General features: G+C 49.9%; 2 protein-coding genes across 2 annotated transcripts; one reads left to right on the plus strand and one right to left on the minus strand.

Annotated features, from left to right (window-relative positions):
• The first annotated feature begins 5,539 nt into the window (after positions 1-5,539).
• On the plus strand, positions 5,540-92,946 carry LOXL2 (lysyl oxidase like 2). The gene is made up of 14 exons (XM_082729238.1): positions 5,540-5,770; positions 32,369-32,789; positions 39,506-39,681; positions 53,518-53,729; positions 59,570-59,792; positions 63,923-64,106; positions 70,427-70,578; positions 75,969-76,136; positions 77,957-78,119; positions 82,108-82,351; positions 87,874-87,989; positions 89,115-89,251; positions 91,176-91,287; positions 92,026-92,946. The coding sequence occupies exons 2-14, from the start codon at positions 32,438-32,440 to the stop codon at positions 92,103-92,105; spliced, it is 2,319 nt and encodes a 772-aa protein (XP_082585364.1). The 5' UTR covers positions 5,540-5,770; positions 32,369-32,437; the 3' UTR covers positions 92,106-92,946.
• A 922-nt stretch (positions 92,947-93,868) lies between these two features.
• On the minus strand, positions 93,869-114,152 carry R3HCC1 (R3H domain and coiled-coil containing 1). The gene is made up of 10 exons (XM_082729239.1): positions 114,128-114,152; positions 103,047-103,311; positions 102,517-102,801; positions 101,995-102,122; positions 101,472-101,609; positions 99,825-100,422; positions 98,478-98,650; positions 96,732-96,802; positions 95,307-95,402; positions 93,869-94,190 (listed from the first exon to the last, which is right to left on the minus strand). Exons 3-10 carry the CDS (start codon positions 102,688-102,690, stop codon positions 94,054-94,056), a joined length of 1,515 nt encoding a protein of 504 aa, XP_082585365.1. The 5' UTR covers positions 102,691-102,801; positions 103,047-103,311; positions 114,128-114,152; the 3' UTR covers positions 93,869-94,053.
• Between the last annotated feature and the right edge of the window lie 17,920 nt (positions 114,153-132,072).

Below are 132,072 nucleotides of genomic sequence, written 5' to 3' on the forward strand. Positions count from 1 at the left end.
CATTTTAAAAGAGAACATCAGAATGGGGAGGAGCCCCAGAAGAGAGGACAAGGTTTCAAACAACACTCGTTCTGGAATAATTTCTCTAAAATAAAATTCAACCATTTTAACAGTTTAGTTTCACGACTTAGGGAAGAAGACGTATACCCATGTAAACACCACCACAATCGAGAAGTAGATAATTTCTATCACCCCAAAAAGTTTGTCCTCTCTTGCTCCTTTCCAGGCAAATGCCAAGCCCACCTCCATTCCTCAGGCCACCACCGATCTGCTTTCTGTCACAGCAGTTAAGTGCTGACTGTCCCAGAGTTTTCTATGAATGGGATCATATGGTATCCTACTCTTTGGTGGCTGGCTTGTTTAGGAAGGGGCTCGACAGGAAAAAAAAATTTTTTTTTTAAGATTTTATTTATTCGACAGAGACACATTGTTGAGAGGGAACACAAGCAGGGGGAAGTGGGAAAGGGAGAAGCAGGCTTCCTGCCAAGCAGGGAGTCTGATGCAGGGCTTGATCCCAGGATCTTGGGATCACGACCTGAGCCGAAGGCAGATGCCCAATGACTGAGCCTCTCAGGTACCCCTCAACGGGAAAATTTTGAGACTCAACCATACTGTTGCATGTATCGGGACTTTATTCATAAGAGACTAATTTCTAAGGACAGAATTTCAGACACAGCAACCCCCAGAAGAGGAATGCATGCTGTTATGTAAACTAGAGCTACCCTGGTCAGTCTGCAAGGGAGGGGAGGACTGGGCCACATCAGGCCAAACAGGACCCCAAATGGGCTACAAGCACCAGACGTTATCCAAGGAACCAAGCAGCTGCCGACTCAAATTCTGGACAGAAATGGCCAGGTAGTCGTGGAAAAATGGAACTTCCCTTTTCTAGACTTAATTTTCCTCTTTGAAGAATGTAAAGAATTGCCTTGCTCTGCTTTCGTCATTGGAGAAGGCTCCGAAAAACTTTGGGGTCCCAAATAAATTGTTTTGCACCTTCAAACATGTTGTTATAATGATTAATAATAAAGAAAAGGAAAAGGGGAGAGAGGGAGGAGGCTTGGTCCTAGGTGTGTGACAAAGAATGATTACACATTCTAGAAAATAGGTTATACAGGTGAAATTATACTTTTACCATATGAAAACACGCGTTCTCTGGAGAAAAGGCGGAGGCAGCCTAAGGGCTCTTAACTTTCAACACGTGCAGTTTACAGTTGTGCCGAGGAGATTTGTGGTTCTCCTCGGGCGTAGAAGACCTCTATCTGGATCAGCTCGCGGCTCTGCGGCTAAGCTACTCCCGCACTGCGGTGGGATGCAGGTTTCAGACAGCGCAGCTATAACAGAGATAGACGTCAGGTCCTCTCCAAATCTCCCCCGGTTCCCAACACGGCCTGAAGAGTGCCGGCGCTCAACGCCGTGCGAGACACGGACACGAGGGGGCGCTGCCGGCCAGGAGGAAGAGAATTTCCCCAAGTCTCGTCCTACGAAGCACCCACACCCGTTCAAGGTGATTGTGTTAACACTACAGATCGCTGAATCTGAGAAAGCCAGCTAGTGGGGTCTGATATCTGGCCAACATGGTCAGATAGATGAACTATCTGACCAGCCTGACTTCTTTAAACTGCAATCCCTGTGCGAGCACAAGAGCAGACCACCACCCTGGCCGTGAGCGTGCATTTCCAAATCACTTTCCCAAAGGAACCAATGTTTGTTTGGTTGCTAGGTTCCCCTTTTAACTTAACAAGCAGGCGAGCTGGAACCTCTTCTTGGATGGCATAGATTGAAACTACTAGTTTTTTTTTTTTTTTTTCATTCTTCTTACTGCAATCATGAACAATGTGGACTACAATGATGTGTCAGACATACAGGCTTTCATATGTTTCAGTTCAGTCTATTCACTTCAACAAACACGGATGCTGGTGACATGTGAAGGGTCCACTGCTAGCTCCCCAGATGGCTACAGAGGCAAAGTCGCTCTAGACCCATGGTTTCTGCACAAGGGAGCCTGTGATAGTCCTATAAGAAAGAGAAATTGGATACATAACCACCATGAGGGGGGCGCGGTGGAACCCAAAGGAAGGTGAGTCTTTCCAGCCCAAAATGCCACCTTGCCAGACAAGGTCTTCCCGGCCACGCTGGTGAAATAACACCCTATACCTCCCTCCGCTTTGGTCTTCTCCGTAGTACTTGTCACCGGCTTCTCCCCCATTGCGTTGTTCTTCCATGTCCGTTTGGGTCTTGTCTGTCTCCCCACACAGGTGTGTCCGCCCCCTGAGGTCAAAGATTGGTAAGGAGATCAGCTGGGCCTCCACTGAGAGCCCAGTTGTCCTTCCTGGGACATACCCAGACTTAGAAGGTTTTTGACCACCGAGCTCAAGAGCCAAGGAAAAAGAGAGAGAATAGTCCATACCCTTGGACTCAGCCATCACATCGCAGGGGTGTGTCCTGGGGATGCCATCGCCGTGGCTCCTGCAAGGTGGCAGGCAGCTACCGGCTTCCTTCCCTCTCACTGCTGGGGGTCTGCAGGTCCAGCTCCCACAGAGTCCACGGCAGCACCCTGCCCTCCTCCCTGCAGCCCTCCTCCCCGCAGCCCTGCAGGATCAGAGGCCAAACAGCAACTTGGGCACCAACCCACGTGGTAAGGACTGTTCTACGCCCCCACGGGTATAGCCCCTTTCACTCCTCTAGAAGTGGTTTGAGTGAGATGCTTTTTTACAGAAGAGGTCAGCCAGGCAAAGAGTTCAGGCAGGAAGTGATGGAGTTGGCATGCAATCCCAGGTACTCTGACTGCAGATGTGAATCCATTGAGTGGCTCTGCCTCTGCCTGGGAGATGGGGAGGGGGTCGTCACAAGTGGACTGTATGAATGACATATGGACATAAAGCATTTTGTTTCATCTAGAACACAGGTCTACTGCCTTCCTGAAAGTACATTCATGCTCTCTGCATCCACTCCATGCAAGCTTCAAATACTCGTTTTCTCCTGGAAGTCAGGGCATGGCGAGGCATAGATGGGCTTGTAGAGACCTTGCGTGTGAGGCTGCTGAGTATTTGTAGAAGGAGCTAAGTATGCTTCAATGGTCACAGGTTGGCCACTTATCAATACTTCAAGTCTGCAGAAATTACACAGTCTCTCCAAGCCTCCACTTTCTCATCTGTAGCAATTAGCAAGAACCACATAGTAGCTGCCCAATAAATATTCCTTTCCCAAGGATGACTGTCCTGGTATAATTTAACCTAGTAAAAAGTTATAAATAACTTGGTATCTAACAATGGAGAAATAATGCCACCAAACATGGTAGTTTTAGATGCTGGCAGAGCCTGAAACCATTAAAAAGTATATTGAGAAGTGCACACACACACACACACACACACACACAGTAAAAAAAAAAAAAAAAAAAAATGTTGAGTACAGAAACTTTATCTAGGTTTGATTTTTAAAGTATCCTGAAGGAAATACTCCCCAGTGTTAGGTGTTTATCTATGGGTAATAGCACATGAGGGTGACAAGTTTCTTTTTTATACTTTTTCATATTTTTTTTCTACTTTTTCATATTTTCTAATGGTCCACAAGGAGTTTGCCTTTTTTCACAACCAGACAACACATTGTTTACAAAGCTAGCTTCCTTTCATTTTATACCATATGGGCTAATGCTTTAGCACGAAGAGTAGGATCAGAAGTGGAGGGATCAGAGAAGGAGCTGAGGGGAGAGGAGAGACCTCCGTTTCACTGGCATTTACTGAACATCCACTATGTGCAGGCACTGTGTAGGGTGTCAACTCTGCAGACTAAGTGAGATCTCAAAGAACTAGTCATTGCTGGGCAGACAAGGCCAAGGAACGGCATGTGCAAAGGCCCCGGGCATGAAACAGCAGGCACGCTGAACAGCAAATAGGGCCCCTGGGGGAGAGGAAAGAATGTGGCTGAGAGATGGGCAGGCCGGATATGCCTTTGAGGGGGGCTCCTCAGCAGCTGTAAAGGGGATCAGAGTGGATCCCTGTGGGTGAATGTTTTTTTTTTGTTTTTGTCAATTAAAAATTTTATTGAGATAATTGTAGATTCACATGCAGTTGTAAGAAATAATACAGAGAGATGCCTGGTACACTTTGCCAGTTTTCCCCAACAGTGACTTTTTGTAAAACCATAGGGCAATATCCCAACCAGGATATTGACCTTGATAAAATCCACTGATCTTATTCAGATTCTCCCGGTTTTGCTTGTACCTGCTTATTACATTCTACGCAATTTTTATTCCCAGTGTAAGTTCTTGTATCCACCACCACAGTCCAGATACTGAACAATTCTGGCCCAGCAGGACTTTAGCTGCTGTTTGATAGCCACACCCATCTCCCTCCTGCCCCTCTCCCTCCATGCCTACAAGACCAGAGGACTGATTCAAGGGGAGGGTAAGGAGGAGGAGCGGGAGGAGCCCCTTTTTCTGCCTGGCAGAGCTCACAGGGGTTGGGATGGGCTGTGAGTTAGGGACCAAGTTTGGTGTAGCATGCTAAACCAGCTATGGCCAAAGGAAACATCGGGGCCAAGGGAAGATGGATGTGCCGGAGGCCAGTGGGTTTACGAATCCACAATGAAGAGAGAGGTCTGAGCTGAAGGTGAGTCTGGGAGTCACCACCTGTCGCTGCTGGTGCTGTGGGTTTGCTAGGGAAGGAGTGGTTAGGTGGAGGGGACTAAGGAAGGAGCGGGAGGAGGGTCGCCCCCTTTCCTGTAGCAGACATCTGTTGACAGTCTGCTTCTGGATACTGCCCACCCAGAGGCTCTCAGACTGGGGCCTTGTTTTCCAGCTGGCTGCCTCCTGCCTTGCTCTTGCATAAGGAACCCTGGGAAACGGCACAGAGGGCTCCTCCAACTCCAAAGGCGCCCTTTACTTTGCCCCCTGTGTGAGCTTCTGAGCCGGTAATGAAGTGTCCCTCTTCCCAAACGCACCCGTTAGCTGCATCTTGTTCTGTTCCCTGAGCACAAGGCGTGTGAATCCTGGCCCTGCCAAGCAGGGAAGGACCATAGAGGTCACTGAATCCAAAGCCTTGAATTACAAAGAAGAAAACGAATCCTTGGAGAGGGAGGCTTGTCAAAGGCTGTAGACCTGACCTGCTGGAAGAAAAGGGGGCTATTTGTTTTCAAGTTCAGAATCTGCTTTCCTCATAGAGGAGAAAGCCAGGCGAGATGGATGAAAGTTTCTGATCTCCTTCACTGATCAGTTTTTACTGAGCATCTATTATGCGCAGGGCAGCATCGAGTTCTCTGGAGACCAAGACCCCTCAGGCGTGGACCCTGAGGTGCTGGTGCATAAGAGCATCGAAGAGTTAAATTCCGGGAGCTATTGAGAGTAGGGGTGGGTAGAGGAATCTCCCCAGAGGAAAGGTCCCCTCCCTAGCATCTCGGGCTCCGGAAACCTGGGCGAGAGGAGCCTGGGAAGGGCTGCCCCTCCCGCGCGCAGCCTCCCCCGCGCCGCCCTCTCTGGCCCGGGGAAGGGCCGCTCTCGAATTACAACAAAAGGGGCTGGAGGCCGGGCCTGCAGTGGCGGCCGCCCCCCCCCCCGGGAAGGGGGTGGGCCCGGGGAGGGGTTTGCCTTCCGACTCGCGTTAAAAGTACCGGGAAAAGCGTAAAGAAGCGACTCCAGTCCGCGGCGTCCGCAGCTTGCAGCCCGCTTTCTCCAGCGGCCTGAGAAGTCGGCTCGCCCCCTCTGCTCGGGAAAGGGGATCGGCGGCGAACGGCACGGAGAGGGGCTACCGTGAGAAGTGTCGGCCCCGGCTGCCAAGTAAGAGCGCTCGTCGCCCCTGCCCTCCCCAACGCGGTAGGCAAGGAAGCGGGAGCGTCGGGGTGGAATCTCCGGGCTCCATTCGCTGCGGAGCTGCCCCTTGGCGGTGGTCCGGATCCCCCGGAACCTGCGCGGCGGGCTCTCCGAGCGAAGGCTCTTGCTCGAAAAGATGCTAGGACCCGCAGGCTAACGCGGTGCCCTTTCGGACTCGGGCGGACCCGCCCAGCCCCACCTCTCCCGAGCCGGACAGGGCGATGCAGCGGGCGCGCCCGGGAGAGCAGGGCGCTCGGTTCCTTGCTTGCTGCGGGATGCCCGCAACCTGGCAGGATGGAGCTAGTCGAGGCTCTTGCGCTCTAGGTGCCCAGGAGTGTGCGGCGTGTGGACAGGGATACTCGGAGTTAATGACTTTTGAGGAGGTGGAGCGCGCGCGCGGGGAGCAGGGGGCGCCCTGGGGTGTCCCCGGTGCAGCGGCTTTGGAGATACGGAGCGCACTAGGGCAGAGTGGGTGGGGGCCATTGGGACTGCGCCTGGGTGCTCTGGTGCCCACTGCCTAGGAATTGGGCTTTCTCCCCAGCCTGCTGGAGAGGCTGGGCTGAGCGCCCGAGCGTCCTGAGTCCTGTGCGAGAACAGGCGCGATCGCACGCAAGGGATGCCCTCCCACGTCGCCTTGGCTTGGCCGGGGACCGGAGAACCTTTCCCGCCGTTATCACGGAAAGGTCCTGGAGTAGGAAAGAACCGGCACAGGCTACCCGGCGAATCGTGCAGGGTCGTCCCAGCGGGTAGAGCAAATCTTAGTCTAGTACGTAGACTAGGCTAGTACGCAGACCTCCGTATCCGGCGGTCTTCAGTGCCTGCAGATTTTACGCAGGCGCTTTGGCCACTACGCTCTGCACACCCTCCCCCCAAGCCCAAATTTGGGAGCCTTCTAACGTAGCAGCCTGCTGGAGGTGTCGCCATAAATCAGCGCCGGAATAGAAATGATTGGAGGAAGAAGCAAAGACCACCCAAAAATAGCACGGGTGGGGTGAGAGGACCCGGCGGAACTGGCCGGGTGGGGGGGAGGGGGCACTGAACTATTCAGTTTGCTTGGAAACCTCAGCTCCAGGTGAGAAGAACGATGTGCATAAAGTCAGAAACATGCTCCCAATCAATTTCGCCCCCTAAAATCTTTGAACTACGGGGTTCTTAAAATCAGTCTAATTGCTCATTTTCGGAGAGGAGGAAAAGCACGAAGCCCCATCTCAGGGCCCGTGAGTTGGTCAGTGTGGGGTCCCCAGCCCCCTTCCCTTAACCCAGATCCTCCCTTAGGCCACAGCGAGCTTCTCTGTCCAGGAATCCCCAAAGCCCATTTGTTACCCTTCCTGGAATTATTTAGTTATTTATGGTGTATTCTGTACTTAAAATGGTCAGGGATGGGGCTTAAGAGGAGGGCGAAGCCTTCATTTCCCTGGTCACTGCCCAGATGAATGAGGGACTCACTGGACCCTGCCTCACCTAAATCATTCATTTCCCTCTCCCTTTTGTCCTGTTCTCCTTCCTGTCCCTAGTATCTGCCTGGGGAAGGACCATCAAATCCATGGCCAAGTGCATGCCCTCATGGACCCCTGGGGCTTTGGGGGCCCCCAAAGCTCCAGTCTCAATGGTGTGCATATGTACAAATCTGTTTGTCTCCCTGTGACTTTGTGTTAAAAAGTGACTTGGTCTAAAGAGAGTATGAAACTTTGGTCTGAAGACAAAGTATGCACTTGACATTACAGGTTGGCTGACATTTTGATGCATGGCAGACAGGAAAATTCTGCTAAGAGGCTTCTGTCTGTCTCCTCTCCAGCTGGGTTCCTGGCCTTGCTTCTCCCGGCCTTTTGCCATGTCCTTGTTCTCTCTGACCTCTGGATGACCAGTGTGGAAGGGCCTTTCTTGGGAGGGAAACAGATTTTCTGTGCTCTGGGGGTTACCATCGGTGAAGCTTTGTGATGCCCCCCCCCAGGTTCTGCAATGTGTATTTTAAAATTATATTCTGAAAAATTTCAAATATGCACACAAATAGAGAGAAGGCCCCCATAGCTTCTCACCCAGCTTCATGTTCTCAATATTTTTGCCACAGTTGCTTCTAACTATTCCTTTGCTTTTTCTTTTCTCATTGAAGTATTTTAAAGCAAGTGCCAGATTTCAGATTTGATAATCATTCCACTCCTATGTATTTATTTCAGCATGATCTTGAAAAATATTAAATAACCATGATGCCGTTATTACACCTAAGAAAATTAGCCATGATTCCTTACTCTCATCTCATACCCAACCCATATGCAGAAATTTCCCGGTTTCCCCCCAAATGTCTTTGTAAAGTTGATCTGAGTTCTGTTGGTTTTTATAGTCTATGTTCATGTCATATTTTATTCCTTCTAAACTGCACTTCTATCCGCTATGTCATTTGATTATTATGATGCCCCACTAAAGAGTGAGATGTGTCCTGAATTCATTTTAAGGCTGAGTAAACTGGCAAAGAGATAAGCTGTCCAGATGGCACAGCCCGTGACTGGCGGAACCAGGACCTGACCCAGCCTCCTCCTTCCTGGGCCACGGTGGCTCTGTTTCTCAGTGCTGCTCCTGGACTATCAGCTGTTCTCCTAAGCGTTCATCTTGGCTCTGGCTTCATCCCGAGCTTATCACTTTTATACACCTGCTATCAGAAATCTCTGTGTAAATATTTAGTAATTGGCCATTTGGCGCTTGAGGTAAATCAGCTACAAAGTCAGGAAGCCTGGGTTTATTTCCCAGCTTATTATGAAATTGTAGGAAAGCAGTGTCTCTCTTGAGGGCTCGGGGTGGCCCTCTCTGAACTAGGAAGCAGCATTTCCCCCCATTCTAAGGCTCCTGGGTCTGGGAGTGGGATGAGTAAAACCAGTGGGACAAAACCAAGGCCCCAGAAAGAAATCTCACTGAGAACAGTTGCCCCATCGGCTGAGCATTCTGGCAGCTGGTATCTTTCGTGGGAGATTCCTAAATCCGATGACAGAGAAGAGGCTTCCCTCTGAAGTCCTTCATTCACGAACAACTTTGTTTATTCTGCTGCTGTCCGATGAGGTTGCAGAACACCAGAATTTTGTACTTGTAGCCCTTTCATTACTTGTGTTTATTTGCTTTGAAGTGGGGTGATACATCATTTTTACATCTTATTAGTGAGACTCATGAATTGGAAATCTCCTTCCTTGGCTGGCTGTGTGGGAAAATGGAATCTCTTATGTCTTTGTTCCTAAATTTTCTGCTGCTGTGTTCATTGCCCTGAAATAGACATTGGGTGAGCAGACCTTCTGTAGGACAGCCAATCAGGGACAGAGCTTCATAGCCAGTATTCAACTGTAGGGACTCCTCAGGGCACAGGGCACTCCACAGAACATCAGTTCTCTTCCCCCATAGCTGATAGACGGGCTCCGTGGGTATAGAATTTCTCTGTGATCTTATGTCAGCGGTGGCAAGTGGCTAACTTCCTTTCACAGTTGCGGGAGCATTGGGAGGTGTAGTTGTCTGCTCCCAGTGCTGCCTGGATGCCGAACAGCTTGTGATGACTATTGTTCATTTCCCTCTGGGGAGGGGTCTTCTCGGTTAGTCTGCGTGGCCTCGTCACACAGACATCCACCTGCGTTGCTCCTCCTGGCTGGGCCAGGAGGTCTCAGATGAAGTGGCCACAGCCTGCCCTGCTCCAGGCCCACAAAAGCAGTGGAACTAGCCACTGTGGGCCAAGCAGATTCCACAGATGCACAACTGCAGCAATGCGCTGGTTTCTGTCCTACAGCTGAGTCCAGATCTGAAGTGAGCCTTCAGACCTTCTTCTGTTAGTCATTCCAGCTGTGCTCCTGCCGTCAGGCATGGCACGTGCTTGGTGGGGAGCACAAACTGGCCAGGTGTGCTAGCTGGTCTTCCCCTTGCCGCCTGTGTCTGAGAAGCCTTCAGACACCAGGACCATCCTTTCGAGGGGCATAAAGCATGAGGGTGACCGTTTTGATAAGATTTCCGTCCAGAGTTCAGAAACTTTCGCACTTCTCTTGGCAAAAACAGCATACCCGGGCAAGTTTCGCGTGGCAAGTGTGGGTGTAGAGCGAGAACGAACTTAGCAGAGAATGAAGATGTAATTAGGGTCACAGTTAATTTCTTCTTGCCCAGGGCTTTTGGTCCCTTTATTTGGAATATCTTGAACTTTGTCCTGTAGTATCATAGGCGAATGGTGACACATTTTTTTAGTTTTTTAATTGTCAGACTCTATTACACAAGCAGACACAGCTGGCCCCATGGAGGTTTTGTGCAAACTACCATATGTCCTCCTCAATGTGTCCCCAACACAGGCTTAACTATCCTATGGGAAAATAATGCTGCTTGCCTATAAAGAACACGATTTATGAGAACAGAACTTAACGTCGATGACTTCTGAACAACGTACTTTGCTCAGTTTTTTTACACTGTCCTTGAACTTGGATCCATGAACTCCTCCACCCCCAGCCTTTGTCCTGGGGTACTACCCTGCCACGGCGGGGATAGATATCTTCCCAGAGTGCCGGCATGTAGTAAAAGAGGTAGTAAAATCTTTGCCTAAATATCTTTCTAAATCAAATACAAATATAAAATGGAGTACATTTTCAAAGTCAACTCTCCCTTCCCCGAGAATAGCATATATATAGGTAGAATGGCACCCATCCTAAGCATACACATGTGTAAACTTTTGTTTTTGTCTTTATTGTGGTAAAACAGACATAACTAAAAACTCACCATTTTAACCATTTTTAAGTGGACAATTCAGTGGCAGTAAGTACATTCGACTTTTTCATCTTCCCAAACTGACACTCTGTCCCTATTAAACACTCACTCCCTATTCCCACACCTCCCAGCCTCTGAAAACCATCATTCTACTTTCTGTCTTTCTAAATTTGGCATATAGGTACCTCATATAAGTGGAATCATATGGTACTTTGTCTTCTGGTGACTAGCTTATTTCACTTAACAAGTGTATCCTCAAGATTCATCCACGGTGTAACACGGGTCAGAATTTCCTTCCTTTGTAAGAGAATAGTATTCCATTGTGTGGACAGACCACATTTTCTTTCTCCGTTCATCCATCAATGGACACTTGAGTTGCTTCTACCTTTGGATTATTGGGAGTAAGGCTGCTCTGAACCTGGGTGTGCAAATACCTGTTCTGGATGAATTTTTACAAAATGAACGCGCCCTTGTAACTACCTCCTAGATCAAGAGTAGAAGGTTACCCAGAGCGCAGGGATTCCCAGGGAGGCAGGAGATGTCAGTGACATGTCAATAACAAGTCAGTTCTGTGTCCCTGGTGCTGGCTTCATCCACACCCCGGGGGCTGGGGACCGGATGCTCATTTACTCTACCATGAAGCAGTTTGGAAGAGATGTTTGAAAAATGCAGTTTATAATGTGAAAGGCCCCAAGATGAGTTGTGAGATTTAAGCAACTTCTTTCCTTAGGGGAAGACAGTACTGCATACTTGGGGTTTGCAGCTACAGCTGTGTGAACACATGACCACGAAGGATAGCCCGCCCAGGCTCTCCCTGGAAGAAGGGGCTCACCCACTTGGAGAATGGCCCTTTTATTGGCTGTGGCTGGAGCCTGCGTTTTAAGCCTCGAGGGAAAATTGTGCGGCTAGCCTAGCCGTGTTCTGCCTTCCTTTCTTCCTTACCTTCCTCCTTCCCTCCCCGCCCGGTGCTCTGTCTCTTCTTAACTAAAGTGATTTATTAGTGGCCTTCTACGTACCAGACACTCTGCCAGTCACCGTAGGAGACACCAAGATGAATAAGGCATGATAGTGGACATGTGTATATAAAATGAAATCGCCGATCAGGAAGAATATTCTGATGGCTGGCAGCCAACCGCTTGGTGCCCACCAAGTGCCAATGGCAGCCTTAGAGCACAGCCAAAGTATTTGTGGAGTTTGGGCTTGGTGCAATACATGAAAAGAGGAAGACTATCCATCCAGTTACCTAGAATTGCTCTGGCATATTTATAACCAAACGGTAAGAATAGTTTTTAAAAGACTTTTAAGCTGGGGGTACCCGGCTGGCTCAGTTAATAGAGCATTGACTCTTGATAGCGGGGTCATGAGTTTGAGCCCCACATTGGGTGTAGAGATTACTTTTTTAAAAATTAAATAAAATACTTTTAAGCTGTGTTGAAGTCAGGTGCTCTGTTCGAGAGCATTCTGCTAAAAATGATGTTTAGAGACCATCTTAATGATGAAGAAAAAAAAACCCCTAAAATTTGCACATTGGTCTCTAATCCTTTTCAGAAAATCAGGCACTCTTGGTTTTCTTGAATTGATAATCTCCAGGTGTTTTTCCTTCCCCACAAAGCCATGGCCATCTCTCTACCCCGCACCCAACCCCCTATGCCATCTGTTACACTGTCATAACGTTACCCAGACCAGGGGCTGGTCTCCTCAATGGCCTCCTTTCCCTTGGTCTTAACCCATGCAAAACTACCTTGCATGCAATAGCCCCAGGAACCTTTCCAGAGCAGGGGGTGGTCAACTTTTTCTCTAGGGATGGATAGCAAATATTTTAGACTTTACAGTCCTTATGTGCTATGTTGCTGTTGGTCAACCCTACTGTTTTAGTGGGAAAGCAGCCACAGATAACAAGTAAAGAAATCATTATGGCTGTGTGCCAATAACATTTTATTTCCAAAAGCTGTATTTATAGATTTGGCCCATGGGCTACAATTTGCTCACTCCTGCTCTAGGTCACAAATCTGCCCCCATCACCCTCCCGCTTACCGCTCATTGGCTCCTCATCCCCAAAAGGAAAACTCAGCATTCCTTAGCGTGACATTCAAGTTCCCTCTCCTCTGGCCCACAGCCTCCTTCTCCTCCCTTACCTCTTCCACTTCTCACCACACCCAGCGCTTCTACTTTTCATCTGGCAATTGGAACCACACGCGGCGCCCAAAATTACCTTGCATTATTTCAGACCTGCCCTGCCTGCTGCCTAGAATGATCTCTCCGGCCCCAGTCCTGTCAAACAAACTTTCCTCCAAAACCTGCTCAGTGTCAGCTGTCTGCGGCTTTCCCTGCTCCTCATCCCAGTGTGTGATCACCGCCCCCCTGTTTCATTTCTGCACTATTATTGCTTCTCGAAGTATAGTGTGAACCCCTTGAGAGCAAAACCCACGGCAGATAACATCTTTGAATTCCCAGCACCTAACAGTGTTTGTCATGTAACAGATGCTTCATAAATATATACTACTAACATGAAGTGCCATTTAAGTTGATTTTTTTAACGACGTAATTGAGATGTAATTCACATACCATACCCTGTACCCATTTGTCAGCAGATGTTAGTGTTTTTCACAGATATGCGTACCCATCACCATGGTCAATTTGAGAGCATCTCATTGCCAGAAAGAAGACCTGTGCCTTTCACCTATCACCTGCTTCTCCTCCCACTCCCCTTCTCTACTCCCCTCCCCCACTCCTGCTAGTCTACTTCCTGCCTGTATGTGCCAATCCTGAATATTTCATGTAAATGGAATCATATATATGGCTTCTTTTACTTCACCCAATGTTTTCAAGCCTTGTTTATGTTGTGGCACGTGTGCATACTTCATACCTTTTTACTGACCCTTGTATGGATAGACCCCATCCTGTTTCTCTGTTCACTGATGTTGGACATTTGGGTTGTTTCCACCTTTTGGCTCTTCTGAATAGCGCTGCTATGAACATTTGCATGCAGGTTTTTGTTTGCACATCTGTTTCCAGTTCTCTTGGCTGTATAAATAGGAGCGGAATTGCTGGGTCATGTGGCAATTCTATGTTTATCTTTTTGAGGAATTGCCAAACTGTTTTCCGTAACAGCTGCACCATTTTATGTTCCCACCACCAACATATGGAGGTTCCCGTTTTTCCACATTTTCACCAACACCTACCTTTTCCCCCATTTAAAAAAAAAAATCCTAGCCATCCTAATGTGTGCCAAGTGGTATTTGGTTAAAGTTTTGATTTATGTTTTTCCTGGTGACTAATGATGCTGAACATCTTTTCAGGTGCCATTGGACATTTGCGTATCTTCTTTAGGGAAATGTCTGTTCAAGTCCTGTGCCCATTTTTAAATTGGCTGCTTATCTTATTCTTACTGAATTACAGGAATTTTTACATGTTCTGAATACTAGAGCCCTTTCAGATACATGATTTACAAATGTTTTCTCCCAACTGTGTGTTGTCTTTTCACCTTCTTGATAGTGTCTCTGTGTTTCTCAGTTCACATCACATTTACTCAGCATCTATTCTAGAATGGACCCAGGAGATCGAGATTATGTGCCCTCTAGGGGGTTCACAATCTTGAAAGGAAGACAGACAAGCAAACAGTACAACACATGCTTAATCAATATGCCTTTCTCTACCCCTACCACTACTGCCCTGGTTCATGAAACATCTTAATAGTGCCTTCTGGTGCACAAAAGTTTTACATTTTGATGAAGTACAATATATATATATATATATTTTTAATTTGTTGCCTGTGCTTTTGAGGTCATATTTAAGAAACCATTGCCAAGTCCAAAGTCATGAAAATTTGGTCCTATGTTTTCTTCTACTAGGTTTATAGTTCAGCTTATGCATATAGGTGTTTGACCCATTTTAAATTAATTTGTGAATAGTGTGAAGAAGGACTCCAACTTCTTTCTCTCTTTCTTTTTTTTTAAGATTTTATTTTTTATTTAGTTCACAGAAAGAGGGAGAGAGAGAGAGTGTGTGTGTGTGTGCACGAGCAGGGGGAGGTGCAGAGGGAGAAGCAGGCCCCCTGAAGAGCAGGGAGCCTGATGCTGGACCCAATCCCAGGATCTTGGGATCATGACCTGAGCCTGAGGCAGATGCTTAACGACTGAGCCACCCAGGCACTCCCCAACTTCTTTCTCTTACATATGGCTATCCAGTTATTCCAGCATCATTTTTTTTTTATAAAGACTATTCTTTTCCAAATGAAGTAATCATAAATATATGAGTTTTTGTACCCTTTTCCAAATGAAGTAATCATAAATATATGAGTTTATTACTAGACTCTCAGTTCTATTCCATCGATCTATAGGTCTGTCCTTGTGCTAGTACCACACTGTCTTGATAACTTTTACTTTGTGTTACCTTTTGAAATTGGGAAGTGTGAGACTTCTCACTTTGTTCTCCTTTCTCAGAATCGTCTTGCTTATTCCGGATCCCTTAAAAACCCACATAAATTTTATTTTTTTAAAAGATTTTATTTATTTATTTGACAGAGAGAGGCAAGAGCAAGAGAGGGATTACAAACAGGGGAAGTGGGAGAGGGAGAAGCAGGTGTCCCGCCTAGTGGGGAACCTGATGAGGGGCTCCATCCCAGGACTCTGGGATCATGACCTGAGCCCAAGGCAGATGCTTAATGACTAAGCCGACCAGGCGCCCCTGAAATTCCACTTAGTTTTAGAATCACCTTTTCAATTTCCATGAAAAAGTCATTTGGGATACTAATAGGGATTTTGATGAATCTGTAGATCAATTTGTATTCTCATCTTAATGACTGACATTAAGTTTTCCAGTCTGTGAACATGGGATATTTTTCCATTTATTTAGATCTTTAATTTCTTTCAACAATGTTTGGTAGTCTTCCAAGGATATTGCATGTCTTTTGTTAAGTTTATTTCTAAATATTTTATTCTTTTTGACGCTAGTGTAAATGGGATTAGTTTTATAATTACATGTTTGGATTGTTCTTTGAATGAGAATAGAAACAGTTAACTTTTGTAAATTGATCTTGTATCCTGTAACCTTGTTGAACTCTAAGCAGTTCCAATAGTCTTTTAGTAGGTTCCTTAATATATATATATATATACATAAACATATGTATATACATACACATGTGGATAGATTCCTAAACAAAGAGGAATAGGTGTTCAGGAGGTAGATATGTGGGATTCTAGAACAAGGAATAGCAAGTGGCAGGGAAATGTGGAACCAAGTGTCTTCTGGGAACCCTGTGCCCTCAGTCGGTGTGGCTAGAGCTCAGGGTTGTGGGTGCACGTCCTGCTAAAGAGAGTGGAGGCATCCTGTCACTGCCAGTGGGAGCCATGCCAAGCTTGGAAATGCAGTGAGAATATTAGAATCATTTTCAGACGGAGGCCCAGAAAAGACTTATGATCAGCACCACTGACACTGTTCTAGTCCAAAGGTAGCAGAGAAAGTCTGCCTTCGTCAGTAAGGGCAAGAACCTGTAGGCCTGTGTGTTTATGCCATGACTCTGCGAATGCCATTCTCTCCAGGAATGATCATCAGTGACACAGGACCAGCTGGCAGGGTGCAGCTGGGCCCGGCCAGCTTTGGTGATGTGGCGGCCGGTGCCTGCTGCTCTTACTCCCTGGGCTTCTGGAAGGGAGCCAGTGCTTCTGTGGACGCAGAATCCCAGATCACAGGCCCTTAACAGACTTGAGAACAGCGCTCCTATCCCCTCCTCGGTGTATCCAGACATTTCCAGACAAGCCAAAGATGTGGCCGTGGTCTCTGTGCCAGCTGCTCCTTCCTTTGCCGGCCCCTCGGGGTCTAAGTCTCATCTGAGGGGCACAGGCCTGAACAGCTGACTGTTGGCTGAGGGTGTATCACATGGATGAGAGCTTGGTCTGGCAGCCAGGGGAGACCACAGAAAGTGGACAGAGCCAAGAATGAATTCTGCTGCGACTCGCCCTACCTGAGGCATGAGGGAAGCTAAGTAGGGGTGCCTCCTTGGCCACTTTCGAGGGGCCATCTCTTTGAAAAACTGGTTTGTATATGGCCGCTAGCCCACAACTCCCTCCACCTCCAGCCTGGTAGACTCCCTGCCGATCTGGGCCTGGACCAACCCTCTAGGAATTTGCCTGTAGTGGGTCGCATCCCCAATGACACTTTCTGCCCTAAACACACAATGATTAAATTTTCAAGTTTGCTGGAAAAAAAAAAAGAAGAAGAAGAATTATAACTATCTTGGTTTGCAAACATGATCTTATATGTAGAAAATTCTGAAGTGTCTACAAAAATATGTTAGAACTAATAAACAAATTTAGTAAAACAAAACAACGCAAAAGCACAATGTGTTTGTAGTGATGGGATTGCTGACCAAGTCTGCACACCATTCCGGCCCTGGCGTCTGTTCTCCCCTTCTAGAGGGTGCAGACACTCAGACCAGTTTGGCTACTGATCATTAGCTCTGGGAAACAGTGTGTGTGTAGAGTGGGGGAGGGGGGAGGATGGTTAAAAGCTGTTATCCAAGTGGTGTGTTAAGAGTGGTTGATGGGTGAAGTGACCTCCCTCCTGGGATTTTTTTCCAGGTTCTTGGTGATTTTATGTGATTATAATAGTTACTACGCATGGAGCATTGCCATGAGCCTGTCACTGTACTGGGCCCTCATTACCTCCTAGGCCCTTTCCTATTCGCAGAAGCCAGATCTGAATCTGAGACCACACTCAGAGGCCAACACCCTGTTCTTTCAATTATTGTATGTTCTCCCATATCGAACTAGGTCTTCCCTTTTTTAGGGGCTAGGGATGGGTTCCTTTGGACCTGAGGGGCCTCTTGGCCTCACACGGTTCCCGCCACCATTGTAACAATACTGCCTTCAAGTTTGGATGGTTTTGGCCTCTCCCTATGGGCTATGTGCTGTAAAGATAGAATGATGTCTCTTACAGACGCTATGTATACTTGACTTTCCGATTCTGGTCCGGTCCGAGAGCCTCCATTAGGAACTAGAAATTGTAGCTTCAGCCTCCCCAGGAAAGAGCCTGGTTAAAATGAGAGTCCACCCAGAGCCAGAGGTGGGCTGTGGGGAACCCCAGTTGATCACAACACATCCTGCCTGACAAAGGCCTCTTTCTGGGGGATGAAAAGAAAAATTCATCTTTATATGCTTCCCTTCTCACCATTTCCCTGTGCCCTGAACATTCCGGCTCCGTGGCCAGAAATAGACAGGACGGAGGTGGAATCATTGGCCCAGAGCCAAACGGAGACCAGCCCTGGTCTAGCCTGGTGGCAAAGTCTGCATTCTTGTCTGAGGTGGTTCAGAAAGACCCCACCTTCCCCCACCGCTTCCCTTATTCTCAGAGCACACCCCATTCACCAAAGGCAGCCTCCTTCCACAAAGGAATGTGTTCCGTGTGGGGCCAGAAGCACCGCCGGACCACAGCTGGGGTCGCCTCCCTGCGGTGCGCCCTGGGCCGTGAATGGGGACCATTCATCACTCCTGCTGATCCAGCAGGAATCCCAAGCGGTGAGGGTCTGATGAAGGAGACAGCCCCCACCCAACCCCTTGACCCCCTATCTGAATGCGGACATCTGGCAGCAATGTTCAGCGGAGCATTCTGTCTGGGCGAAAGAATTCTGCTGAGTTCTGTGCTCCCTTGTGCCCTCTGCATCGTGGGCCACTGCTCCTGGCTGGGGACCGGTACCCTTGTTTATGGGACGCTTTCTGTATGGAGGGTAAGGCCTCTTCCTGAGAGCTGCGGAGGACAAGATGAGAAGCCAGGGCTCGGAGTAATGATTCATTTCCTTTGCCTACTCAGGAAGGGCCTAGAAACCCCAGGCCCATCATGCGAGCCCCAGAAAGTCCTGTTGGTGGGCAGGCGGAGGGGGCACCGTTGAGAGGATCAGCTTGTGTAAGAGTGGTGCTTTCTGCTAAATGTACTCCATACACATGGTGAATGGTGTTTACAGTGTGCGCCCCTCCCCCCAGTCTGTGCGTGCCTTTGTTCCTGACTGGGACTCAGTTGGTCCCATGGGGCATTTCTTCACCAGGTGCCACAAAGCGAGGCACCCTTGGTAAGCAGCTGTGGTTTGTCACATTGTTTAAGGCTGCCCTGGGGAAGTCAATAGCCACTTGACTTTCTAGAAAATATTTTTTAGGCAGGCAAGTTCTGTAGCACAGAATACCCTTGTCAGGTAGGTGACGGAGTGATTCCGATGGGATTGCTTCTAAGGGAAGGAAAACTTTGGAGAGGCCCCAAGGCTCATTGAGACTCAGAGAGTTCTTTGGAGTAGGCCTTTCATCTAGTCTTTGCCAGGCAGAATGATTGAGCTGTCAAAATAGTAGCCTAAGAAATGCACCCTGGTAATTCCAGTTGTATGTTTTCTCCTTTGTCTTTTGGAGCCTTGCTTGGTTAAAATTAAGTAAAATATTTTCAAATATTTATCCATTACAAGAATAATGCCACTCTTGTAATCCTAGAAATCACTGTCTCTAGAATGTACTGGAAAGTTCCTCAGGTGACATATGCTTTGAAGCTAAAGATATCCTCAAAGAATGATGTTTATTAGACCACTGAAGAAGTTCTGTTCATGATCAGATGAGAAACCCAGGTTTAAGAAACCCTTTCTCTCCCCCTGACCAATAAGGCCCTGACACTAGGCCCTGACCCTAGGCCCTGACCCTAGGCCCCAACAAGACCAAGAAGCATTGGATGACTTAGACCCCACTTAAAAGTCTTCTGTGCAGACACGGCAGACTCCCTGGAGCCCATCTTCTCATTGAACTTCACACAAGGTAGCACCTCCCTAGCTTATACAGCACGTGTGAAGACCCCTACAGATTTTTGGTAATTAAGCTTTTCTCCGGTATCATAGATTTTTTTGGAGCAAATCTACATTTCTGGTTTTCAGCTGAGTTGTTCCAAGAGCTGGATCCAGGAGGAACTACCTAAGCTCATCCTTGGGAGTTACCAGGTCCCCCAAATTTGAAGATCAAAATTAAATACAACCATTTCCAAAATGCAGCTTAGCTGTGGTTGGTCCTTAACACTGCCTGGCCCAAATCTAGCAGGTGGCACCTGTTTGCACCAAAATACTCTACCTGGTATTTTTGTCTACTTACTGTGGATCAGGAACTTAAGAAATATGATCTTTGCATTTATAACAATCCTGAAAAGTAGGCGTTTCCTGTTTTCCCTTTAAAAAGTTGCTTTTAGGTACACGTCACTTCCGTTTTATGGATGAAATGCAGAGACTTGAAAATCTCAGTGTGCCTGAGGTCACAGAGCTAGGAGGGGGAAGTGAGATTTGAAGCCTGTTCTGCATGCCTCTAACCTCTTACTTCATGCTGTGTCCTGACCACAGAGAGGTGGGAATTCATCCAGCCTGTTCTTCACGGGGAAAGAACGAGCAGGCTGTCTGAGTGGCCCACTGCGTGCAGGGACTGCCCAAGGCGAGCAGAGTCTGGCCATGTTCATGGCCATGGACAAATGTCCATTTGTCGGGGATGCCTGGGACCTTAATCCCAGGGATGTGAAGGAATTCTTTCCCTAACGGTCCCAGATAACCCCTGGGGGCCTAGAGTCTCTTTTTGGCCAAGTTTATGCTAGTAGTACCCATTGTGTGAAAGTTGTATCCTCCAGCGGATTGAATTCAACGTAAGACTGTCCTCAACTGCTTTGCCGAGAGCCAAGTGAGAACATATTAGGAGAGATAATTTACCACTTTCTGATAAGCCATGGCCACCGCCAACTTTTTTTCTGGCATGCGCTGGCTCTCGTTCCTGTTAGTCACAGACTGCCGTCCATGGGCATCTTGCCTTGAACCCTCTGCAGATGGCCCACTCCGAGCTAAACTGTGTGAGTAATGAAGACCATCTGCTACATTAGCTTCTGGACGTCAGTCAGATGAGGTTTTAACAGAATACTCTCCAAGGTGAGCTTTCCCCTTGTGAACTTTCCTCGGCTTGCCTGGAGAGGGTTGCTGAAACCTGCTTGAGCTCCCTTTTTGGTATGCGTGAGCAAGCTGCAGAAATGTTCCACAGACCCAGCTGGCCTGTGTTCTGGGTCAAGGATGCTTCTGGAATTTCCATACTGGGTGATGATGCGTCCTCACTGGTGTAGACCCTTATTGGACTGCCGATGACCTGGGAGATCTTCAAAGGTGAATGCTGAAAATAGTTCTTCCTGTTGCCAAATACTCCGCCAGCTGGGATAGCAGATACCACATTTGATCAGGGGTCTCCACCATTTTTTTTTTTTTTTGACGTCTTTAGCAGAATAAAATTTCTGACCAGGACTGATAGAGCAGGTGTGAGGAGTAAGAACGTGTCTTCCATCCATCCAGATGTCATCAAATGTCCAGAAAGGCAGGGATGCCTGGGTGGCTCAGCGGCTTACGTGTCTGCCTTCCACTCAGGTCTTGATCCTAGGGTCCTGGGATCGATCCCTGTGTCCGGCTCCCCTTCTGCTCTGCGGGAAGTGTGCTTCTCCTTCTCCCTCTGCCTGCCACTCCCCCTGCTTGTGCTCTCTCTCTCTCTCTCTCTCTGTGTCAAATAAACAAGTAAAATCCTTAAAAAAAAAGAAGAAGAAGAAGAAGAAGTGCAGAAAGGTAAAAGAATTTACCATATTTGTTTATGATTAGGCACCAGTAAAGGTAAGACACATAGTGCTCTTCTCTTTGTTTTACTGAAATTAAAATTCAAGATTTCCTTTGCTTTTGTTTGTCATCATTTGGAGCCTACAACATTTCTTGGTGAAGCTCAAATCCTTTAGCCTAAAAGCAGTCTTGTCAAGCAAATTTGTCCCTGGGCAAGGCCGGGTATACCAGTATACCCTAGGTATCCTGGGATGCGCCTGTCTCAGCCACAGAGATAAGAACGATTAGTGACTAAACTTATCAGCTCTGGTATCTGGATGCTTGGATGCAAATCCCAGCTTGATCACCTCTTAGCTTTGTGAACCTTAGGAAAATCATGTAGCCTTTCTGACTTGAAGTGGGGATGCTGATCATACTGTCTCAGAGGGCTTCCTGGAGCTGAGCCATCCAATATGGCGGCCACCACCAAGTGGGGTCACCAAGCACCTGAAATGTGCTTGACCCAACTGAGATGTGCTGTGAATGTAAAGTACTCACCAGATTTCTAACACTTAGTACAGAAAAAGAATGTAAAGTATCTTACTAACAATTTACATTGGTTCCATACTGGAATGATGATATTTGGGGTATATTTGGGTTAAATAGAATATATCATTAACATTAGTTTCACCTATTTAATTGTACTTTTTTAATGTAACTACCAGAACATTTTTAACAGCATATGTGCCTCACATTATGTTTTTACTGGGAAGCTCTGGTCCAGAGAATTAAATTGGTCTATACCCGTAAGGCACTTTTCACATGGTAACTGATACAGAATGAGTGATCAATAAACACAGGGTTTGTTTATTATTATTATTTTTTATTCCAGCTTTTTCTGTAACAGGATCCCGCCTTCAACGCCAGCCCGTGTAGTGTCTAGGTTTCCATATAAAAGCAGAGGTCATGCTTTTAGAAGAAGGTAGGGAGGAGGGTAAATGGGTACATAAAACAGGCAGAGAATGAGAAAATTTTACATGTCCCTGGCTGGGGGGATGAGTGTGGAATTACTCACCACAATTTTTGTACAGCAAAATGACCCCAAAGGTGAAGCACGTGTACCTCTTGGCACCTTCTAGTGTTATATTCTGCTGAAAGATGGAGCTTGTTGAGCTTTCCCGCAAGCTTTCGTTCTGCCTTCCTTCCTGAGGTTGCCACCTATTTGGAAATGGCCTCAGAAAGGGACTGGCATATGCTTGGCTTGAGATGATGCCCACCCCCTGTTGGCTTCCCGAGCGCGGCTCACCGTGTGGTTGGAGGTTAGCCGGGAAAGCAGACGTAGCTGGAGCTGGCTACTTCGAGGAAGTGGGTTTTGAAGAGTCACCACTGCCTGTGGGGCTGACATGGGTACCCTGTTCTCCCTTCTGAGTGTCGGCAGTCACTCTGAGTGTTGCCTCAGTCAGACTTTCATGGGCCCTTAGGGTGTCGAGTTCAGCAGATGCTTGGGGCTCCTGCTTTGGGGGCTAACACATGTGGACAGTGAGTCAGCACATGGCTCTGGAAATCAGCTGTGATGTGTTGGGACTGTGCCTTCCTCTGCCTCACCTAGATCCCACCTTACAGCCTGTGACTCTCCTCTAGATATCAGCACTGATGATCTGGGATGGTGAGATTTTAGGATCCCTGGGAGTCTTCGTCTCCCGTAAATCACCCCAACACCTACCTACCACCTTTGCTACATGTGAATTTCAGACGTAAGCAGGCATCTCTGGTGGTGTTCTGAAGGGCATGAGGAAGGTCCACCCACTCGGGAAACACCCTGTTGCCCTTCCTTCCAACATTGTACAATATGTAAAATTCGACTATTGGAATTCATCTAGGAGTTCCTGTTACAAGTGCCCTGTTTTCAGAAGAGTCATTAACTTATTCTTTAACGTGTTGCATTCCTAAAGACGATAATTTCATAAGGTATGAATTTATCATCTTGCTTTCCAGTGCAATTAGATCAGAATAAAAAGGCAATGTGGGTAGGGTGTGAAGATACGAATAGGAATTTTACCTATTCACTCAATGAATATTTGCTGAGTACCCACAATCGGGGGTTCTGAGTTGGCAGGAAGGAAAGAAGAAAACTAATGTGAATGAGTCTGTGTTGTATGCTGGGAATTTTTACATTGTTTCATTTACTCTACACACACACACACACACACACACACATACACAAACAGGAAAGTTATTTTCATAATCCAAAGAGGAAATTCAGGCTCTAAAAGTAAATTGTCCCCAAATTAAGGGCGTGGTGAAGTCAGAATTCAGACATTTGTGATCTTATTCCAAGATGCCCAACAGACCTCTCCAGGGTACGAGTGCTGCCAACAGATACCAGAGGAAGGGTTGCCAAGAGGCAAGACGACCCACACACTGCAAGATGAGGGAGGCAAAGGCCCCCCTCGCATCCACTTTACTTGAATAGCTCTTTGACCTATGATCATAGAAGAGAGCTTGTAAAACCACCGTGGAGAGGCGAATCAAGTATCCGACAGCAATCTGATCCCACCAGTGGATGTGGATAGAGCAGCCGTGGAACAGAGTAGATGTGCCCTCGGAGGGGTGGTGGGGCATGTGTTTGGGGTGTGCCCAGCAGCAGAGCACTGGCTGGACTAGTGAGAAATCCAGGGAAAAGCAACACCGAGGTCTAGCAGCGGAATCAGGACCAGGGCTCTGAGAAGGAGGGGATCAGCTCTAGAAAGACTGACCAGAGCAAGGCCGGGAACCCAATTCAACCATAACAACAGTAGTCTCACCTAAGACATTTAGGACCTCGGGGGGTTCATAAAATCTGAGAACCAGGAAGTTCTTAAGATCGTTTGTTCCATGCCTGGGATGGCAAATGCCCAGCAGGCAGGCTGCCGCCCTCCGGCCCCGCTCCGTTAGTCCTCACGAACCCATGCCGGCCCTCCTGCCTCTTACTCGGTCATGATGCCAGTACAGGAGACAGAAGTGGAAGCCAAGATACCCAAGGTCAAGAAAAGGCTCTGCCAATTACTAACCATTGGCCGTGGGCTAATCCTGTAAACCCTTGGTCCTCATTTCTTTCATCTAAAAGTGAAACGAGATGGACTTGCTGACTTGATGGACCGGCTCTGAATTCCCCTCCTGCTCTGAAATTCTGCCCATCCATCCTTTTTTTCCAGCACCTTCTAAACACTATGTTCCAAATGCCACCTCCTTCCGTCCCTGCAGGGATTGCTGATTTCCACACCTATTGCTTGAATTATGTAGTTTGCTCTAGTCCAGACTACCCCAGGTTTTCTTTCCCTAATTCTTCTTCCCAGCCCTGCTCAAGGCTGTCCTCCTCCCAGAACCTCTCCTGACCTTTGTACTCAAGTGGGAGGAGTCCTGGATTAAGGAAACAGGAGCTGCAAATTATTCCCTGCTCTTGCTTTCTTAGCCAAATGACCCCGAACCAGGCCTTTCCTTTTCAAATGGCCCTGCATGGTCTCCTCTGGCAAAAACCTTCTCTGGTTTTGTTCTAACTCATACAGACTTCTTACACCCATAACTCTTAACATTCCCCTAATCTGGGCCCACTTATTTAAAACTTGAGTAAATTCTCATCTTATAGTTCTCCCATTCCAGAGAGATAGGACTGGCCCAAGAGACAATGGGAGGAAAAGGAGGGCAGAATTGACAGTCCAGATGGGGAGATAGGACCCACCCCACAAGAATGTGAACACCTCCCATTTCTTAGGTTTCTCCCACGGCAGCTAGCCCCACACTGAGTCCATAATAGGTGCTCAGTTAAATACTCATCAAGTGTAGTGATACTACTTTTCATTAACATAGCACAGTTTATAAAGACTCCCTGTGCTAAAAGGAGCTGAGTAAGGAGATGGAGTGCAGGACCCAGGAAGCCATCAGGCTGTCCCTCCATTCTTTTTTTTAAAGATTATTTATTTATTTGGCAGAGAGAGAGAGAGAGAGAGATCACTAGAAGGCAGAGAGGCACGCAGAGATCAGGGTCCCTGCTGAGCAGAGAGCCCGATGTAGGACTTGATCCTAGGACCCTGAGATCATGACCTGAGTTGAAGGTAGAGGCTGAACCCACTGAGCCACCCAGGTGTCCCCCGTCCCTCCGTTCTTTTCTTTTCTTTTCCATTTCATTCTTACAGGAAAAGAAGGAGGGCTCATTTTCTGTACCTGAACTCTTATCTGTCACCTACTCTGAGAGGAAGAAGCCACAGAGGGAGCCATACTGCAGACGCTACCAAAATTCAGTCCCAAACCCTGCCATTGTTCAATAAGAAAATGACATTTTGCACCCTGCTCTAATGATCCGTTCTGGACAAAGTATGTGTGCCCTATGAGACATTATTTATATCAATGGCCGAAAGCAGAGGGAGCCTTTCCTGTCTGAGGTTTGACTGCCGTCTGTCACCCCGTCCTCTGATCTCTCACAACTGGGAATTCACACAAGGCACTTAGAGCAGAGGCTTTGTAGGAGAGAGCTGGGTTTGGGGAAGACAGCTCTGGCCGTGATGGGGCTCGTGCCTCCTAGAGAAAAGTGAGGATAAGATAATCAGGATTTTCCTCTGCTTTTACCGTTCTTCTCATTGGCTGAATACATTTCTCTCACAGATCCCGATGATGTACCTATTTTACAGAGAAAAAACACTCAAGAAGGGGAAATGGTGTTCTAGGCATAACAGAGCTCTGCCAACCTAACTAGAATCTCAGAACTTCTGGCGGCTGCGCTGTTCCAGCCCCTCTGTGAGGTCTGCTGTTTATATAAGTAAAACTGTGACTCTCACCCACCATCTGGAAGGCCTGTGGTCGGCTGGGTTTCTGCCCTCCCTCACCCCTCTTCCAGGAATGAGGACAGGTCTACTTTGAGCCAGCTGTACCCTGTCATTATGCAAATCTTCTAAAATAAGGATTTGTAACGTGCGCCAGACACCGTGCTAAGCCTGGGGTCCGTGTCCAGTGCCCGATCACCAACGGTACCACCCCCGACCCCGACACACACGTGAGCAATGCGAGCAGAGAGGGGACACCCGCTCCCACGGAGCCCAGCACTGCCCAGCCCTCCCGGGCCTCACCCGGTCCTGGTGCCCGGAGAGGCCCTCAGGAGGCAGAGGGGCCCCAGAGAGTCCAGGCCGCAGGGTCAGCGCAAAGTGCCCACCCTTCCCTGCCCTCCAGGGACTCTTGTCACCAGAACGCCGTGCCCCGCACCCCCGCGGGCTCACGTGTGCGCCCCTAGCCGGGACTTAGGTGGCCCCCAAGGACTTAGGTGGCCCAGGCCCCTGATGGGCCGGGAGGGTGGCCAGACCGAGTGCCCCGCCAGCACCGGGCAAGAGTGCAGAGTGACCCGGAGACAGAGCCCGCAGGCCCCGCCCTCTGTCCCCAGCTGGGACCCGAACTTCCCGGAGGTGTCCGGTCCCTTGGTGCCCTCCCTGCACGCTGCTTCTTTCCACCCAGGGCATCAGGGGCACGGGACGCCGCAGGCTGACGGTGGTGGCCAGAAACAGGGGGACCGCCCTGAACAGATTCCCCGCCGCCTTGCGCCAGGCAGCTGGGTTCTCAGGCCGAGGAGGGGCTGAACCCAAGCTCAAGTGCAGGGCGCTTGGGAGGAGCAGGCCAGGGGCCTCAAAGAGGGACAGCGTGAGGGAAGACCGCAGGGCATTTTGCTCTGCGCCCACCCAGGCTTTGCTTTGAGGCTGTTCAGATGCCAATGAGAAAAAGGGATTTTACAAAGCTGTAAGGGAAGGATGAGCATTCAGAGAAAAGGGGATAAAAAGCATGGAGTGATAATTTAAAAAAAAAAAAAAAAAAGGAAAGAAAGGAGGGAGGAAAGAAGAAAGGAAGAGAAAAGAAAAAGAAAAAAAGAAAGAAAAGCAGGTGGCCAAAAAGAATAGGGACAGGGGAACTCAACCTCCCCAGTAACAAAAGAAAATGCTAGTTAAAAGGAGATACCCAGGGTGCCTGGCTGGCTCAGTGGGTTAAAGCCTCTGCCTTCAGCTCAGGTGGTGATCCCAGGTCCTGGGATTGAGCCCTACATCGGGATCAGGCTCTCTGCTCAGCGGGGAGCCTGCTTCCCGCCCCGGCCCCCCCCCCCCGCCTCTCTGCCTACTTGTGATCTCTCTCTCTCTCTCTCTGTCAATAAATAAATAAATAAAATCTTAAAAAAAAAAACGAGATACCCTTTTTCTGCTTATCAGAAGGTTTGAAAACATGGTTATAGCTAGAATTTTGAATTTGTGAGGAAATCTCCATACCACTGGCTGATATCAGCTGACAGGCAGGGAGGGCGGTTAGTAGAGTTTTGCTAAAGTGTTGACTTTTTGCCAGCTCTTTGACGCAGCAATTTTATTCTTGGAATTTATCTTGAGACTCTGCAAAGTTTTAGCTATAAGGATATTCATTTCATCAATGTTTATAGCAGTAAAAAAATTTGTGATAAGATTATCTAATTTTATGGTATATGGATAAAAATCTTGTAAAAGAATACTCGAAGTGGTGTAGTATTTGGAATATACTGATAAACGTGAAAGTCAGTTTTACACAGCAAGTATGTAGAAAATTATTCCAGTGTTTTAAAGGATATACGTATGTCCAAAAAAAGGCCAGAGGGGTACATAACATAGTGTTAGTAATCATTCCCTCCAGTAGTGATACTGTGAATTATTTTCTTCCTTTTACTTGCTTGCATTATCCAGATTTTTATCACCAGTTTGCATAAGTTTTGCAAAGGAAAAAAAGCATAAAAGTTATTTTTGAAAGCGGAGGGAAGCATCTGGGTCTAATACTTTACAATCCCCCAGAGTAGGAAGCAGGAGGCCCCACAAAAGAAGCAAAAAATTCAGGAGCATTTTTCTAGGAAAGATTTAGGAGTTGAACTCTGGCCATTCCCACAGATGGGAGAACCCAAGAAGATGGGTAGAACAGTGTGGAGATAGGCACATCCAGAGTAAGATTTCTTTTAAAGAATAAACCATTCAGGGGTGCCTGAGTGGCTCAGAGGTTTAAGCCTCTGCCTTTGGCTCAGATCATGATCTCAGGGTCCTGGGATCGAGCCCCGCATCCGTATTGGGCTCTCTGCTTGGCAGGGAGCCTCCTTCCTCTCTCTCTGCCTGCCTCTCTGCCTACTTGTGATATCTCTCTCTCTCTCTGTCAAATAAATAAATAAAATATTTTTTTAAAAAAGAATAAACTGTTCAGAAGGAAAAAGTTTATACTCACTGATTCCTAGAAAGGGGAGGCAAGGCACACGGTGAAGGGAAGCGCCAGTGTTGGTCACAGGCAGAGGGAGCAAGGGGAAATCCGTGAGCAGGATCTTTCTTGTGACTGTCACAGGAAAGAATGGGTGAAGCCTAAGAAGCAGGCTAAGCAGGTTTAAGATACCCTGGTTGAATAATTTTGGCTCACTGTGGGGCTGAGGGGCTGTCTCCAGTTGTCTGGTCCTTGGCCCTAGGGTGATCAGGGCAGAGGGCTAGTGGCCCAGAGTATGAGATTTTGGTCAGGAGGTAGTTAAGAGGACAGGGTTCTGGGTTGGTTAGTTCCCATATGAAGAGTACAATTGTGAGTTCTTTATCATCTCCAGGAATTAGCTAGGCCTGGGAAGGTTCATTGTGTACAGCACAGACAAAATTCTATTTTTTTTTTAAGATTTTACTTATTATTTATTTGACAGAGAGAGATCACAAGTAGGCAGAGAGGCAGGCAGAGAGAGAGGAGGAAGCAGGCTCCCTGCTGAGCAGAGAGCCCAAGAAGACACTCATTCTGATTTAAGAAGAATTTCCTCTGCCCTACAGGGCCCTTCTAGCTGGGCTAAGAGTCCTCTTGACACAAGACAGATTAACAGGAGGAAAATGAAATTTCATTTCTTACATACAGGGACATGGAAATTCCAAAGACAGGCAAAATGCGGTACCAGCAAGTCTTCCTGAACTAAAGAAAGGGGGTGGGTTCTGGGACTTCAGAAGAAGGAATGCAATTCACAGGGAGATGAGAAAGAGTAAATGTTTGATAAACAAATGCTAGGGGGCCGCTCAGACCCCTTAGAAACAATGGGACACACAGGACTTTGATCAGACAGGCCTTGCTAAGGTTCTTCTCTGCCCACACAACCAGTTCATGTACTACTGTCGTTCTCTACGGTGACAGCTCTCTTCCTGGAGCAGGTCTCTCTATCTGAATTCTTTTGGGGGAGTTGAGGGGGAAGTGAAGAGCTTTTCCGAATTCTACGGGGTTTTGATTGCTTTTCATTCAAAATTCTTCATGCTAAAGCGGCCCATCTTGGAGTGTCCCATCTATTTAGCCCCTCCAGGTCCATCGGAGAATGAGAATTTCCAAAGAATGGGAGGGCTTGTGACATAATACTATTTGGAGGGAAGCTGGGCTTGATGGAGGCGGGGAGGGTTGGGATAGGGACACATTGATCTAGGTGTAAAGCTTCAGCCGAGTAGAGGCTCGTATGACTAGACAGGTGACATGTGAAGGTCTGGAGTGAGAGTGGGGAGAGAAGAGTGGCTGGAACTGAAGCCAAGAGAGTAGGTATGGGCCAAAGTGTAGAGGCTTCTATGCTCCGGGCAGAATTTGGGCCTTTCTTACATGTGCTGGTGGATTGTGGATGCCCTGGTAGCTTGGGATTTCTAGTTCCGGCTTTGCCTGCACAAATGCGCAATTTCAGTGGAGTCCTTAGTCCTCTCGGGTTCTTGAGTTTCGCTCTTGTAGAAGAATCATGATCCCTGCCTTCTTCACCATACCTCGAGGTTTTAGTGAGCATAGTTGAGCCTGTGGGTGCCAAGGGGCTCTGATGGGAGAGAAGTGAGGGCCGGGGAGACGAGCCACCCTGCTCATTCGCCAGACTGTGTCCAATGGGGGCTATTGCAGGAACCCCCGTGACTTTCTGACCTCGCTTGTGAGTCACAGGATGACCATGTGTGGATCTCCAGTGGAACTGGGGGGCCTTCCACAGTCCTCGGGCCTCTTCACCCAGCACCCACGAGGGGGAACTGGGCACCGTCCGGCCATCCTGACAGCTTGGGGCAGTTTTCTGGTCCTTCCTCGGTGGAGAGGTGCCTTGAACTGAATATGCTTAGCGTAACCCTTTATACATGGTTCAGATAGAAAGTAGTATACTTTTAGCTTCCCCCTGCTTGTCCTGGTTTTGTTTCTGGGGCCCCACATCCCAAGGCTGCTTTCTCTGCTGGGGAACACCTGCAATCCTTTGAAACTAGTAGTCCCTCTCTCTGGACTGTGGAAGGACCGGGACCATGATCTAAGTATTTATCTCTTGCTATAATCCTCACTGTGGAATTCTTAGAGGTAGTCTCCACCTGGGAAAGGAGACTACAATCTTGAGAATTTAAATTTTTCATTAGCAAATGTTTCTATAGTGCTTGCGATGTGCCTTTCATTCGATCTTCATGACACTTCTGTGAGCTCGGTAGTATTATCCCCAAGTTACAGATGGGAAACACAGAGAGAGAGACACAGAGAAGCTAGGTATTTGCCCGAGGTTGCACAGTGAATAAGTATCTGAACGCGGATTCGAACCCACGCTGTCTGGCTCTAGAATCTAGAGTAGCCCCCCTGCTCTGCTGACCGGTCCTCCCTTCCCCGATGATGGGCCACTCAGCCTCTCTCTTGTTTGCCACCAAGAGCTTTATGCCTCCCCTCTGTGCTAAGAGCATGCTGGTCTCGGCCCCCTGCATCCTTCAGGGACAGAAGCTGTGAAAAGGGACAGAACCGTCCCTGGGACATCACTGGCATCAGAACCATCCGAGGCAGCTGCTTGCGGAAACCACCACTGAGCTAAGGACAGGCCCTGGCTGGTGGTCCCAAGTGCACGGTGTAATGAGATCAGGGGTGTGAGCTGGCAGCCTGCTGGTGTGTCTGAGAGCCTGGAGCCTGAGAGCAGAGCCTGGGGAGGGTTCACAGGTGTGTGCAGCGAGAGCAGCAGCCCATGTTTTTCTGGTGTTTTTCCTGGTGTTCTTCTCTGAATCCGGAAGAGACCATTTCTGTCTGGGTCAGCTAATGTCCTAAAGGAAGGAGGAGGACATCTCACATAGGAAAGCCCAGACAGTGCACACGGGACTTCTTCCATGTATTATCACGTTAAGCTCCATTCCTCACCAGTGGCTCAGTCCCTGGAACCAGACCGCCTTCTCGTTCAGTACATATGTCCATGAACCTGCAGGGTTTACTCAGGGAAGCCAAAGAAGAATGAGCTATAAGTCCTACGCTTGAGAAGCTTGTAACCTACATGGGGACATAGAAGTGTCTGGAAAGGTTGAGAAGTGGGTCTAGATGATGAGCCCAGCTCAGAAGGAGAGAATCCTGGAGGCTGCTTCAATAGGGATCTGGCATGAAGGAGACGGGAAGCCCTGGGGAACCAGCTGTACAGAGCTGGGGAAGAAGGGAATGTGCTGGTGCCCTCTGCTTGCCCTTTCTACCTGCTGCCCTCCTTCCCCACCAGCCCCTGGGGGGGGGGGAGTACAGACTGCACCAACACACTTGACTTCGGGTAGGACGGTGGGCTTGCCCAGGTAGGAGACCCCGGAAAGAGAGCAGGAGACCAGAAGAGAGAGAGGTCCGGTGTTTATCCCTGCTGCTCCTGTGGCTGTGGTTTGGCTTTAAGACCCTTCCCTTGAGCCACAGTTCGGAACACGTGACCCTCTCAGCTTGGCCATTCTCTCTGGTGCTGGCAAGCACTCCCTCCCGGACCTCTCAGGCTGGAGTGGGAACAGCTCACCTCTATTGCCAGCCCTGGGTATCATGCTCTTTGCTTCATTCCCCTGAACCTTGCTCACATCGCTATAGATCATCTTTTTAAAAATTCTGCTCAAGGGGAACCTGGGTGGTCTAGTCGGTTGGGCATCTGCCTTTGGCTCAGGTCACGATCCCAGGGTCCTGGGATCAAGCCCTGCATCAAGCTCCCCGCTCAGCTGGGAGCCTGCTTCTCCCTCTTCCACTCCCCCTGCTTGTGCTCACTGTCTCTCTCTATGTGTCAAATCAGTAAATAAAATCTTAAAAAAGAAAAAAAAAAGAACTCTGCTCAAATGAAGTGTGGATGGGCTGCTGTGCCTGCCAGGAGCCCCAGTGAAAAAGACATTTCAGAGACAGGGAAATGTGCGTAGAATGAAGAGGCAGAAATTCACACATCTGTCAGCTGGAGTCTTAGGCGGGAGAAGGGAGGAAGCTGGGGTCCAGAAGGTGAAGAGCTTTCAGCACCAAGCTGGACGTTTTGCAGACCCCTGTAATGTGCTTCTGTCCCTGTCTTCCAGGACGCGCCTGCCTGTCGCCCCTCACCGCCCAGCACCCCCTCGGGCAGGTCCTCTGTTCAGAAGACGGGGATGGAGAGGCGTGGAGGCTGGGGCCTCGGCGGGTGTCTGGCCTTGCTGTCGCTGCTCCCGTCCCTGAGCCTGGCACAGTACGAGGGCTGGCCCTACCCTGAGTACTTCCAGCAGCCGGCCCCCGAGTACCACCGGCCCCAGGCGCCCTCGGACACAGTGAAGATCCAGCTGCGCCTGGCCGGCCAGAAGAGGAAGCACAGCGAGGGCCGGGTGGAGGTGTACTACAACGGTCAGTGGGGCACCGTGTGCGACGACGACTTCTCCATCCACGCGGCCCACGTCGTCTGCCGGGAGCTGGGATACGTGGAGGCCAAGGCCTGGACCGCCAGCTCCTCCTACGGCAAGGGGGAAGGTAAAGGAATTGGAGTTGAGTGCTCGTGTTGCTGGAAACCCCAGGAACAGTGCTGTGTGAGATTGTGAGCCTGGTAAAGGAAGGTGCAGTTGCTGACCAGTGTGAATTCCCCAGAATCCTGCATCTGGCCAGCCTCCTGGGTCTGGGCTAGAGGTGGGAACAGATGGGTGCCCGGTGAAGGCACGGGATCCAACTGTCCCGCTTCACCTGGGACTTTCCGTGTGTTAGGGCAGGAAGTCCTGCGTCCTGGAAATGCCTCCTGGCTCTAGCGGACCGGTTGGTGACCCTCACTAAAGGCTGAAGTTCGTCTGTACCCGTGGCCCCCTGTGCCTTACCTGGGGGCCAAGAGAGCCAGGGGACTGGGTGCCCTTCTTCCAGGCCCCCCTTCCTTGAAGGGGTGCCTTTGGCTCTTTCTCACAAAGGCTCCCCATAGGCCAATGTTCCCTGACTCTCCCGACAGCGCTGTTTGTGTAACCTTCACACTGTTAACAGCAAGACGCTCTTCTGGGCTCATCCGTGACAGGAACAGAGTTGATCTAGGTTTTTCACTTTGGTTGGGCTACTCTTTCTTCCCTTGTTAAGTTCAAGTCAATATATTTGCGGGGGGGAAGGTGTTTTGGTAAAAGCTTTGAGGGAGGGCTGGTGTTGGTGCTCTGAACCAGTTCTTATCGGGGGGGGGGGGCTAGCCCATAGTATTTTGGGTTAAGGTCTGGGCTAGAGTCTAGGACTCTAACCTTTGGAAGCCTCCCAAGTGATCGTGTATGTAGCCAGATTTGGGAGTCATTGAAATAGATTGTTATTAAAGTCCTTTCTAACTCTTGCTTTCTGTTATTCTAGAAATTATAGGAAAAAATCTATATGTAGATTTCTATATGTAGATTTTTATATGTAGAAGTCTATTTCTATATGTAGAAATCTACATCGCCTATATGTCTTACCTCCGTGCAGTTGAATGTGCTCTGTGGAGTAACCAGAACAAGAGACCACACTTTACAGTGAAATGTTCTCTGAAGCTGACTTGAGGTTCCCTAGCAGTGGTGAGATTAAAGCAGCAAAAATGAGTCAGCAAATGCTGGGCTTTTTTTTTTTTTTTTTAAAGAGAGAGGGGGACGCAGGAAGAGGGAGAAGCCCAAGCAGGTTCTACACCCAAGGTGGAGCCCAACACCAGACTCTATCCCACAACCCCGAGATCACGACCTGAACTGAAATCAAGAGTCAGACCTCAGCTGATGGAGCCACCCAGGCACCCTGCCAATGTTGGGCTTTTAAAGCCCACTTCCTGTGTTCTTTACAAAACTCTGGGCATGCCGAAGGCTTGGGTTACTTAATCCATTGAGCATCTGGCTGAACTCAGCTCAGGTCTTGATCGCAGGTCGTGAGTTCAAACCCTGCGTTGAGCTCCACGCCCAGCATGGAGCCTACTTTAAAATGAAATGAAATGAAAATGAAAAACAAAAACCTCCAGACATGTCTCCACATTTCTACATCTTCATGTATTCTGCTAGCTGAGTGACCCAAGGGTAATGTCAGGTTTGTGTTTTCAATCCTAGGCTCTCAAGCCTCGGTATCTTATAATACTTGCAAATGACTATGAGGTTTTTCCAGGGACCACTTTATTTTATTTCTACTATTTTATTTATTTTATTTCTACTCAGACTTAAAGTTTACCTGTCATTAGATTAGATGGGTGTGGTTTTTTCCCCATTCCAGTTCAACTGCCCAAGCGTGGGCGTGGGGTGGCCAGGGAAGTGGGTTAACCTGGCTCAGACTTTGCCCCCCGGGGAGGATGGTGGGAGAAGAGCTCAAGGGAGTAGAGGGAGTGTGTGAGGGAGCAACTGAAACCCTGGACCCTGCAGTCTGGGCTGGATTAAGGAGGACAGCACTACATGGGGAACTTGTGGGGAAGGCTGTTGGGGACACGGGTCAGGGTGGAAATTGCAGTACAAGAAGGAGTGTGCTAGAAACCTTTTGGGGGGTTGGGTGGAGATGCAGATACACAGCAGAAGGGTTGAAATGGACACTGGAGAGGGGTGCCATTGTTGGTAATGATAAGGTCTAAGCTACAACCGTGGGATAGTGGCTGATGGAGGGCCAGGGAAAGACGCTGCGGAGAGAAGCTAACAAGAGGCCAGAGAATCCTAGAACGGTCATCTCGGTGGATACTGAAACCTGCAGGACTTAGGAAGGAGAAATATCAAAGATGAAGGGAGAAACAGAGGTAAAAAAAAAAGTGTGAACTGTCCTGTCTCCTGAACTTTGAGGATTATGTTGTCCGTAAAAAGTGATACTTGGTTTTTGCATCAGGAGAGGTCTATTAGATACAAAGGTATTTGAATTCTTTAGCATCAGGTTAGGATTCTTAGCACTGGGTACATGTTGCGCACTTGGTAAATATTAGCTGATTAATTCATTTCGATTGAGGACAGTACTGAAAACAGTCAGCAAGCAGTTGTTGGCATAGGGAGCAGAGAATGTGACCGGTGCCCTGGGCTGTGCTCCTGGGAAAGGAGTTTAACCTGCAGGCTGGCTCCATGCATGCACTGGGACCACCGGAGCCAAGCTCTTACTATCTCTTTCTCCTCTGACATACAGGGAGTAATAAGGAAGCCCCAGGAGATCACCCAGGCCCTCCCAGGCTTTCCAGCCTGGACTGTCAAGAGTTCTTCTCCCATGAAGTGTCTCTAAGCTCAGGGAACTCATGGACCCTTCCAGAGGGTTCTAGAAGGGACAGCTGTTCTGTTTCTCACCCTGGGTCTCCCAGCAGCCAGAACTAGAGATGATTGCTCTCCTTGACTTGTCTTCAGACCTAAACTCAGATCTGATCTCTCCCCAGCCCCACCACCCCGTGCTGCCCCTCACTCCCCATTGTTCAGATCAGAGTGGCCAAGCCAACAGATGACCACAGTGGGGCCCCAGAGCTTCCAACTTGAACAACTGTTTTGACAACACAGGGAACACGTGGGCTTTCAGAGTTCCCTTTGTGATCTCTGTCTTCCAAATGGTTTGTGGATTGGTTGATACATCTCTTCTCTTGTCAGGGGAAGCATTTCTTAGAGTGAATGAATGGACAGTATAGAATGAGGTTTGGTTTCTGATTGGCTGGCTCTTTGTGTCCAAAGTTAGAGTCGCGCCTACAATCCAAGTGCCACTTTCCTAGCAGCTCTGAAATGACGTCTCCTGAGCTGTGCCTGGCCCACTGTGCATCCCAGCAGGAGAGAGCCAGAGCAAAGTCAGGACAGTGTCCGTGATAGGCAGGAAGCATACACGGAAATATATTGTCATGGAACCAAGCCAAATTAGTGTATCATGCCTCTCGGGCTATATCAAAATTTACACTTCCACCATCTACAAAAAATTACCTGGTGAGGGACATCTGAGTGACTCAGTTGGTTAAGCATCTGCCTTCAGCTCAGGTCATGATTCCAGGGTCCTGGGTTCAAGTCCCACTTCGGGCTCCCTGCTCAGGAAGGGCATTTGCTTCTCCCTCTCCCTCTTCCACTGCTTGTGTGCGACCTCACTCACTGTCTCCCTCAAATAAATAAATACAATCTTTAAAAAAAAAAAAAACACCTAGTGAGAATACATCCCGAGTGGGATCATTGGCAGTGAGTTAATGCTACTTAAGAAAGCAGCTCTCTGGGGGAAGTTCATTCCCTTAGGACCCCAGGGAGCTCCTTTCAAATGTTCCTGTCAAAGAATAAAGCAGGCCGGAGAGCGTCTGCTTTGCTGCTCCTGGTTCCTTCAGCTGCACGCTGTCCCGCTTCCCCTCCCCTCAGCCAGGGTGGTTTCTCTCATTGCAGATGGAATAAGGGCCCTGCTTCTTTTCACCATCTCTGTCCCTTCAGCAGCTTTGCCACAGAATGTTCCAAAGAGGCCTCCCTGCAAATGTGGAGGGTCTTTTCCGTTGCTAGTACTTAGTAAGACAAACATTTTGTTGTCCAAGCAGCAACTGATGAGGGAACATATGTTTCCGAGGAGCTTGATGGCTGGGAAGTGAGGCCAAATTGAGAAACCGGTTGGAAACCCTTAGCCCAGATGTTTTCAATCAGCTTGTTGTTCCCCATAATGTGTCTGAGGCACTCCGGTTGGAGCCCTAACTGGCCATCGGTGACAGCAGACGCGTCTCAGCAGGGCCCCAGAGTCAGGGACTAGCCCCACGTCCACCCTGACCTCGAAGAACCTCCGATCCTCCTCGGTTTTCTCATCTCTGCGATGGGAGTGTTGGTATCTGCTTTTCAGTATCTGTTTTCCTTGCATTTGGAAACAACGGGATTCCCTGTTTTTCTGATTAGTGGAAAGGAGGAAGGGAAAGGGGCTTGAACATGTACTAAGCACATACATTATCTCATCGAATCTCCATGGTGACCTGTTTGTTGGGGATCCTTGTTTTCACTTCAGAAATGGGAAACACGCTTGGGTAAGTAGCTGGCCAAGTTGGTGGTGCCCAGGCCCGAGGCAGAGAGTCTGAGTATCTGGGTATCTGGCTCCATCATCCTGTTGAGGCCTGCCTGGAGCTTGGAGAAAAAGGAGACATTTGAGTTTGTTTCTCATTTTGTAGGGGCACTTACAAAAATCACCCTTTGGAAACCCTTTAGCACATTAAAAAATTGTGGTGAAATATACCTAAACGTAAAATACTCTGTCTTCCCCATTTTTTCAATGCGCAATTCAGTAGTGTTCGTACATTCCTGTTGTTACACAACCAGTCTCCTCTTGTCTTGAGGAACTGGAAGCTCAGTCCCCGTTAAACAACCACTCCTCGTGCTCCCCTCTCCCGGCCCCTGACCACCTCCATTTGACTTTCCGTCTTTATGAACTCAACTATTCCAAGTACCTCATCTACGTAGAATTATACGGTTTTGTCATTTTGTGACTGGCTTATTTCACTGAGCGTGATGCCCTGAAGGTCCCCTGATGTTGCAGCCTGTGTTAGAATTTCCTTCCTTAGTGGAGATGCAACATGGGGGGCTAAGGGGGTAGGAGAGGAATCAATGAAACAAGATGGGATTGGGAGGGAGACAAACCATAAGTGACTCTGATCTTACAAAACAAACTGAGGATTGCTGGGGGGAGGGGGGTTGGGAGAAGGGGGGTGGGTTTACAGACATTGGGGAGGGTATGTGCTATGGTGAGCGCTGTGAAGTGTGTAAACCTGGTGATGCACAAACCTGTACCCCTGGGGATAAAAGTATATGTTTATAAAAAATTAAAAATTAAAAAAAAAGAATTTCCTTCCTTTTTAAGGCTGAGCACTAGACGCAGGGTGTGCGTATGCCAGAGTTTGTCCAACTTTTGTCTATTGTGAAGAATGCCGTAGCACCCGTGGGTGTGCCAATAGCTCTCAGACACCCTGCTTTCAGATCTTCTGGGTAAATACACAGAAGCAGGGATCGCTGCATGGTATGGGAATCCCATTTTTGTTTTTTAAATATTTATTTATTTATTGACATACAGCCATCACACATCACATTAGTTTCGAATCACTAATGTGATTCAAAAAATCTGTGCGTTATGCTGCGCTCAGCACGAGCAGGGCTACCATCTGTCTCCACACAACACCGTTACAAGGCCACTGACTGGGTTCCCTGTGCTGTGCCTCTCATGCCAGTGACTTCTTCACTCTATAACCGGAAGCCTGTGTCCACAGTTTTTGTTTCTTGAGGAACCGCCATACTATTTTCCGGAGTGGCTGTACAGTCTTGCATTCCTGCTGTCAGCGCACAAGGGTTCCAGTTTCTTTCAACTTTGTCAACACTTGGTATTTTCTGCCCTTTTGAAGGTAACATTCTAATGGTATGAGGCACTTGGCATGCTGAATTTTCTACAGAGTGCAAATCAGATGGACACACAGGAGGCAAGCAGAGTTGCACAAGGCCTCCCAGCCCTACCTTCACCAGACTTTTAGAACGTGAGGGGGTGACTCTGTGTCTTAGTGTAGCAGAGCCAAATCAGTGGCTGGGAAGCATCAGGCAGAGAGAAGAGCACTGAATGGCCCAACCTCTGGGCTCAGGCTGTGATCTTGAGGATGAACCGTCCCCCTGAGCCAGAGTTCTGTGTCTGGAAGGTGGGAATGACCATCCCTGAGGCACAGGGAAGGTGCCTATGAAACCTATGAAAATGCCTGAAAAACTCCAAACCCTCAGTTGCAGGGTGGTTTACATTTTCGCTGAGGGGTCAGAGTTCAGCCTCTGCTGCAGATGGAAGGTGAGTCTAGCCTGCATCATGGTCAGTCTAATGACAATTGCCATCGTCATCCTTGTCACATTATTTGAGCAACGTTGGGCCAATAACAAACTAGATACAGGCCACATATTCTCTCTAACCTCTACGTAGCCCTGCAGTTGACGTGTCTGATGAGAAAGAAGGGTTTTGACCAAGGTGCCAAGGCTAAGTGGCTCTCTCAGTATAAAACCCAGCTTGGCATCCAAAATCTCTGCCCGTTCTACTAACCACATGACATCTGGGCTCAAATCTAGTTTCTGTCCAAATCACATTCAGTCTAGCACATCCCCAAATCACATCAGCTGCCTACTCTGGAAAGGGGACCCAGATACCCTAGAATGATATCCAGTATCTCAAACATACCAACAATCAATTGATGACCACAATAACTGCCAAAATTAGAGAAAAATTCTCTCTGGATGATGTTGGTGCCCCCAAAGATGCAAACCAATTTTGATGCAGCCCTTGGTCTCTCTCTTCTCTGCTTCCTTCAGGGCCCATCTGGTTGGACAATGTCTACTGCACAGGGAGGGAGGCCACCCTCGCGGCCTGCTCCTCCAACGGCTGGGGCGTCACCGACTGCAAGCACACAGAAGATGTGGGTGTGGTGTGCAGTGACAAAAGGATTCCTGGTTTCAAATTCGACAATTCGTTGGTCAACCACATAGAGGCAAGTCTTGTGTTCTTGATGACGCCCACACGTCAGTATTTTCTTTCTTCCATGTAACTTGATTCACATCTAGTGATTCCAAGGAGAGTGCGTGACTGCTAAGGAGGGAACCCAAGCCAACATGATTTAGTGTTTGGGGCTGCTGCAGGAGAAGAGGAGACCACCAGTGGGTGGAGAAAGGGTACTCATTCCGGACACAAAGAATGGCTTGCGTGAGGCACAGAGGCCCCGAGGTATGAATGGAGGTAAATGGGTCAAACAGGCCAAGAGACAAGGGAAATGTAGGAGTGGTGTGAGAGGAAGCTACAGAGGGTACACAGGAAAGCCCCTCTGGGCTCTGTCCAGAGCTTGCCTTTTCGGCTGGGAAAATGTACTAGTTATCAAATGCCGTGTAACAAATTACCAAAAAAACAAATTTTGCAGCTTCAAACAGTAGCCTTTATGATCTCACTTAGTTTCCAAGGGAATCCGGGAGCGGCTTAGCTGGTTGACTTTGATCACATTCAGGCAGGGGGCCCTGTCCCAAGCTGACTCACGTGGCTGTTGGCCAGCATTCGTTGCTGGCCATCAGCTGGATCTTTCTGGTTCTCTGCCTCTCTATAGCCTGCCTGGGTATTCTTACGACATGACCATTGTCCTTCTCCAGAGTGAGTGATTCAAAAGAGAGAGAACGGGAGCAAAACACGGAGGCCACAGCCTTTCATAACTCAATCTTGGAAGCGATAGACCATCATTTCTGCTATATTCTGTTGGTCACACAGACCAAGTGTATAAGTGTGGGAAGAGATTCCCCAAGGGTGTGAATGCAGAAGGAGGAGACCATTGGGGGCCATCTCGGAGGCTACCTACCAAAGGACCATTGTTTCCAAATCTAGCTGGGGATCAGAATCACTTTTTTTTTTTTAAGATTTTATTTATTTATTTGACAGAGACACACAGAGGAGAAGGAACACAAGCAGGGGGAGTGGAAGAGGGAGAACCAGGCTTCCCGCTGAGCAGGGAGCCCAAAGCGGGGCTCGATCCCAGGACCCTGGGATCATGACCCGAGCCGAAGGCAGACGCTTAACGACCGAGCTACCCAGGCGCCCCCAGAATCACTTTTAAAAAGCACATACTGGGGCCTCACCCCAGAACCCCTGAAGCAGAATTCCCACTAGGGAACCAGACTAGTTTTGAAAGTTCTCTCAGATGATTCTGATGTTGCCAGCCTGCCCCAAGTCAGCATTTGGAAATGGCCACAGGGCTTGTGACTCTTCTACATTTATGGCTACGTTTCAGAGTTAGCTCGTCAATGAGTTCTCCATGCAAACAACAAAACCAACAAACATTTATGGCACTGCTCTTATGGACAAGGCACCTGAGGCTTAGGACAGCCTCCTCAAGGACACGTTGGATGTCACCCCCGAGGCGCCGTGGGATCTGCCATGAAGCCAAGCCAAAGGGCCTTCACTGTGCTTTACCGCCCAGCTGACCTTAGAACCAACTTGAAATTGCCCTATTTGGGCTTCAGAGGAAGTTCTCCCCAGTCTGTGGTCTTTGCATTTTCCTCCCATGACTCACACTGTCCCACTCTTTTCTCATATGTTCCTAGAGCACACTGAGTACACTGGGAACGGGTCCAAGCCTGCCTTAAAGCAGGGAAGAGGATTTCTAGCTTTCTCTCCACTGCCAGGATCAGACAGCTTCTAGCTGACACTCTTCACATGCTGCTGTTTAATCTGGGAGGAGTAGAAGGGATTCGCAAAGATCTGATGTGCGTTGGTGCTCCAGATATCAACGACAACTTGGCTTTACCATAAAGTCTGTGATTTGGAGGATGGGCATGTCCAGTCCAGTTTCACATGTTCTATCTCTGCTCCTTATCACCTCATATGGGATCGTTAGCACCCAATTTCCAAGGAGATTGGAAGCTTCTTGGGGGGAGGGGTCTGTCTAATTCACTATTGTATCCAGTACAAATAGCATTGGGTACCTGATAGGAACAGTGTCTCCAACCCCTAAATTTTCTTTTTTTCTTTTTTTTTTTTTAAAGATTTTATTAATTTATTTGACAGAGAGAAAGATCACAAGTAGGCGGAGAGTCAGGCAGAGAGAGAGGAGGAAGCAGGCTCCCGCTGAGCAAAGAGCCCGATGCGGGGCTCGATCCCAGGACACTGAGATCATGACCTGAACCGAAGGCAGCGGCTTAATCCACTGAGCCACCCAGGCGCCCCGCCTAAATTTTCTTCTTAGGAATGCGTATCCGAGATCTTCTTCCCCACAGGTGAACAATCTCCCTGGGTCAAATATCAAATTAAACAGTGGTAAGAAGCACATAGGAGCAAGTCACTCTTTCGTAGCATCACCCTGCTTATTCAAAAAATGAGCTTTAATGGGCCTCTCTTTAGCCTAGAACCTCGGGATAATATAGTTGCATTGTCATGTGAAGATCCAGGCTTCCAGGCATAAGAAAGTCACTGATGGTTGAATAGAAAGAAGGTGGGCCAACATGTCCGTGGGTTTGGGGGCCGGGGGAGAATGAAAGGACTCATCCGCCGTTAGAAAAAAATGATTCTGGAAAAAGGACTCTGGGCATGGCACGTCAACAGAGAAGTGTCTGTTGAATCTGGTCCTAGAAAAAGCAGACCCTAGACCGGGTAGAATAGGCAGAGAAATGGCCCCCCCAAATATAGGAAAAAGTACTTCTTTTTATTCTGGAAATGCTAAGAGTCCACCACAAAAGCTTAGTACCTGTCTTTATTATTTTTTAAAAGATTTTATTTATTTATTTGACAGAGAGAGAGAGAGAAAGAGAGACCACAAGTAGGGGGAGCAACAGGCAGAGGGAGAAGAAGAAGCAGGCTCCCCACTGAGCAGGGAGCCCGATGCAGGGCTCCATCCTAGGACCCCGGAATCGCGACCTGAGCCAAAGGGCAGATGCGTAACTGATGGAGCCCCCCAGGCACTCCAGTACCTGTCTTTTTTCTGGACATTTGTTGGGTGCATGCTGTATACACAGCATGGTCGAGGACCCCATTGGGGAAAAAAAAAAGACATGACCCTATGACCTGACATGCCTTTGGAAAGCTGGGGGATCATTCCAAGGCGAGGAGCCTAGACCCTAAATGAACTTACGGTAACCCAGAGAGTACTACCAGGGTGGGATGGGGATGACTGGTTGGAAGGGTGGCATGACTCCCACCGCCCTCCACCCTTTGCAGGCTCCTCGAAGTCCTCTCTCTTCTTCATACAGTTACTGTGAGCCACACTGGGAGCTTTCTTGCCCAGCCACAGACTCTGAGGAAACTTTCAGCTGATAAGCCGTCCTCTGGAATCTTCTTCCCTTTGGTGTCAGCTGAACGGAGGTCATGAAAGGGCCCACATCTCCAGATGTCTGAGGAGAAACTGAGAGAGTTGCCAGTCCATCTAGGACTTTGTGGCTAAAACCCCCGCTTCCTGTCAGAGCCAGCCTGATGGGTAGGGAGCCGCCCAGACCACTTACAGGGATATTTGTGGGATGTTGAGAAGTTTCTCCAAAATACCTCACGTAATAGCCTGTGTCATGGAATCTTTCCTCTTGGCTACAGAAACATTCCCTTTTAGACGTTTGTGGGTGAGAGCAAGAGATGTACGCCGGTGGACATGCAGTTCAATGGGTGACTGTGGGATAACAAACGGTGCCGGGAAAGGCTGCAGGTGAATCTGTGAACACAGCGGATGGTCTCGAACCATCGTTCCTGGGGCCCGGCTGCTGCCTCTCTAACAGCAGATGTTTATGTGGAGATTAAAATGTGCCCCAGAAACAGTTACAGGGGACACAAAACTAGAAGGGATTGCTGGAATATAACATTATTAAATGAGATTCAGAAAAACCTCAGGATGTTGGGAGAATAGGCCCAAACTATAATAAAGTGAGATGAATAGAAGGTCCTATATCAAGGTCCTATACTGGAAGAAAAAAATCAGCCATAGAGTGAAAGCCCAGGACAGTGACTGACAATGAAGAGCACTGACTGTATCTTTAAAATCCCTGCAAGGGATTGGCCGACTAAAAGCTCTGTATAAGCCAAAGCTATGATATGGTGGTAAAAACAAAACAAACAAACAAAATCCCAAAATGTGAACATGCACTGACGCACTGATGGAAAGATTCTTCCCCTAAACTGTTTGGTTTTTAGATCGAGGGCAGGATTCAGATCTGGGGCCATCTCTTAGCTAGGTCCCCCCGAGAATGGACCAGCAGGATGGAGACAGGTCTGGAAAGCATATCAAAGGAGGAGAGGAAGATTTGGTGACGAGAAGAGAGAGAGGAGGGGCGTCGTGTGGGTTCTCTAAGTTCCAGCAGTGCTATCATGGAGAAGATGGGTGATTGATTCTAACCCAGAACCAAGATGGATAAGAAGGTAATGGGACGTAGATTTCGGTTCCGCCTGGAAACTGTTAATACTTAGGGCCGCCCCACAGCGTATGCGGCTACCCTGTAAGTAGCAAGCTCCCGTCACAAGAGTCCTTCCAGCAGGAGCGGGATGACCTCCTGCCAGGAACGTGCAGCCAGATTCCTACACTGGGAAGGAAGCCGTGTGAGGTGATTGCCAAATTCTAAGATCCCTCATTACTCTGTATTTACAAAAGTACACCAAGCCCGCGCAGGAGGTGCCCATAGCTGGCAGTCTTTCTCTCTCGGCATCTTTCTCTCTCTCTCATGCACACGGAAGGGCTGCCGGCTGGTGTGTGTGCTGTGTGCTCTGGCTCTCTCCCTGCCGCTTCTCTGGTCCTGCCCAACCTTGGCCTTGAAAGCAGGAGCAGACTTTTGGCCCTTATTCTTCCACATCAAAGTGTGAGCACCAATTCCCCAGTTTGGGGTCCATAAATTCAAAAGTGGCCAAGAGTGGAGTGTGGTCAAAAAGAGATGTCAGTTAATGCTTTCTCTGTGGCTTATGCCTCCAGGTGCAAATGACTGGCCCAATGAACGAGATGAGGGCACTTCCCCCAACCCGCCCCCACCCCATCTCTTCCCACTCTGAAGGGTACAGCCAGGATTTCTAACTCTTCTCTAACGTCCATCCTCATTGACTCCTAGAGATTGGGGGCAGATCACAGACCATTAGAGGTGACCCTCACAGGCTTGTGCCTTCTCCGGAGTGCACTGGAATTCCCCCAGCAGAGAGTGGAAGAAAACTGAGCATCAGTCTAGACCAAGTTTATCCCACTTTGGAATGCCAGAGACGTGAGTCACTAAGCCCTGGGGCCCAGCTGATGAATCTCACTCAATGAGCTAACTGTGTTTCCAGTGGACTCCTCCGTCTGCTTGGGGCATCCCCGGGGGCTCTTTGACACTTCACGGATTCAGTTCCAAAGAAGGGAGGAAGCCCATCTCCTTCATAGGAATGACCCCACCAAGGGAGAGTTCACAGGTTTGGCCCCGAGCTACCTGTTGTCGGGCAGCCAGAGCCCTGGGCAGGTCCATTCTCTTTACAAAAATGAGCTGCTTGAATTCCGTCCCTTCCGGCTATGACCTGTCCCGTAATCCGGAGTGACGATGGTTTCTCCATCAAAACGACACAGCATGCACTCATCATTTACAAGGGAGTTTTAAGTGTTCTGGAGAGGAAGAAACTCAGATGATTTCTGTCAAAGTGCTTAGCAGGCTATAACGTGCTTCGTTAGGTTAGCGACCACCCCCGCCCCCCCCCCCGCCTCCTCCCCCTCCCCGGTCCACCACCTCGGGTCACAGCATCCAGAAAATTCGCCAGGGGGAGTTGCAGTTCTCTGGTCTTCAGACACAGACTGTATGCAGTCACATCTTGCTAGGGAGCCTGTCTTAGACTCCAGAGTGGAAGGCAGGATGCCTGAGTTCTGGTCTGGTGGAGCCTGAGATTTGCAGCTCTGCGTCTGGAGTGCCTGACCCTTCATGGGTCTCTGGGCTGCAAAAGCGGTGTTTTCATAAGGCAAACGAGTCAGAGGCCAGCCCTCAAAACCTTCTCAAAAAGAGGCAAGCAGGACCAAGGTCTGCCATGCAGAATACTATTGCTTCTGAGCAAACGGATCCTTTTTAAACCTAGGAAACAGAGCCCCAGCTAAACCTCCCAGGGTTTCAGAGGCTCTTAACTCGAGAGGCTTTGTTTCCTGTCTGTGGCAGTGGATAAGCTGGAAAAAGCATTAGATAAGAAGAGATTGCAAATCCAGATGCCCTCCTGAGTCAACCTCTCCACACTGGCTATTGTGCACATTGCTAACTCATGTGTCCTAGAAGGGCTCAGGGCTGAAGCCATGTGTTGTGAGATCAGGGAACATACAGATCTTTTCCTTTTCTTCACCCCCTCATGCCGCCTTCTTCTGTACCCATTTTTTAAAGGCTCTCTTGCAAAGGCAGTTAGGTTATCGGGACTGATTGGAAACCCCCGGCTGTGAGATTTAGGGGGGCCCATCCCTCAAGTGGCCCCCAAGCCTCAGTTTCTCCTTGTGACAGCAGGGAGCCCTGAGGTCTGGAGAGGCCCCTGGAGGGACAAGGAGCCAGAGCTGGGAGAATCTGGTACCCCTACCCTCCACACTCTCACATTCTTCTGGAAGGGCAACGAGACCTGAAAAAGCTCTTTCTTCTCTTAACCACGGGAACTGAGGCTGGCGTGAATTCTTAAAATTCCAGGAGCCCAGGTTTGTTATTAGTCACCCTCAGCTGCCGGAATGCTTCCAGGTCTCCCTGCAGCAGCAGCAGCCTTATCTCACCAGCATCTGGGGCCTCTAGTAAGGTCTGAGAACTTCCCAGCTGAAAGTTGCCCCCTGTCCCCGCTTCCCCCCCTTCCACCAGAAGGGGGGTGCAATGGCTTACACTGGGTGGTTTAGGAAAGAAAGGGGGTCTGTCCTCATCTTTGTCCAATTTTGAGGGCAGGAGCCCCTCCAAGCTTCAGTATAGTCCTGTTTCCCCTGATGGCTGCAGGATAGCTGGATGGCCTCCCTCTGCGGCAGGAGGAGAAGTGGGAGCAAGCGGGCAGTTTGTGTCAGACACTCCCAACGAGGGACTGACTGAAAAGCTGCGGTGGAAGCCCACGGCCTCTGAATCCCTAGTCTCGCTGCCCCATTGAGCAGGACCGTTCAGATATAGCTGGGTTGGGTTTTGTAGGGCAAAAGGATGTACCTATAAGATCCTGTCCGGTGCCAACATTCCATGATTCTATTTACTGTGTCTCTATGTGATCGTGGCTTGCCAGCCACCACAAGGAACACAAGAGAAGTAGTTCCAGGGTGACCTATTTTCCCAACTGAAAAATAGGTCAGAGCCTCTGAAAAGCAAAAGGGCATGTGTGCGGATAACAAAACAAAATACTTGAAATTGCGCCCATCCCGACAGACCTGGAACCTGATCCCTGGCGAGGGCGTTGTCCGCACAACTCTTCGAAGAGGATAAATATGATTATAATTTGTGTGAGAAGCGAAATACGCGACATTGTGGTTACCTGTTAGATGAAAGAAACAAGCCGTGTGATAACTTATCTGAGATGAAATCAACGAGTGGACAGCAGGGACTCGAGGTTCGAACGTGTGACTGGGATGGGGAGTTTGTGGCCGTTTGGAAAGGGAGACAAGAGAGGATATGGAAGGGTACATACAGAAGGGATGCAAAATGGGAGAGGTGGGCAGGAGACTCTCACCCCCCAGGCGGGGGATCCATTCTGTGGGGCGATCCCACTCCTGTGGCTCGGGTGGGGCTGCCCTGGACCGGAGCCATTCAAATTAGTCACTTCAACCATGCCAGAGGGGTCAGTGCCAAGGAATCCCGCCCCTTGCCCCGCTCCACCCCCCTGAGGCTGGTGCTAAGTTAGCCGGATGCTGGATCTGGTCCTGCATTCATTTGATATGTTTTAACCAAGCACCAGACAGATACCAGGCACTGGGAATAAAGAGATTGATGAAGTGGACAGCCTTGCCTTCCTGGAGATTACAGTCTAATCATGAAGGACAGTGACTTAGTTACCATGGTGATAATTACCCCCCCCCCACCAGAGGCAGTAGTACCCCCAGCTGGGAGTCTGGTCCAGGACCTGGCTGGGCTGTGGCCTCAGCGCCCCTGCTGGCTCAGAGAGACTGGCTGCTGGAGCAGGTGTCCCGCCAGCTTCCTGCAGACTGGAGGGCTTGCTTGTTCCCCAAAGAAGCAGTCTCTGTTACCTACCCCAGTGCTTTCTGGTTGGAAAATGAAATACAGAGCATTCGGTTTTCCAGCAACCCTATAAGGCTCTTGATTTACAGGAGGAGGGCCTGGACAGAGTGCTGGTTTTTTCCTCTGGTGGCTCAGAATGACCTCAGCTCTCCACACCACCCCCACCCGACTGGTGGCCATCCCGCAGAGCTGAGCCATCACGGCAATGCCTTCTCTCTTCCCCTTCATCATCTGACCTGGTGGAAGTCCCTGGATAGAGAATGTGTCTTCTTACTTGGCTCCTTACTCTGTGAATTTCTGATTCGATCATCAAAAGGAGATAATTACAGGGGCGCCTGGGTGGCTCAGTCCGTTAAGCATCTGCCTTCGGCTGAGGTCATGACCCCGGGGTTCTGGGATTAAGCCCCGCATCGGGCTCCCTGCCCATCGGGAAGCCTGCTTCTCGCTCTTCCTCTGCCTGCTGCTCCCCCTGCTTTGTGCTCTTTCTCTCTGTCAAATAAATAGTAAGATCTTTAAGGAAAAAAAAAAAAAGGGTATCTACAGTGTGGCCAGATGCTTCAACTACAGCATGCCTCATGCTGTTTACGGAGAATACCCACTTAGCTAAATCATCTAGATATGTACTGAGGGTCAGATCAGCTTTTAATTCAGCCCAGAAACTTCCTTAGTATCAGGTTTTGAGAGGTGAGGGAGGGTGTTAATAGCCAGGATGACAAGGGTGCGCATGGAGAGAGTGTAGACATCCTACTTGTCCATCCATAGGTCACACACGTAGTGTTTATGCTCTGAAGAGAAACAAGTGCTGCCTGGTGGTTTATTTTGCATTAAACAAAGAATAAAGGGGGTCTTTATTACACTTTTAGCTTGGGAGCTCAATGTTCGGCTAAGATGAATTCCTGTGATCGGAGTTTTAAAAACCATTATTGGTTCCTTCCAAAAATGTTTGAGGACCCACTATGTGTCGTGTCTGGGATTAGGGGCCATGGGTGAGACAGAAATGAATAAGGCACCGTCCTGCCCTCAGGAACTCACAGTTCTGAGCTGGCAAAAACACATTGGAAAGAGAAATAATCAGAGTGCAAGATGGTCAGGCTAAGTCAAAGACTAACTGAGCGACTCAGAAAGCAAATGTGCAGGGCACCTGGGTGGCTTAGTGAGTTAAGCCTTTGGCTCAGGTCATGGTCTCAGTGTCCTGGGATCGAGCCCCTCATCGGACTCTCTGCTTAGCGGGGAGCCTGCTTCCCCCTTTCTCTCTGCCTGCCTCTCTGCTTGCTTGTGATCTCTCTCTCTGTCAAATAAATAAACAAAATCTTAAAAAAAGAAAAAAAAAGCAAATGTGCGGGGAATAAAGAAATCCAATCTCTGTGGACCAGATAGTGGGGGAGGGGAGCTTCGTCGGGGAGATGGTGCTGTCTGTATCCTGTCAGGAGTGCAGCAAGAGACTGGTGTGTCGGGTTGGCCTGTGTGGCCCAGGGCCCCACACGGTGCCAGGAGCATTTAACAGACACGTTCAAATGCATGAATGAGATTGTCCCTGCAGTCAGTAGGACTCAGAGAGAAGGAAGAGGGAATTCCTATGAGTTTCAATGCTGGGCTTTAAGGAGTGATGTCTGTGGCAGTGAGAGAAGGTCGCTGGCTGGACAAAGGGAAGGGAGGGTGTGGTATGGATCAGACCTGGGAGCCTAAGGCCTGGGGAGTCATGGGAAGGTTTGGAGCAAGACATGACTACACGCAGTGGGCAAGCTGGTGTGAGAGGTGGACTGGGTCCGCAAATCCTCCACACCAGGGAGACACTCAGCCTGTGTGAAGTGAGAGTTCCAGTCATTTCATTCCCGAGGTTCCCCCGTTGCCACCTGTCTGGCAGATGGAGATGGGATTGGGTCAGCGATGGGAGACTTGAGGAGGGGAAGGTGGAAACAGCTGAATAAAGGCAGCTGAGGGCTTAGAGAGCAGGATTCAGAGAGCTGTTAGCAGTAGGGGGCTGGGGTTGGTAAGCCAGCAGAGGTTGAACCAGCCATGCACTCTCGTCGGAATGACCGCGTGCTCGAGTAGCTCACCACTGCCATCCTCCCTCCTCCACACCTCTCCCGGGATGCCTTCTCAGGTGGGCAGGCCTGGGCTGATGTTCAAGGACAGCTTCTAAAGCAGAGGGAAGGAAGATAATTGGGCTAAGATGGGGCCCTTACCAACATGCCTCCCAGGACGGGGGTGCTTCGTACTCAAATTACCATGTCCTCATAGGCTGTCTTTCTTGCTGGCCTTGCCTTTCCTCCCCTGGTATCTCTACCTGATGCAATCTTCAACGAGGCTTTCAAAATTGGTGATTTTTCCTCCTTGGCGACAGCCCCAGACTGTCACATTGTGGAATTTTTGCAAGTCATTCACAGACACTGCAAATGTGGAATGTCGTGCAGACACAAGCCTGGGAGTCCAGGCGTGGTGCTCTTGTGTCAGCCTTTCTTTCCACCAGCCCCTCTGGCTGAAGCAAGGCAGGGCCTCACCTCCCTGCACCTTGATTTGCCCTTTTGGAACTAGCTGGTCCTCACTCCCAGGGCTGGAGCCGTGCCGGGGACGAGAGGAGTTCTGAGTAGGACGAGTCTAGAAGGTTCTGTGAATTCCTTGGAGGAAGGCCTTGTTGGAGATCTGGGTGAACTCTTATATCTGGCAAGAGAGACAGCATTCAAACTTTAATTGTAATCTGAAAAATGTGCCAGATGTTCTTCGAGCTTCTGGGCTATTGGTCTTAATGTATAACCAGCACGTCTAGAGAGCCCTTTGTTAGAAAAGAAAGAAAAATGTGTCTGTGTTTCAGTGTTTCACATCTTCTCTTCTCTTTTGGAGTTGAACTTATGAGAAAAAAAAATATCTAACCCTTGTGGTTATGGAAGAGATTCCACGGCGGTGAAGTAAGGAGGGAAGTTCTGTGTGTCTGTGTGTGTTTTCCTGTACATAGCGGCCTAAGGGAGCTCATTAGCTAGCAGGGAGCTCTGAATGTGCACCAGGATGGGTTTCCCTGCTGCCCCCTGGCCCAAGTCCAAGAGCAGCTGGGAGGCAGGTCTCCCCTCACGTACTCTCTGGTCTGACTCAGGGCTTCTCCCACCAGAGCCCCAAAGGGACCATCCAGAAGGCCAAACCCCTGACCCTGCCCTGTGTGGGTCAACTCAGTACCTCGCACTGGACAGGGTGTGAGTGGGAGGGTAGAGACCAGCAGTCCAAGGCTGGAGCACAGGCTTGGAGTTTGAACTCAGTGTTCACCCTTGTTTACCTACTTACTGGCTGTGTGCATTTGGAGAAGTTGTGAAACCTCACCAAATTTTCTCATTTTCCATCTGGAACATGGGCGTACCATCGGCCTGCTCGTGGGCTGTCATGGGAATGGAGCGAGCCCAGAACCCGCCCTGGTGTTTGATAAGTGAGGGCCCTTGCGGATTTTGTTATTCAGAGAAGAGACAGGGCCCAGTGTTTGGGGCCAGAGGGAGGAAGCCTTCAAAGTCCATCAAGTGGGGAGAGAGTGTATTTTCTTGAATGAGTGAACGAATAAATGAATAAATGAATGACTGAGGTGAATTTGAGCCTGACGGAATGAGAAAGCAATGCTTCCATGAGAAGAGAGAAGACATTCCGTTTTGAAGGAACGATCCTGACCACTTTTCTAAGGCTTTGGAGAGAACAAGTCCCTCTAGACCTCTCCTGCACTGCACAGGTGCACAGACAGACTCACACTCCCACGTGCAGACACACAGACCCACACGGACACCATATCACACACACACACAGAGGCAGTGAGTCGGTGGAAGAACAAGGACAAGGACACCTTGCTCTAGCAACATTCTCTCTCTAAACCTCATTTCCCACATCCTTGAGCCCACCTGGCTCCCCCACGTCACTATCATATTTCTGCGGAAGAGATGCCACCTTGCACCGAGACAAGGGAACGTGGGTGGGTCTGCTGCGTCCCCTGTCCCACGCTGGTAGCTGGGGTACCGAGGGTCACTTTCACATCTCTGCTCAGTGAGCCTACACTGCTGCCCCATGGTGGCTGGCAGGGGGTGGGGGGTGGGGAGTTGCGTAGTGGGAGGAGGATCGGAATTTAATAAAGGGGAGAAGGATCGGAATTTAATTAAGGTGGCCCCAGCCGCCTGCCCCGTGTAGTCCCAGGGCGGGTGCCTCAGCAGGAACTTTCCTTCTGGCCATTCTAGCCCCGCCTCCTGGGGTGGGAAGAGACAGGAGGGGGCTGGTGCACAGGCCGGTCTGGAGCTCAGACCCTTTCTTGGCTCACCCCTGTCCCACGTGTCTTGGTGGCACAGGTCCCGTGGCCTGAATGGAGGCTGTAAATGATCCAGGATCTAAGTTGGCAAACACTGTCCTGCCCCTGGCGCTTTCCTTCTCTGCGTGGAAGGGAACCAGAGCCAAATGCCATCACTCCCAGCCCACAGACTTTCCACTGCCTTGCGGGGCTGCTGAAGCGGGGCCTGGCTTTACACCCTGAAGCTGGAGTGAGGAGACGTGAATCCCAGGGCACCCAAATAATGGTTCTGTTCAAGCTCGTGGTTCATTTGCATTCTGGCTGGACAGGGGCTCAGGCACTTGGGTTGCCAGGATCTTGTGCTGGGCGGCCCCCTGCCTCTCTCCCTGGCCCGGCTCAGAGGGCTCCTCACCCTGCGCTCCCTGCCTCCAGGTGGTTCTCGGGAGTAATTAGAGTCAGGCAGTTCTCTTACCTGGAAGACAGGATGGCAATAGCTCCGAACCACCCTATTCTGTTCGTTGAGGATTACGTAAGAGAATGCACATAGAACTCTCCTTGTGGGTCTCACAGGTGGACACAGATGTTATTATATTACAGTTAACCAGACCTGAGTATAGTTTTGGGGCTGGGGACCGTGAAGGGACTGGAGGCACAGGGCGCGTCAGTCATGACCGGCTGTGGCCAACTCCCTAAGTAATCTGGGCTTTATTATATAGTCAAGAGACAAGATCACTCTTTTAGAAAGACCTCTGGTGGCTGGCCCTGTAGCCACCTCTGGTGGAAGAGGGAGATGGAGGCAGGGACCCAGGGAGCCTTGCAAGAGCTGGTAGTGGTCCCATAGGACAGGGGCAGAAATTGGAGGGGCTGGAACAGAGAGATTCAGGAGGGAGCTCCTGTAGTGTCTGGGGACAGATTGGGTGAGCATAGGAACTACTAACTCCGGGTAACCCCCCATTCCTCTCATCCAGCTTGCCCTCCCCCAGGCCCCTGTCCTTCTATCAAATCCTTGGGCCTCTGGGATAGGCATGAGACAGGGACCTTGCAGCTCAGTGCCAATTTTACTGAAAGCTTAGTGGGGAGACCCACACGTACAGGCACACATGCGCGCACAGACATGCTTTGGAGTAAAATACAAAATACAAAATCCCAATTGTTTTTAATATATAACTTGAGAATTCAAAGAGAACACGTTTTCTGTTCCGCATTTATTTTGAGAACCCACAGATGGAGGCTGCCGCGTTGTGCTGTCTGGGCTTTTTGGAGGCTGTAGGAGAAGCTGCTGGGGTCCTGGGGGCCTCTTCTCTGACTGCTCCTGGGCCCTGCCTGCCACCCCTCCACCCCGCCCCCACCCCCACCGCCCTGCAGGACCTGAGGCCAGAGGGCCCTGCCGACCGCCACCTCTCCGTGGCCAGACCAGGCAGGTAACTCCTCTGCTTCTGTGCCTTGTCCCTTCCAGAACCTGAACATCCAGGTGGAGGACATCCGGATCCGAGCCATCCTGTCGGCCTACCGCAGGCGCATGCCTGTGACAGAGGGCTATGTGGAGGTGAAGGACGGAAAGACCTGGAAGCAGATCTGCGACAAGCACTGGACAGCCAAGAATTCCCGAGTGGTCTGTGGCATGTTCGGCTTCCCCGGGGAGAAGACGTACAACACCAAAGTGTACAAGTAAGGGCACCCCCCCCACACACGCACACAAAGGAGAGTCCTTCCTGCCGTACGTCGTGGCAGGCCCACCCGGGACCCTCCGCCAAGCCTGCCCTTGAGAAACTCCTGTCCTGTGGGAGACACATACCCCCCCAAAGTGTGATGAAGGTCGGTGAGAGCAGAGATGAAGTTCAAGGTGCTCGAGCCTGGAGAAATCCCGCCAGTCGGGATAGACGGTCCTCACAGTGACAACAGGGGTTGAACGAGGACAGTACTAGCCAGGCCAGGGGCGGGGCGATGCCAGCTTCAGGGGACATGTCCACTTTTCCTCAGCAAGTGATTATTGAGAGGATAATCTGGGCCTTTCAGCAACTGTCAGGAAATTTAAAAATGGTTGATATGACTCAGTTACACCCATCCTGGTTAAACCTTACAGTGCTGGTATGGTTTCCAAAGTTAGCATCTCCCTGGGGGGCAGAGAGGTGAGATACCAAGGAGACTCAGAGTAACCTGCCCCGAGGGGTGTCCCGTGAAGGGATTCGGCCCCCTGACAGGCTTGCCACTGGAGTACCTTGGTTGACAGTGGGGTCTTCCTCATTATTAATGAGGTCTGTTTATTACTAATGGTCATGACGGTCTGTTTCTGACCGTCTGTGGGATGGGCTCTGCTCCTAGCCCCGAACCCTCACAGCACCAGGAAGTAGGGGGCTGTTTCCGGGTCAAAGAAAGTAGGAACTAGGGTCCGAACACAGGTCTCCAGCTTCCGGGTCTGCCCTCCTAGAGAGTGTGGACTCACAACACTGCCTCTCTCCTTTCAAACCAAGGGCAGGGAATTTCGAAGTCACAAGACGTGGGTTCCAAGCCAAGCTCTACTTCCAGATCCCTGGGGTCAGGGCGGGCTGCATCCCTCCGTGGGCTTGGCCCCGCGCCTTTGGTTAGAGCCCCAGTCGGCCACTGGGGTGAGCGTGGGCAGCCAGGAAGGCTCACAACACCCCTGTGGATGATTGCAGTGTCGATTCCCACCCTCCGCCCCCCTCCCCGCCCCCCCCCCCCCTGCAAGCCAAGATAAGGCCCAGAGCTTCCTGGTAGCCCAGGGCAGCTGGGAGGCGGAGTGGTCTCAGGCCTCTGAGTCTCTGGCCAGCTCCCACCAGCTGGTCAGCTCCTTCCCTGGGGACACCTTCTCAGCTTTTCCGACCCACTGGAGCCAAGAAAAGCAAACCCCTCCCCTGGCTGGCCCCACCACAGCCCCCAGCCCAGTCCTAGTGGGAAGGCTGCCATCAGACCAAGGCCAGGCTGCACATGCCTTGTACAGAGAGCATTTGAAAGCCGTCTCCCTAGCTGAGGATGGTCCTGAGTCCCCTTCCTGCTTTCAAGGAGGGGTCTCAGATCTGCGTTTGGCGGCTGTGCCCCAAGCAATCCTCTCAAGGGCCTGGTTGGAAGCTGTCTCCTCGCTCCTCCCACCCCTGTGTCTGGCTTCCCTGTTCAATCTGGGACAGGAAGAGGCCCCAAGGGCTGGGAGGCATCCAAGGCCACAGCGGAGGGTGGTGTTCTCAGCCAAGTTGGGAGATGATTAAGGACGCTGCTGATTCCCGACCCTAGCCAGAGAGGGCAGGAGGGCGGGCACTAAAGCTTGTAGCCGTGTTTCCTGTTAGCCTCTGAGACTCAGCGGACAGCTGGGTCCCCAGACAGAAAGGCACACTGGGAAGTTTCTGCCTCAGTGGTGCTGTTGGGACCGTGATGGCAGCTGGCTGGAGGAAGCTGTTAGTGACGAACGGGGACTCCCAGGGCATGCAGCAGCCTCAGACATCACCTGGTCCGAGTCCTCAGTCCACAGAGAAGGAGATGCAGGCCTGCAGATCAGGGCACTGGGGGTTACAGAGTCCAGGACACTGGGGAGTCCAGGTGTGTTCTCCACACAGCTATTGCCCCCTCCAGCCCCAGGCTCCTGCTCTACTCGACCCCAAAGGCAGGGCCTGGCTACAGGGCACAGGGCCCCACCACGGGGGGCGGCTCTTTAGTCTAGGAGCTGGGCAGGGCTGGCCTAGGGACAGGGGTCTGGGAGCTGTGCTGAGAGGCTATGGACAGCAGAGGCCTAGGAGCCGAGTGAGGGTCACCCTGCATGGTCCCCGAGTCTGCGCCTTCTAGCAGCCTCCTTCCCCAGCCCTTGCCGCAGCCTGTCCCTGTCCCTGCTGTTGCTGACGTGCGTCAGTTCCAGGGACGCCCTTCACCCTGGGAAGAAGATCGTTCTCAAAGTGATTCTGTCTAGAGTGGGGTTAGCCATCTCCACTCGGTCCGAAGAAGCTTTGCAGCCTTAGACATTTACCTGGGCGGTGCCTGAGGCCTCGCCCCCTTTGCTCTGTCTGCCAGCTGGTGTGTTTGGTGGCCAGTGAGGGGCCTCGGTCATCCCCAGGGCCAGGGCCACAGCTCTTCATCAGAGCCTCCCAGCTCGCCACCCTCTGCCCTCCAGGTGGTTCCTGCAGGTCCCTCAGAGTCCTTGTGCCCTCTGGGTCGCCGGGAGTGGAGTCAGCTGCTTTGCCATTAGCGGACTTTTGCTCCGGCCCCGGGGAACCATGAATGCTCCTTAAAGCTAATGAGACTGAAGCTTCAAGGCCCTTTCTTGGAGCCAGGAGCATTTTGTGATCTTTTTTTTTTTTTTTTCTTAGAGCAGGACCCCAGTGTTGACGCTAATTTATTGATATGAGCTCACGAAGCTGAGATTCTGCCTCTAATGTTGCCTCTCAGGAGTTAGGAAAAACTTTAACAATATGGTTAGTTGGCTGAGACTAGGGCCAAAATTTGGCCCACGGTGAGCGAAAGGGACATGCCAGCTCTCCTTGATTTCACGCAAAGGAAGGGATTCAAAGACTTACAGAGACTGAAACATTGGAGTGCACTTGTCATCTGAGCCCTCACCCACCCTGGGAGGGTCCAGAAGACACGCTTGCCCTAGAACTAAGGAATAAATCTGTGTGGGAAACCCTGGCGTTCTTAAGAACTCCCGGAGAGCTCTTCTCTACAGGCCATACCTCCCCATAACTGCGGAGTGGGGCTGCATGTGACTGGATCCCAGGGCAGAAGGGCCGGGGGACAGCACTCAGCCTCCCAAGGCCAGGTGAGCGTGGTTCCCGAATGACAGCATCTTGACCCCTACAGACCCATGGTGTGGGCTGGTTGGTCATGGTGTTCCTAGAAGCAACGGATAGGAAGCCTACCAAATTCTTACTCGTTCTAGGTGACAGAAACTCTAGGAGAGAGAAGAAAAATCAAACATGAGTCATAAAAACAGAGAGTTGCACCCCTCCCCCAAGTCCCAGACCTGAGCCAGCTTACACACAGGACCCCTTGAGTGAAGGGGAGGCCGGGTCCCCTTGAAGAAAGACCCCAGCTAATCAATTACCCAGCCTTCCCCAAAGGGACCAATGGCCTCTTACCAAAGGGTGCACCGGGGAAGGGGAAATAACCAGAATTTTAGCAGGACTGGACACAGGCTCTGAACGACACTGCTTCCAGTAGACCCAGTGGTTACTTTGGCTCTCCAGTAAGAGGAGGGGCTCCTGAAGGTCAGGTGATTAATGGAGTTTTAGCTCAGGCCCATCTCACAGTGGGCCCAGTGGGTCCCCGAGCCCACCTTGTGGTTATTTCCCAAATTCTGGAATTCATCCTTGGAACAGGCATACACAGTAGCTGGCAGGATCCCTAACAAAATCTGGCTTTTCCCTTGGCTGGGGAAGAGCCAGGAGGACTTTTCATTTTCGGGCGCAACAACCCCGCCAAGGGTTCATAGGCCTAGACACCCCTTTCTCCAGCAGGCTGCCCCCCCGGGGCCCAAAGCTGCCCCTCACTCCAGTCACCCTCCAAACAGGAGACCTGGCCCGGGCTGTCCTCCCCAGGACTTGCCTCATGTCTGCACCCCACCCCCAACCCCGGACCTGGCCCTGGAGCTGGTGACTCACTGAGTGACTGAGTGGGGGAGGGGGAACCGCTGCCCGGCGTAGTGGAGGCCTGTGCATTCCTGTGAGCTGATGTGAGAGAGAAGCAGGGCCTGCCTGGGAAAGATCAGAGCAGATCTGTGTTTGCTGTAGGCCCTGCAGTCTACACTGAGCTCAGTACATCTCTTGCTGGGTGAGGGCGCTGTTCACTGAACCCTGGAAGCAAGAGGATGTTTTAGGCCTTGCGCAGCTGGTCTCCCCTGAGTGGGTTTGCTCACCTAACATGGAGGTGGCCAGAGGAACAAGCGGGAGACAGCCCTCAAGGGTGGTCTCCAGTCCGAGGTAGGGGTGTCATGGGGAACGAGCTGGAGGTTGTGATTCCAAAGGCAGCAGCCTCGTGTGCACAAAGTGGGGAGGGGCCACAGTGCTTGGAAATTTCCCAGGAGAGTCCTTTTTTCAAAGATTCTCTGTCATTGGGCACACAGGTACACTAGAACTATTACCCGTCGAAATTTCGGGTTAAGAAAAAATATTGGCAGTGTCTGTAGGGTTTCACCTTCCTCCGTGTTCACATCCCTTCACTCCTTAACAAAGTGGAAACTCCCAGGCCTCCCCTACCAGCAGAAACAGGACCCCCTCTTCTGCCCCGCCCTGGTCTGCCCCGCCCTGGGCCAGCCTGCCCCGGGAGGCCCCTCCCCTGGGCAGCCGGCAGCAATGCTGTGGGTCTGTCTGGCTGTGTGTGGTTCTGCCAAGCAGGGACAAGCACACAGACCCCCAGAGAGCTGGGACAGCGTTGAGAGGACCGAGGACGCCCTGTGACACCGTCCTTTGCAAATCCCACCGTCATTCAGAGCCTAGCTCAAATCCTGCTCCTCCCAGAGAACGTGTCTCAGGACGGCAACCCTGGGGAGCCCTACCGTCTCGTATCCCCGTTGTTTCTCCTTTAACGAGATAGTTGCCGGTGCTTTTACAGACACAGACGAAGCCCTTCCTGTGTGTGGTTTTAATTGCTTCACAGGTGGTATAAGCAGTCTTATCAAGGAGATCCCATTCCCTTCTCATGTGGAGAGGGGGAACCTGAGGCACGGTTACCTTTCTGTTGACCAGCTCCTTATTTATCGGTTGGTTATTGTTTTAGAAAACACTTTGGCTCACCTTGACCTTTATTCTGCCTTCCAGAAACACATAAAAAGGAATACTTTACGCATAATACCTTCTTACTTACGCTAAGACCTTCCCTTAGGCAGTACTCCATGGACACCATCAGCCTCACTGGCTCCCATGTGAATATTTGATAAGGGCCGTGGCTGACTTTCATGACCATTTTCATTTCCAACAAGTCATGCTTTGATTCAGCCCATGGGGTGATTTAAGACTATTCTCGTTGGTTGCTTCTAATCGGATCCACACCTTTGATCTTGTGTGTCACTGGGAGAGAGTTTAACATTCAGCTCGTTCTGCTCGTTGACACAAGCAAGAAACCCCAACCGACTGTGTGGAAATTTTCTGAAGTGTTTAGGTGAGCAACCATTCTGGTTTGCCTGGGACTGGGGATTTCCTGGGGCCGGGGATCTTACCTCATTTAAATCCCTGCGTCTTGTGTTTATAGGCTTTAGTGTTATCTCGCTCCTGAGTCTCTCCTCTCCTAGCACCTAGGCTACCTGGGGGAAGGAGGCCACGTCCACCCTTCCAGGTCCTGCTCCCCAGCGCCCAGCATGGTGTCCCACATGGCTGAGGTGCTCAGCGAGTGCTCGATCACTCATCGAGGCTGAGGTCCAGGTGCATGGACTGTGGCCCGTTTCATTCCCCACCAGATCCCCAGAAGCCAGCACAGCAACTGGCCCTGTGTCCCCATTCCCCGGTCGTGGAAGGAACGAGGCGGGGGTGGGTGCCATGATGCCCTGGTCAGCCGGCCCGTCTTGCCCCCCACAGGATGTTTGCCGCCCGGAAGAAACAGCGCTACTGGCCGTTCTCCATGGACTGCACGGGCACGGAGGCGCACATCTCCAGCTGCAAGCTCGGCCCGCAGGTGTTGCTGGACCCGGTGAAGAATGTCACCTGTGAGAATGGGCTGCCGGCTGTGGTGAGCTGTGTGCCTGGCCAGGTCTTCAGCCCTGACGGGCCCTCGAGATTCCGGAAAGCCTACAAGCCAGAGGTGAGGACACGGCCAGAGGTCTGGCTCCTTGAGGGGGGAGCGGGATGTAGGCCAGGAAGCGGACCCCCCCCCACACCCCAGGAAAGAATGAGGAATGCTGGCCCCAGCTCAGACCACTTGCCTACAGGGTAGGAATGTAGTGGGACCCCTGTCCGGGCCGGCCTCGCCCATAGATGCCACCTCTAGAGTGTGATGTGCCGCAGCGCCCCAAATGCTCAGCACCCCTACCTGGCCTTCTACCATTGCTCCTCCACTCTGAGACCAGAATCCTCTACGTGCAGGACAGATACCAAGGAGAGGAAAGCACTTCCTACCCACTGTCACGGGCTCTGTGCGCTGCCTTCTGGCCAGGCTCAAAAGGCAGGGCCAGGGGAGTCCTGCTCAATTCCCAGAGGACAGGAGTGTTGGGGGTGGTGGGAAAGTCAGCATAATTCTCAAAAGCACCTGAACTCCGCTACAAGTGTTTCCGAGCGTGTTTTGTTCTGCAACAGAAAGGATAAAGATTTTTAAAAGTGTTCACCAAGACAGACAAGGAAAATCTGCCATTCATGTCTGTGTCACTCGTAGCCCTCAGTCACCTTCTGAGTGCGCAAGCAGCACCTGTGTGTGCACATACGTGTTCACATATGTGTGCTCGTGTACATGTGTTCTCGCATGTGCATGTGCACACATGTTCACTGTGTGCGTATGAGTGTGCTCAAGATATGTCGGAGTACATCTGCTCACATAAATGACAGCCCGTTTCGAGTGTCTGGTTTCTTAGGACAGGTGAACTGTCCCCACCATGGCAGTCTAGACACAGTCTCTCAAACAGGGGACGTGCGCTCCTCTATCTTCTCTTGAAAATCATACCCTACCTTTTTTTCTACGTCCACCAAAGGTTCTCTGGGTTGTGCATGTTCTGGAAACTGCTCACAGGGGACTGGGGGGTAGCAATAGCACGGGAGGAGGAGAAGGAGGGTAGGAAGGGTGGCCGCTCATTTATTAAGGAGCGATTCCCCGTGCCAGATAAAACCTCCACGCTCACACGGGCAGGTGAGCTCTGACCACGTCACGGGTAATAGGAAGGGGAAAGGCCATGATGGGGATAGACGGCGTGTCAGCTGGATCCAGGCCATGGGACAGGAGGAGCAGCCCCTTCCCAGTCTCAAATACCTCACTCTGAGTCTCTTTCCCTCTCCCTGTCTCTCCCATCTTTCCCCTCTGCCACCTCCTCTTCCCGTCAACATCTAAGGACCTGCTCTTGGGAAGGGGGTGGTAACACTCATCCAAAGGAAAACGGAAGCCTGGGCGGGAGGCAGATAAACCAGTTGGGTGCCCCTTCCCAGGTGGGGGGCAGTGTGTTCGCACAAAAGAAAAAGTCTTCAATGAAAAGAGTGAAACGAATACCGTGAGCCCAGCCATCAACCATTTGGAGTGCCTTCCTGACGCTTCCAGCAGCCGGCCATCCCCACCGCCTCAGTCTCCCGGGGGCCTCTAAAATACACAGCCCCCCCCCCCCACAGCACACACATGCAGCCAGGCAACATAGACAGCCCCCCTGACAGTGCCACACCCCTGCCCGCATCCCCTCACACCCTCGCTTGCCCCCTGCCCCTGCCACACGATGTGATGGCCACATCCTTCCTACAGCCTCAGCCTGAGCCTCCAAGCTTTTCTCATGGGTCATCCAGAATTCCAGACCCTACTGTTTTGGAATTCCTTTTGCTGTGTGGTTTAAAGCAAAGGAATCAAGTTCATGCCAAAGGAATTTAGAAAAAAAAGGGGGGAGTGAGTCTTACATCACATTTTCCCTTGGTTTCTTTCTTTCCTCTGGGCCCAGCTGACTCTGCATGGTCACTGCCAGGCTGGGGCAAGGTTCTTGGGCAGTCTGCCTCCATCAGGCTAGAGGAATACAGGGTCTGCCCCCTCATAAATGAGCAGCCACCTCCTGTCCTCCCCCTCCTCTTCCCATGTGTTGCTCCCACCCACAAGCCCATATGAGCAGTTTCCAGAACATGGGAGCTACAGCTGCCCAAGCTAGACAGCTTGGGCCGGCTGGTGGGGGAAGGGAGAGGGCACTGCTCCACAGCAAACAGGCTGCAGCCGGCAGAATCTGGTTTGTTCTCTAAAGCTTGTAGGTTCCGGGTGTTTGCACACACCCCTGTGCCTCTTCTCTGGCTAGTGCCTGGCTCAGAGCAGTCCCCATGGTCTGTAAGCCTGGGGGCTATCACTGCACCCTGCCCTGCCACGGCAGCCACAAGGCACCGCTAGTGGGAGAGAACCATGTGGCTGAGTGGGAACCTCGGCTAGAGAATGGACATGCAGGTTCTGGTCTGAGCACTGGTGGAGATTGGCTCTTATGCCCATGTGATTAAATAAACCCCGTGTTCCACCCGGTTTCCAAGCTGTCAGTGAGCGCTTAGGGGTGTTTAAACCATAAGCACCCAGGAAGAATGTCTAATGGAAAAAAGACAGTCTCTTCAACAAATAGTGTTGGGAAAATTGGACAGCCACATGCAGAAGAATGAAACTGGACCATTTCCTTACACCACAAACAAAAATAGACTCAAAATGGATGAAAGACCTGATGTGAGGCAGGAGTCCATCAAAATCCTTGAGGAGAACACAGGCAGCAACCTCTTTGACCTCTGCCACAGCAACTTCTTCCTAGGAACATCGCCAAAGGCAAGGGAAGCAAGGGCAAAAATGAACCATTGGGATTTCATCAGATCAAAAGCTTTTGCACAGCAAAGGAAACAGTCAACAAAACCAAAAGATAACTGACAGAATGGGAGAAGATATTTGCAAATGACATATCAGATAAAGAGCTAGTATCCAAAATCTATAAAGAACTGATCAAACTCAATACCCAAAGAACAAATAATCCAATCAAGAAATGGGCAAAGGACATGAACAGACATTTCTGCAAAGAAGACATCCAGATGGCCAACAGACACATGAAAAAGTGCTCCACATCACTTGGCATCAGGGAGATACAAATCAAAACCACAGTGAGATATCACCTCACACCAGTCAGAATAGCTAAAATTAACAAGACAGGAAATGACAGGTGCTGGCGAGGACGCGGAGAAAGGGGAACCCTCCTACACTGTTGGTGAGAATGCAAGCTGGTGCAGCCACTCTGGAAAACAGTATGAAGATTCCTCAAAAAGTTGAAAATAGAACTACCCTACGACCCAGTAATCACACTACTGGGTATTTACCCTAAAGATTCAAATGTAGGGATCTGAAGGGGCACGGGCACCCCAATGTTTATAGCAGCAATGTCCACAATAGCCAAACTATGGCAAGAACCTAGATGTCCATCAACAGATGAATGGATAAAGAAGATGTGTGTGTGTGTATACGTATACAATACACACACAATATACTATACAATACACACACACACACACACTGGAATACTATGCAGCCATCAAAAGAAAGGAAATCTTGCCATTTGCAAGAACATGGATGGAAGTAGAGGGTATTATGCTGAGCGAAATAAGTCAATCAGAGAAAGACAGCTATCATATGATCTTTCTGGTATGAGGAATTTGAGAGGCAGGGTGGGGGGTCATGGGGTGTAGGGAGGGAAAAAATAAAACAAGATAGGACTGGGGAGGGAGTCAAGCCATAAAGACTCTTAATCTCAGGAAACAAACTGAGGGTTGCTGGAGGCGGGTGGTAGGGATGGGGTGGCTGGGGGGGATGGACATTGGGGAGTTTATGTGCTATGGTGAGTGCTGTGAATTGTATAAGCCTGATGATTCATGGACCTGTACCCCTGGGGCAAATAATATATTCTATGTTAATAAAAAAAAATAATAAGCTGTAAGCACCCACCCTCTCTGCGCACCTAGTGGGGCTGCCTCTTGAAGAGCCAGGCTGATTTGGACCTGGGGAAGAATCAGAGGTAGCGGTAGCAGGAAGTGCAGCGCGAGGACACGCGGCGGGTTCCCCATCCCCGCGCGGTGTCCACTGCCTCAGTCCCCCACCTTCTTGGTTAGGTGCCTGCACAGGCTCAGCTCCTAGCCCAGGCACCTCGCTGCGGAGGGGGGCGGCGGAGAAGAGAGGGTGGATGGGCAGTGCCTGCCTGCAGAACGTGCTTCGGCTTTTGCACTCAGCAGGACCGTGTGTCTCTCCAGCAACCCCTGGTGCGGTTGAGAGGTGGTGCCAACATCGGGGAGGGCCGAGTGGAGGTGCTCAAGAACGGAGAATGGGGCACTGTCTGTGATGACAAGTGGGACCTGGTGTCTGCCAGCGTCGTCTGCAGAGAACTGGGCTTCGGGAGTGCCAAAGAGGCCATCACTGGCTCCCAGCTGGGGCAAGGTAAGGACTGGGGAAACGTTCTGGGGTCTCTCTATGGGGAGCATGGCACAGGGAGCCCAGCCCCAGCAGGCTGGCTTCAGGCTTTTCAGGGTCTTCCTGTTTGGCCTCCTCCCTCCTGCAGCTGCTGCCCTGTTCGAGAATGCCAGGCCTCTCCCAGTAGTCAGAGCTGGAAGGGAACTTAGAACCCCGAACTTCCATTTTATGAATTTGGAAGCTGAGACCCAGAGAAAGAAGTGAGTAACCAAGATCAGACAACATTATTAGCAGCCCATGAAGACTTTAATGGAGGTCTCCCAGCTCGCAACCCAGTGCTCCCCACTGCCCCACCGAGAAAGCTGGAATTCTCAGGCCCTTCCTCTAGGACAGGATCTCAGAATTCCTCTGGCCGTGGCCCACCCCAGGCACACAAGAATCTCAAAAGTCATCTCACTTTCCCACTCTAGCATAGCCCCACAAACATTCTCTCCCTGCCACCAGAGACTGGGAACAGGATGCCCCACTCTGGATGTCACGTGATGCTAACGAGAAGGGGCCTGGTTCTTATTAAGTGTCCCGAACAAATCTTTCATCTAAGCAGAGAACAAAAGTATAAGAGGCTTTCAAGCAGGTCATTTCATTGAGAACAGTGATGCAAACGTGACATGAGGACATGACAGACAGCTTCCCTTTCTGACAAGGGTGGGGCATCCTGTCCTGTGGGGAGATGTTTCCATACTGCCGGACAAGGGCCATCGCCCCGCAGAGAGGAATGTGGTGAGGTCATTGATCACAGGCTGGAGGAAGGAACAGCCCAGTGGACTGGAGAGAGAGTCCTGGAATCAGAGATGCCCTGCTGGGGAGGACCTCGGTTCATCTGATCCAACAGCCGAGGCCTGGAGGCATGAGAGGACAAGCCTTCATAATGAATGGTAGAGAAAATCTGAAACCCGAGTCATTAGCTCTCAGATTTGGGCTTCTTCTGGTATGTCCACCATGGCCCAGTCCTGTGCACATTCAGAATCCCCATTCTGCAATCCCACAAGCTTCCTAGGCATGCACAGAAGGTTAGGGATCTAGGCTGGCCTCTGACGTTGCGTTGTGCCAACTAGAAGCCTCAGTTATACCGCAGGCCAGTCCTCTTCTCCCTAGTCATGGTGAGTTCTTTAGAGCTCCCCTGGATGGCAAATACCCCCACAGTCCGGGCCCCCCATTGGCTGATGTGTTGGTCTGTGCTTTCCCAAGGCCTGCGGGACAAAGCCCACTCATTCTGAGAAACAAATAAGCACTGGATGACATAAGCATTCCATCTATTGTGGGCGTGTGCTATTTGACCTAGTTACTTCACTGCCCAGAGCGGCCGCAGGTTTCCAGGGACCTACCAAACTCTGGAGGAGACCGCTGGCATTTTTGATGCTGTCGTGAAAGAACCACTGGGTGATTTATGATCTGCCACCACTCTGGGCAGGTCAACTCTGGTAGGCAGGAAGGGAAAAGCCCACAGTCAATGTCAAGTCACAGAGCAAATGGAGTCAGTTCCGTCCCGGCTCTGGTCGATGGACTGAGCAACCACACCCATAGTTTGGATGTGAAAGGCAAGGACTAAGAGGCCAGCAGTCTGAGCCCCAGTCCCAGCCTTGCTACCTCCCTGCTCGGTGACCTTGAGCAAAACCTGGGGTTTCAGATTCTACACTGGAGTCATGGCTCCAGCCTCCTATGATTCTCTGAGACCTGCTCTTATCATCAGGTTGGAGGTCAGGCCGGAGTCAGACACTGTGCTTTTGCGCCTTGGGACCCCCTGCACACATCTGGACTCCAGCTGGCTGTTTCCACGACCACCTCCTCCCAAGACCCAGCTCTGCACGAGGAGAGGGGGCTGTGTCCTTCACCTCTGTATCCCTAATGCTGAGTCTGTACCTGACTCATAGTGCTCTAGGCTGTTCATTTTATGAAGAACACATGAATGAATGAATGAATGAATGAATTCCAGTTGCATAAGTAGGATCAGCTGAGTGAATGCTTGGTAAAGAATTTTGAGCACTCTGCCCCTTAGCTGTCCAATAGAAATATAGCAGGAGCCACAGAAGTAATTTTAAATTGTCTTGGAGCCAAATAAATAAAAAGAAAAAAAATTAATTTAAATAATATATTTCCCTTAGTTCACTATATCCCAAATATTATGATTTCAATATGTCACCACCATCAGTGCTATTAATGAGATAGTGTACATTTTGCCTACCAAACTTTGAACTCTAAGCTGTGCATTATACTTAGAGAGCATCTCGGTATGGACGGGCCATGGTCCACTTGCTCTGTGTGGTCAGTGGCTGTGTGGGTCAGGGCAGCTTTAGAACAGTGGCTTAGAAAGCCCTTTGCCTGACATCCCCCAGCAGAAATACACATGATGGGACAGGCCATGCACATAAAGCTGAAACAGAAGTTTCTGGAAACAGTGCTGACCTCTACGACATGCAAAATGCCATGCTATGTCGTACTGTATTCTCCTGGGCTCTTAAAAATGTGACTGTGACCCGAAGAGTTGACTGTGGGTCTAGAGTCTGTGACACCATTCCAGGGGGTTAGGCTTATGCCCAGTGCTCTGCTTCGGCCCTGGCCTGTAGTACCCCCCTCCCATCCCGGGGCCAAGGCTTGATATTTGGGGGAAGAATAGGGCCAAAGTGCAGGTGGGGAGGGCATCGCGAGGAGGAATAATCCAGGGGTCAGTCCAGAACCAGGAGCAGGCGAATGCTGGGAGTCAGGATGTCCACAGGCACTACCGGCCTTGGTAGACCCAAGCCAGCGGCCTTCAGGGACGCCTTCCACCCTGCAGAACTGGGAGTTGCAGGAAAACAGTGAGAAACACTGGTGTTCCCATCTCTGTGCCATGAGTGTGTCTACCTCAGGAACGTGGGGCTCGCCCTCCGGATCCCCATCCCCATGTGTCTGAGAACCCTGTGGGCATTTATACAAGTGAGGCTGGAAGGAGACAACCAGTTGTTAGTTGGAGTCTAGAGCACATTAGGCTCTTGTACAAACCTTTCCTCCCCGGGCCAGTCCCGTAGGCCAGTGATTCATAAGCGTTCACTGAGGACTGTTTGGGCTGGGCCCTGAAATGGAGAATTCATTTATTCCACAAACATTTACAGTAATGGTTTCTGCTTCCCTGGGGCTCGGGTCAAAGGGGGGAAACTAGAAATAGCCTCCCTCAAAGAGAACCTGCATTCAGAGGGGCCACGGGATATGAGATGGGATCCGGATACTCTACCGCTTCCTGAGCCGCTGGTAACTGACCATCCTTGGTGTCTGTCATTCCTTCTCAACCCCACCCTGCCAGAGAGATGTCATTATGGCCTTTGACAGATGAGGGAGATAGGGCTCCAAAAGCGCCTGTCGCTCCCTAAGGAGACGCTCTCTAGTCTCTCCTCGCCTCCCAGGGAGAGGTGTGGACAGAAGAAGCTGCAGGTGGGAGTGAGCTGGTGTCTGGCAGAGTGGGGCCCGAGGAAGGCTTTGAGATCCTTGGAGGCGGACCTCTAGCTAGGTCAGCAAAAAGAGGTGTTGGAGGGGCCAAGAGAGCATCCCCAGATGAAGAACACAGGCACTCCCAAACGCTCCGCGCTTTTGCACGGCAACCTTCTGCTTTCGTCCAGCACACGGGGCTTTTCTCATCAGGAGAGAATCCCATTGCGGAGCCAGACTGCCTGGTTTGCCTCCCGGTCCCTCCATCAGGCTCGTTACTTCACCGTCAGCCTCCCGTTTCCTCATTGTACTGACTGGCGATGACTTGATGAGTTCATGTACGCGATGTGTGTAGTACAGGAACCAGCACGTACGTAGTAAGTGCTCAAGAAATACACGCCATCCTTCTGACAGTCGTCAAGAAAGCCCCACATCGGACACTCAGGTCCAAGGGTGCTGCCCATCTCTGTGTCCACCTGATTCCTGGAGCTGGGGCTCCTGCTTGCCTTGAGGACCCTATTCGGGGTCTGTACTGTGCTCTGAGACCTCGGATGCTTCCAGCTATAGTCACTGTGTTTTAATCGATTGAATTGGAAGCCTTATTGTTTGTGAATTGAATTTGTGAATTTGTGAATTTCCAAGGGAAGGGAAACTTGGCTCTCTGTTGCTAACATAGGTTGCTCCGGATGTTAATTTTGGCCTTGGTGAGCCTAGATACCGAGTGTCTCTGGAAACCTCTGCAACGGAGATCACAGAAGGAACACAGACATGACGTCTGCCCTTATGGGGCCTCCAGCCCAGTAGGGAAGCAGACACGGAACAGAGGGGCTCAGCTCAGACAGGAGTCAGAAAGGCTTCTCGAAGAAAGTGGTCAAAGCCGAGCCCTGAAGGCTGAGAGTAAGCTGGTGAGGGGGCGAAGAAGATGGGCTGGACAGAGGGTACATGCAGAGGAAAAGCTAAGCTCAGTTAAGCAGCCAAAGGAGGTGGTGGGACAGCGGAGATGGGAGGAGCAGGCTGAGTCAGAAGGCTAAGTGAGAGGCCACATTGTGCCGAACGGGCCCCCTGGAGACTGTGGATTTTACCCTTCGATGCAGTGAGAAGCCATTCCAGAGACTTTAGATGGGGAGTGACTTGATTCAACAGGCATTAACAGCACTCTTAGGCTACCCTGCAGCAAATACTTTGGAATGACCAGGCAGGACAGAGCCTAGAGGCTGTTGCATTTGTCCAAATGGGAGAAGACAGGGTGTGATGAGCGTTGTGACGACAGAAACGCAGAGCACCCAAATTGAGGGGAGGACACAGGTGTGGTGACAGATTCCTTGTCAACCACAGAGGGAGAGGGGGTACGGAGATGAGCTCTGGGCTCAGGTGGGAGGTGGTCCTTCTGCTGGCCGGGGAAGTAGAGGGGACAAAACAGACAACATTTCCAAGAAGTTCACTCTGATGGGGATGAAAGTGACAGGCCGGGGGGCGCGGTGCTTAGGGGAGGGCAGCTGTCAGATGAGGGGTGAGTCTCTGAGTGTTGAGGGGCAGGATCCGAGCGAGAGGAGGATGGTGGGTGAGGGTCAGGAGAGAGAGGTGATCCCAGGCAGGGCGGGGACCAAAGAGGGAGTCAGTGCAGCCCAGAGCTCCCAGAGATAACTGGGCTTCCATCCACTTTGATGGGCTAGACAGAGGGGAAGTAACCCTGTGAGCTGAGCTACGTCGAGGTTGGTCAAGTTAGGAATTCTCTCTCCCCAGCAGTGGGGGGCTCCCCGTGGTTATGTGGGTGCATAAGAGAGCAGCTTCCCTGCATGTTCACCATTGGTCACTTGTCAGATGATTTGCTGTCTCTGCCCCAGCAGCTCCCCTGTCCACACTGCCAGTGCCTGCCACAGCAGGGAGCACTGGCAGGAGACAGGCAGGGGAGAGGAGGGAGGCCAGGTGTCTCTTCTCCTTGCAGGGTCCCTGCAAGCCGCTGTGTCCCTCTTGGACCAGGGGTAATGGCTCTTAACAGGTGGCCTTTCCATACAACTTCTTTGCTCTCCTGGGTCGGATATGTATCTTCCCCCTCACTCCTGCAGGTCTAGGAGCTGTTTCTGTGTCCCATTGTTATTAGCATCTGAGTGTTGGACTACCCGTTGTGATTTTGTGATTTCCCTACACTCTGTCCATACCTTTATTATCTTCTTTTTTTTTTTTTTAAGATTTATTTATTTAGTTTAGAGAGCATGAGAGTATGCATGCACATGAGTGGGGTAGGGGCAAAGAGAGACAGAGGGAGAGAATCCTCAAGCAGGCTCCCTGCTGAGCATGGCTCCTGGTGCAGGGCTCGATTCCGGGACCCTGAGATCTTGAGCTGAAATCAAGAGTCAGACATACTTAAAAAAAAAAGAAAGAAAGAAAGAAAAAGTCAGACACAACTGAATGAGCCACCCAGGCACCCCTTACCTTTATTTTCAAAATCCCTTTTTCTAACTCTGTTCAAATTATCCAATTTGATCGTGCTGTCACTTTCCTGCAGGGACTCTAATTCTGTAGGGCTAGTCACCCCTTCAGGTTCAAAACACACAGGGTATTAAAGTTGAAGAGGGACCTTAGGTGTCTTCTCATCCAACGCTTTATCCCAGAAGAAAACCAATATTCAGAGAGGCTGAGTGCGTTGGCCAGGGTCGCGCAGGAAGTTAGTGGCACATTTGATTTGCTTTCAGGGGAGAAGTGAATCCCAAGACAAGAAGCAGTTCTCTCCATGGAGAGGAGCCCTGGAGCCTGAGCTGATTATGGGACGCAGCTGGAAGAGTTTGAGGATGGGACAAACACGTCCTTCCTGTCTAGGACTTTCTTGCACATTCCAGAAACTTTCCTCTGGAAGCTGTCAGTAGCATATGCTTGTTTTCCTCCCGCAGGAATAGGACCCATCCACCTCAACGAAATCGAGTGCACCGGGAATGAGAAGTCCATCATAGACTGCAAATTCAATGCCGAGTCTCAGGGCTGCAACCACGAGGAAGATGCCGGCGTGAGATGTAACATCCCTGCCATGGGCTTCCAGAAGAAGGTGAGGGGCTGTGCTCTGTTTTGGTCACTGAGCCCTAGAAAGTCTGAGCCAGGTGGCCTCACACTCAAGGGTTCTCACAGGTGGAATTTGAGTCCTCTGAGGATGAGCTCAGAAAGGGTCGGGCTCTGCTGCTGTCACTATTAACGACTTTGTCGCCTTGCACTCCATAAGTGTGCCGAGGGAGAAAATGTATGGATGAGCACGCTGTTCCTCAGGGGCAGATATCAGGCCCCTGCTGCATGCCACCCCCCTGCAAGGGGACTGGACATGTGGCGTGATTGCTAGTCCTTTCTGTAAGGGTCTCAAGGTCCGTAGCACCTGTGACACCCTTGGCATGATCCCTGTACAAGGACCCAGGGCAACCACGTTGACAGCAGATCTATAAGTTACACAATGGTAAGCACAGTATAGACATTATTTTGGGACAGAAAAGTGTAGTTTGGTAACCAGAGGGAAAAACAGGGAAACCTTAACAACATTATACCCAAGACACACCTTTCCTCTCCTGAGGTAAGTCTCTAATATCCAACATCAGCATGTCTCCAGGCTTGGGTGGTTTTTCCCACAGGGCTAGCCAACAAGATGAATTCCTCTCGGTCTCCCCCATCTTCAGGAAAGGTGTAGTACATTCTATTCATTGCTCTTCATTGTCCCACGTATTTGGTTGAGTCCCAGGCGTCACTTGCTACCCGATTGGCCCGTTGGAAGAGTTTCTTAAGTGCTTATTTTAAAAACGAGCAAATGCAGACACATCAGGGCGCAAGATGGCTCCCCTGTTGGGTTCTTGCTTCGACCGTGATTCTTGACCTTGGCACCGGCATGCCAAACCAGTCAGCCACGACATGCGTTTGGATCCAAACTGGGACCCCCACAGCCCCCAGCCAAGCTGTGCGTTTGCCTGTGGGTGAGTGGGAGCATTGGCCACAAGTCCATGGCTACGGGAGACGCTTGCCATCTCCAGTCGTCTGGCAACCGTGCAAGATAGCTGAACGGAGATGTGGAAGGTGACGTGCCTCGGTCCTGGTATGCAGCGGCAGCCTGACCTTTAGGCTGATTGGAGGTGGGTGGGTGGAGTGGGGTTTTCAACCCAAATGAAAGACCTAGGCCAAAGAAAGTGATGTTTTGCAGATGCACTTTGTGGTTGGGATGGCTGAACCAGGCTGTGCACTCGGTGATGCCAGTAGGGACACTGTGCTCCCAGCACCAATGGCCTCACCCTTGCATGGGCCCTCCAGGGTCCAGCAGGTGCTCCCTGAGCTCAAGCAGGAGGCCTGGGAGATTTTACCCCAGCCTCCCATCCCCCGAGGGAAGGAAATGAGCAAGGTCCCCTGTGAAAGAAAGTCCCACAGGCCATACGGGTTGCCTCGGCCCTGCAGCAGGCCAGCCCGTCACGTGGTGTGGCTCGGGGCTGTCAAGGGCACCGGCAGGTATGCCAGACAGAACCGCCAAGACTCTCAGCTGTTATCACAGGTTGGTTTGCTGGGGCCGCCGTAACAAAACACCACGGACTGGGAGGCTTCGACGCTAAAAATGTTGGTCCTCACAATTGGAGGGGCTAGAAATCCAAGATCAAAGTGCTGGCTGGGCTGGTTTCTGCCGAGGCCTCTCTCCCTGGCTTGCGGATGGCCGCCTCCTCCTGTGTCCTCATGCGGCTTCAGTGTATGCATCCCCCGTGTCTCTTCCTCGTCTTATAAGTGTGCCCACCGTATTGCACTAGGGCCCATCCTTATGACCTCATTTAATGTAATTACCTCTTGAAACACCCTTTCTCCCAATACAGCCATATTAACGGGTTGGGCTGCAGCGCAGGAATTCTATGGGCACACGAGTCAGTTTGCCGTCACTCACTGGCTGATTCCTTCCATAATTTCTTTGAGGCTTGAGTTTACTCCTCTGGAAAGAAGGACGTTGAGAGAGATGATTTCCCTGGCTTCTCTGCCACCCCCGTTTGGTAGGAAATTGACTTTTCTCTTGAATGGCTACTAGAGACCGCACACTTGGAAGCCGGTAGCTTTGGTCATCCGGCCCCAGCAAAGCCTCATTCCTCTTGCTGCTGGGAGGGGGTAGCCAAGCCCAGGAGGCTCTAGGAAGGGCAGGTGGGCTTCCCGGGCGACCACCCCGCTGACCTCCGGTTCACCTCTGAGCTGTGGGCCTCCCCTGGCCTGGCCTGGTTAGCAAGGCCAAGCCTGTGTGAGGAATGTTGAGTTGGCAAGTGCCTGTGCTTCCTTTCAGGCTGACATCCGGGTCATGTTCCCTTGCCTCCTACCCCCTCACGTCCCAAAATAGGTGTGGGACTGGTTAACCACAACCTTATCAAAACACGAGGCAGCCTTGCTGGACGCCACTGGCGGGAAGTGTTTTGCTTTCCCTGTTGGTGTTCAGGAGAACGTAGCTGCCCGTGCTCCACGCCCTTCTTTCAGACCCCAGACTACTGCCATCGAGAATCAAAGGAATAAGGAAAAGGGAGTGCCAGGGTTATTTTCAGAAACTCTAAGGACGCTGGACCTTCCCTGGCATCCTCACTGGCTGACCCGAGGCCTCTCGGTGTTCCTCCCATGCTGGTGAGGGCAGAACACCTCTAGCTGGCACATCTGGCTGTTTCCAGAATGCTGGGGCCTCAGAGTGGGGCCTGGGGCATGGAGAACGGTGTCCTGGGCTGTGTTAGAGCTTCATGGCTGGCCTCTTACTCCCTCTGGTCTTCTCTAGAAAATGAGAAAAGGCCCACAGTGCATCTTGAAACTCCCAGAGCTGTGGAACCCTGGTCCCTGCCACTGACTGTTACAATAGTCCATGAGGCAAGGCACTGTCCACAAGGAACTCTAAAACAGTAACAAACCCGATTAAAAGTCATTCTGCTCTTAGTCTCACTGCCCACTGGCATTAGCCTCAGTGCTCACCTGGCCTACCGGATGGTTCATTCCCATAGCCTCCACCTCCCCAGGGTGCACGGGCTTGGTGGGGGCAAGGGGAGGGGGATGGCCCGTGGTGACCTAGAGATGCCCCTGATAGGTTTAAACACACACCCTGCCCAAGGTGCTGCCTTTTCCTTGGCATGTTGAAGCCCGGTAGCCTGCCTTCTGCTGTTCTGGGATTTTCTCAGTGGCTCTGCTCTTCTTATTTGTCTGTGTTTTTACATAGACCCAAAGATATGTTAGTCGTGGGTGAAGTATGATCCAGATCTAAGACCATGTCCAGTGCCTACCTTCACCTCGGCTCTTAGCCCAGAAACGCTCAGAAGACAAATGTTGGCCTCCCAAAGGCCAGCCTTCTTACCTGCTCTGACCCCTTCTAGTTCTTCTGAAGAGAGTTTTGGTTTCTGAAGGGACTCCACCCTAATAAAGATCATTACTAGGATGCTGACTGATATTTCTTGAGCACTTAATGATGTGAGGATTTTCCATGAATTATCTCATTTAAATCTTCCTCTCCACAAGCCTGGGAGGTAGACCCGGCATCATGGCTGCCCTTGGCTTGTCTTTTTGCCAGCTGACCTCATTGACCTTTGAAACTCCTAAATCCGTAATAAGATTTGAGATGTATGTCCCAGGAGTTATGCTGTTTCTAAGAACTGGCAAGGCAACAGCCCAGTATGTGAGGGTTCCTGGAGGCGTCATGCCTTGTCCCAAAGGAATGAATTGCTAGGCATATAAAGGAAGCAGTGTAAGGTGTTTGGATGAAGGCGAGCATTTTTAGAGCCCTTCCCCAATCTCTAGATCTCTCTGCTTGAGCTCCCGTAAGCTGGTCCATGCTTTCAGTCCATAAGACTGATCATTCATTCATTCTTTCCAAATGTATTGTTGGAGAGCCTGATATTTGTGAGGTACTGTCTTAATTCTCGATCACACAGGAAACCGCACAAACACAGCTCTGCTCTTAGGAGCTTACACTCGCGCAGGGGAGACAGATGTTAAACAAATGGCGAGTTAGCTTAATTATAACTGTTGGAAGTGCTCAGAGGAAGACGTGTAGGGAGCGATGGAGTGTGTCCATGGCCAAGGACCCCAAAGAGAGGGAAGTGGCTCAGGGTGCGGAATCAGAAGGCTGAACAAAAATCAGCCAGGCAGAAGGGCACCTATACGTAGTGGGCTTACACGGGGCTTACTGCGTGACTTGGGCAAGAGAGGTAGCCGTGGAAACCGGAGGAAGGCCTGCGTGCCTGGAGGTCACAGAACAGCATGGAAGCGTGAGTGGCGGAGCAAGGGGAAGCCGCTGCCATGCTCCGAGCCAGGAAGCGATACGAGCAGGGGCCTTTCAGAGCTTACGCTGGCTTCTGACCAGACAAGCAGGTGATGAAGTCCAGAGCGGAGGCCGGGAGAGAAGGAGGGGGTCTGGCTCGGGCAGGGGATGATGGCGCTGAGACAGGAGGGTCCACGCAGAGCAAAGGGAAGCGAGGAACTGGAAAGAGACTTTGGAGATAAAATCCACCGAGGAAGATTCTGACTGGTTGTTGCGGGAGAGAGAGAGAGGACGGTGTGGAGGACGGCTCCGGGATGGCTGGCTTGTATAACAGAGTCAACTGGGATCAGCAAAGGACAGCTTGCAGGCCAGACCGATCCCTCTGCCTGTTTTTGTCATTATACTTTTACTGGGAACACAGCCACGCTTGGCCATTGACCCATTAGCCCGGGCCGCTCTTAAGCTGTGCAGCAGAGCTGAGTACTTGTGACACGGAGCACACGACCCATGAACCCTAAAACATCTCCCAGCCCTTTGCAGAAAGTGTGCTGCCCCTGGAGTACATGGGAGTGCCTTTTGCTGCAATAGGGGAACAAGGAGATAGAACACAGGTTTAGATGGAGATGGAGAAGATGCACGTTCAGATTTGGGGTCTCCCTGAAACTGACACGTGGAACTATGACAGTATTTGAACTGTCAAATAGGCGGCTGGTTACGGGGTCTCAGAAGGGAGTTCTGGTGGAGAGGACAGTGGGGACGGGGGCAGATGAGATTGGGAGCTGGAACCAGCCAAGCAGAGGGTGTGCTGATGACCAAAGGGCCCAAGAAGAAGTCTCAGGGAGTTCTAACATTTTTAATAATTTTAAGTTCTAACATTTAAGTTCTAGCATTGGTGCATCCTCCTGGGTGTCTGCTTCTAAGGGCAGCCCTCCCCAGGCGTCTCAGGGATGGCAGCAGGGAGCAGGGGCTGGTGCAGCAGTGGGGGTCAGTGCCCAGACCTCTAAGGCCTTGGGCTGCCTGCAGGTCGGGACCTAATACACCAGCCTGCACTGGGCACCATGCAGACTCGCAGCAGGCTCTCAGTGATGCTGCTGACGCTGACTGTGTCCCAGGCAGGAATCCCCGGCTTGGGGGAAGTTGAGACTGATGGCAATACGGTGAGGCAGCTTCCCTCCTTTCCTATCTGGTGACTTTGCCTTTCTTTCTGTCCACAGCTGCGCCTGAATGGGGGCCGGAACCCCTACGAGGGCCGTGTGGAGGTGCTAGTGGAGAGGAACGGGTCCCTTGTATGGGGGACAGTGTGTGGCGAGAACTGGGGCATTGTGGAGGCCATGGTGGTCTGCCGGCAGCTGGGCCTGGGGTTTGCCAGCAACGCCTTCCAGGTGAGAAGCCCCCACCTCGGCCCCTTCCATCCAGTGTGACCCTGACCCTCGCAGTCAGAACCTGCTTTCCATGTACCTTCCCCAGCTGCCCGGTAGGTGGACAGCAAAGTGCCCTGAGCTGCGGGGAGAGGGACCAGGAACCTCATCCTGGCCTCGGCTCTGGGTCATGTTCCGCTCTGGACTTCTTTTCTCTGCTACAGAATATGGGGCTGGACTCTGGTTTCCAGGGTCTACTCTGCTTAGAGCACTGAGATTCACCCTGGGCTGGGGGCTGATTCTGGGGTGTTCTGATGTGCCTATGCAGAGGGAAGCAACTCAGTCCTATGGGGTAGTGAAAACCACCCAGCCCAAAGCCCTGGCACCCCAGAGGTCTTAGCTCTCACTCCCTTGGAAGCCCCTCTGTCCAGACCGTGTTTCCCATCCGGCGCCTGTACTCAGGCCTTCTCCCCTTGATTGGCTAGTAAACATCTAAGCCTTTCCCACCATCCAGCCAGCCCCTTCCTGAAAGAGAGGGACTCCGCTGAAGGCAGCTAAGCCTCTGCCCCTATTGAAAGGCAGCAGAGGAGAGGCAAGAAGCACTTTGGCCTCAAAAATCATTGACTTCTTCAAGCTGTATTGTGAGGACACATTGTGAGAAGGAGGCTGTTGGGGGAGGAGAAGCCAGAGATGGAAGACTTGAGGTCTGCTCCCATCTCTACCCCCACCAGCCTTCTGTGTAATAGTCTGGGCCAGTGTAGCTGCCCTCCCTGTGACATGGAAGGAACCCCTCAGGTCCTCAGTGTCCTGGCTCTAGACACTTTCTCAGTGTTGAGAAAAGGAAAATGTCTGGAGGCCCCACGTTGCATTGCTAACCCTGCCCCTAGCTCTTGTGCAGGAAGGCGGGGTGGGGGATGGGGGTCCTGCCTCCGAAACAGGATTTCTTAGGGAGGGACTCGGGTCCGCTCCGAAGCCTTGCAGAGCCTGACTGCCTGCCACGGGCTGGCTGGGTCCAGGGTAGGAGCTGAGTCCTGAGCTGTCCTGTGGTTCCTCATTCTACCATTCAGAAGGGCCCAGCCTCTGAGAGCCCTGCCCATTCCCTCCGGGGTCCTGGATTCCCACAGTGTCTACACTAATGCTGCTTTGACAAGCCAGGGCCCTCCCTGGGGCTCCAAAGCAAGAGGAGAAAACCGTGCTTTTTCACAGAGCACCCACCCCATTATTTTCGTTCCCGGTCAGCTCATTCTTAACACACCTGGGCCTCAGCAGGGTCATGACGTGGGCCCGGATCTCTGCCACCGATTACGCACCCCGTCCCTTCTCGAGGTCCCAGTCCTCTCTCCAGAGGACGACCGTAAGGAGAACCAGTAGGATGTACGCATGATGAGCTATCACGTGTGAACAGGTTTCTTCTCTCCTGCCCGTTCTGATTGATCGGCAGTGTCTCCAGGACTCCGAGATCATGTGCAGGTTTAGAGGAGACAGGACCCTGACAGGCAAGTCCTGTCTGCCCCTGGGCTCAGGGCTGGGGAGCAAGCAGCCTGAGTTACCGGTGCCTGCTGTTCCTGACACACAACACTGGACAGCCGTTTGACCAAAACCTTAGCCACACTTTCCCCACGGGGACCAGAAGCAGAGCCAGAGCACGGGGCTCTCCCCAACTCCACCACCAGAAAACTGCATGACTCGGGGCCGTGGCTGTGTGTGCCGCCGCTGTCCCCATTAGAAAAAGTGGGCTTACATTTAGCTTCAGCCTTGGGATTTTCCTGAGGCTGAAAGTTGACCGAATACGAGAAAGTGACAGCTCACGGTGACACGCTTCCCATGTCTTTTGATTCCTCCAGGAGACCTGGTATTGGCACGGAAATATCTACGCCAACAAGGTGGTCATGAGCGGGGTGAAGTGCTCGGGAACCGAGCTGTCCCTGGCACACTGCCGCCAGGACGAGGATGTGGCCTGCCCCCAGGGCGCGGTGCAGTATGGGGCCGGAGTCGCCTGCTCAGAAAGTGAGAGTCCCTGGGGGTCACATGCTCAGACACCCCAACACTTGCCTGCTGACAGTGGAAAGAGTAGCAGGAGGGAGGGACTGGGAAGTCTGGGAGCCTTGGGTTCAAATGGTGGGGCCACCGGAGACCAGGGGACCTTCCATGAGTTCTGTCCCTGAGAACTCCCAGCTCTTACCAGTTAACAAGGAAGACAGCACCTTCCTCAGGGCCGCTTCTGAGGCCAGGGAAGCAGATGGAGCACATACCCGGGGCTCCGTGTGTGTTGGCTTCCTTCTCCTCGACCTGCTCCAAAAAGCATTGCTTGTTTTCACACCTTGGAGACAACTTAGCTTCCTGGTGAGTCCCCGGGAATCCTAGAGAGACTGAAAACAGAAGGGGAACCCCTACGGGGACTCAGAATGGCCCAGCTCATGAAGGCTCCCTTCTCTGCTGAGAGAGAGAGGACTAGCCCTGCAGCCTTGTGGGCACGCTGCTCTCGGGGGCCTTGCGACAGTGCTGCCCTCTCGCCTTCGCCTTCCAAAACCACACTTAGCCTTTCCCTTCGTGAATCTGGGAGGTGCAAGAGGTCCCGGATCTGGCCAGAGAACCTGAGAGCAGACCCCACCTGCCCTTTATTAGCTAATCTTGGCAGAGTTAACCACTCTGATCTCTAGTTACGGTTTTTCCTAGACGATGGGAATTAAATATGACAGGAAACATGCATGCGTGCCCAGAAGACAGTAGTGTGCCATCTCTTACCGTCATGGAAAGCCAGGGGGGCCAGACCTGAACTAGTGAGCTTCCTGCACCATTGACCCCTTCAGACTCACCCAGCATTTTCTAAGCCTTCCTCGTTAAGTCAGGACTGCCCTCCTCCCACCCCCCAGGCGTGAGCTTCTCCGGGCAAACCACCCTGTCCGAGGAAGAGCTCGTCATTCTTAACCGCCTCCCCGGAGGAACATCCAAACAGAGAGAAGCAGTCAAGGGCCTTTTCTTGACTTCTTAATTTATTTATATTTGTAATATACCATCATTTCCAAGAGGAAAATAACATAAACCTAAATAAAATTCAAGGTAGCCTAGGAGAAAATCAGATGTGAAAAGTAGGGATTGGCAAAAAAGTACTGGCTCAAAATGGAACTGAGAGAGAGATTAAAAAAAAATACGTGCTATAGAGTCCTATTCGTGTACTGTCGGGAGGTCATAAAATTCACCAGGAGCTTCCTAACAGCCAAAGGAAGGAGGGAAACCTGGTCATTCATGTCATCCACAGAGTCCATGAAGTAGAAATATACCCGTGAGATGAGAGATGCCCACTGTTCTAGATTCTGAGATGGAAAGGAATTTCTCACGCAGACAGACAGTTATGAGATCCACAGTGCCCTTGACATCCTCACGGCAGGTGAAAAATGAGTTTTGTGGGGCTCTGAGAACTCAAGTTAGGCCAAAGGCATCACTCAGAGTGACTCCTGGGGTAGACGGGGGAACAGTGGCCATTTGGGCCAGGAACACAGCTCTTAGTGGATCTGGCTTAATGCATGTTACAGTATTGGCAAATGAGGAATATTCTGCATAATTACTATTTCTCATCTGACCAGTTCCACCCTGTATCTGCAAGTCTTCCTTTTCTCTCCCTCTTCACGCTGACCCACACCCCCACCCCGCCTTATACACTCCGTCTTCTCTGTTACCTCTCGTGTCTTCTCTACTCCCTCTAGTCTCGGCCCGTGTCCAGGCACCATTCCTCCAGCCTGTATCAGTGCAGAGGCTCCTCGGCGGCACCCCCACAGTGACGGGTGCCCCTCCGAAGGCTCCCCCACCCCAGGGCCGGAATCCATGCTGGTCTCCCACGCATGCTTCTGTCCTGTTCAAGCCCCTCCAGGCTTCCCCACAGCACTTAGGTGAATTTGGGAACTTGCACAAGGCACGTGTTGTCCAGCCTCATTTGGAGCCACCTCCCACCTCCCACCTCCCACCCCTCCTTGGTGGCCCAGCCACAGAGGTGTCCCTTTATGCTTCAGGGACCTGACTCGCGCTACTTAGCATTGTAGGGCTACTCCTTGTAATCCCTGCTCACCCTCCAGGGAGCAACTAAACCCTAATTGCCTCCAAAGAAATCCTTCCCAACCTCCTCCCCACCACTGGGTCCCCTGGTTATAATTTCCAACGCCCTCCATATGTCTCCTTCTGGCTCTGGTCACAACTGTAATTAAGCAGCTAATATGGGCTTCTGTCTGTCTCTCCTGTGACAACGTAAGTTCAGCCTTGTGCAGCACTCTCCAGAGAGCCTAGCACAGGGTTCACTGGAATGCTTGGTTGAAAGACAGAGAGAAAGAAAGAGCAAGGGAGACCCGTTTGCTCAGCTCAGATGGAAGCAGAAGTGCTGTCCACGGAGTACCGACTGTGGTACAGACAGTGCATAAGACTCATTACAGCCTCCAATAAAAGTGTGACCAGGACACTCGGCACCAGCCATGCTGCCTCCTGGTGTGTGTCCTCCAAGAGGAAGTATTTCTCAACAAAGGAGAACCCTCCACTTGCTGTCTTCCACTCCTTACCCCCATCTCATCTGTGTGGCCCCCTCCAGACCCTTCAGCTCCACATCCATCCCCTGCAGGTGGATTTGCTCTCCAGAGGCTGCTGGCCCCAGGGGGTCCCAGTGTGTCTTGAGAGCTCCATGCGCAGCCTGGGGGTCATAGGGAGCGCTCCAGGCTCTGGTGAACTTGAGAGAAACAAAGCTCAGATGCACACCTGCTCCAGTTACAAGCAACTTGTCAGAAAATGAAGGATGGATCCCGTTACAAGTAATTCACAGGCAATACTTTTGTGAATTCAGATGTACTAGAAATAGTCAGTAGAATCTGAGTTTTAATGGGAAACCTACAGTTAACCCTTTTGTAAAAAAGATAAACCTTCTAATAGGCTTGTTTAGGAAATATAGAGTGTGGCCATCGGTAATTTTTTAAAAAACACCTGTAGTGTACAGTGTGCTCACTGATTCAATCAAGCTTTGTTTTAGAAAATGCACCTGAGGGCACCTGGGCGGCGCAGTCAACACGTTAAGTGTCAGACTCAGTTGGCTCAGGTCATGATCTCAGGGCTATGGGATCGAGCCCCGAGATGTGAGGAGCCTCGCTCAGCCGGGTATTTGCTTCTCTCTCTGCCTCTCCCCTTTTGCCCCTCCCTGAGCTTGTACTTTCTCTCTCTAAAATAAACACATAAATCTTTTTTTAAAAAAATGCACCTGGTGGAAACTCTCATGCAGAGCAACGGTATGCGTGGAAACTGGAAGAATCCGTTATTGAGCAACATGCATCAGAGCCTTGAAAACACGCAGCCCTTCTGTCCAACAATGTCCCTTCTAAAAACACCCTCTAAAGAAATAAGTTATATACACTGACTTACTCCTGGATGTTTATCACAGCTTTATCTTTAACGGTGAGAAAAGGCAAGCACCCGGTGTATCGAGAAATAGGAGGTAGGGCTATGAATTCAATACTATGCAGCCATAAAATGCATGTGTAATGGGTATTTATTAACAAGGAAATAAGTCAAGATCTGTTTTAAGGGAGATGGTATTAGCAGACTGTAAATCTACATACACTATCACACGTGTTGTAAACTGTGCTTCTCTCCCAGAAGGATCAGACCAAGGTGTTCACGGGGCTCTCTCTCCGGGAAGCATAGTATCATTGTTATTGTTTGTATTTTATGATGGAAAATCTCCAGCCACCCAAAACGAGAGATAACAATATAATGGACGCTCGTGTCTTGCCCATCATGTTGCACTGGTCGCTGCAGAGATGGCCGAGAGGAATCTCCGAGGAGGGGAAGAGGAATTTGGGGTAACATTCCTCAAGGAGGGGACCTGGAGAGACCGTGAGCCCGTCCCAGATGGTGATGCTAGGCAGGGATGGGGTTGGTCCCAGCTCAGGAGTCCAAAGCAGAAGACTTGGAGGGGTGAGGGGGGTCGCTCATCTTGCTTGAACACCGTGTCTGTGCTCCCCAGCTGCCCCCGACCTGGTCCTCAATGCGGAGATCGTCCAGCAGAGCACCTACCTAGAGGACCGCCCCATGTTCATGCTCCAGTGTGCCATGGAGGAGAACTGCCTCTCAGCCTCGGCCGCCCAAACCAACCCCACCACAGGCTACCGCCGCCTTCTGCGCTTCTCTTCCCAGATCCACAACAACGGGCAGTCTGACTTCCGACCCAAGAATGGCCGCCATGCGTGGATCTGGCATGATTGCCACAGGTGAGCCCTCCTGCATCACTAGCAGCGTAACACGGTGCAGGGCCCGCATAGGAATCAGAATCGCAGGGTCCTTCTAGAGCGAGCCGAGAGGCCACACATCCAGGAGGTCTGCCCACATTAGAGGGGGTCCAGGTCGCCACAGTGGCCTTCCACATTTACTGAGCCATTCTCCACCGCCAGCTGCTCGGCCCCCCTCACCTTCCCCTAGCCTGGTCTCTTTCTTGCCTCCAGTACCTAATGTTAGGGAACAAACATCTTGTTTGTTTAATCTCCACTGACACTTCGGTTGATGGTTTTCATGTCCAGTTCACGCTCTGCATGGTGCTTGGGGGTTCCGCAATTTTTGGATTTTTATAAATATATGTGAGGGGCGCCTGGGTGGCTCAGTCAGTTAAGCATCTGCCTTCAGCTCAGATCATGATCTTGGAGTCCTGGGATCAGGCCCCATGTCAGGTCCCTGCTCAGCGAGGAGTCTGTTCTCCCTCTGCCTGCCGCTCCCCGTGTTTGTGCTGTCTCTCTGTCAAATAAATAAATAAAATATTTTTTAAAATATACTCAAAAAAATATATACATATATATTTGAAATGTCTCCAGGAAGGTAGTGGGTGTGGAGGCAAGGCTTCTGGGCCCAGCAGTCATAAGACCCAGTCTCTCAACCCAGCCTTGCTTCCAACCAGCTGCGTGATGTCAGACCATCTGGGCCACATCAGCCGGGACCTCCAGTGTCCCTGCCAGCCCTCAGCCTGTGGACTTGGCCCCAGTGCTATGAATCCTGCACCAGAACAGAAATCCTAGAGTTGGCCCTAGCTGGAGCCAACAGAAACCACCCATTCATCTCCTTGCCTTTTTTTTCTCTTTGCCTTTGATGCTCATTCTAATCCAGAGCCACTGCCCTAGCTTGTTCAGACTTGGGCAGGGAGAGGGAACAGAAGAGAACACAATTTTGAAGACGAAGGGAGGGAGCCCTGCCGTGCAATAGGGCAGCAAGCCCCCGAGGGGCCCCCAGTGAGCACCCCCTCTCCCTGGATGCCCTCCATCTCTGCGGCAGAGCTCCCTCCTTCTCACAGGGAGGCCCGCGGGCGGGCAGAGTCACTCGGTGGCAGACCTTCGCCCCAGAATCTGCATTTTGTCAGGATCACCAGGCAATGGTGTGTATGTCATGTCTTAAGTCTGAGGAGCCCCAGCCCAGCCAGGACTAGGCGTCCTTCCAACTGGAAAACATAGCGACCCCCATGAGGGGCATGAGAACTGACTTTTATTGACCCCCTTCTCAGTGACAGGCACATTTTCAGGGGTAAGGGAGTGGAGGCTCTGTGTTTATGGGGCTGGTCCAGGAAGTCCAACGGGAAGTTGCCGGGCGCAGATCCCCGGCTTGCGTCTGTCTGACTCCAGCTCTTTCCGTTACCTCTGCTGCATGTTCATCAGAAACCTGTCCTCGCCTGCTTCTCCATGTCCCAATGGATGCTCCTGTCACAGTCAAACTGGATTAGGGATTGACTGTTCAATCTGTTTCAAAAGAAAAAGCCTAGGGATAGAACTTAGAACTTGTTGATTTTCCTTTATAATTATTAGCCGTATGTTTTGAATGTCCTAACTAGCCAGGGAATTCTCAGTCTCCATAGAGAAGTATGTCAGCCTTCGGCAGGGTGGACGTCAGAGAGTAAAACTGAAGTCGTGAGCAGATTGGTGCCTGATGGCCTCTAGAAAGCATATGGGTGGGAGCCCTGGGCCGGCAGGGGCTGACGCTGCCCACTGTAAGTTGGACATGATTGCATCTCTGTCCCACACGTGGCAGCCCGCCCAGACATTCCATGGGGGGAGTCTCCGTGGGACATCTGCTAGCTCTCGAAGCAGTGGTTTGTCCTCTAAGAATACACATGGTGACACTACGGACGTGCTCCTTCTGATCTGGAGCTCCAGCGTCCTGGTCTCTACCCCACCCCACCCCATGCTTTTCCTGTCATCCTGTTTCATTTCTGTCTTACAGATGTTCTAATCAGTGGTTTGGGAGGGGTGGGTGGAAAAAAACATGCTGGCCAAGCCTATGTCCCTTCAAGCCACCCCTTCCTCATCGGTAACTGAGATCTCAGGGAGCATAAGAGTGTTGCCCTCCCCCAGCACCCAGCCTCCAGAGCTCCAGGGGACATGTCCAGGTTCTGTAGGAGGACCTTTCAATAGGACTTCTGGCCCCAAACCTCGGTTGGGTCCCTTTGGGAGTATGATGAAAGCAGGCCCTTCTTCACCCAAAAACAAAAAATTATTTCTAGTAGATTTAACATCCTCTTTCAGCAGATTTACTGACTGTGGAGCCAAAGTTGAGAACCCTGGCTCAAATCAGTGTGCATGGGGAAAATTATCACTCCCAGTGTGATTAATGCTACAGTGAGGAACAGAACTGTTCTTTGAAAGCTTTCAAATGAAACCTAAAGACTGACCCCCTTAGCACCTTCCTTGCCCACTAGAGGTAGAAGAAAATGCCCTGAGATGTCCTCTCTTATATGCACCGTGCCATGGGTCAATGACCCTGCCTGTGCCCCAGGGAGCGGGGCCACACCTACTTCACTGGCATATCGTGTCCCAGGTCCGGCAGGGTCCAGGCAGAGCTGGACATAGAGCCGCTCTGCCCCTGCTTTGGCCCAGAGATGAGTCCTCATTCTACAGGCAGCCCCACGAGAGGCAAGCAGGGCGGTGGAGGCCCAGCCCAGGGCCCAGCCCAGTGACCCGGGAACAGCCCTGCTCCAAAGAGGGGACTTTCCTTTACTCTGCCCAGCTCCCACCATGTGCAGGGCAGGCCCCATCTTGGATCAAAGCCCCACAAATGCTATGTGGCCTCTGGGAACCAATGTTAGGCCCTTGTCCCATCTGTAGGGCTTTGTTCTGGCCAGAGGGCTCCCAGCACATGGGGAGGGTGGGTGGAGTGAGCAGAAGGCCCTCACCCTTCATGACAGCACCTCGTGAGCCTGCAACACCCGCCACCATCCTCCCCTCCTCATATTCTCTGCAGTGGGGACAGGATCACTGTCGCAGCTGCAGCTGAGCCCCAGCTAGGACTGTCCATTCTGGAGGCACCAGGGGACATGTGGCAAGGGTTGGACAGGGTGAAGGGTGACAGCATTTCTGCAGTGCACACCGACTTTCTGATTCAGAGTTTTATGTGGGTCCCCAGGGACCTAGGAAAACAGAGCTGCCATCTTCCTCCGGACGGGCGTGGCCCATCTTCCACCTCTCCATCATCTCCTTCTTCCACTGACATCATGTCTTAGCATACTGAGCTCCGGAGTCTTCAGGTAGAAGGCCATCCTTCCTTTTGTCCGGGTCACAACGACCTCCGCCAAATGTCAGGTTATTCTCTCTCTCCTGAGGTTCTGGAATTTCTTTCCAAGTTGTCATTTCCCTAGCCCACCCCCCCCCCCCACCACCACATGGATCTCCGGTCCCCTCTTAAACTTTCAAGGGTCAGGACACCTCGGTGTGGAAAGTGGAGATATACCCATAACCAATACGTGCCCTCCTGCCCTCCAGGGGGCTCCATCTGCATTTCCTGGGGGGGGGGGGCAGGGGGTGCCCAGGTCTCTACAGCCAGCCGGCGGGGGGAGACGAGGCCGCAGGGAGTGATGTCCACACCTGCCCCAGAGGTGAAACACAGGAGCCCCAGGACTACAGCCAGCTGGAATCAAGAGGCTCCAAACCAGCTGTTTCCATCCTCGTGTTGGCAGAGGAAAAACTGAAGAGCTAGGGAAGACTCTTAAATCAAGTCTGCAGGAAGCAGGAGGAGCGGGAGAAGGTCAGCCTTACAAGAGTCCATCTGTGGACTGCGTCTGAATTTTGTTTAGACAACGGAACATAAACCCATTTCTCTTCAGTCTTTCCAGCCGGTAAACATGGTAACATAAACCCCTCTCTGAAAGATGCAGACATGTTTTAGGCAGTGAGTCAGACCTCATGTCTCATCCTGCTCCTTCGAGAAGCCAAAATAGACTCGTTCAGAGTCATGGCTTCGACTTGCCACAAAATGTGTCCTTGTGAGTGTTCTCAGGGGGCCCCTGGCTCAGCATTGCTTTACTCAGAAACGAGCAACCTGAGAAGAGCCCAAGTTAGGAACTCCTGGCATTATTTTTAGCACAAGCAAATATAGGAGAAAGGGGGAAAGAACCTCTAATTTCCTCTCTGAAAACCTATCGTTTTAATTCCCCTCTTGCCGCTGTCCTGACTGTCGCTGCTCCCATGGAGGGAGCCTGAGGCCAGCCCCTTGGGCCTTGGGGGGTGAGGAAGGCTGGGAAGGGTAGCAGGAAGGGTAGTGATGGCAGTGGTTACACGAACACTACTCGTGGTACTTCTGTGAGCGGGAGTGACGACGAGAGAGTTGACAGGTCCTGAGAACCCCTCTGTTACAAGCCCCCTGGGAGGTCTTTCTGTGGTTTCTCTGATTCAGTCCTTCTGGGACCTTTAAGAATGGGTCCTGTGATCATCCCCTTACCTGAGGAAGAAGCTTGGGTAGTTTTGCTGCCCGTGCCTTGGGTGCCTTGTATCTCTGTTTCCCCATTTGCCCGTGTCCCTGTGATGCCAGAGACAAGCGTGTTCGCATAGTTGCACATGCCTGTGAGACACACGTGGTGCAGCTCGGACTGGGCCTCAGGGAGGCCCTTGGCCACACGCGGCAGCCATCTTCCCCTTATTTTTTCTGCACCAAAGGCACTACTTTCCAAGAATCTGCATCTGTTCTCAATTCCTCCGGAGCCAAGAGATGGGACACTGTTATGTAAACAACTCGCAGGAACAAGAGACACGGGGACACACGAGCTCTCCCTCCTCTGCTCTCACCCTGAGCCCATGGGGATGTGCCTGCCACGCTCTGCTCCTTCCCAAGGGCCTGCGAGCCCCCCTCGGCCCCTTTTTACATGTCCCAGGCGAGGGGCACAGACTCCTGCCGCCCACTTCGAGCTGGTGCGGTGACCTGGGGGCCCTTCTGCCTTGAGTCCGGATACCCCCCGACTCGCCAATGTCTGCTCTTCCTGCCTTTCCCTCCCTCACATGCCCTCCCCCTTCTGTCCTTTCCCTCCCCGCCGTATCCCCACTTCAGAAAGTTTCCCGGAGATCTCAGAAAGTCACTTTTATCGGTCTGCAGTAAGTGTGCAATACAGAAACGGGCTGGGACAAAGAGAGTCGTGCCCAGGAGGGTTATAAACAGCACTGAGTAAAGAGCTCTTCACGTAGGGAGCGGACAGCATGACAGGTCCCCTGCCTCCCCGGGCACCTTGCTAATCCCCACGAGGCCACCTGCGTCCAGGCGGTGTTGTTCCTGTTCAGCTGGTGAGAGAGCGGAGGCCCGGACGGGCAAGCCTCCCCTCGTGGGGGAGCACCACGGATACCAGCTTCTGCTTCTGCCCTCCCTTTCCTCAGGCCCTGTCACCTACGCCTCTTCCACAGGCCACCACGCAGGACCCCACTGCTTGCAGGCAGCAGCTCCAGCCACTGACCTGTAACCCGCCCCCCTGCCTTTCTCACTCACTCTCTCTCTGCAGGCACTACCACAGCATGGAAGTGTTCACCCACTATGACCTCTTGAACCTCAACGGTACCAAAGTGGCAGAGGGCCACAAAGCCAGCTTCTGCTTGGAGGACACAGAATGTGAAGGAGGTACCTTTGTGTGGTGGCTCCAGAGGGACTCCAGTGCTCCCACCTGTCCTGGAGCCCAGGCCTGACACCACACTCTGTCACCCTGGCCACTGCTGACTCTCCCCATGACCCCTTCTCCCCTCAGGCCTTCCCGTAGCTATAGCTCGGGGCTGGAGCTTGTAGGCAGGGCCCAGCTGTGAAGATGCTGGATCCCCCCAGAGTTCTGCCAGTGGGAACTGGTGGGTCCACATGGTCCCCTGGTGAGGCCCAAACCTGGCACATAGTTCCCCTCCACCTCTGGCTGCCACAGCCCCTCTCCCTGGGTCCCAGTGCCAAACCCCCACCCCACAGGCTCATGGCCTCCCAAGTCCAAACCCAAAAGACCCGCTCTGAGGTTCCCAGGTCTCTCGACTCCCCCGGAGGCGGCACTCAGCTCCCACCTCTGATCACGGGTAGGCACATCTGCCACCTGACCTGACTGGAACTCAGGGGAGACACGGTGCTGTTTCTGCATATGCCCAGGGCTTCGAGCAGTGCCAGGACAGGTTAGCCTCTTGGCAAATGCATGTTCATTACTCAGCCGTGGACTTGCCATGCCATGAAATCACCCAAACGAATGAGTTTTGAGCATGTCCTATGTGCCACACAACCAGCTGACCCAGTGAAGGGTCAGATGCACAGACCAGACCTGAGCCCACATCCAAGTGCCGACTCTCCAGAGGGCGGCAAGATGACCCCCACATTAAGCTAAATAACCACCACCAGAGCTTTCCCAGATCAGCACTCACTTCATTCCCAAGCTAATGCGAATGCCAGAGGGGCCAGGGAGGGCTTTGTGGAAGAGGGGCCCTTGGCTGGCCCTAAAAGGACAAGACAGGATGTGGGTAGAGAATCAGGCAAGGGGTCCAGGGAGGGGAGACCGGCTGGGAGACCCACACAGTTGGGATAGGATGCCAAGCCCTGAGGAAGCAAAGGTTTGAGGGCTTGGGGTAAGGAAGAGATTTGTCAAGCGTGGGCTCTGGGAACAGTACCCAGCCAGCAGGGCTTCTTGGGGCGCACTGGGGGAAGGGGAGCACAGAGGGCGAGCACTAGAGGCAATAGGGCCCAGGTGCAAGGGACCGGGCTTCTCTCTGCCCCTGCCTGCAGACATCCAGAAGAATTATGAGTGTGCCAACTTCGGTGAGCAGGGCATCACCATGGGCTGCTGGGACGTGTATCGCCATGACATTGACTGCCAGTGGGTCGACATCACCGATGTCCCCCCAGGAGACTACCTATTCCAGGTAGGAGGGGGTCCAGCCCCAGCGGATGGGAGGAGGGCCCTTTCTCCCGGTGATGGGGAAGGCGTCCCCCTTCCTGCTGGTGTCCCAACAGGAAATGAGGGCAGCGAGGCCAGTCTGAAGGGCAGGAGTCCTATGCCCAGGGGCCGGCACATCAGGGCCAACCAGGTGACATAAGCATCGGAGGCATGCACGCCTCCTGGGACACCCGCACTCAGCTGGCACCTGGAACTTGCAAATCAAAATACACGGGCAGCCAGATCTGGTCCTCCGGCCGAGGAGCTGTTCCACAAACTCTAAGGTGCCCACACCTGCGATGTCCTTTGACACAGGCTCTGTCCTCCACGCATCCTCTCCCAGGGCCCTCACCCTGCCTCGTCTGTGCTGTCAGAGCTGAAAGTAATCTCATGAAGAGCAGTTCACTCGCCAGTGTTTGTGACCTGGGTCTCCCAGAATAGCTGGCCTCGGGCAAGGGTCTGCAGGGGGGACGGTTCTCCTGCCTCCCTGCAGACACAGCGGCCTGCTCCAGCCTGCTCCAGCCAGGGCCCTGGCCGGCGTGGGAGTGGGGCTGCCCCCCCCCAACCTCCCCCTCTCTGGGGGACAGTTGTGCTCCGGCCCACGGGGGCTCCGTGGCGTCCTGTCACATTCCTGTACAGCCATCCGGCTTGCTTTGGGGCTGGCCCCACCGAGTGGCAAAGTAGGTGACCAGAAATGTGTCATCCTGCCTTGAAAACTTGCCCAAGGGGGCACTCTGCCAGCCCAGAGCCTGGCCCAGGGTCCCCACCCTGCAGACAGCCCTGGGAAGAAGCAACACCTGCAGAGAAGTGACCACAGAGAGGCTTTGAGAGTCTTCCTGGGCAGTTTGAGAGGCTGGAAATCAGACAGCCAAACACTTTCCACCCACAAACCCCAAACTGCAGACTTGGGAGAGGCCCAGCCAAAGTGCTCTTTATTCTAAAAACTGACTATCCATGTCTCTGTGCACGTACACGGTGCATGGGGGCTTCCGTGTGGGGTCTGCTATCGCTCTGCTGGGGGAAGGGGTGACATCACATGTCCTGACCAATGCCATCTATTTAATAACGATGGCTCGTTGGAAGCCTGATGCCAGGCCTGGCCTGGCTGGGCCTGAGCCCTGTGAATGCATGGAGCCCTCCAAGGAAGGGCTCCACTAGCACGCCCATTTCACAGCCTGGCAAACCCAGATCATGTCTGCGTTCCTGACGCCTGAACTTTACAATTAGCTAATTAACTCAACAGGAGCATGTTAGTGCCTCTGTTTCAAGGAAAAGAATTTTTTCCCTTAGGACAGACACGGAGCTTCCCCTGGCCTGGGATTCACTGACCCTCTCCATTACCTCCTGGCCCTGCGTGCAGACAGCGGTAATGCTGCCAAGGCCGGGAGAGAGCCAGCCAGGGTAGACTGGGGGGTGGCCTTCCAGGCAGATGGGCCTGCGGGCGAGGACTCAGAGGCAGGGGCTTGTGTGAAGAAGGCACACCTCCAGGAGCACACAGCCTGGTCCTCATCTGCACCCCATCTCAGCGTGTCCTGCCTCCAGCTTCCTCCTCGGTCCTATCAGCAGCCTCTTCTTTGGCTACCCTGGGCCCCAATTCCTGCCTCTACTATCCTCAAGCCTCCCAGGGCCCCCAGGACAGGGTAACCCCTTTATGAAGGCCTCTCTGTGGGAGGGTATGTGTGTGAATTGCACAGAGGCAGGCAGCCAGGGGCGCATACCCTCACTCCTCTGGACCTCGCCCCCTCATCCCCCGGGCCCATCCTGCCCCCAGCACCGGCCATGCTCCTTCCCATGAGGTCGCCCCGGCTCTGGATGCAGGGCTGGTGTGGGTGGGCTCCAGGCCTGTGGTGGGCACTGGGGTGTGGCCAAGGCGGGTCTCAGCAGCTTACTCCGGTCTGCCCGGCTCCCAGGTCGTCATCAACCCCAACTATGAGGTCGCCGAGTCTGACTACAGCAACAACATCATGAAGTGCAGGACCCGCTACGACGGCCACCGCATCTGGATGTATAACTGCCACATAGGTAAGGGCCCCGGGCGCTCGGCGGGGTGCCCCTCACCCCAGGGGACCCAGGGTCCCCCCTTCAGCCTAGCCTCTGGGAGATGGAGGCAAGAACTGCCCTGCTTTGTCGAGGATTCCGAGCGGCTTCCCAATCTGGGTAACGAGCGTGGGGAACGGAGCCAGCCTCCTACTTCCACGCACAGGAAGGAAGCTGTAGACACATGAGGCCTGGACAGAGCCTGGGTTTTCGCAGCCAGCTCCAGCCAAGGAGGAGGGCGGCACCGAACCGGGTTGGAGCGGAGGCCATCTCCTCGTTCCTCATGTGACCTCAAACATGTGGGCGTCAGCATTTTGTGGGTTCTGTGTATCGTCTTCCTCTGCCGAGAGCTAGAAGCTTAGTGAACCACTGTGGCTTCGGGTCGCCAATAAAGCAACTTTTCCATGCACTCCACACTCTGGTGAATAAAAGGAGAAGCAGAGCTTCCTCTCCTGCAGGAGGAGTGATGGCCCCCCACTCCCCTGATGGCAAAAACTAAACTCGCTAGGGTTGGCCATGCCTTTGCTCAGCTTTGACAGAGCATCTGACCTGGGGACGACCCACACCTGGTGGCCGCCCTGGGGCTGTTACACAGAGGTGGCCCCAGCACTGCCACCTGGTGGAGGGCAGTGGCTCCAGGCCCCTGAGGCCGACAGCTGTGGTGTGGGAGGAGGCTGAGCGTCTGGTTTGCCAAACTCTGTCTCCCCAATGTCCATCCTTCAGGTGGTTCCTTCAGTGAAGAGACGGAAAAAAAGTTTGAACACTTCAGTGGACTCATAAATAACCAGCTCTCCACACGGTAAAGCGCCGGGGCACCTCCTATCTACAGGCCGCCACGCATCTTCCCAAGAACTGCAGTCTGACTGATGGCCACGCTCCCCCCGTGTCGTGCAGCCCAGCCCCTGCCCTGTCCCGACCCCCTGCGGCCACATCCAAGGCTCGGGGGGTGGGGAGACGGGGTGTGCTTGGCACCCGCTGGGGGCTGCTGACTGACTTCTGGAGCCTGGGATGACCTCTGGGGTGGGGCCTGATGACAGGGTTGTGGGCACCAAGAGCCAGCTCGGCTGGGACCCCGGGAGCACAGGTTAGCAGCAGCTTGTCCCACCCCAAGTATGATGCCACCCCACTCAACTCATGACAGACAATTTCGCCACGCTGCTGGGTGTGAGCGGTCAACCACAGGCGGTCAGGCTGAATTCCATTTTTCCCCTCTCTTGGGTCATTTCCGGCCAACCTCAGTACCTAGACCTCTCTTCCCATTAAACAGGCTGCCTCTACTCTATGATATTCACATATACAAATAATGCTGCCATGTGTTTTCTAACGAGCTCAGAGTTGGTGCTTCTCCCCCCTCCACTCCTAAATCCCTTTACGAGATACCATTATTATACTTTCACAGACTTTGAAACACAAACTAATTTCGCAGCATATACTATTGGGCATCTGGGCCTCTGAAAGTATAGCTCAAAAGGAAAACCAGCCCACCTGTGTAAGTGATTCGTCTTTCTGTTGTTCCAATTCTGTGGGTAACTGATTTAACGGTGCTATAACCAGGGTCCTGGGTGGTAAGGACACCCACCGAGCGCCAGGTGTCATCACAGACACTTACACATACTTGAAACTTTGAATAAAAGGTTTATGATATGTATTTGTGTCTCATTTGGGCCCCTGCCCTCCCCCCCGCCCCGAGCAGCAGAGCTCCCACACAGACAGCAGGGCGGGAGCCTTGCATGTGCTCTCAGGTTCACGTAGAGATGGGTCCCTAGGGCTGCCTTCAGCAACCACCACACAGACCAGCTCCAGCTTTCTGACAGCAGAGGTTAAGGATCACAAAAATCACAAAAATGCCAAGTCCTGACCTTTCCTGAACTCGTGTTTTTAGTGAGTTTGTCGGGGCATGGCAGCTGTGAGGATGGGATAGAACATCCAGATTTAAACCGTCGTAGGTGTCACAAGGCCGTCGTAGGAGTCACAAGGCCGGGGCCCTGGCCGGGCTCTGGGGGTGGGGGTGGGGAGGCCAGCCCTGCCCCCTCAGGTGATGGGGATGCGGACCACGCCCACCAGCATCAGCACCAGCAGGGGGCGGGCTCTTCCCGTGACCCCAAAGCACCAAGTAGGGCTGCCTTGGCACCCATCCACCCAAACCAGAAACAGGAGTGACCTGAGACCTCGTCCCCCAAAGATGTCCTTGTCCTGGGAGGGAGCCAAATTCAGTGACCATTTCAGGTGCTGCCTCTTGTCTTTGTTCATGGCTACAGAAGTGCGGCAAGCCCTTCTGTGACCCACACCAGAAGGAGACACTAGGACCAGGTCCAAGGGCTAGTGCCCTGCAGCCCAGGGCAGCAGGTTAGGATGCTGGAAGTGTTGGGAGACTGGGCAGATGTCACACAATAGGTGGAACTGCCCCCCCGCGCCACCCCCAAAACTGGGTAAACACTGGACAAAAATGCCTTTGAGGCCCTGTTGGGATCCTCCCAGCCTACTAAAGAACCCATTTCTTCAGCAGCCCCAGGTCTAAAATGGGAGAGAAACAGCACCCCCTAGTGCTCCCTGGCAGGCCATTTCATTTTGAAGCAATGTTCAAGCTTTTATTTTTTTCTCAACTTCTGGAACTAGACCAAACAAAAGCCCACCCCACCCCACAGGGACACCCTAACAAACTGCACAGGGCTATTCTGGTGTCTGTAAAGGCTTGTGGTGTTGGGGCACCAGCCCAGTCCTGCGGGCGCCAATCCAGGCTTGCTGGGCCTCTCAGGGCCTCAGGGAGGTAGGAGACTCAACGGCAGGCCGCTCTTTCTTCCTGTGTTGGAGCCCCAGTGCCCGGGCCACCAGCCTCCTGGCCACCGTTGTATTTGTCTGTGGTCTCGCCTTCGCCAGACGTAGGAGCTCTAAAAGGAAAGCCCCATGGCATGAGGACCTGAGTTCAAGGCTACAGCCACCACTCCTCCCAGTGACACAGCAGCCTCTAATGCCAGATGCCCATGGGGTCCTAGCCTAAACCAGCCACCCCTGCCTCTTCCCTGATTGGGCCACCGGAAAGGGAAGTCAAGTCAAGATGGGACACCTGGAGCTCTTGGGACTGACAGGATATTTACTGTCCCCAAGTCTGGGGCAAAGGTTACACGGGACACAAGAGCATCAGGTGGCCTCAGGAGACCTATTCCGGGCCAGTCTTGCCAGCCACTTTGCAGCCACAGAAAACTGGCCTCCAACATCCTCCATCATGCATTTGGGAAGGACAAGAGGAAAAAGGAGGAGTGATCATTTATCTGGTACCTTCTGTGTACCCCTCAATGTCCCAGGCAGGTTTGTCAGGCTGTTCTTTTTTTTTTTTAATATTTTATTTACTTATTTGACAAAGAGAGATCACAAGTGGGCAGAGAGGCAGGCAGAGAGAGGAGGAAGCAGGCTCCCCACTGAGCAGGGAGCCCGATGCAGGGCTCGATCCCAGGACCCCGAGACCATGACCTGAGCTGAAGGCAGAGGCTTAACCCATTGAGCCACCCAGGTGTCCCCTGTCAGGCTGTTCTATTCACTCCTCCAGTCCACCCAGTACAATCTGCTTATTCTAGAGAGAAAGGAATCAGCTCACAGATAATAGGTGACTTGCTCAAGGTCAATTTCAAGAGGTGCCAGAAGCAGGATCGCACACAAGGGCTGACCCCAAAATCCAAGCTCTTCTTAACCCACTGTAAAATATGGTTTCCAGGGCCCCATAGGAAAGACCAAGCTTTTCCCTGAGCAACACCTAGAAGGGCAAGCCCAGAACAGAGCAGCTGGCAAAGAGCTCTCTGTAACGGGACCCTTTTTCCCTAGGTACCCCTGGGCCCCGGGGTGCGGGAGGAGCACCCCTTCGGCCACTGTAGCCCAGCGGTCCGAAAGCAGAGAGCTCAAGAACAGGAATGAATTCAAGAACAGGAATGAATCCAAGGGAAGGCCCCACCCTGCCCAACCACTCGTACGCTCACGCGGCTTTCCCATCAGGACACAACCAGCTTCCTTACTTGGCCTCTGCAAGGCTTTCAGCTTTGACTGCTTGGTTCCCTGAGTGAGGGGCCGGATCTTGAGCACAGAAAAATCCTTGGTCAGGGCTTCAGCGGCTATGGAAAGAAAACAGATCTGGAGCCATCCCTGTTCCTCCTGGTGAGGCCCCATCAAGGCCAGGGAGCACATGTACCACCAAACTGATGGAGCCTCTCTGTGCACCTCCTTGAAGCTCGGGGACTGGGCTGCCCTAACACCACTCTGAACGGGCAAGAGACGGCCACCATCTGTTCACCTCATCCCCCTAGAGCTCCACAGGCCCACAGAGGCTACTTGTGCTCTCAGATGGGGAGCTGGTGCAGAGCCCAGCCTCCACGCTCTCCCCTGGACCAGTCTGGAGCCACACCAGCAAGGCTGCAATTGCTGACATCAGGGAAGGGGGGCTCCTACCTCCCACCTTCTAAAGCCCAGGAGCTTCGAATAAACCCTCCCCCTTCCCCACTCAAGACCCTCCCGATGCATGCCCTCACTGCCCAGAGCTATGCTGGAGCCACAGGGTACCTGGGCTATGGCACATCATACACAGCTGTGCAAGCTGTGTAAGCCAAGGCCAGGACGGAACCTGCTCCTCACACACAGCTTGGCAGAGCTCAGGTGGCAGCCACGGCCACGCCGCATCCAGCACTCTTTCTTTCCACGGCACCCCGTGGCCACCCACCCTGCCTGCCCTCAGTCGGCTCCTTCCCTGGTGCTGCAGCAGCTATCACACCCCAGCTCTCCTGAGAATTTGGTCCGAGTCAACTATGGCCTCTCCCAGCTCTGCTGATGTTCAGAAGCTCATGGTTATGAAAAGCCCAGCCAACGGGATCATGGGTCTCGATAAATACACTCAAAGTGAGCCATGGTGTGGCAGGGGTGGCTTGGGGGTGTGGCCGAGCAGGGGAAGGAGCACTGGGGTCCCAGCCAGGGGACTGGCTGACGTCCCCCGGTTTGACACTGGGAGGCCTTGTAACCTGGGACAGACCACTGACATTCTGGGAACCTCAATCTCCCCATCTGTAAAATAGAAGTAACCTGACCTACTTCTTGAGGCTGCAATGAAAGCTGAGGAAGAACGCATCTGCTTGAACCATATGAAATCCCCAGTATTCAAAGGCTTTTCACTTATAAAAAGAGCGTGTTCCTACGATTTCATTTCCCATGCGGAAGCAGCCAGAGCTCAGCCTGTGACACAGGCTCGGTAAACATCACCGGACTCTGGAACCTCTGACCTGAAGGCACCACCACGAGCTGCCCGGCCCAGCTCCTCCTCCACTGCCTCTGAACTCCCGGACTGGGAGGGCTGGGTGCGGGCTGTGGGGCCACTTGCCCAGGTGAGCTTGCACCCGCCACAGGTCATCCTTCCCTTGAAGACAGCAGTCAGAGACACCACGAAACTGTATTACCTGAGGCCAGGCAGGGAAAGACACCGAGCGCGTGCGTGTCATCTACCCACTGAATCTTGAGCCCCTTCTCTCTGTGTCAGGAAGAGGAGACAGAGTCAAGACAAAAGCAAGGGGTGACACCCTTTCTGCAGGAGTCCCCTCCCAGCTCTGATCCTCTAACACTACGAGCCCAGGACAAGTTCCTATCTCCCCTGCGAGGAGACAATGCTTTGCAGCCAACTTTCTCGAAGGCCACACAGTTAGCCTCAGAAGGACAAGTATCAGCCCTGTGGATTGGTGGGTCCCAGATTCCTACAGCTGAGGAAGACAGGACTCAAAGAGCTTGAAGAGCACGGCGCCAAGGGTGAAGAAGGCTCCACGCAGGCACTGCCAAGGTGAGGCCAAGGGCAAGGGAGACAAAAGGGTTTATGTGCCAGGGACCAGGGGCAAAACCTAAAATAAGCATGTCTGTGTTATTGCTCCTGGTCAGCTTTCTTCCTACTGCCCAAGAAAGCCACACTGTGTCTGAGGCTGATGAGACGCCAAAAGAAGTTTGAGGCCCGTTTCTCTGTGGGCACTGCCCACGCTGGCTGAAGGAGTCACAGGAGGCCCCCGTTTCGCCACACCTTTAGGAAGCAAGAGCAGATGAGCCCCTCCTGCCCTACCATGGCCCTTTGGCATTCCTCAGGCTCAGGCTCAGGCTCAGGGAGGCAAGGGAGGGCAGTCTGGGAAGCACTCTTAAAAGGGGGCCATGAAAAAAGGTATCTTTATTCATTTATTTTTTTTCAAAGATTTCATTTTATTTGAGAGAGAGGGCAAGCAGGAGGGGCAGAGGAGAGGGAAAAAGAGTCCCAAGCACACCCACTGCTGAGTGCGGAGCCTAACACGGGTCTCGATCTCAACACCCTGAGATCATGACCTACACTGAAACCAAGAGTCAGGCATTTAACCGACTTTGCCACTCAGGAGCCCCAAGAAAGGGATTTTTAAAAAACTAAGCTGGAGGAGCATTTGGCTGGCGGTCAGTGAAGCATGCGACTCTTGATCTCAGGGACTGTGGATTCAAGCCCCATGTTAGATGTAGAGATTACTTAAAAATTAAAATCTTTGAAAAAAAATAAAAGACTAAGCAGAAAAAGAGAAAGGAGACTGAAAAAGGAAAATGAACATTAAAAAAAGAAAGGGGGAGGGAAGGAGAGGAGGAAGAAGAGAGGGGAGGAGGAAGGAAGGAAAAAAAGGAGGAAAGACTGGAGTTAGATCAAGAAATCTGAGGCAACAGAAATCTCTGCTTGCAGTACACCCCCTTGGCGCCCATCTCCACCCTGACTCTGCCCCAGGGCATTCAGACCCAGCTCACCCCAGAAACCGTTCTGGCACAGAAATGGCCCTCAGTCTGTAGACGGACTGATGGGGTGGCCGGGATATGGAGCAAGGGGAGGCAGTGGGCTGCCAGCATCCTGCACCCCGACAGGGAACCCGGCTCCCAGCAGGCGTGTGGGTGCACCGGAGGCGGGGGGAGGGGGCAGGATGGATGCCCGTAGGACCAGCTCTAGAGCCGCTGAATATGCCCTCCACTAAAAAACCAGCTCTGCCCCTTCTGTACTGTCATGGTCAGCAGGGGTACAGAGCCCAGAACAACCACATTCACTTTCTGCCCTTCTTTCCAGACAGCTAGACCCTGGGGGAGGGGCAGCAAGGGTCCCCAACAACACAGTGACGTCCCAGCGCCCACCTCCCCTGCTTCCCTGAAGTCTTGTGAGCACTCACTGGAACTCAGAAAAGGCGGCCAGCAGGTCCTCAGTCTTGAGTGTTGGCTCAAAGTCGTAGATCTCCACCACATGGGCAAAATCCTTCTCTCCAGGCAGTTCCTCCACGAAGGAGGACGTGTCCACATGGATCTTCTCTACCTGAATGTCCTTCTCCGTCAGGTTGTCTGTTATCTAGGAGAGGTCACACCCGTCAGCAAGGGGAGCTCTGACACACAGGGCTCCACACATGTGCTTTCAAAACCACACAACGAGTCCTGCAGACAGAAGCAGGACTCACCCGGCAGGGAGCAGACCACTGCAAGCGGCTTCCCACGGGAGCCACACCTGGCAGGGGTCTGGGAAAGGCAGCATGATGGCAGAATAGGCTAGAAGGTGGGGAGGCAGGAGTTTTCGGGAAGGTACCTCACTTTTATGGAGTCCCCATTGGGGAACAGGCATTTACGTGCATGATGTTTCACAGTATCCCCTCTTTACAGACTAGAGCACTATAAATCAAAGAGTTAAGGAATTCTGCCCAGGAGTGCCCTGGGTGACTCAGTCCTTAAGCGTCTGCCTTTGGCTCAGGTCAGGATCCCAGGGTCCTGGGATCGAGTCCTGCATTGAGCTCCCTGCTGGGGGTAGGGGAAGCCTGCTTCTCCCTCTCCCACTCACCCTGCTTGTGTCTCCTCTCTTGCTGTCTATCAAATATAAATTTTTTTAAAAATCTTTAAAAAGAAGTAATTTTCCCCAAAGAAACATAGTAAGAGACAGAACTGGGCAAGTCCAGGATCCTTCCTCCCCTTATTAACAATGTGATATTAAGCAAGTCTATCTGGTCTCTGGCCTTCACGCGTAACACAGTAGTAAAAGATGCCCACCCTCCCAAACGAACAGCCAGTCTCAGGGGCAGACACCCAGTTCCAAGGAAAGGAGATTTGTAGCACAAAGCCTCAGGCAGAAGAACCATTCTCATGACCAAGGCCTGTAGTCCCTTACAAAGCAATTCCTCATATCCTGTTACCTCAAGAGGCAAAATATTATTATCTGCCTCTCAGACAAGGCAGATAATATATAATTATATATATATAAAATAATATATAAACAAAATAACTTGCCCGTGGTTGCACAGGACTGCACAGGAACCCAAATCCACACCCCTGACCCCATATCCTGAACCCCCATCCTCCCAACTGTGTCAGTCCCAACTCCTCCGGGCAAGTCCCAGCGCTCCACCCCTACGTCTCCTAAGGGACCCCTATCACCCAACACCCAGCCCCTCCTCGCCAGGACCCTTGGTTGCTATCCGCCCATGACCACACCCACCTCACTTCCGCCCTCCCTTTTCCGGGCTTAAGAGCCTCATCACCTCCTGTAGCAGCTCACTGTAATCGTCCCAGGAGCAGCTGCCAGGCCCCTCCTCTTCTGCTTCTTCCTCTTCCTCCTCTGCCGCCAGGCTCTTCTCCACCTCATTCCCGTTCCCCTCTTCCAAGTCCAGCCGCAGACTGGACCCCAGCCGTGTGGCCATCTCCAACCCATCTCCCATCCCTGAGTGGCTCTCGGGCATTGGGGACTCAACGCCAAGTGGGTCCGGTAGCTGCTCATTGTCACAGTGTTGGTCTGGGCCCTCTGGGTCCTCAGGTGCCTGAGTCATCAACACAGGGAGGTCCTGTTCAGAGCTGAGGTCCCCAGCACCAACATTTCCAGGTTCTTCTGGGAGCCCGCCAGCTGGAGGGTCTTCCTTGAGCCCTAGGGTAGAGGGTGGTACCCCTTTTCCTTGCCTGCGCAGCACTCGGGGCACATACAAAGCCTGGTCCGGTTTGCGTCCACGATGCCACCGGCCAGCCCGTGCCCCCTGAGGACCCACAGGTGCTCCTTGGTTTGAGGTGGGCCGGGCACCTCGGAACTTGCTAAGCTGGGAGGCAGGAGGGTGGCTGGGGCCAGAGAGTCCATCTGAACTGGGTAACCTGGAGCAGGAACAGGAAGTGTGATCAGAGCAGTGTATAGGACAACGGTTTACTGGCGCTACCTGCCATTCAGGCGTGAGGCTCTCGAGTCACTGTTAGGGCAAAACCAACGCCACAATGACCCCTGGAAATACTACAGGGAAGGCACTAGAGAGGAAGCTGAATGCTATGTTTGAAGAAGAAACACCAGCTCTCCCCTCCGGTGTCATAAACTATGCTGGAGATAACGGAATCTTCAGGTATACACTAGATAAAAGTAAGTACTTGCATTTAAGAACTTGGTTATTAGAATAATATATAATGTTGGGGGCATCTAGGTGGCTCCGTCGGTTAACTGTCCAACTCCTGACTTCTGCTCAGTGATCTCAGGGTCATGATCTCAGGGTTGTGGGATCAACTCGGGGACCTCTTCGGCAGGTGCAGCCAGCCATCCCCAGTCCCCGAGCGGGAGGTCTAGGGGGCTCGGGGCTGGCGACCCACCCCCAGGCCCGCATGCCGAACATCACCGCTGACACTGGGCTCTGTGCTGAGCACGGAACCTGCTTAAGATTCTCTCTCCCTCTCTCACTACCCCTCCTCTCTCTAATAAAACAAACAAACAAACAAACAAACATAACTTTAAACACTAGGATCATATGGTTATAATAAGATCCTGTGAGATGCACACATAATAGAAATGCGTGAGGCTCGAGTGTACTTACCACACTCCACGGCCTCTCAGAGCAGAGGCTCTCACTGCTTCAACTGCTCTATTTTTCTCTCTTTCGGCCCAAGCATATTGCTGAATTTGCTGAATGAATCCCACAAACAATGCACACCTACCCCCCTGCTGAAACAGAAGGCGGGCACTGACCTGAAGCCCATGAGGTGGGGGCAGAAGCAGCAGCCTGGAGGCTGCGGGCCCTGGTTCCTGACCAGCTTACCCACCAACCCACAGGAAGCTGCCGAGGGCCCCCCACAGCACTAAGACACACACCTGATATCCAAGTGACAGATGACTGTCCTCCTCCTCCAGCCCTCCCCAACAGAGAAGCTGCTAAGACACACACCTGATATCCAAGTGACAGATGACTGTCCTCCTCCTCCAGCCCTCCCCAACAGAGAAGCTGCTCAGAAGATCAAAATTCTCTGCTGTCCTGTGGATCAGGTACCGTAGGCGACTGGAGAGTGGGGGGAAAAGAAGCACCCTGGGAAGGGACAGGAATGAGTGCTGAGATGGGGCCGAGGGCCTGAAGCCCACCAGGTCCACGCCCACCAGGTCCACGCCCAGCTCACAGGAGGCTTGACACTAGGCCCCTCTGCCCCCCTTCATCCCTGGCCAGCTGCAAAGGGGTTATCACAGCGAGTTACCGGTACCATTCCATTCTTGTGCTGACTCTGGGTGATGCTCAGAATTACACAGGAAAGATGTGGCTGGGAGAGGCTAGCGAGGAGGTTATTAAACCCAAAGGCCAAGGCCAGACTCAGGGAGGAACGAGCTATTTGGGAAGGGGGCACAGGCAGCTCCCCGTGAACCCACCCTTCCCAAACAGGCAGCCGTCCCCCGCCGCCCCCCGCCCCGCTCCAGCTTACTTTGACAGTTGCTTCTGCAGCAGAAAGCGGTCCAGCTCCTCCTGGATGCGGTGCACAAAGTCATTTTCGGCGGAGGAGAGGAAGACGCCGTCCAAGCAGAGAAGGGCCAGGGTGACAGGTGGGAGAGCCTGCGGGGCAGACGGGACCCGGCGGGATCAGAACACAGACCTCGGGCCCACTCACAACCCCGAGAGGCGGTGCCGACGGGTCTTAGAGGCACCGCGGCCAAGGTCTCTCCTCTGACAAAAAAGCAGCCAGGCTCCGAGGCGGGGGGAAGGAAGTGTCGAGGGTCCCGGGGCAAGTCGGTAGCGGGGCCAGGGCAGCGACTCCTGGTCCTGCGGGTGGCGCACCCCTGCACGGCGAGCCCCACGCTGCCTCTCCCTCCCCCGGCCAGGCCAGCGAAACCGCGCGGCGCCTCGGGGGCCTGTTCGGCGGGCGCGGCCGGCCCTCCCCAGGCCCCGAGCGGAGGCCTAGGGAGCTCGGGGCTGGCGACCCACCCCCAGGCCCGCAAGCCGCACTCACCGCCGCTGCCCCGCGCGTCGCCGCCGCCGCTCTGAGGGTCCCCGGAAGCCCGCACGCCCCGGCGCGCCCCGCATCACCCGGCCTCTGCGGAACCACAGCGCCACCGCGCGGCCCGGGGGAGGCATCGCAGAAATGGCAGAGGGGCGTGTTCGGGATTTTTTTTTTTCCCCCCATGAGAGCACACTGTCTCCTAGTATTAAGTTCAGCAAACACTTTTGAGTGGCTCCTACGTGCAAGGTCGTGGAGTACCAGATTTCCCGGTTCAATGCTCCCCTTCCGAGGCACCTAACAGAGGAATAAGGAGGAAGGAAGTTTCTGGGCACCAAATATTTCACCACCTCTTGCCCATCCCTTCCCTTCTTTTGCCCTCATTGAGGGAATCTTCACAGAAGTCCAGCTGGACGCCAAGGGGTCACTGACAAGGTGTACCAGCCTTGTGGGTAACTGGGCGAAGTAGGCACTAGCATGGTGACTTGACGGCCACCAAATAATACTACCCTTCTACATCCACATCTACAGCCAGCACCCACCTTAACTGGGGCTTGAAATTCTCGCCATCAGACAGTTCCTCCTGGCTATTATCATCTAGAAGACCCGAGCTGAAATCCTCCTGTGTCCTGAGAGGTGCTGAAATGTAAGCCCATGATCATCCTGAATCCAGAAGCTCAGAGCAAAGCAAGGCCCTAAGCTAAAAACACTTAAGACCCGGGTTTCCTACAGAGATGGGACTGTCTGAACATGCCCTGCAGTCAGATACGGGCAAGCATAGCTCAAAGGTGGGCTGGAAGGAGGGGCCTGGAACAGAAAAATGGAGAAAAATTAAGATGCATTTTGCTTTCTCACAGTTTTTCTCAGAGAATTTCTTAAGAAGATGGTGGTATTATATCATATTTACAAAAACAATGCTTCTAGGGGGTGCCTGGGTGGCTCAGTGGGTTAAGCCAATGCCTTCAGCTCGAGTCATGATCCCAGAATCATTGGATCGAACCCCACATCAGGCTCTCTGCTCCGTGGGGAGCCTGCTTCCTCCTCTCTCTCTGCCTGCCTCTCTGCCTACTTGTGATCTCTCTCTCTCTGTCAAGTAAACAAATAAAATCTTTTTTAAAAATGATGTTTCTAGATAGTTGGGAGAATAAAAAGGGCCTAGAATAAAGACAAAACCCAGTGCAGGGAGAACTCAAGGGAGCCAGGTCATGAGTCTCTTTTCTGGGTATGGTCGTGAGGAGCTTCTGAAGACCTGACAGATCCTTGCGCCCAGCCTGGAGGGGCTTGCAGTCCCCAGAGGATGGGAGGCTGGCAGGAAGAATGAGAGACACCCTTTGGGTTTCTGACCCCACCAGGCGAAAATACACTCCACACAGGCTTGAATGAAGCCGGAGCAGGCCCGGAGAGAATGCTGAGTGGCCACACGATGGCACTGTTTCTCTGACCAGGCTCCCTCGACTGGGCGGCGTGAGGCTGGGAGGCAAGCCCATTTTGCCCCAGCTAGGGACCAGACCTTACCTGGGAGGAATATGCCTGGGGACTCAGAAAACAAAGGCCCAACTTTCTCAACAAAGTCGCCATCTCTCCCCAAAAACAAAGGGACAAATCAGAAACCCCGGAAACAAGCCATGCCCCCACCTCTTTAAAGATGTTCGACACTTTCAGAGACGGAAAAACAAAGCTCCTAGAGGAAGGTTGCCCCCCAACCGCTTCTACCACACCGTCTTCAGGTGGCTCAGAAGCTAAACAGGAAAAAGGGTGTCAGAACGCGGGCCTCCACCATGGGTGGACCTCCTGAAGGGACGCTTCCAGAAATGCAGAAGGGAGTCAAAGTGCTTCTACCCACACTATTTTGGGACAGTATCAGGTGAGGATAAAATGGGCCCTATTACTCAGAGGGGAGTGAACAGAACAAAAAGCACAAAGGATAGACGGAATTTCTACAAAAAAAAAAAGGATGAACACACAGCAGGAAAAAGAGCAGAGCAGAGCATAGGCGGTAAGAGGATACTGGATGATTCCCTTGAGAAAAGAGAATACAATTTCAGTTAATAACTGCTTCACATTCCCAAGGAAATCAAAGAAAGGCTGATTTCCACGCCACGGTGGATAAACCAACAGATTGAGATGAAAGAGAACTGTCAGAGCCTTGGAAAGATGTAAAAGAGGCAATCACGTTCATCGCAGAAGCAGCGAAAACTAGAAGCAACACGGCAGCGCTGCCCCAGTAAACGCTGGTGGGAAAGAAGATGACTATTTACAGAAAGCTTGCCATTAAGTCCTCACAGCAGCTCTTTCAGATGGAGATTGGGAGCCTATTGTACAGGAGGAAACTCAGGTTTAGCCAAGGATGCGCAACTACTAAGTGTGGAGTTGGAACCCACTCAAATCTAGTTCTAGCCTGACTGCCACACCCATGCTCCCAGACACCACGGGATTAAGATTCTCCATCTTGAGAATGTCATCAGACTCATCTGGAGCCAGATGCAGAAATCAAGAATGAAATAAGTTCGATGAATCCATCAGTCAAAGAAGCATGCTCGTGTGTGCTATAGAATGTTTCCCATAACAGGAGGTATGATTGGAAGATTATGAAAGATTATGAATGCAGGGGATGCGGGGTCCCAAACAGTCCTATATGGAGAGATGGACCCAGAGTTCCCTGCTGCAGTAGTGTGCTCTTTGTGTTTAAGGTGACATTTAAGAATATTCAGTTTATGGGCACCTGGGTGACTCAGTTGATTAAGCCACTGCCTTAGGCTCAGGTCGTGATCCCAGAGTCCCGGGATCAAGTCCCACATCCGGGTCCCAGCTCCACGGGGAGTCTGCTTCTCCCTCTGACCTACTCCCTTCTTGCGCGCTCTCTCTCTCTCTCTCTCTCAAATAAATAAAATCTTAAAAAAAAAAAAGAATATCAATCAAAAGTCCTTGTAATGTTGGCATACATAGTTCGGCATATTGGAGAATCTCACATATGACGTGGTGATTCCAATTTAAAAAGTGAAATGGATCTCAGACTTACAGTTTTAAAATGGGCAAATGTAATGACGTGGAGAACAAAGACCAAAGAAATGTAGATAAATTTAAATTTCCAAGCAACTTGCAGCCCACTGAGAAAATACTTGAGACAGGCAGAGTAAGACATTCCTCCAGGACCTCCATAACTGTCTTAATGCTCTACTAGAGGTAGCTCAGGCCTCCGGGATCCTATAAGTCTTCTTTAGCATATGAAAATCCTTTCAGAAACTTTTTCTGTCTTTGCTTCTCATCTTTAACTTAGAAGTATAATCAGGGCACCTGGGCAGTTCAGTCAGTTAAGGGGCTGCCTTCAAGTTAGGTCATGATCCTAGGGTCCTGGGATCAAGCCTGGCATCAGGCTCCCTGCTTAGTGGGGAGCCTGTTTCTCCCTCTGCCTCTGCTTGCTCCTCCCCCTGCTTGTGCTCTTGCTCTCTGTCAAATAAATAAATAAAATCTTTTTTTTTTTTTTTTTTTTTTTTAAGTATATAATCAACAGCTCCTCATAATCCCAGTATAGCTCTTCCTGCCCACAGGTCCTGTCCTGGTGCTTTAATAAAAACACCTTTTTGCACCAAAAAATCTCAAAAATTGTTTCTTGGCCATTTGCTCCAGGCCCACATCACATCAGTTAAGAGTATTTGACTAAGTTGGTAAACAGTATTATAATATTAAAGAGAGCTAGATTTATAATATTTTAAGATCAACAAGAGTTGTTTAAGTAAAACACAGAGAAATGCTTTGCTTTATAGCCCACAAGTTCATCAATTTTATATGCATAAAAAAGTGAGGACTTCTGGAATATAGAGTAAACATACTTTTCCCTATTCCTCCTACTAAATATAAAAACCCTGGACATTATATATAAAACAAACATAAGGAGACTGAAAGGCAAAGAGAAGAAGTCAGACCAGCTAGGGATCTCAGGATTCAAGGAAAAAACAAAATGGTCTATTTCCTGGGTTTTCTTTATGCCTCAAATTCCCAGACTTCAACCTTGAAGCCAGCAATCCAAAAACATCAAAAGACACAGACAAACAAAACAAAAACCTAACAAAAGCCTTTTTTCACTCAGCCAAAGGGGCAAGCTAGCCAGAAAGAAACCTTTAGGATAATAATTGTTCTACCACAGCCAAACATTGTTCTCACTCAAAACAGCAAAACATAATAGGAGCCTAGACTGCCAGCTTCATCAGCTTGTAATAAAGCGCCACAATCTTCCCACCAAGACAATGTCAGAGAAAGTCCAGTAGGGAATTGGGACTTTCATGCTCTCCAGGAAGTAATGAGCCCTGGCCCCTGCCTACAGTGTCAGTAGACACCACTAGAGAACCTAACTTCCATCCCCACCCAGCAGTAATGAGAAGCCTCCACCTTGGGTGTCAATGGCAGATATATGGGAAGCCTGGATTTTAGAACCGTCTGGCAGTAAAAAGATGCCCCTCCATGCCCCTGATAGAATGGTGTCAGAAAGAGACAGCTAAAACAGAGATATCACTAAGATCCAGAATCTCATAATATAACGTAACACCCAAGATGTCCAGAATTCAATCAGAAATAACTCGTGATGCCAAATACTAAGGAAGACCTCAGATTCCATGGGAAAAAGGCAATGGATACAAATACTAAGATGCCAGAAATGTTACATTATCTGACAAAGATTTTAAAGTAGCCAAGATAGACAAGATAGACAACCTCAACAGGGGCAACTGGGTAGCTCAGTCAGTTAAGTATCTGCCTGTGGCTTAGGTCCTGATCCCAGAGACCTGGGATTGACTCCCATATCAGGCTCCCTGCTCAGAAGGGAGTCTGCTTCTTCCTCTCTCTCCACCCCTCCTCACTCCCCACTTGTGCTCTCATTCTCTCTCTCAAAAATAAGTAAGTAAATGGGACACCTGGGTGGCTCAGTTGGTTAAGCAGCTGCCTTCGGCTCAGGTCATGATCCCAGCGTCCTGGGATCGAGTCCCACATCGGGCTCCTTGCTCAGCAGGGAGCCTGCTTCTCCCTCTCCCTCTGCCTGCCATTCTGTCTGCCTGTGCTCGCTCTCTCCCACCCTCTCTCTCTGATAAATAAATAAAATCTTTAAAAAAAAAAAAGTAAGTAAATAAATAAATAAAATCTTAAAAAATATATAAAAAGAAAGAAAGAAATGATTCAACAAGCAGTTGTGAATGCACTTGAACAAATGAAAAAAGAAGTCTCAGCTAGGGCATAGAACATGTAGTGAAGCACCAAAAGGAAATTTTAGAATTGAAAAATACAATAATGAAAATAAAAAACTCAGTGCAGAATGGAAAAGGAAAAGGAAAGAACCTATGAACTAGAAGATAAAACAATAGAAATGACCCAATCTGAACAACAGCGCGTAAAAAGACCTGGGATTGAGCCCCATATCAGGCTCCCTGCTTGGCAGGGAGCTTGCTTCTTCCTCTCCAGCTTTCCCATGTTTATGTTCCCTCTCTCACTATCTCTCACTGTAATAACTAACTAAATAAATAAAATCTTAAAAAAAAAAGACTGAAACAAAATGAACAGAGACTAGAGATCTGTGATATGTTAACAAAATAATTTTACATTCATTTTATCAGAGTCCCAGGGAGGAGAGAGAGTGAGGTGGAAAAAGCGGTCAAAACAATTGCTGACGGGGCGCCTGGGTGGCTCAGTGGGTTAAGCCGCTGCCTTTGGCTCAGGTCATGATCTCAGGGTCCTGAGATCAAGTCCTGCATCGGGCTCTCTGCTCAGCAGGGAGCCTGCTTCCTCCTCTCTCTCTCTCTCTGCCTGCCTTTCTGCCTACTTGTGATCTCTCTCTGTCAAATAAATAAAATAAAATCTTAAAAAAAAAAAAAAAACAGGGGCGCCTGGGTGGCTCAGTGGGTTAAGCCGCTGCCTTCGGCTCAGGTCATGATCTCAGGGTTCTGGGATCGAGTCCCACATCGGGCTCTCTGCTCAGCAAGGGAGTCTGCTTCCCTCTCTCTCTCTTTGCCTGCCTCTCCATCTACTTGTGATTTCTCTCTGTCAATAAATAAATAAAATCTTAAAAAAAAAATTGCTGACAACTTTTGAAATTTGGGAAAAAATCCACTTGGAAATTCATGAAGGGTCAATTTACCAAGAAAACATAACAATCAAATTTGAAGAAGAAATCAAGACAATCTCAGATAAAGGAAGAGTAAGAGAATTTGTTGCCAGGAGATCTAGTCTAAAAGAATAACTAAAAGAAGTTCTCTAAATAGAAAAGAAACAATAAAAGAAAGAATCTTAGAACATTAAGATGGAGAAAAGAACACAGTAAGCATAAATGTAAGTAATACAATAGATTTGGTTTCTCTTCTTAAATCTTCTAAATTGTGCTTGATGGCTAAAGCAAAAATTATATCTATCTAGTGCAAATATATAAGATAATTTATTGTAATTTATTATAATTTATTATAAGTGGAAGAGGTTAAAAGGACATAAAGGGAAGTAAGATTTCTATACTTTACTCTAGTTGGTAAACTGAGAACACCAGAAGACTGTGATACCTAAAGCAGCCATTTAAAAAAGCTATATAAAGAGACATTTAAAAAACACTATGGGTAAATCAAAGGCAATTCTAAAATATGTTCAAGTAATCCATAGAAAGGCAGGAAAAGAAAACAGAAATGAAAAACAAAGAAAGAGGGATGCCTGGGGGGCTCAGTCTGTTAAGTATCTAATCTTGATTTTTGGTTCAGGTCATAATTCTCAGGGTTGTGAGATTGAGCCCCACATTGGGCTCCACACTGGGCATGGAACCTGCTTAAGATTCTTTCTCCCCATTTCCCTCCCCATTTCCCCCACCCCCTAAACACACACACACACACACACACACACACACACACACAGAAAGCATAGTAAAATAGCAGACTTAGACTCTAAAATGTTACTAATTACACTAAATATAAATGTTCTAAATACACCAATTGAAAAGACAGATTGTCAAAGTCAATTTAGAACCATAGGTATATGCTATTTGCAAGAAGCTTACTTCAAATAGAAAAAATATAGGCAGGTTGAAAGTAAAAGGATGGAAAAAGATCTGTCATGCAAACAGTAATTGAAGGAAGGCAGGTGTGGCTATCTTAATTTCAGATAAGGTAGAATTCAGAGCAAAGAAATTAGCTGAGAGAGAGATGGACATCATATAATGACAAAAGCATCAATTTACCAAGAAGACATAGCAATCCTAATGTGTAAGTGCAAAAGAAAAGAAATGCAAAATATGTAAAGCAAAAACTCATAGAACTGAAAGGAGAAATAACAAGGCCCACAATTATAATTAGAGATTTTGACATCTCTCTTTCAACAACTGATAGAATAACTAAGCAGAAAAGCAGCAAAAATATAGATTAATTCAACAATACCATTAATCAACAGATCTAATCAACATGTGTGGCACCTGGCTGGCTCAGTTGATAGAACATGTGATTCTTGATCTCAGGGTTGTGGTTTCAAGCCCCACATTGGGTACAGAGTCTACTTAAAAAACAAATAAATGAAATAAAATAAAATAAAACAGGATCTAATCAACATGTGTAGAAGACTCTACCCAACAACAGCAGAATACACCTTCATTTTAAGTACCCATGGAACATAGTCAAAGATAGACAATTTCCTAGACCGCAAAACAAACCAACAAATTTAAAAGAATTTAAGTCATATGTTATCTGTTTTCATGTTTCACAATGAACTCAAACTAGAAATAAGTAACAGAAAGATAGCAGGAAAACCTCCAACCATTTGGAAACTAAAAAAATACGCTGGGTCAAAAAGGAAATTAAAAAACACATGGGTCAAAAAGGAAATCCTGGGGAAATTTAAGAATACATTGAATGGAATGAAAATGAATAGAACATATCAATATTTGTGGGAAACAAAAAATTAAATGCAACCGTTAATTTAAAAAAATTAAAATTCAAACATATTTTGTTAAAACAAAGGAAAACATGAAGCTAGAAAGTGACTTGCCATTTTATAGATAGACAGACAGACAGACGGATACAGATCATGGCAAGATTCTTTCCTCTGGGCATTAAAAAAAGACAAATAGGGGCGCCTGGGTGGCTCAGTGGGTTGGGCCTCTGCCTCTGCCCCAGAGTCCTGGGATCGAGCCCCGCATCGGGCTCTCTGCTCCACGGGGAGTCGGCTTCCTCCTCTCTCTCTGTTCGCTGCTCTGCCTGCTTGTGATCTCTGTAGGTCAAATAAATAAAATCTTAAAAAAAAAAAAAAGACAAATAGAAGATTGAGGTGGAATACAAAGGGAAAAATCAAGCGGCTGCAGATTTCCCTAGCAACTCATATGCCACAGGAAAAGGGAACACATCTGTGGATGTTTAAAGGGGAAGTGTTAAGAGCACAAAATCTATAAATCGAGATGGCAACTGGAAGATGTTTCCAAACTTGCAATAACTTTGTAAGTCTTTCTCACAGAAATTCCGCTGGGGGAAATGGAGTGGTCCTGGCCTATCTATGGTGGAGATGCCAGGACATTGGCAGACACTGTTGATAGACACCCTGTCTGTGTCCTGCATAGCTTGTCTCAAGACTTCTGGAAAATCCACAAATAACTGAAATTGTTTTCTCTAATGACCTAGTCAATCTATTCCAGAATAGATGGCCTGACCAATCTCTTTGATAGCTGTGAGCTAAATAACCCTAATTAGAAAAACAAAACTCACTCTTTGTAGACTAGCACCTTGCCCCCGCTCCTTGCCTTCTTCCTTGCCTTTTCCTTATGTAAGTCCTTTTTTGGTTTTCTTTTCTTTTCTTTCTTTCTTTCTTTTTCTTTTTTTTTTTTTTTTTGTCTTTGTTTACCGGTAAGAATCTAATGCCTGTCCTTGGTGTTCTTGTGAGTTAGTTACACACATCCTTTAGCTCACTAAAGGATGTTTATTTTTTTTTTTCCTTTTTTAATTTACTAATTATTTTTATTAACATTTAATGTATTATTTGCCCTAGGGGTACAGGTCTGTGAATCGTCAGGCTTACACACTTCACAGCACTCACCATTTCACATACCCTCCCCAATATCCATAACTAAATGATGTTTCTAAGCTTTGCCTTGACATTCATTACCCTTCCTGGGAAGCAACTATAAGACATAATGCAGGGGGTGCCTGGGTGGCTCAGTGGGTTAAGCCTCTGCCTTCAGCTCAGGTCATGATCTCAGGGTCCTGGGATTGAGCCCCATATCGGGCTCTCTGCTCGGCAGGGAGCCTGCTTTCCCCATTCTCTCTGCCCGCTGCTCTGCCTACTTGTGATCCCTCTCTCTCTGTCAAATAAATAAAATCTTAAAAAAAAAAAAAAGATGGGCGCCTGGGTGGCTCAGTGGTTAAGCCGCTGCCTTCGGCTCAGGTCATGATCTCAGGGTCCTGGGATCGAGTCCCGCATCGGGCTCTCTGCTCAGCAGGGAGCCTGCTTCCTCCTCTCTCTCTCTCTGCCTTTCTGCCTGCCTCTCTGCCTACTTGTGATTTCTCTCTGTCAAATAAATAAATAAAATCTTAAAAAAAAAAAAAAGATATAATACAATACAGACAACCAAGGGATGAATAAAAATAAATGACTTACAACTGGGATGTCATGAGAGAGAATGCTTCACGATGAACATTTAATCTGCTTAAACGTTTTAGTTAAGTAAAATAATCACAGCAAGAAAATGGTACACAAATATCATAATTCTTGAAAGAAGAGTTACAGAATGTAAAAAACAAACCGTTTTTTATCACAACAGATTAGGACGGGAACCCCCAAATGCATTCTACAGTGTGGAGGAAGGAGGAAGGACATATAACTGTGGCATTCAATAAGTAATATTTTTTCCAAGTAACTGGCAGAGACTGGGGACATTAGTTAACAAAGAAGACTGAACTTACAGCAAAATATGGCCAAAAATATAATACAAGGGGAGGGGGTAAGAAAGCTTAAAGAATGGACAAAAAAGAGGTGATGGAAGTAATATTAAATAAAGCCTTGGCAAAACAAAAACAAAAACAAAACATTCCCCTGAGATGAGGAAGTTGAGAGGCAACATAGGGGGTTTGGGGGGTAGAAAAGGAATAAATGAAACGAGATGGGATCGAGGGAGACAAACTAGAAGAGACTCTTAATCTCACAAAACAAACTGAGGGTTGGGGGGAAGTGGGGGTGGTGGTGGTGGTAGGGAAAGGGTGGTGGGGTTATGGACATTGGGGAGGGTATGTGCTATGGTGATTGTAAAATCTGTAAACCTGGCGATTCACAGACCTGTACCCCTGAGGCAAATAATACATTATATTTCAATTAAAAAAATAAAAAAAAAATTTAAAAGCCATATATGGGATAGATTCCATTATATTATGCACACTAAAACTGATTCAAAGAGCAAAATACCATTCTATGTTCTTTACTAAACTCACACCTAGGACAACTCTATGCAAATTTATTTAAGGATCTCAATAAAATAGCCAAACCACCACATGGAACTTAATGGGAAACACTAGGAATACCACATTAATTTCAGAGCAAGCCAGGGATATTCACCAATGCCTTTTGTTGTTGTTCCTGCTGTTGTTGTTAAGATTTTATTTATTATTGGGGTGCCTGGGTGGCTCAGTGGGTCAAAGCCTCTGCCTTCGGCTCAGATCATGATCCCAGGGTCCTGGGATGGAGCCCCGAATCAGGCTCTCTGCTCAGCGAGGAGCCTGCTTCCCCCTCTCTCTCTGCCTGCCTCTCCGCCTACTTGTGATCTCTGTCAAATAAATAAATCTTAAAACAAACAAACAAAAAAGATTTTATTTACTTTTAAAGTAATCTCCATACCCAACATGGGGTTTGAACTCACAACCCTGAAAGATCAAGCGTCCCATGCTCTACAGATTAAGCCAGCCAGGCACCCTTCACCAACGCCTTTTTTAGCATTTTTTTCTAGGGGTCCTCGCAAAAGCAATTTGGACATAAGAAAGAAAACTGGAAAGGTTGGAAATCTGATGAGATCCAACAAAAATCATCATTTGCAGAATATTTTTTTCCCACAGAAAATTTCAAGATCCACTAAGAGTTTTTTTTTTTTTTTAATTTATTTATTTGACAGACAGATCACAAGTAGGCAGAGAGGCAGGCAGAGAGAGAGGAGGAAACAGGCTCCCTGCTGAGCAGAGAGCCTGATTCAGGACTCCATCCCAGGACCCTGGGATCATGACCTGAGCCAAAGGCAGAGGCTTTAACCCACTGAGCCACCCAGGCGCCCCAAGATCCACTAAGAGTCTTAATAATCAGGAACTGTGGACGCCTGGGTGGCTCAGTTGGTTAAGCAGCAGCCTTCAGCTCAGGTCATGATCTCAGCATCCTGGGATCGAGTCCCACATCGGGCTTCTTGCTCAGCAGGGAGCCTGCTTCTCCCTCTGCCTGCCATTCTGTCTGCCTGTGCTCGCTCTCTCCCCCTCTCTCTCTCTGATAAATAAATAAAATCTTAAAAAAAAAAAATCAGGAACTGTCTCCAGAAATGGAGATCATTTGGAACAGAGGAAGTGGGAATGCTAACAGAAGGGCAGAGAAAGGCAGGGGTGGGAGGTTGGAGAGAAAGGACAGAGAGACCCACCCTTAGACCCTGCTCTACCTGATAGGTCTCCATGGAGCCATCCCCTGCTGTGGAGGGCCCCCACCCCAGCCCCAAACTCTGAAACTGTTTGTTGTCCTTCCGTTGCTAGGAGACCACTTGTCTAGCTAGCCCGAGTTCTAGCTCCCTTCTTAAAGGGCCAGGGTAACAGGAACCTCCATAGGGAATGGGGGGGAGGGGTGTGTCTTACTGGTGGGCTGCGGGGCTCAGGCCTGTCTCCAGGCTCCTGCCAGGGACTCCTTAAACTGCAAGTGTTTGCACAGATCTGTTTTCCCCAGTTCAAATGCTATTTCACAACAGCCCCTATAGCAGCCATGAGCCTTAAAGGACAGGAGGAAAGAATGGATGTAAAGACCTTGTAATGGCAGGGGTGCCTGGGTGGCTCATTGGGTTAAACACTCTGCCTTCAGCTCAGGATTGAGCCCTGCATCGGGCTCTCTGCTCAGCAGGGAGCCAGCTTCCTCCTCTCTCTCTGCCTACTTGTAATCTCTGTCTGTCAAATAAATAAATAAAATCTTAAAAAAAAAAAAAAAAAAGACTTTGTAATGGCATAGGAAGTGCCCAGGCTTAAAAGTTCAGTGAAAGAACATGGCACAAAATTGATGTCTGCAATTTAGAAAAAGACAACAGAAAAAAAAAAAAAGTTAAGAAAACATATTAAAATGTGGGCAGTGGTTGTCCCTGAGCAGTTTTATTATGAGTTGTTTTCTTCTCTAGACTCCTAAACCTTTCATGCAAATTTTCTAAAATATATCTGTAGAATATGTGTATTTCCACAGTATATGTATAAACATATGCTATTTTTATAAGCAGAGAAAAGACACTTTTCTATCGCCCTCGCCCCGCAAGGACGACAAGAACCCTGGTTCGGATGCATCTTCTCCCTCTATTTCCACAAGTCTACCCACTTAAATACGTTTACATGACCAATCAGGGAGCAGGGTACAGGAGGGAGCGAATCAGGCTGCGCACCTAAACGAACAACTTCGCTAGCAACCAATGCTGTTTACTTCCTCTTTGGGCGTTCCGCTTAGTCTCACGAGGCAATCCTAACCTGGCAACTAGCCAGGCGCCATCTTTTAATGGCGGAGGCCGCCCTGGCCAGGGGCCTGCCTCCGACATCTCCCCCTTTTTTCTTTTATGGCAGGGATCGTGCCTGTCTTAGGTTGTCAGTGGCGGGGAATATCCTTACCCGTCATCAGACGGCAGATATCAATGATCTGCGTCCTGTCTTAGGTTGGTATATTTCCCCCACCAATCTTACCCGTCATTGACTACCGATCCAGCATACTTAGCCACACTTGGGGAGATGTTCCAGCCTCGATGGCTAACAAGGCCTGCACCATGGCTTGCTGTTGCCTAGGTTGCTGTCGCCTCCAAATTTGCAGTTTCCTTACTAGCAGAATCAAGCCCACTACGAGGATTATCATCAGACCAATTATGCTAGCCCATTGTTTCGTAAAGGTTAACACATCTTGCAATGTTTTGATTATCTCTGGGAGGGTTGCAAGCTCGACTCTGGTGTTATTTATCCTTGTTATTCCTAGTACCAGGTGCTGAGTATAGTTTTGGAATTCTGCGGACTAATTCCCCCGCAAGTATTGGGAGAGCTGTTGGGAGACATTCTGTAAGTCACTCATATTAGTATAGGCTATGGGAGTTACACAAATTGCCAGGAAGGGTACTATACATCCCAGTCCCAATAGGGCCCCCCATATGTCCACTTGTTCTTGAACCAAATCCACTCTCTGGTTGACTATCAGGATTCCTGCTTGCAGATGTGCATTTATTTGAGTCTGTGTTTGAAGGGCAGCCGCCGTTCCTTCTGCAAGGGTGTTCACAGCTTCCGCAGTGGGTATAGTTGTAGCAAGCGAGACTGCTGCTGCCGTGGCAGCTGCTGTAGATATAGACAATGCTATCACAACGGTGGCTATGATACCAAAATCTCTCTTCTGGATAGCACCACCGGTAACTTGTCCTCTGGAATGGAAACTGGGATAGGAACATGGGTAGGGATACGCACACTGCTGAGATATCAGTACATGCTCCTAGCAAGTTACAGACCTGCCATGCATCAAAGGGAGAGGAGGGAATATGAGAGAAGAGTTAGTCACTGGTAAAGTGGAGTTCCATTGGCTTTTAGCAGGTCTTCTAAAAAGACCCTTCCAACCGCACTTTAGATACTTCAGATCCCATTATGAACACACAGACAACAGACGCAGACGTAGATACTTCAGATCCCATTATGAACACACAGACAACAGACGCAGACGTTAAAGACTCGCTGCTAAATTCCGCTCTAAGGCCGCCCCGCTTCTTATTGCAGACTTGTAAAATCCCAGCTCTAAGGCCGCCCCGCTTCTTATTGCGGACTTGTACAAGTTAATCCCGGCTCTAAGGCCGCCCCGCTTCTTATTGCGGACTTGTACAAGTTTCCCACCACCTTTGTCATGGTTTTACCCCGCTTACCTGCGGAATTCTCCCTTGCAAGGTTTTTCTATTTTTACTCCCCGCTTTACCGCGGAATTCCCACTTTTGAACGTGGCCTTTACTCCCCGCTTTACTGCGGAATTCCCACTTTTGAAGGTGGCTAATGTCCCTGCTTACCTGCGGACCTTTACTCCCCACTTTCCTGCGGATTACCTTACAAGATTCCTTTATTTATTTCCCGGGTGCCGGCACCATTTATCGCCCTCGCCCCGCAAGGACGACAAGAACCCTGGTTCGGATGCATCTTCTCCCTCTATTTCCACAAGTCTACACACTTATATACGTTTACATGACCAATCAGGGAGCAGGGTACAGGAGGGAGCGAATCAGGCTGCGCACCTAAACGAACAACTTCGCTAGCAACCAATGCTGTTTACTTCCTCTTTGGGCGTTCCGCTTAGTCTCACGAGGCAATCCTAACCTGGCAACTAGCCAGGCGCCATCTTTTAATGGCGGAGGCCGCCCTGGCCAGGGGCCTGCCTCCGACACTTTTCGATCTTCCCAACCATTCAAAGTAACACTAAGCAAAATTTCTTAAAACTTAACTGAGCAAACATCTTTAAAACGACCTTCCCTTAATTGCAAAATCCACAAACTTCCAGCTCTCCCCAATGTAGTCAGCTTGGGCAGGATCTCCCTTACATGAGCTAAGGCAGCCGGAAAGCCTTTGGCTCAGCAGCCTCATTTACTGGGCTCCCACAGTGGGTTTCGCACTTTCCATACGTTACTCGGTGTCATCCCCACTGAAATACCGAGTAGTGGTTATCACTCCCACTTTACAGACATAAAACTGGGCCCCCAGCATTCAGTCCATGGCCCATCGCATTGCTCTGCTACAAGAAAGCAAAGCCAGGATTCAAACCCAGAGGAATTGTCTGAGTCTATGATCTGTCCCCTATTCTAGTAATTTCCCAAAGCTTTCTAGCTGTGGAGCCCTCGGTTCAAACAAATGCCTGATGTGTTAGTTTGCTACGGCACAAAATACTTCAGACTGTGTGGCTGGCTTTACACACTTTTGGTATTTTCCCCCTGCAGTTCCAGGAGCTGGAAGTCCAAAATCAACCAACTAGCCGGGTTGGTTTCCTCTGAGACCTCTCTCTTTCGCTTGCAATGTGGCTGGTCTCTGGCTTCTTCACCTGGTTGTCCCTCTGTGCACATGGGCCCCTGGTGTCTCTTTGTATTTCCAGATCTCATCTTAGAAGGACATCAGCCACACCAGATTAGGCCTCCCCTAAAAGCCTCATTTTCATCTACTCACCACTTTAAAGGCCCTGTATCCAAATACAGTCACATTCTGGGGTCCTGCTGGTTAGGCTTTCAACACGGGAATCTTGAGCGAACACAATGCAGCCCATAATGTCTGGACTCTAAGGTGTGGGTGTGACCTGTCTGGGCTCAAGCTGGGCTGGGAGGCCGGGAGCCCAACTCTGCCATTCACTCCCTAATACCCTTTTATGGGCTCAAGAAAGAATAGTTAGGAAGTCACTCCTTTCTATGAATTTGGAAAAAGAAAATATTCAAAGAAACTCAGTAAAATGAAACTCTGCATGTGAGCCATTTCTGTGAAAATACAGACGGAGCCATCAGCTGACTGACTGTGAAGACCACCATATTTCATCTAGCATGTTCCACATCGTCTCTCTGTACTGGCCAGAAAAAATGGATTATTTTTTTCCTTACCCAGTTTACAAACTGCAAGGATAGAAAGCACCCCAGGAGGTACTAAACTTTGTCCTTATATATGTATATTCAAAGATAAAAATTTTTTTTTTTAAAGATTTTATTTATTTATTTGACAGACAGAGATCACAGGTAGGCAGAGAGGCAAGCAGAGAGAGAGGAGGAAGCAGGCTCCCCGCCGAGCAGAGAGCCCGATGCGGGGCTCGATCCCAGGACCCTGGGATCATGACCTGAGCCGAAGGCAGAGGCTTTAACCCACTGAGCCACCCAGGCGCCCCCAAAGATGAAATATTGAGCATTTTGATTTCATAATCAGCATATTGGATACCTGGGGAGTGGCTCATTTATAAGTGCCTTCCTCCTCTAGACAACAAAATTATTTTTGTTAACACTCACATACTAATTGGTAATAATCATTATTGTCTTGATTCGTTTGTTAACTTAGCAACAATTCCCATTTAAAAAAGGATAAACTTCAATTTAAGGATATTCAAATCTGGCAAAATATGTCGTGCATGAACTAAAGTTTGCAATTACCAAACAAAAATACACCAAACACTTTGTATTCTTTCAGTGTTTTAAATTCTAGACACAAGTAAAACTCCAAGTGGTCATAATTAAAATGACATAATTACTGTAACTCATGCTCTTTCTTTTGTATTTACAATTGCTATGCTATCCTGGTTGAATTTTGAATCTACTGTTTAAATACAGGAATTTGTATTATGATAATGATTGAAGACATGAACTGTACCTAAAATGAGTTTTAAAGGTTCTAAGATTTTAAAAAAAGATTTATTTATTGTAGAAAGTGCTTGTGTGCGTGTGCCCACGGGGGCCTGAGCGCGGTGGAGTGGGGGGGGTGGGGCGTGTAGGAGCCTGGGGCTGAGGGAGAGGGAGAGAGAGAATCCTTGCTGAGCACTGAGGTCACTCTCAAGATCCTGAGATCATGACCTGAGTGGAAGAGTCAGTCGCTCACCTGACTGGGCCACCCAGACACCCCAAGAACTTACTTTCAAAACAAATGTGTAGCAGCTTACTATATCGCTGTGAACTCCCTGAATTAGCTTCCAAGTATAAGGTTTACTTAAGATAATAATAAATAGGTTCCCTTTGAGGCTTACATAACCACAGTCATTATTCCAAACCTAGATCAATAAATTATTTTTTCAGAAAAGTATTTATTACCCACTAGAACTGCCAGCACATGGTGATAATAAGAACAGACTGGGTTTTATTGTTTTGATCCTATCCATTGAAAATGCATCCCCTTGGGCCCACACCTGGAGTCGAAGGCTCCCTCTGCTGGTGGAATCAGGGTAGAGGTCAAGTTGGAGTAGAAGTCAGGAGTTCACCAGAAGGCAAAGGGTAGGGGCACGGTGGGTGGCTCAGGCAGTTAGGCCTCTGCCTTCTGCTCAGGTCGTGATCCCAGGGTCCTGGAATGGAGGCCCACATCGGGCCCCCTTCTCAGCGGGAAGCCTGCTTCTCCCCTTCTCTCTCAGCCTCAAATAAAAAAGACACGAAAGGGCAGAATCAATAGAACTTGCTTGCTCTCTTTCGGTTTCCAAGACAGTACAGGTTTCTGGCTTCCTCCCTGTTCCTCTTCCGGGCTCCACTTCTTCTAGTTTCTGGAAGCTAGAATGCTTTAGGGTTCTGTCTCGGATGAAGCCTCAAGTTTATTCCTCCCCTGGCTTCCACGTCTCAGCAAGTGGAGCAGCAGCTACCCTCTTATTCAAGGCCAGTCATCTCTTACCCTCCCTTTCCTTCCCGCCTCACCTCAAGCCCTTGGGAACCCGCAGGGACTATCTCCCATGTACCTCTGCAAACTGGCCTCTTCTGACACCCACCTTCTATCCCTATTGTGTCCCTCCAAATTCCATGTCGAAGCCCTAGCCCTTGAAATCTCAGTATGTGACTGTATTTGGAGCTGGGGCTTTTTTTCTAAGATTTTATTTATTTGACACACAGAGAGAGAGAGAGAGAGAGACAGTAAGAGAGGGAACAGAAGCAGGGAGAGTAGGAGAGGGAGAAGCAGGCTTCTCGCTGAGCAGGGAGCCCGATGTGACGTGGGGCTCGATCCCAGGACCCCGGGATCATGACCCAAGCCGAAGGCAGATGCCTAACCGCCTGAGCCACCCAGGTGCCCCATGGGCTTTTAAAGATGTGCTTCATTTAAAATCTGTAGGGTCGGCCCTAATTGAACATGCTGGTGCCCTTAGAAGAGGACATTTGGACACAGACACTTCACTAGGTTAAGGAAATTTCCTGCTAGTCTCTAGTTTTTCACTTTATTAAATCATAGATGAGTGTGAAATTTTATCACATGCCTCTTCTGTGGCTATTGAAGACGTGGTGAGATCTACTTCATGTGGGTAGGGCTGTCAGGAGCCCATATGGTAGCTTCGCGTGTCTTCCTTCAGGTAGACACAGCCCCATGCCAGGGCCCACAGCTTGGCAGTGAAGCTGGAACTGAATTTCAGCCCCCTTCGGGCCACACAGAGGCTATATCCTATAAGGAGTCTGGCTCCAGACCAAAGCCTGTGTGATGCTTCAGGCCTGACGACTGGGACTGGCACGTGTGAAGGCTTTGCCTGGCAGCCCTCAGGGGGTGCGGGTGGGAGTGGGGAAGCTGCCTTCCTAAGAGACTTTGATGCCCAGCCTGTACATTGCCACCTGGAGGCAGCCACCATTGAGGACTCAGCGCCCTAGGCCTAGCCCAGCCATGCTCTCACATACACCGGCAGGACCTACATTCCTCGCCCAGGAGTTTTCGCTGGCGGAGCAGCGGGGTCAGCTCAGACACTGGCAGATGCCTCTGCCTCTAGCCCTTCCCCCTACTCTCCTCCCCCCACCCCCGGGTTTCCAGCTCCATCAAACAGTAAGGGCTTTTTGTTGGTGGCTCCCTGAGCCGTGAGACAACTCCCTTCCCCACTTCACTGATTCTGCTAAACTTCACTCGCTGCTGTTTCGTGGAGGGAAAACAGGGCTCCAGGGAAGCCAACATCCTTTCCTGTCGCCTCCTGCTTACACTACGGGAATAAAGGCCTGCCCGTGACTTCTGGTTTGGCTCCGAGTCTTACTGGATGCTTGGACCGCTGGCAGCTCTGGGACAACGTACCGGACCGTATCTGGTGGCTCGGTGGTAAATGATGTTAGATTTTCTGATATTCAATCACTCTTGGAAAATGATGATAAAGCAAAGTTGGTAATACAGGAAAATTTTTAAAAGCTATTTTGCTAGTAGGTTGGCTGAGATTTTTAGTGGCTCATTGATTTTCAGTCTTTTTCTCTTCATTTTTCAATACCAGCACGTACAAATATAAATTGTCCCCTAAGCATCTCTTTACCCCATTACATGCATCTTAATATGTCGAGAGGAGAGCATGGACAAAGACACTGATGTGGGAGCATTTCTGGCAGGTTCAGGGTCAGTGAGGGAGGCCGATGTGGCTACCCATTTTTTTTTTTTAAAGATTATTTATTTATATATTTGACAGAGATCACAAGTAGGCAGAGAGAGAGGAAGGGAAGCAGGCTCCCCACTGAGCAGAGCCTGAGCGGGCCTCAATCCCAAGACCCTGGGATCATGACCTGAGCCGAAGGCAGCGGCTTTTTTTTTTTTTAAGATTTTATTTATTTATTTGTCAGAGAGAGAGCAAGCGAGAGCGAGCACAGGCAGACAGAGTGGAAGGCAGAGTCAGAGGGAGAAGCAGGCTCCCTGCGGAGCAAGGAGCCCGATGTGGGACTCGATCCCAGGACGCTGGGATCATGACCTGAGCCAAAGGCAGCTGCTTAACCAACTGAGCACCCAGGTGTCCCCGAAGGCAGCGGCTTTAACCCACTGAGCCACCCAGGCACATGTGGCTACCTATTTTCTACTTTCTTTTTTATTTTTTTTAAGATTTTATTTATTAATTTGACAGAGAGACAGCGAGAGCAGGAACACAAGCAGGGGAGTGGGAGAGGGAGAAGCAGGCTTCCTGCAGAGCAGGGCGCAGATGGGAGGCGCAATTTAGGACCCTGGCCTGAGCCAAAGGCAGAGGCTTAACGACTGAGCCACCCAGGTGCCCTCATTTCCTACTTTCTAATATAATTTATTATATATTAGATAATTATATATATTGTAGAATTATTATAATTATATAATTTATAATTTTTATTTCATAATGGCCAAATATATGTCTTCTTTAAATTAACCCATTTCTTTTGCCTTGTTGCAGACAGAGCATTTTAGATTTTATTTATTTATTTAAGATTTTATTTATTTGACAGAGAGAAATCACAAGTAGGCAGAGAGAGAGAGGAGGAAGCAGGCTCCCTGCCAAGCAGAGAACCTGATGTGGGATTCGATCCCTGGACCCTGAGATCATGACCTGAGCCAAAGGCAGAGGCTTAACCCACTGAGCCACCCAGGCTCCCGGCTTCTTGTTTTTTGCCATGTCTGCTCAAACTAGCATGGTCTGATTCAGAGTTATGGCCTCAGTATGTGCCGCCAGTATTTCCGTTAGTACGCAGAAGACAGAGGCTTCATTACGTTGGATTAAGTGAACCTCCTTGAGTGCATCATCCAAGACACCTACCTTAATGCCAACCCATAGCATATAAAATAAAAATATCCTCACTAACAAAAGAATTAACCCATTTCTGTACCCATCTAACCTAGTTGTATTGTGATCAGAGAATATGAATATGATTCTGATCTTTTGGTCTTTTTTGTGACTTGTTTTGTGTCCTAGTAGACAGCCAGCTTCTGTAAATATTCTGTATACGTAAAAAAGGAACTGCCTCAGAGTTCCTGGCTGGCTCTGTCAGAGGCGTGCAGGACTCTTGATCTCGAGGTCATGAGTTCAAGCCCTACCACTGGGTGTAGAGATTACTTAAATAAATAAAGCTTTAAAAAAAATGAAGTTTCTTTTTTTAAAATTTTATTTATTTCTTTGAGAGAGAGACTATGAGCAAGGAGGAGGGGCAGAGGGAAAGGAAGCCGGCTCCCCACTGAGCAGGAGCCAGACACAGGGCTGGGATCCCAGGACCGTGGGATCATGACCTGAGCTGAAGGCAGCTGCTTAACTGACTGAGTCAAGCAGGCGCCCCAAAAGTGCATAGTTTCTGATCATTGTATACAGAGTTGAAGATATTGTCATTGGATCAAGCACGCTGTGTGCTTCAAATCTTACAGAGCCTCTTAATTTTTGGTCTACTTGATATCTGAGTTGATCTCACTCTGTTAGAATACATGGGTTAAAATGTACTACCATAGTTGTAATTTGGCAATTTTTCTTTTTAATTTCAGCTTTAATTTACATGCTCTGAAACTATATTATTGGGTTCATAAAAATGTAGAAAAGATAGATCTTCCTGGTAAATTGTTCTTATTATTTAACTATGACCATCTTTAACCCTAATAGATTTTTGCCCTAAAGTCTATTTTGTTTGGTATTAAAACAGATGCACCACTTCTCTATCTTTTAATATAAAAATTTGTGTGTCATTTTTTAAGTCTATCTCTTGCAAACAGTTCAGAAGTAGCTTTTATTATTGTAAAAAATCGGACAGTTTCTTTTACCTGGCAGGTTCAATTCATTTACATCTATGATTACTATGTCTTTTTTTTTACCATCTAATTTTGTACCTTTTTAAAAAGATTTTATTTATTATTTATATATTTATTTATTTGTCAGAGAGAGAGAGCGAGAGAGCGAGCGTGCACAAGCAGGGGAACAGCAGGCAGAGGGAGAAGCAGACTCCCTGATCCCAGAACGCTGGGATCATGACCTGAGCCAAAGGCAGACACTTAATGGACTGAGCGACCCTGGTATCCCTGTACTTTCTATTAACCAGGACTTCTGTGCTTCTGTTTTTATCTTTTCCTATCTTCCACCAGGTTTTCCCTAATACCCTTTTTATATTCTAATGGCTTAAAACTTATTCATTCAGGGCACGAGGCTAACTCAATGACTTGTCACTCTTGATCTCAGTGCTGTGAGTTCAAGTCCCACATTGGGTATAGAGATTATAAAATTGTTAAAAAAAAAAAAAAAGTCACTCATTCAATAATTGTTCTTTTAGTAGTTTTAAAAAATGGAGTTGCAACGGGCACACAGAAACATGTATTCTCCAAATTTATTCATCTTCAGGATTACCTTGGCTACTCTTGAAACTTTACATTTCTGTATCATTTGGTTTTTAATTTTCACTTGCATGCACATTTGTACACACACACACAGACACACACACACACCCTGTTGAGATTCTGATAGAGTTTTCACTGAATTTAGAAGAATGGACAGGCATTTTTATACTATTAAATCTTTTAATCAAATAACGTGCATATTTTTTCATTTACTTAAGAGCTTTAAATTTTTTCTCTACTTTATAGTTTTCAGTGTAAAACAGTGGTTCTTAACTAGAAATAATTTTGCGCCTTTTTTTAAAATAGCAGCCCAAGCTGACTAATTTACCTCCACAACAAATACTTATCCATTCCAAAGTGTCAACTGTGCCAACGCTGAGAAACTCTGGTGAAGTGGTATTCAACTTATTTGATTTATTATTTATTTATTAGTTTGTTGCTAATACATAAAAATATAATCAACTTTTCAAATATTGAGCTTGTGTCCGCTAAAATTAACCTTTCTTTCAGGTAGTTTATCTATAGATTCTTTGGATTTGCTATATACACAACTGTATATCACCTGTGAATAAAGACAGCTTTATTTCATTTTTTTTCCAGTCCTTATACTTTTTCTTTTCCTTGGCCTAATAAACTGGCTAGAACTTCCAGTACTTATGTTGAATAAGTATAATATCCACAGGAGAGCTTTCAATATTTCACCACTACATATGATATTCTTGGTAGGTCTATAGTTGACAATTATCAGATTTTTATTTTTTAAATTTTTTTATTTTTTTAAAGATTTTATTTATTTATTTGACAGAGATCACAAGTAGGCAGAGAGGCAGGCAGAGAGAGAAAGGGAAGCAGGCTCCCTGCTGAATGGAGAGCCCGACTGGGGCTTGATCCCAGGACCCTGGGATCATGACCTGAGTTGAAGGCAGAGGCTTTAACCCACTGAGCCACCCAGGCGCCCCACTCCTTTTGCTGATTAACTACCCAAGACCCCTTAAAAAAAAATGAGCCATGAGCGAGGCAGAAACCTCAGAGTTGGCTTTTGATCAAGAGTCTGTCTTCTCCCTGGGCTACTGGCCTTCTGAATAAAGCTCAGATTTTTTTCCAATCAAAAACTCATCAGGGTACCTGGATGGTTCAGCCAGTTAAATGTCTGCCTTTAGCTCAGGTCATGATCCCAGGGTCCTTGGGCTCCTTGAGCAGAGAAGCTGCTTCTCCCTCTCCCTCTGCCTACTTGTGCTCTCTCTGTCAAATAAATAAAATCTTTAAAACAAAAAAACAAAAACAATTCATCTCTCAAGTAATGGCCTTTCAAGTGATAGGCAGCCAAATCTGGATTCAGTAACATATTGTCTTTTTTTCTTCATCAGTCTTGTTAAAGATTTCTCAATATTATTCATCTCGTCAAATAACTAGATTTGGGGTTTGATAAATTTCTTTGTCATACATTTATTTTCTATTTCACTAATACCTGCTATGTTCATTTTCTCCCTCTAGATTTTTAGGTTTGATTTTTTTTTTAAGATTTTATTTATTTATTTGACAGAGATCACAAGTAGGCAGAGAGAGGGGGGAAAGCAGGCTCCCCACCGAGCAGAGAGCCCAATGCAGGGCTCTATCCCAGGACCCTGAGATCATGACCTGAGTAGAAGGTGGAGGTTTAACCCACTGAGCCACCCAGGTGCCCAAAAAATTTGTTATTTTTATATTGATTTGTTGATTGTTATTGTTATTTGTTAACTTGATTTGTTATTTGTTATTTTTGTCTAGATTCTTGAGATGGAAGCTCAGACCACTGACTTTCCATTTTTCCTTTGTTTCTTAAATATGGATTTAAGGCTAAGCACTCCTGTGCTGGTACCCCACAATTTTTAATATATTGTATTGTTCATAATACTTGTACCAACTCTGTGAGGTCTACAGGATCTAGATCTAGGTATAAACTATTTTTTTACTTAACCTGGAATCTATTTCCTGAATTCCTATCTCTCATCAGTTCTGGAAAACACTCACTGATTTTTAAGATGTATTTATTTATTTGAGAGAGAGAGAGAGAGAGATCACAAGTAGGAAGAGAGGCAGGTGGGTGGGGGGAGCAGGCTCCTTGCTGATGCAGACCTGGATCCCAGGACCGTGAGATCATGACCTAAGCTGAAGGCAGGGACTTAACCCACTGAGCCACTCAGGAGCCCAACACTCACTGATTTCTCTTTGAATGTTGTTGCTCTTCCACCTGTAAACTCTCCTTCTGGACATTGAGTTAGATACATGATAGACCTTTACTGTGGTCTCTAGACCACCTAGCAGAAGGTCTAGAGAACACTGGAAACCTAGGATTTCCCTCATCTTTTCCTCACTCAATTCTGCATTTGGATAATTTTCTCAGTTCTTGTACAGTTCACTTATTCTTTTCTAAGGTATATCAGATGTGCTCTTTTAACCTATGTATTGAGATTTGGTGAATAAACCAACATATACTTTTGTTTTTAGAAAGCCAGTTTCCTTTTTTAAAAGTCTGCCTAGTCATTTTCAGAATGTATTATTTTCTTTTGTTTTGATTCCTTCTTGTGCTTTTAAATTATTTAGTGTATTTTCACTTTTATAGTTGTAAGCTATGAATCACTTTAGTTGAAGTTCTGTGGTCTAACCCAGAAGCTACTCTCTGGGTTAGCTTTCTCTCATAGTGGGTTGTTTCCTTGTATATTTTACAATTTGGAACCATGAGCCCATCTTCAGCAGTTCTATCTGTGCAGATTTTATACAGCTTTAAGAATTTGTCTTGCCTTTGTCCCTTCCAGATAGTCATGGTGGCAAGTCTTGGACCATATTTTTAAATTGTGCTATACACACAGAGGACCACTTTTTTCTTATCTTGGCAGTTGTAGTATCACATGAAAAATGAAAAAATTAAACCCCAAACAGGTGAGAGTAGACCTGTGGGTCTAATTTCTCAGCCACTACTTTTTTTTTTTTTTTTTTCCATCCAAGTCCAAGCTGAGATGGACATGCTTCCTTGTCATCTCCTTGTGGCAGAGGACAGCTTTTCTTTCTACCTCCCCCTTTGAGGGAGGGTGCTGTAAAGGATCACAGTTTAATAGAGGACTCTTTTTCCCAGCCCCCTGCTTGCAAACTTTTGGGCTCATCTTTATCTCTGGGGGACTGTGACACTCTGTGCCCTATGTTTTCAACACACCCCATCTGAATGCAGCCACAGTGAGAGCTCACCTAGTTTTAAGTTCTCTTTCTGTTCTTATCCCTATTTTTTTCTTGTGACCTCAGTTATGCACCATTTCCCCTCCTCTATTTATCTTGAAGTATTTCAAAACCACAGGAAAATCTCATGAAGAACTAGACACCCACACATTTACTTTTTAAATTTTTGTTAATCCATTAGAGTTAGTCACGGATTCATGACACTTCACCTCTAAATACTGCTGCATACATCTATGTAATCATGATACAATCATATTCAGAAAATTTAACAATGGTAAAGTACTTTAATATATGGTCCAATTTCCCCATTTGTCCCCATAATGTCTTTTAAGACAGTCTTTTTTCTAATCCAGTTAAAGGCCACCCACGTCATTTATATGTCTTATGTCTTTCATGTCTTTTAATCTAAGATAGCGTACCTGCCTGCTGTCTTTTATGACATCGACATTTTTAAAGTCTAGACCACTTGTTTTGCAGAGTAACTCTGAATTTGGATTTGTCTTGAGTATTTTACTTTTAGTTTCAGAGTAAGTTTGTTTTGGTCAAGAATTGTACATAGCTAATCTTTCTCTGTCCATCTTATCAGGAGGAACATGATGCCTTTTTCTACATTTGTAGTAATGCTAAGTTTGATTATTTGATTGGTATCTACCTGGTTTATCCATTAAAAAGATACTTTCCTGGGGCGCCTGGGTGGCTCAGTGGGTTAAGCCGCTGCCTTCGGTTCAGGTCATGATCTCGGAGTCCTGGGATCGAGCCCCCGAATTGGGCTCTCTGCTCAGCGGGGGGCCTGCTTCCTCCTCTCTCTCTGCCTGCCCCTCTGCCTGCTTGTGATCTCTGTCAAATGAATAAATAAAATCTTAAAAAAAAAAAAAGATACTTTCCCTCATTCGTTATTAATAAGCTAAGGAGTGGTACTTTCAGACTGTGTGAATGTCCTATTTTGCTCAACAGTGTCTAAATTAGCTATTACTCCTTGAATTAGTTTTGGTGTGATGGTTGCAAAATGGTAATTGTTTTAATTCTACTATTCTTTTGTTATTAGTTCTTCTCTAAGGACAGCTTTCCTTTCTCCCTCCCCCAGCACCCCTCCACCCCAACTCAGTCATTATTATGGAAGTTAGTATAAAAATAAACTCATTAATTTTAAAATATGGTTATTAGGGATGCCTGGGTAGCTCAGTCAGCTGACTGCCTTCGGCTTGGTCATGTTCCTGGGGACCTGGGACTGAGTCCTGCACCTGGCTCCCGCTCAGCAGGGAGCCTGCTTCTCCCTCTGCCTGCCTCTCCTCTTGCTTGTACTCTCTGTCCCTCTGACAAATAAATAAATAAAATCTTTAAAAAAATATATGGTGCGTTAAAAACCACTTCTCTCATTATTCATTTTGATTCTCTGATTATTCTTGCATTCCTTCAAGCTGCCTCCTGTGTCCTTTTGACACGTTTCCACTGGTTTTTGAACACTTCCTTTCTGACTAGCAAGACATTCTAGGTTCACTTTAAATTTTCCCTGACCCAGACCTCAGACTCATTTATCCAAGGAACCCTCATTCCTTTCACTGGGAAATGATATTTTAAAATTAAGATCAGAATTTTTATGTGCTCATTGCTCCTGGGATCCCACTGTGCCTAGGCCCCTGATGATTAATTTTATGTATCAACTTGACTGGGTCACAGGATCCCCCGATATCTGATTACACTTTATTTCTGGCTGTGTCTGTGAAAGTGTTTCTTAATGCTTCATTAATTGAATATTTGAATCAGTGGACTAAGTTAAGTAGGCTGCCCTTTCCAATGTGGATGGGTATCATCCAGTCCATTGAGAGCCTGCACAGAACAAAAGTGGAAAAGAACTTCTGTTGTTAAAAAGTGGAATAGAGGGGTGCCTGGGTGGCTCAGCGGGTTAAAGCCTCTGCCTTCGGCTCGGGCCATGGTCCCAGGGTCCTGGGATGGAGCCCCACATGGGGTTCTCTGCTCAGAAGGGAGCCTGCTTCCCTTCTTCTCTGCCTGCCTCTCTGCCTACTTGTGAGCTCTGTCAAATGAATACATAAAATCTTAAAAAAAAAAAAAAAGGTGGAATAAAACAAAAAAGTGGAATTTGCTCTCAGCTTGCTGACTCCTGGCACATCAATCTTTTGACTTCGGGGCTCCTGTTCTCAGGCTTTCAGATCCAGACTGACAACTACATCACCGGCTCTCTGAGCCTCACATCTTCCAGCATCTCTGGCTTACACATGGCACTCTTGGGACATTATGTGAGCCAATACTTTACAGTAATTGGAGGGAGAGATAGGTATCTCCTACTGATTCTGTTTCTCTGGAGAACAATGACTAATACAAGGTCCTTACAATGGACAGAGCTAAGAGTTTCTTGATTTTGTCAAAATGGGTCTATACTGATTTCTTAACCAGGCCAGCACCAGCAAACCAACAAATTCTTACCTTTTCCTCCCATCCCTTATTTATATGCACTTTCTTTTATAGTGAGAATCCTGGTTTGTTGTTTTTTGTTCTTTTTTTTTGACAGAGAGACACAGCGAGAGAGGGAACACAAGCAGGAGGAGCTGCAGAGGGAGAAACAGGCTTCCCGCCAAGCAGGGAGCCCCATGTAGGGCTCGATCCCAGGAACCTGGGATCATGACCTGAGCCGAAGGCAGTTGCTTAATGACTGAGCCACCCAGGCGCCCCCAGAATCCTGTTTTCCAACAATATCTAAATATTTTCTATTCGCCCAATCCTATAACCAGATATACAGTTAAATTTGTACTTATTTACAGAGTACTTCTAAGCATTTTTGTGGTAAGAAACATGTAGGGCCAATTCTACCTACCTGATTGCTGGCAACATTGAGACCCTTTGTGTGGGTGAATAATGCTGCGGCGCAGAGCTGACACTATTCACTCACTCACTGAGGGGGAGAGCGTCTTCATTGCAGTCTCCAGCCAAGCGTCTGTAGGGATTATTTAGCTACAATCCATCAACAGACTGGGAGGTTTTGCCTTTTTAATTTTTTTATTCCTCAGGCATCATGAGGGAGGAAAAAATGGTACCATGGGCCTCAGGCTTGTTTTAAAGATCTCCCGTAACAAGTTACGACAGCAGTCTTTTAAAATGTCAGTCAAATCGTATCATCCTCTCCCCTACATGAAATCCTTTAGAGGCATCCCAGTGCATTTTAGTAACTTACTGCCAGGCTCTAAGTATTCTGGCTTTGTGCACTGGGGCCTGGACTAGGGTGAGACAAGCCTGGCACGACCAGACGTGGGAGGGAGTCTACCTTCGTAAGTCTTGTGCCCTGGGTGCTTGAATTGCATCCCCATAGTCAAGGCTCTAGCATCCAGACCACCCTCCTTCCTGTCCATTACCTCCCAGCCACACCAACCTTCTATTTCTCCATGACAAGTTCTTTCTTGATGCAAGAGCTTTGCAATGGCTATTTCCTTCTGCCTGTGATGCTCTTCCCTTGGGCTGCTCTGTCTTGTCTGTGTTTAAGAACTATAGTCACACAAAAGCTTACACTGTGGTGATTTTTATATGGATCCCATTGGAAGTGGCTGCCTCTAAGAGCCTAAGACCACAGAGGTCCTACGGATTCTGGGTGGCTCTCCGTGTCTGTGCCACAGATGGGCTGTGTGACTCTACCCTAGGACTGAAACCCTGGGGCCCTGCATCCAGTCTCCCAGTGAAACATGCAAACCACTTCCTCTGAAGGCTTCCCAGTAACCTGGGGTGTGAACCCTCACCAATGCTAGGACTCCTCTCTTTGTATTTCCCTACATTTCCTCTATTCTTCCCCCCCCCCCCATACGATTCCCTCTCTTCTCCAGAACGCCTAGTAGTGTCTCCTAAATGGACTCACACTTTATGAGAACAAAAGTCAAGATGGTTGGTGATCACTGGGTATCTTCTGCTCAGGCTTTTAAAGACAAACCTCTCAGAGGCAAAGGAGCACAAAAAGGCCTTGTTCACTGCACTGTATGAAAAAGATTGAAAACACGGTCGGTGTCTCTGGCAAACACTGGAAGTGAGGGTGGCTGAAGCCGCAAGCCAGCTGGGCTGCAAGTCTGAACACCAGCAGAGCCGCGGGGATCTCAGTCCCTGTCGCTAAAAGGAAAGAAAAGGGCCCGAGAAAAGGAGATCGAAGCCACCTAATCACACAACACCTGCGATGGAGGAAGAGCCTTCCATTTATGCATTCATACAGAATAAAACTACATTTGACCACTTCTTCTAGGAGTATGGTTTACTTTGGAAGGTCAAAGACCAAAGACATAGTCTTGTGAGGGGATCTTGGGCCAAGCTAACCACCAGCCAACCGGGCCAGCAGCATCCCCACATCCACAGGGCCCTCCGCTGCCAAGAAGAAACCTGGTTCTTAACCCAATGCCCTGCGGCAGGGGTGGAAGCAGAAACAAAGTCACCATCCAAGGAC

The sequence above is a fragment of the Mustela nivalis genome, assembly GCF_964662115.1.
Source record: "Mustela nivalis genome assembly, chromosome: 4".
Classification (NCBI taxonomy): domain Eukaryota; kingdom Metazoa; phylum Chordata; class Mammalia; order Carnivora; family Mustelidae; genus Mustela; species Mustela nivalis.

Bases quoted from the DNA above. Each gene is read 5' to 3' on its own strand.
- R3HCC1 (XM_082729239.1), bottom strand. From the start codon at position 102,690: ATGGGGGGAAAAAAAAAAATCCCGAACACGCCCCTCTGCCATTTCTGC. The intron at 101,610-101,994 runs GTAAGCTGGAGC...GTCCCTTCCCAG, and splicing joins CTGCAGAAGCAACTGTCAAA to GGTGCTTCTTTTCCCCCCAC. The intron at 95,403-96,731 runs GTAATACAGTTT...TTCTTTCCATAG, and splicing joins CTTTCCCTGCCTGGCCTCAG to CCGCTGAAGCCCTGACCAAG.
- LOXL2 (XM_082729238.1), top strand. From the start codon at position 32,438: ATGGAGAGGCGTGGAGGCTGGGGCCTCGGCGGGTGTCTGGCCTTGCTG. The intron at 53,730-59,569 runs GTAAGGGCACCC...TGCCCCCCACAG, and splicing joins TACAACACCAAAGTGTACAA to GATGTTTGCCGCCCGGAAGA. The intron at 78,120-82,107 runs GTGAGAGTCCCT...TGTGCTCCCCAG, and splicing joins CGGAGTCGCCTGCTCAGAAA to CTGCCCCCGACCTGGTCCTC.